The 144,179-nt window shown below is 40.6% G+C and overlaps 5 protein-coding genes across 7 annotated transcripts in view; 1 reads left to right on the top strand and 4 right to left on the bottom strand.

Moving 5' to 3' along the window:
- CDH17 (cadherin 17) overlaps positions 1-1,059 on the bottom strand; it is a 22,591-nt gene extending 21,532 nt beyond the window's left edge. Inside the window, exon 1 of the mRNA XM_027737325.2 lies at positions 994-1,059. Coding sequence (XP_027593126.1) covers positions 994-1,038 — 45 coding nt within the window. The 5' untranslated portion in view covers positions 1,039-1,059. The remainder of the gene's footprint in view (positions 1-993) is intronic.
- Positions 1,060-18,308: 17,249 nt separating this feature from the next.
- Positions 18,309-27,124, bottom strand: GEM (GTP binding protein overexpressed in skeletal muscle). Its single transcript, XM_027737384.2, has 5 exons — positions 27,029-27,124; positions 24,975-25,317; positions 21,779-21,855; positions 21,101-21,305; positions 18,309-19,493 (listed from the first exon to the last, which is right to left on the bottom strand). Exons 2-5 carry the CDS (start codon positions 25,306-25,308, stop codon positions 19,216-19,218), a joined length of 894 nt encoding a protein of 297 aa, XP_027593185.1. The 5' UTR covers positions 25,309-25,317; positions 27,029-27,124; the 3' UTR covers positions 18,309-19,215.
- A 34,184-nt stretch (positions 27,125-61,308) lies between these two features.
- Positions 61,309-126,305, bottom strand: RAD54B (RAD54 homolog B). Of its 2 annotated transcripts, none has more exons than XM_027737341.2 (15): positions 126,197-126,305; positions 123,096-123,249; positions 122,318-122,432; positions 85,493-85,693; positions 82,091-82,378; positions 79,466-79,628; positions 78,535-78,760; positions 73,449-73,656; positions 72,770-72,909; positions 71,892-72,182; positions 70,364-70,539; positions 66,635-66,896; positions 65,263-65,329; positions 64,745-64,951; positions 61,309-61,731 (listed from the first exon to the last, which is right to left on the bottom strand). In XM_027737341.2, the coding sequence occupies exons 2-15, from the start codon at positions 123,231-123,233 to the stop codon at positions 61,505-61,507; spliced, it is 2,709 nt and encodes a 902-aa protein (XP_027593142.2). In that variant the 5' UTR covers positions 123,234-123,249; positions 126,197-126,305; the 3' UTR covers positions 61,309-61,504. The 2 variants fall into 2 exon arrangements, with proteins under 2 accessions (XP_027593142.2, XP_027593143.2); XM_027737342.2 differs by having other exon boundaries at positions 123,096-123,244.
- Positions 101,014-107,924, bottom strand: LOC113996350 (fibrinogen silencer binding protein). The gene is made up of 2 exons (XM_027737344.2): positions 106,841-107,924; positions 101,014-102,526 (listed from the first exon to the last, which is right to left on the bottom strand). The coding sequence occupies exons 1-2, from the start codon at positions 107,209-107,211 to the stop codon at positions 102,001-102,003; spliced, it is 897 nt and encodes a 298-aa protein (XP_027593145.1). The 5' UTR covers positions 107,212-107,924; the 3' UTR covers positions 101,014-102,000.
- A 156-nt stretch (positions 126,306-126,461) lies between the features above and the next one.
- Positions 126,462-139,166, top strand: LOC113996351 (RING finger protein 151-like). 2 transcript variants are annotated; one of them, XM_027737346.2, is made up of 7 exons: positions 126,462-126,545; positions 131,248-131,373; positions 132,349-132,574; positions 133,780-133,919; positions 135,602-135,764; positions 137,141-137,261; positions 138,202-139,166. In XM_027737346.2, the coding sequence occupies exons 3-7, from the start codon at positions 132,369-132,371 to the stop codon at positions 138,436-138,438; spliced, it is 867 nt and encodes a 288-aa protein (XP_027593147.1). In that variant the 5' UTR covers positions 126,462-126,545; positions 131,248-131,373; positions 132,349-132,368; the 3' UTR covers positions 138,439-139,166. The 2 variants fall into 2 exon arrangements, with proteins under 2 accessions (XP_027593147.1, XP_027593148.1); XM_027737347.2 differs by having other exon boundaries at positions 132,333-132,574.
- Positions 139,167-144,179: the final 5,013 nt, after the last annotated feature.

Raw genomic sequence — 144,179 nt, 5'->3', positions numbered from 1 at the left:
AAAACCCAACGAGTTCAAAGTGCAGTCTGTGAAGCAAGTAAGAGATATCACCTCTCTCGATTAAAACTACTTTATGTGGACCATAAATATTTTCAAACTTATGTCTATAACATGAATCACTACTCAGGAGTGAAAGGGAAAAGACACTTTACTCCTTGGTCCATATCCAGTGGCATCCCTTCTGAAGATGGCTATAATGCCTGCGGAGTGGCTGCATGGGGGGGTCAGCACTGCCATGGGCAGCAGCTTTTGCAATAAGAAGGAAAAAGGAGGTGCTCACTGCGGCACATCAGTCTTACCCCTCAGGGTGTCCATATTCTAAGGCATTTTTTACTGAACTTGAATTTTACTCTTTTTTTAAACTTTTTCTGTTAATTTCAATTGTGAAGCAGAAGCCACCACTGCTGTAGCCTTTACAAACATCATTAAATCTATTGAATTTAATACATGAGGTCCATAAATAACATAATTAATATATTTCAGTTCCAGAAAATCCTCTGAAAAGGGATTCACATAGACAGAATAATGAGGATACATAATTAATGTGCACAGTTTAAACTATGTGCCATTATAAGTCTTAGAATACATTTAATATGTCATCACACGTATGGATTATAATACAGAACACATGATACAGATGTCTTCACTGTTTGGTGATTTATTCCAGTATTTTTAAATCTTTTCAAGTATGAAATCCAGTTACTGGAAACAGTGATATCTAAAGATGAAGCACAAGAGGCAAAATAGGTAAATTGGTGCCTTTCGGGCTTTTTAAAGTTTTTTTCTTAATGATTGAGATGTCTTCTTAGCTTTCGGCCGTGAGATTGCACACACATTTTGGGGCCCCCCTCCCACACCCAGAGTTACAGGCCCTCTGCTGGCACAACTGCCAGCCTAACCTGCAGGCTGGCATACCCCATGGATTAGAGTTCAGAGGCTCACAGGTAACCTTTGCCATTTGCTCCAGATAAACAAAGAAAACCTGTAACTCACCGAGTGAATGACAAGCAGAAATTGAAGTCCACACAGCTTAAGCATACTGGAATATGCTTTGCTTCAGGTCCTACAAAGAAGAGATGACAGTCACTTTAACGTCATAGAGTTGGCCCAGTCTATTTGCAAACTAAGGCAACAGCTGAGCTTTCCTGAAGCTGCAGGAAGAGAGCTGAGGAGTGAGCTCTGAAGGACCAGGGGCAGCTCTGCCCATGGGAGGCGAGATCGCTGGTGTTCCAGGCTGTCCAAGAAGCCTGTGCCCATCAGACCTGTGCTCAATTGTGCAAGAGGTGCCACATGTTGTGAGAGCCCCAAAGAGCTGTCAGAGATTGAACCCAGTACACAAATTTAAGCCATGCAACCTCATTGTTACAATGATTCTGTCACGCAAGCTCCATTTTCGTTTCCCCTTTGCTGACCACAACAACATGTTCACAGGAAAAACACAACCACAATAAGATGAAAGTCTTTCAGGGACCACTCTTAAGGTATCTGTCTTCTGGTTCCTAAAAAACAACTGTTTGCTTCAACTTGCAGATGCAGAGGAAGCCTGAGGTTATCTGCATCCCTTAAAACAACACAGTTACTGGAAATGAAATTTCCAAGTCCAAGGAGCATTTGTCTGCCTCAAATTTCAGAGAAATGCTGATCACACACTTCCATGACTTGTGTTACATCCTCCTGAAAACTTGATGGGTTTCTCACAATGAAATCCTACTTTCTCACTACTTCTAGATTTTAACAAAGAAGAAGAGGCTGTTTCTGAAGAAAGGTGAAGCTGATGTACTGTGCTGCCATCTTCAGTGGTGCTCCATGCTATGTGGCTCACACCTACAGGTATTGGGGGAGTAGGTTGCTTCAGTTGAATACAGCATTTTCCTAATAATGCCAAGGTCGAGGGTTCAATCCCCATACAAGGCCATTCACTTAAGAGTTGGGCTTGATGATCTTTGTGGGTCCCTTCCAAATCAGAATATTCTGTGAATATCCTTCAGCCACCACAGCTCTGTCCCACGGAGCCTCCCAGGGAGAAGAACACAGTGTGGAGGCACAGCTACCTTCAGACACCTTTCTGCTTGGGCTTCCCATCATGCTGTTTTCTTCCCCCTCCTTTTCTTTCCTCAGTGGCTGACCCAAAAGGGGACCTGTACATATAGAAACCACTGCCCACATCGCTGTTCTCTCTAGCACTCATTCTAGGACATGCTACAGGACTTTATCTTCGAGATCCCGTTCTAAGCAGGGTTATATATGTGTGCAATTACACCCTTTGAAATTGCTAGGCTCTTTCCTTGGGCTAGAGCGAAATGTGTGAGTACTGGAAGAAAATAATATGACACTCCTTTGAAAATGGAAGTGACCAGGAAAATCATTAAATTTATCAGGAAACGAATGCTGAAGTTGAGCTCCCTGTAGCTGCCTGGCAGGGATGCCTGTCGAGCAGGTCCCTCACTGCCCTCCTGAAGCCAGAGGAGGTGGCACAGGCAGGGCAGAGAGAAGGAGAAGACACTTTGAAGTCCCTGGAAGGACACTTTGAGCCAGGACTGCTGCTGATATTTCAGTTAGATAGTCAATGAAAATTCTTTCAATTTCTCTGCCTGTACAACAGCCTCTCCACTCCCCTCCTGTTGCTCTCTTCTGAACACATTGGCCAGTTTCAGCTGCACTTAATAGCAAAAAACTCATTCGTTACTAATTTGGGGAGCCAGGTGGGACAGAGGACAAAGGCGTAAGGCTGCATTTTGTGCCCAGCGTGTGCCTGGCAAGGGAAGCACAGCTGTACATGCCCCTTGGCCAGCCAGCAGTGGAGGGACACCAGGAAGCTAAAAGTACTGGCGGAGGCCAGCAGGGGATAGGAGAAAAGGGTATGGGGTGGTCTGGGATACCATGGTCTGCATTAAGGGAGAAGAGAAGGAGCAAGGCCTACTATGGAGAGGAGAAAGTTTGAGGAAGGGACACATGCAGCCTTACTAGAGGGGTCAGAAAATGCTGGAAAATGCACTCCTTCATGTGGCTGCCCTGCAGCACTGTGTCACAGCCGGGCTCTTCTGTCCAGATCCAACTATGAAATGCAACAGTGGAAATACAGCCATTTCATAGTTTGCATGATAAGTGCCTTTGCTGTTTCCTTCTCTTTGAACATAAACATCCTTTCCTTATGTCATGCCATTTGAAGTGCCTGAAGATTAGCCCTTGAACATTAATTTTTGGCTGGAAACTCTTACCAAGTCTCATGAAGCATTGCCCTGCCAAGGACCAAAGACCCAAATGCATACTGCTCTGTCACTCATAATAGAGTTTCAGTATATATAGATTCATACAAAAGTTTTCAGTAATAGGCAGTTTCAGAATTAGAATAATATCAGCTTAACTAAATGCAGCCTGGAGTTTGGCTGAGGATTGGAGCTATATTTTCTCCTCCATTTCTTAGCTTCATCTCAGTACTATATCCCTAATAATTCCTTATGGTTCTCATGACTGAACAGAAATCTCTAGGATAACCATCATAGAAACATCCCAGTGACTTTCAATAATAAACATTCAGAGAACAAAGAATATTCCCCGAGGTTAAAGAATCAGTAACAGTCACAAGTATTTGGTTCCATGGAAAAAAATACTATTTTCTTTAGTTGATGGATTTCAGATGTTCAAATTCAGCAAAGAGAAAACAGAGGAAATCGATCCAAATCAAATACAAACCAGACTAAGCCTTAGCACAGCAGTCATCCATTTCACAGGGACAACTGAGTTCCTAACGCTGTCTGAAAATCCTTTAACAAAACCCTTGTTTCAGCTTTTAAAATCTTTCTGTTAAGTAGCAGTTAGATCATCCCTTACCTGCGACATGAAAAGCTTATTTTGTTCTAAAAATGCTTCTTTCTTTCAGCTGTGGGAATCACCTTTGCACAGGTTGGCAGTGTCTGTCTGTGCTTATCCACACAGTTTATAGTTCTTCGGACTTGCCTATAGAGATTCCGCAGCTCAAACATTAACTGCATGGAGAATTATTGATACTAATGACTAGGTGTGGTATGAAACAGCAGCCCTGTAAGGAAGCAGTGTAGCTCCAAGACAATTTACAGCCTTCAATACTTTTAAGTCCTTTGCAATTTTCTTTCTGAAGTAATTATTTTCAGTGGGGCTGTGAGAAATGAACACTCAGGGCATGGGTTGGAGCTCCAGTGGGTAAGTTAGCCTTTCTGTAGAAGAGGAGGTGGACCGGACAGGGCATGGGCCTTGGTTGGAGAACATGTTTGCTGCTTTCCCAGCTACAGAAATAATTTGTGTTCAGAAGACAATAATTTGGACATAAAGGTGGCTTGTTTTCACAGCAGATCTGTGCATGGGGAGAAACCAGCCTAATTTGCTAGTTCTCAACTCAAAAAGTTCAAATTCTGTCTGAGCTCAACCACAGATTTACTTCAGGTAGCTTTGGGCAAATCACTCCATTTGCCCTTTTCTAGACACCCATCTCATAGTAGATGTAATCCTTCCTTTATCTCAAGTGTCATCTTTCATGTCTCTTTAGGTTTACAGCCTTTCAAGAGAACCAGTCCCCACTAGTTTCTGTATTTTGACACCTGCAGTAAAGGGAACTGAAATCAGCTGGCCCATGAAGAGCTATGGTAAAACAAATAAAAAATAAAATATATTTGGTAAGAAAACATTTGTGCAGCACATTATTTTCTGAATTATGCATCTAAAGAAAGAAGTGTTTAAAATCCATTGCAGCTCAAAGGTGTACAGTTCTGGGGAAAGTTAAGCTTTCTGTTTTTTGTTTCAGATCACCCTTTTCCCTCGAAATCAGTGTTTGTTTCTCCAGGAAAACACTTCTAGGCTGTGCTTTCAACAAGTTTTCAAAGACAACTGTTCTCCATTTGCTCATGCAGTCAGAATGATTCAGACTTTCTCAAAGCTGTCTGCTAGCAGTCTGCTAGCTCTTTAGAGCACAGTTCAAAACCAGTATCAAATAAAGCATTAAAACTCATTGTTAATGATTCTAAGTAAATATAATAAGGGGAGGGAATTGAACTTTCTTGGAAATATGTTGATTTTAAGTACATACACATAGAATAATTGTGTGCTAGTTGAATATGAATGAGCAGTACTTTCAACATGGAGTATTAGTTTCAAAATAGCAAGAATTCGCAGCAGCAAAATCAAATTAACTTTCACAAATTCCTAATGTCATTTTAGCCCTCCTTTACATGACAAGTGCAGAATAATTCAAGTCAGTATGTCAGAAGTCAGAGCCATATGAACGAGTCTCACATTTGTCTTTCACATAGTAGTATCTCTGCTCGCAAGTCCAATTATTAGGAAGTGCAGTGTATTATTTGAAATGCAAATATAGAAATGTAAGGTACCTAATATGCTTCATTGAATGCCTCTATTTTTTAAAGTCACTGGAAGACGTGAGGCTTCTCATACCCAGTATCTTTCTCTGGTTGAAATAGTTTTCCAGGCACAGAGCAACTGCTTACAGGTTGCAACCATACAGGAAAAAAAACCCTCCCATGTCAAATTCATTACAAAGTCCAGAAACACTTAAGGCTTTACAACAGTCATAACAGGGTGCCACAGATAAAATCATGAGAACAAACTCAGCAGTGTGACTGGTTCCTTGAGCCAGCTATTTCTCTGAGTAAATCCAAAGAAGAAAAGGCAAATGTCCAGGTGTTCATTGTGTGAATCATTGTTCAGTGAGTTGGTTTTTCCAGGAACAACTCTTCTCATATCATTAGTCACATCCTTTTCACTCTTCCCATTTATCAGGTCTGTCATTTCTCCCTTACTCCTTTTTCATTTTTTCTTTTTGGCTTTTCCTGGTTTCAGTTCAGCTGATGTCTCTCCACGTACCTGATGCTACAATAAATCCACACCAGAGCTTGGGCAGAGATCTCCCAAGCTCATTTCATTCATAGTTAGGTGTGGTCAACCTCAAAGCAGGAGGAAGTTGAATCAGCAGCACACCTGACTCTGATGAACAGCACACCTTGACCTTCATTCCCAGAGAATCTCCTTGAAGAGCTTGGTCAGCCCCATCCCTTCAGAAGTTGCCTCACACATGTGATACTCTCAGCCGTGCTCCCCACCTCCTCAGGCAAGGAAGTCTGACCTCTCCCCCTGCACACAGACAGACCACACTGCCTTGCCTTCTTTATCACCGAGAGAAGAGGCCTGCTGAGAAGTTCCTTATTTGCTGCCATTAGGTCCTGGTCCCTGTTAGATGCTGAGCTAATGCTGTTAAACTCCCAGGTTATTAAACTTGCCCGGGTCAAGATGATAGATTTTAGTTTCCCTATTTCTTCTTGCGAGCAATGACATAATGGAATCAAATGGCTCTTCTGGAATAAACAAGGCATATTCTAGAGATTACTTGTGTTTACTCTACATTGCAAGACCTCCAAAGGAGATTAAAATTTGAGCTCCATACTGAAGCACAAGAAAATTAACTTTCTTTCAGTGTGCTGGTGTCCTCTAGCTAATTTTCATGGTGTCTTAGGTAGCATATGCATTATAAGTTATGAACTGTATATTTCAAAATTACTTTTTTCCTTATAAATGCAGAAGTAGTTTTGTTACCTCTTCCGTTCATTACTCAATACATATAAAGACGTCACCAATTTGCACAGCTCAAAATACATAACACTCTGTAAAATCTTTTCTCAGCTACAGTCTTTTTACAAAGCATGGTAGTATTATAACAACCATCAAGCTGGCAGGCTGACACTATTTTTTTTATTCACACACGTATGTAATTGCAGATGGCCATAGGACCTCTGAAGCAGATGGTCTTAGAGCAGTCTATCATCTGGACGTATGTGCCCACCTCTAGGACACTGAAATAGGCATGATAAAAAAAACTAGTCTCTAGGGCTTTATTTATCACTGTGATCACAAATTCTGCTCTCTGAACTGGTACATATAGCAGTCATTGGATGAGAATCAGAAAAAAGCCCAGGAGCAAAGTCCAGAGATCAAGACTCCTCCTTCAAACTGAAGCAGGACTCAGGTGCTCTTCATTTCTCCTCTCCTCTCATCAGACATCAGAGCCAGCCATCCCTTCAGATCCTGAGGGATCTGTGGCTCTGGGTCCCAGGTGTAGGGACAAACACTTTCCTGGCACCATCCAAGCCCCAGAGCTCGGGCAGATGCTCATATTCAGCCCTGTGCTTAGCCTTCCCTGATCTCCAGCACTGCAAAGCTCACTGCTTCACCTCCTCACCTCCTCACCTCCTGGGTTTGCCCTCCTGTGGTTTTTCACTGGCCCTGTTAGCTGGGTCAGGAATAAAAGCCTGGAGCTTTGGGGTTGGATTTTGCTCCAAGTGCTTGAGCAAAAAAGCTCAGCAGTGTTTAAGCTTTTTATTATATCTGGTTTTCAACTTCTTCATTAAAAACTACTATTACAATATCCACATAGTGTATATGCATACATGAAATATATATATGGTGACTGACTTACAATGCAAAGGCAAAGCAAAATTCAGTGGACCATACAGACAAATCTGCAGTGCCTAGGCAGTCACATGTCCCACTGCTCAGCTTGGAATCTGGAAAACTGGCCTTTGAAGGAACACGTTTCAAAAAACAGCAAGCACAAATGACTGGAAACTGATGCTGTGTGTGTCCCTCCCTCCCACCCACCCAGCTTTGAATACAGACTTGATTTCTGCTTTCCTGACTCTCACTCTGTCGTGGCTATGTAAAATCAGCAACAGAACATCAGTCCAATACCCTCATCTCAAGTCTGATGACTCGTCTTAAAGGGTAGGATTTATTGTTGCCATGCTAAAACAAACCTAAGAAATGCAGAGCTTGCCCAGTGAAGACAGAACTGCTTCAGCTTTACAGTTTATAATCAACCGGCTTGTTCTGCTGGAATGGGTTAAAAAAATTATGCTTTTTCCCTGAGCAGGGATAAGTTAATCCTGGCTTATTTTCACCTTGGTTTTAGCTCTTCTCTTCCCCACATAGACAATATTCATACTGCCACTGCTTTACATCACAAGGTGGAACTTTTACAGCCTCATAAGATACCAAGTGTTCCCTTGTACATAGCGTCTCTTATAAGTACTTGTACTGGCAAATGTAATAGCAATAAGAGCAGCAAGCTTCAGCTCATCAAGAATTTTTCCTGATAGTTGAGTTCCCAGAGTATGTTTCCCTAAATAATACGTGCATTTCGAACACTGAATTGACTTCCTTGAAGCCACTGACAAGAGTAGGAAGAGATAGCAAGGAACTGAATATTTGCATTGACTTTAACTAGCAATGAAGGTACTTAATGTCCAAATATAAAACTCTGTTCTCATTTTAGCACTCATTCTTTTCAGAGGAACTTCAAGATGGCCATAAATGTGGTTCCTGATGGAAAAATTGTCACAAATCAGTTCACGGATATTCACAGAATATTCCGAGTTGAAAGGGACCCCAGAGATCATCGAGTCCAACTCATAAGTGAATGGTCCATGGGGATTGAACCCATGACCCTGGCATTATTAACACCATGCTCTATTACCTCTCATCTCAGCAGGCCCATGAGGTTTGGTTGCAGCTATGTCTTCCTTTGAAAGTGTTATGAACTTCCAGAGAAGTGCTAGAAGTGGAGTCGAACCTTCTAGGGATCTGTCTATTTCATTTCAAATTTCACATCAAATCACATGGCTCACCTGATAAACCTGAATCAATGCTGAGACTGACCTTTATTGGAAGGAATTTACGTGTGTTATAGGCCAAGCCAAGCACAAATAATTTCATTTATTTCACTTACCTACTTTGGTAATCAAGACCTAGTCATATGGCTGAGCCATTAGAAGACAAGGCCTATGGTCTGCAAGAGAGGAGGGAGCACATTTTGTGTTGCAGTCACCTACAAGGAACATTATTTAAAGTACTAATTCCTGTGCTCAGAATAGAAAATATGAGAAATACCGCATAATTTTTACTCCACCACATAATTTTTAGTCCTGCCAGTGGTGTATGACCAGCTTTTGTTGGCACACCATACACAAGCTGGGACCTCAAGGGACTATTTCCATGACTAAATAACTGTGGTATTGGCCTATCAGTGTATGTACTTTGTGTTCACTTCTGTACTTCCAAAGACTGCAGTGTAACCATTTTAGCTCTTTCTCTGTCTCACTTGTGACTTATATGGAAATGCCTCCCTGAACATACACCTCTGCTTGACATTTATGGAAACTCCATGACTTAATGCCTTCCCTCATCTCCCACCTTAAAGCCTCAAATGTGCCTCTATTTCATTACCTTTCAAGTTATAAGGACAGTCAGTAGGATAAATTCATCAATTCAGAGATGCCTCTGCCTTTTGCATCTCAAGGTCAGTGCAGCCAGAGGATGAACCAGTACTTTTAACATTGCAGTGCCCATGAGAAGAGATGCTGTGGTGCTGGCCTGTGCTGGTACCAATAGCCATCTTAGACTCCAGGGATCCAGGACCAGCAAAGATGAAACTAAATGCTGTGCATTCAGGGGTTAAATTTCATTGTCAAATACAACAGAAACCAGAACAGACTTCCTCTTTATAAGCCCAAACAGAAGGTTAAAGGTTTCACCAAGAAACAGAAGGGCAAAGCCATTTCCTTTTACCCATGACTCCAGCAAGGTCTTGTGATTGGCTGGGCTTGGGCCAGAGCAGCACCTCGTGTCTGCTCTCAAGTTTGCATTTCCTTTCTGTAGGTACTACCCAGACCATATCTCCAGCACGGGTACGGAAGGGCAGGGCTGAGCAAACAAAAGCCCTGGCACCCAGCAAGCTCAACTGCCACAGGTTGGAATCTCTTCCCAGTCCAAAGGGAGACCAGCACACTTTGTAGCTCATCTATAAAACAAAAACCAGCCTAGTGAAGAACACTTTGCCTGAATTTCTTCGTTTTAATGGATCTTCTCTAAGTGCTGGGTGGACCCAGCAGTTCATGAGATAGTGAATAACTTGCATCAATTACTGGTTAATGACACATTTACATTTAGATAAGCATTATAGGAGTTCCAAGTATTTTGCAGACATGGATTAATCCAGTTTTGCAAGATCTGTAAAAATAACAATCTCCTTTCCACAAAAGTGGTACTGCCATTAATTTCAAGAATTCAAAAACCATAATTCAGGCCCAAAATTCCATGTTAGGCTTAAAAAGGTCTTAATGAGAAAAACAATATGAATTAATGTCTTTTTATTCACCTTTTGTTGTGTGACTCACAATGTTTCAATATATTTATAAAGATTAGAGACGTTTCTTTGAACAAAAGGAAACTTCTCACATGTTCATAAACTTGTAGAAGTTATCAAACAAAAATGAGACTGTTTCAACACAGTCTGTTCAGAAGATAAAAATATAACTTTGTCTGAACTTTCTATGTGATTTTCAAATAAATTAGTGCACTATTTGGAATTACAGAGATAATTATCTCCTATCTTTATCTAATCTAAAGCATAAGGAGCTTGTTATCAGTCTAAGGGCTTTGAGTTATGTTCATGAAACAGTAGTTCAGGTGGTAATGACTTGCTGGAAAGTTAAACAGCATAATGAACAGCTAATACAAGAAAAGAAGCAATATATGTCCAATGTCTTTGATGTTCATGAAATCTACTGTGACTAGAAGACAGAGAGGAGAGATGGGATGAGGATAGGATATTGCTCTTTGTGGCAATTGGTCAGATTCTTTTAATAAAACTGGAGGGGTTTTTTGTCCTCTGTTGCCCCAAACCTGTTTACCTACATGCCTATTTATTTTGAAAACATTTAAATTTAATTTTTGCTGATTTTCTCTTAGAATCACAGAATGGGTAATGTTGCAAGGGACCACAGTGGGTCATCTGGTCCAACCTCCCTGCTCACCTCCAGTGAGGGAAACTCCATAACCTCTCTGGACAGTCTGTTTTAATCTTGTGGTTCAAGGTCAAAATCTCAACACACTATATGTCTTACATACACTCACTTTCCATCGTGCTAAACTCTTAACTAGAGAGGGAAGAGGTTGTTGATTCATTTATATTGCAGTAAACTTTCTGCAGCAAATGCACAATGGCAGAGACTGTGCAGTGTCTGAGGCTACAGTTCTGCAGAAGGGTTTCCTCTACTGTGTAGCATACATCAGTCTAGACTGTTGTAACCGAGATCTGATTCCCACAGGCAGACCACAAACAAGCATATTCTGTCTAGAAACCAGAACTGCCATGGGTAGCTTGTCAGCAGCCTTGCAGCAGGTGCCATCCATCAAGGATGCAGATGTTCTTCACAGTCCCTATGGTACTCAGAGCAAATCCTACTTTCCTGGGCAAAGAATTTAAATCTTTTTGTGGATCTGAAGCACTCTAGTAATTTCTCTCTCCCCTATTTAAATACAAAAGTTCAATCACCATGCTGGTGAAATACTGCAGGTAGGAACTATTAAAGTAATGGCTTTCAAATGTGGAGCTGGACCATAGATAAGGTTTGTCTGGACCTCTCCCAGTAACAGGTCTATAACTCAGCCTCCTCGTGGCAGAGCCCATGTTTCTTGTCATCCTCATGTCCCTGTGGAGCAAATGCCCTGTGCTTCACATGGGGCTGGCAGGGCTAGAAGTCACCTACTTCTTCCTGAGGAACATACCTCCCACAACACAGCGGCCAGCATTGAGTCCTGCACTGGCATTCAAAATAACATCTTTCAACCACGTGTGTTAGAAAAGGAGGCAGTACTGCTCTCAGCATGAAGAGGGGAAACTGAGATACATGTTTGTTAAATAGACTGGTTGTATCAGAAGTCAAGGAAGGAATTAAGGCTAAAATTTAGATGTCATCCTTAACACTGAGGTTGCTGTAAGCTCAGAGGCACCTGTTTCCAACCAAATTCTATGCACGAAATTACTTTTTCAGTGAAAATGTGAGTCAACTAGTACATCTATATGCTATGTCATGGATTGGAGCTCTGTTTAATGGCTTTTGGTAGTCTGGACCACAAGTTATAAAAGAGGTTGCCTGTACAACCTAAAGGAAATTTATGCTTGCATGGAAATTTTATTTTTCATCATCCAACATACCTCCAGTTTTGAGCAGTTTAGAGAAAAGTCTATGCTTATTCTTAATAAAATATCTTGTTTCCCTGTGTGCCAAAGTGCAGGACATTTCCAGGCCCCCACTTGTGGGAGATAGGAGCATATCTTAAAGGAAGTGGCAGATGGACCAGGTGAAACCATGACATGGTTCCTTTTCATGCAGAAGGATGAAATAATTTCTTACTCACAAGCAAAGCAACAGATCATTTTTGGCACTTAGTCCTTTCCTGATTCAATAAAAAGGACACTGTCTCATCCTCAGAATGCCACTAGTGTGAGTAACATCAGCTGGACTACTTGCTTGAGCAAAAATCTGCAAGCATGTTTGGATTAGGCATCCATCTTCCTCCTCTTTGTATGACACAATCCCAAACACTGGCAGGGGTAACAGTGCTTCCCTTTACAAACTTGTCACCTATTTTAAGGTTTCAATAGAAGATATTTATCTGCAAGAAGGTCTCAATCTGATAATACTTATGAAGACAAGTTTTATTGCACTTAGAATGTAGGAGTTGTATCCTGTGGCCAAACATATGTATTTAAATCCCTAATTAGGACAAAAGCTGTGGATTAAAATGGTCATTTTCAAACTAATGCATGAAAGAGAGGCTCAGTGCATTTAAATGGAATGTAGTTAACAAAAAACCTATTTTTGATGATGAAGGATCTCATAAAACCAAGTCAGTGGGTAAAAAGATAGCAGGTGAGCAGTCACAGTTCACTGTGGTCTGAACTTAGCGTGTAATTGTAGCCAAATATGCCAAAAAACATGAGACATAATCAAAACGTGTACTGAAAACAGGAAAAAAAATTATGTTTTATCAGTCTCTAAAACCTAGCATCTACAGTAGAATGAGCTGCAGCCTCTGTCTCTCAGGTAGCAAAACATTAGAAAAGGAACAGAGAAGGGCAATAAACACAGTTAAGTGGTTGGAGCAGCTGCCTTAGGGGAAATACTAACAGGTTTGGGACTTTTCAGTGTGGAGAGGAGAAAGTTGAGGGTGAAATGATGGATAATTTCAGTTCACAAAGCTAGTGGAGAAAGAGAAAAACTGCTGTTCATAAGATCATATTCCTAAACAGCATCTCCTATTGCCACTTTCCCTTCCCTTCTCAGAGAGAGCACAGGGCTGGAAGTGCCACAAGTAGTTGGGCATTTCTTCTCTCTGTGTCCTTAGATTCTTTTTTGATGATTACCCAGGGGCAGTCTGAAGTCCATAAACCAAGGAATATCAATTTGCTTTGCCGAAAATATCAGAGGATGTATTTCTGTATGGGTAGAGCACTTACCTGGGACATGAGAGAGACATATTTATTCCATTACCTCTCTAAACTGCAGGCTTATTTACTGCAAGCTTTTTCCACACTTTCTCTACCAACATTCTAAGGAGTTCCTGGGACGTGGACAGGAGCTCAGCATGCTCCTGCCAAGGTGCTTTGCATTTATTGATGGATTGTGTCAGTACAGTTGCACTGGGCACCTCCATTCTCTGGGCTTCATCAGCTAGGCACACCATCCCAGCCACAGCACCAATGCCAGTGCAGCTACTTCTGTCAAAGTCCATGTGCCAAAGGATTTTACACACATCCTGATGGGGCTGGGTGACTTCCAAATACTACTGCTGGCAAAAATTCTGCCATGGGTGCTAAGAGAGCATCCCAGCTCCAGTGGCTTACTCATGAATGGAGCAAGTCAAGGAGGAGCAAACGCAGCATTCATGACACAAGATTGCACCAAGCGGAAGAGGAAAACCTTAAAACACAGAAGACTGAAAGTATAACTAAAAAGGAACTAAAATGATAATACAGTGGGAAAGCTTGAGAACATCCTACTGGGCATCTCTCCGGGATTCGACAGTATTTAGAGAGGGAATACATCCTGAGCGACGTTAGAGCAAAGCTGTGAATTGTAGAAATACACACACACTACTGAAAGCCACAGGTAGACACAGAAACATCATCCTGGCCATGTAAAAATTATTGAGGTTCATACTTAGTTCAGTGGAAGTTAAACCACTAAGCAATTCAGTGAAACACAATAGCATCAGAGAATGAGCATCAGAGACCTCAGCAGAGCTGGAGGTCTGGTCACCATGCTCCCCCTCACCCCTGCTTTGAAGGGCTGCCTGCCCAATGCCTTCCCATTGCTCCTCCCAGCTCTCTCACTGCTAACTGGGCCTCAGGGGGGCAATGCCAGGTCCAGTGGGGGATGGGGCACCCTGGGCTCACTGTACCCACCAAGAGAGCAGTGCAAGAGGGAAGAAATGCTAGTCCTGCATGCAGTAAGGACAGATGCAGGAGCTGAAGTCAGGCATCCTTAAGTGTAACCATGTAACACTCTGAATTTTCTCATTGAAAATTCCCACCTCCCTTTCTCCTGTTGGCCCAGTCAAAGTTTGGCTCTGGGTAACCTGTGTCTAGCAGGACACTTTTGAGTGCACACACGCAGAGTATCAGCTTAGAAATTACTGCTACTTAAAAATTAATTCCATTTTAAAATTATTCATGCATAAAATTCAGAACTTGGAGGAAGTGTGTTACACTAATCATTTTCTTAGCAAATTATTAACCAGGTTATAGGTGGCACTGCAAAGTGAACCACACAGGACTCATGTGCTCTCTTGAGGGTGCATTGTTCTCACTATCTGACAAAAGGGAACTTGTTGCAGCACAATTGCTAAAATCACAGGTAGTTAGTACACTGAATATCAGTGTCTCCAGGCAAAAAACCACTACCTTGATGACCTTACCTATGTGATTACAGAGGATAAAGGCAGAATACTGCAGGCTCCTGTGTGAGGTGGTCACTGAGAGAGGAGGCTGGGCTCACTGCAACACCTGTGGGAGATTTCTGGAGTGAGAACACCAGGAGAGGGCAGGTGGGGCGATTGTCAGGCTGCACACTATCACGGAATTTCTTGTTGTGGCATATGTTGGGATTCACCGTGTTTTCTGCAGCCATTCTTACCCTGCATCCCGTCCCTACATCTAACCCATGGTCCCTTCTGAAAGCAACCGCACTGAACCAGAACTGGTGGGGACTGCAGACAAGGTGGGCAGTTCTCATTAAATATTATTTAATGCACCTGGAAGCCACATCTGATAAATACCTGCAGTGTGCTGAATACCATCGGAGCCCGCAGCATTTGACCTTGTAACTGAGGAATACTTAGTCCACAAAAGAGAGCCTGAGGAGGACCAGCCTCACAGCTCTCACAAACATTTATCTCATACATTTGTGGGTCAGGCACAGGAATGATTTAAGCAATGCATTCAGCTCTAAAGTCTTCAGAGGTGTTGCAAAGCATGAGTTGTAGGGTTCATTTTTGAAGATTCAATAATTTATTAATCCAGGGATCTCTTCAGTACCTTGTCTCTTCTCTGGATGCAACAGCTTTCTCTAAAAAGCCTTCACAGAGAGAAAGAAGAGCTGTAGCAGATTATAAAGACAATACTGCACAGAACTCAACTGCTTCCTTCCTCTGCAGCAGCTCTCTGTAGATCTCATTATCACCAGCACTGATGCTGTCAGGAGCCCTTTGTCCCATTTCTATCTCAAGTCCTAACAGCCTCAGGGAGAGAACTCTGGTCTTTAAAGCTTTCCAAGGGGTTGATGTTGAAAGGCTTTAATATGTGAGGGTTAAATCCACAGTACGTCCATTGATTTAATTGAAAATTTCTTTATTTTAGCTGACTAAATTTTATCGATAATTCGCCCACATACAAAAGCATGTAACACCCTGCAAATCCACATACTGCCATAATAACAAATAATTCTTTAGCGTGATTTTTTTGTCCCAAAGCGTAAGTAAACCTTTCTTCTTGCAGTTTGTCTGTCACAATTAAATTAATTAAGCTGGACATACCCAGTAATTCCACTTGCAGATCTGATCTATCTTCTTGAAAAGAGCTTTTTATAACAGTTATTGCACTATAATTGGCATTTTGTGTGTTCTTGGACTCTTTTTCTATATTTATTTTATTTTATTTGGACTCTGTGAGTTTTGCCATTTTGGCCTTGGTGTGCTCATTGCTATGACTCACGTATTCCACAGCTACTGCCAGATCTCTGGGTCCAGTATTGTAATTATTGCATTAGGATCTGTCATTATAGCCCTGACTTAATAAATAGCCAGAACAGTGATTAGAATTGCTGATTGATCTGTTCCGTGGTTTTGGACATTCACATCTGAGATGAACAGAGGGATTGTCAGCATTTCAGATTAAATTACTTTTAATCAGTCATTCCAGGTATACTAGCTGTCATATATATATATATATAGTAAGAGTTGCTGTATTTGGTAATCTGGTGATGATCGACTAAAACCATGATTCAGATTCATCTCATAAGCTTCAAAGGAAAGCCCCAGCTCTTCCTCCATGCCCACCTCACTGGAGCCACGCAGATCACAGCAGATGATTGCAGTCTCCTTTAGGTGAAATTCACAGCGTCCTTCAGGAGTGCATCTCAAGCATTGCAGTCCCAGGTGGACAATTAATCTACAGAACCAGATTAGACTGAGTCCAAAGCAAAAAAAAACCCTGAAATGTGCAGAGTATGGATACTCAGCACCAGCTCTCTCACTCCACATCCAGAGGTCAGAGAGTGTAAATGGTGTTTGAGTGAATTGAAGCAACAGCTCCATGGAGCGGATGCTGCTGCTGGTGTTTCTTCATCCCACAGCTTTCCCTGTGCTCTCCCTGAAAGCTCAGGGCAAGCCAGGAGCCTGCAGGGTGAACCAAGAGGGCCAGTGAGAGGATGACTGGGACATGCAAGGTGGAAGCATGTCTTTAAATTGTTTTGGTCCAAAGGCAGTGCTGAGCCTTTCAGAGCAGCAGCCCCCGAAGACAGAATTGCAGTGGTGTCTGCTCACCATAACCACAGGAAAAACAAGGTGACACATCATACCCAACACATGGTTCTTTGTAGCAACTTGTGACAGCTCTGGGGAATGGCCCTATCACATTGTTTTTTTCTTTTTAAAATCATGTTTTAGAAGGAATTTTCATTATCCTGGAAGGAATGGAAAGAGACAAGTGAGGGCGTGAAAACTTACTAGGTAACTTCAAATTTTTATGATGCCATCTATGTATCAAGTGATGCTATGAACACGGATGGGTTTTATCCCTAAAGGCTGTATGATCAACATGGACATTTTACATTTCTTCAAAACCTATTTAGTTTAGATTTGTAGCTTGACTGATATAGAATAGGCTAAAGAAATGTGCTGGTTGCATAGAGCTATACTTTCAATTCTTAAATATAATCTTAAAAATTTCTTTAATCTGTGCATTTTTTCCATTCTTGAATGGGGAAAAGGTTCTGAGAGTTTAAAAGTCCTGAAAACTAAATTCTCTAGACTTCTAAGGGTTGACCTTAGGTTGCATGCCAACAGCTCAAAAGCATTCATTCAAAATTCAGCAACATAGATCTTGTCTGTGCTCTTTTCAAAAAGTTTTGTTTTCTGTTCTTGTCAACACTTTATTCTAGATTAGGAATACCCTTCCAGGGAGTTCTCATTAGCACAGAGTCATACTGCAGTGTGAGCTTTTACCCCTAGAGAACTGTTAGAAGTCATCCACTCAGCAGAGGCAATTCTGGGCAAACACTCAGCAAGTTCACTCCTTTCCAGAGCATTTTCTGCATGATAGCTGTGCAGCTCAAAATAAGAAATCCAGTTTTCACCGTATTAGTGTTTCATCTTGTTGCCTTCATCATCAAGGAAGATGAGCTGCCAGGCTGGAGACTTGGCTTTTCTGAACCATATGCGGGCAAAGTGTAATGACTGTGCCTCTAACCAGCACAGTCGAGAGGAAAATAGCACACTTACACCCAACAGGAAGTGAGGATTAGGATGCACCATGACAGCTACCTGCTTTCTGTCCCTGAAAGTAGCATTTCACTTCTCTCCAAAATTGAGGTAATGGTACTCATCTACATTTCTAAAGTGTTTCCAGGTTAAAGGCCAAATACCTTTTCTAGGAATGATTTATTTTTAACTCTATCACCACAACACCATTTCTATCAGAGGGATACTGTGCAATCATATCTTTGAGTCTCCAAGTGATTCTTGCCTTGCGATCCTAGGTTGCCAAGTAGCCTGTGTTTAGAGATGTAAGGAATCCTCACTGCACTTCTCAAGTAGCAATTTCACCCAGCATTCAAAATATTTTCTCTACTTGAAAACATTTTTAGGCATTTCCCACTGAGGCTCAAAGACATTCATATATTTTATTTATTTTATTAGAAGGCATGTAAGTAAAAACTTGCATATCTGAAAAAAAGATATTAGATAGAAAACAGTAATAAAATTAACATTATTATTTTAAGAAAATTGGTAATAAATACATTTCCTCTCAACATTAAAATGCTTGTTATTTTGCACAACAATAAATACAGCATAGCTCTGGCATGGAGAAAGGCCGAGACTGGATACAAGAAGTCCATGTGGTTTCATAAAAAAGCTCAGGTGATTTGTAAAGGTTTGGCATCCTGCACTTGATGCACTTTGATACAACTTGCACTTTTAATTTTACTATGATTTTTAAACAGTCCCGTAATATTAAAATATGAGAGGAAAATTTGTTTGATTATAGGATTTTTACTTTAAATATTTTCAGAGTAAGAGATGTGTAAACTCACTGAAACTAATCCTCAATAAAAAAAAAAAACCAAACAGGTATCTTGGCGGCTATTCTACAAAAATGCATTTTTTTCAGCTGTGGGTGTCCAAGTCTGACCAGCCAACTAGCAAAGGGCCAATCCCCAGTCAGTTCCTCAATTCTTTACACAGTTTTAAAGAGGAAATATTACTAAGAGAGAGAGTAAAGACAGTAGTATTCACTTCCCAGGTCATGGCATTCAAGGTTCTTACACTATTATCCAAAAGTGAGAGGAGAAAGAACAGGTATTCCAGAACAGTTCCCAGCATAATTTTGGGTCATTCTGGTCTATATGTTACTTTTAAAACTACTGGGGAAAAAAAAAGGAAGAGAGATATTTCCATACACTGTGCTGTTCTTATGCCAGCACATATCATCATAATCACAACTGTGAACCTAAGTCACTGATAGCCCAATCTAATATAGATTGATTGATTGTCCCATGACAAAATTAGATAATGTCCATAAAATGCCACAAGCTCCAGCAGAGTCCAGCACTCTTAAAGTACTGATAGGTCATGGCAAGACTTGGACTTGAGTTTGAAGGCCATGTTCTTGTTGTTCTTGGCAACTATTTTGCCCCAAAAACGCCTGGCTTTCTTGGGGATACTCTCTCTCCGCTTCTGTAGCGCCAGTCGCTTCTCATTCTTTTCCTTGCTATCCCTCCGGAGCCGGACTTGCCGCACGATGCCTTCAAACAGCTCTTTCACATTGTGCTGCACAGCTGCTGAGGTCTCGATGAACTTGCAGTCAAACACAACAGCGCAGGCTCGTCCCTCTGCAAAATTGCAAGGTGGACTTGTCACAGCGGGTCACGAGCCCCAGGGGCAGCAGGAGCGGAAGCGGAACAACAAGCTGCCATGTGTGGAGGAGTCAGAGCCACCAGGGAATTCCTCAAGCTTAATATAGGCCCAGATAAGTCTTTAATCACCTTGTGCTGCCTGTTAGCCCATGATTCATCTGCTCTGTGTCACAGTCCCTTCCCAGAGAGGGGGGGGGCAAATCTCCTCCTAGAAAAGCCCAGGCCCTCCTGCTGGCTGCAAAGGAAGCTGGGACTGACCGACTTGAGCTGAGACACCAAAGGCTGGAAGGCTCAAAACCACAAGGTCATCTTAGATGTAGGCTCCCTCAAGCTGCATTTAAGGGTGACCTGCAGGCATGCAGCACAGCATAGGAGGCAGGGTACCATCCTCCTCCATGGGCTGTGGGTGTAAACAGGGGGCTGGGGACAGTAGCAACTTTGGTGTGAACAGACATACAAAACCCTTAATAAAGGCAGAACTATGTCTGTGGCTTTAGGGGTGCATCTGAAATCATGGTTCTTACCCTCAGTTATGTGAGCCTAAGCTAAGCTAAACCTGACAGCTGTCTTTCACACACAAGCCAATTCATGCTGCCTTCTGGCATGCTGTGAACTCATTGACAGGACCACTAAAGAGACATGAATTCATCTGCCATCTTTCAAAAGAACTTTCAATATAGGCAGAGAGGAATGAGAACCATCCCTGTGCTTTCTATGAACTCCTCACTTCAAACTCTTCACTTGGGGCAACCGTGACAAGAGCCAGAGGAACTGTGCACATACTCAGAGAGAAAAACTAGTCTAGCTCAGTTGGGAAACAGAAGTGCAGAACAGCTGAAGAGAGAAGAAAATGTCAAAACAGAGGAACCCATGTTTCTGACACGCTGAGATCACACTGTTGTGTGTTATGTTGTGTCACCTAAGCCTTGGGGAAGGCTCTCCAGGAGGAGATTTTACTGGTTGCAGATGTCGAGAGTCAGCAGCAGCATTCTCAGCAGTCTCTCCATTCCTATTTATGGGCTTAGTGGTAATTCATTTGTGTGTAGCCAAGGGAAGGCTGTTTTAGTATCCCAAAGCAAGGCAGCAAGGAGACCTCTCCTAAAAGGCTGCACACTCCCTGCCCAGACTAGCAAAACAAAGGTTGAGAGGGAATTTTATTTTGTCAGTGAGGACAGAGAACAGGTTATAAAGAAGAGAGTCTTTGTCAGCAGAATAAAGGGGCTAAACTCATTATACGCAAATATATATTTGGAATCCAAAGGGTTTCCAGCTACTGGAGAAATCACACACTGCAGTGCTCTTACACTAGGAGCTGGAAGGAAAGCAATTCAAGCTGCTTTTATGGTGGTACTTAATAAATATAGAAAAGGGATTATCTGACATATAACAGCGTTACCAAGAGAGGCTTAAGGATGTGGCAGACCCCACCCAGTACTCTGTCCTGTGTTCCAGTCCTCTGTTGTTTTACTGCTCTTTTATTGCCCAGTCCTGATCACAGTGTACTCTGTCAGCCAGAGTTTGCCCAAAAGCTACCAGATGACGTTTAATGTTTATGTTGGGTTTATGCTTATCATTTTCCTTACCTGCCACTGAAACTTCGCGGCACCTGACAAGGTCGCTTTTGTTGCCAACCAAAATAATGGGGATATCCTCTTTCTGGCGTGCTCTGCGGAGTTGTATTCTGAGTTCAGAGGCCTTCTCAAAGCTTGCTCGGTCTGTGATGGAGTAGACAATCAAGTAGGCGTCTCCCACTTGCATGCAGTGGTCCCGAATCCATTCTCCCTCATGCTGTTCAAATGAAATGGTCAGACATCGTTATGCCCAGAGCAGGTTTTACTTAGAAAGTAAAACATTAGAGAATCCAAATACATTCCTGCTGCAAACTGTAATGGGTATGGTTTGAATCACAGTTATACTAAAAGTAATTCCAAAGTGGTGATTGTATGAATACTTCACGATGAAGGAGAGCAAAACCTGCCCCACATAATTTATTGTGCTGGAATGAACACGGTCTGGAAAAAAGCTTGAATGTTTTGTTTTATCATTGAAAAGATGAAGAAGACTTGCACTTCTCAGGCTCACACTGCAGAGCCATTAGGTGTGCTTGCCTTGATGTGGGGGTGGCATTAATCCTATATTTTCCCTGATTTTGCTGTATGGAAAACACGTATTTTCTCTCCCAAAAGATACCTACTTTTGATACTAGCAGTCATTCGTATGCACTTTTCTTTCAGTGTTTGACTAGAACAAAAATAAAGTACCTTATTATCCCACATGTCGAGCAGTATAATGGTTGCACTTTCCCCATCCACCATCAGGGTTCTTTCATATGTGTCTTCTATAAAAAAAAGTAGAAAGGTTGGTAATATATTATTTTGTGGCATCGTGTACATTACAAAAAAACAAGCAGTTGAATATGGGTAACTTGTTCACGGTTAAAGTTATTGAGCCAAATTTTAGACTGGCTTACATTCAGTTCTTTCCTCATTTCCATCAGCACTGAACCTGCACTCTGTTCATTACTGGTTATCTTACTTTCCATGATATATGAAGGAGGCTGAAAGATCAGGAAACAAAATGTTCATTATTTTGGCTGATATTCTCTATCTTATGTGGGAGAGAGAAAATAAAACGAGTGGAAGAAATAACCAAAGGCTGAACATTTGCCCCATGGGAGCTGCAGAGTCCAGTGAGGCTGAGTAATGGAAAATATTTGCTTTCGCTTTAGCATGGACAGTTTACGGGTGAACAGTCACTGCTGCTGAGAGCAATACAGCCAACAGCCTACCAAGCAATGGGGACAGGGTGTGTGAGACAACAGCTGTTGAGTTTCGAGAGATTGAGACTTCTGTTGCACCCTACTTCTCTCCCATTTCTCAGTTTCCCACATCACCTTTGATGTCAAATAGCAAAAGAATCAATAAACCAGAGAAGGTCAGTTATTTTGTACTGAGGCCACAAAAATTCATACCTAGATTATAAACGCTATGTGGCAAAATTCTGCCTAGATCTGAGGAGGCCGTTCCCACTCTGGAAGGGTTGAATTTTGATCACACCTTGCTGTGAAATCTCAGTCTAGCTTCTACTTCAAGTACTAATCTCTCTTCTCTTCCACAAAGTCAGGGCCATTTGGATGAGCGATAAGGGAGTTGGACCCATTTCTAACCTTACATTACTGACCAGTGAAAAAAGCCATTCTTAGGGCTTCTGAACATACCAGCCCTCTAACTGTAGCATTTGAAGAATCTGCCCTAGCCATGCTTGTAGATAGGACTGTGTCTAACCTGTGCCTCATAATACTTCTGCTGGGCATTGATGGAGTGAACTTTCCCCTAAATTGTAATCAGTCTTTCTTCAAAGCCATGAAAAACAATGAGCCAAAAATATTACACATTCAAAATGAAATCAAATAGAGCCCATGCTTGAAACAGCTTAAAATGGCAAGATTAAAAAGACAGAGCTAATCACTACGAGTGTTTTCCCTTGCAAAGACCCAATACCATGACATCTGTGCTTGTGGGTTAGCTTCATCTTGCAGTCACTAGCAAAGCCTGTCCATAAAAGTAGCTGTCCTCCTCCATGAGCTGGCTACCCCAAAACTATCCCCTCTTGTAATAAAATTTCCAGTTTGCAAGCTAAAGTTTGGGGAATCTTTCTTCAAGTAACTGAGCATCTGTGTGAGAATAAGCTCCATGTACACCAGAAGACAACATCCGAAAGGCTCCTTCTCTACTCTGCTACACACGGAGAAAGTACAGATAGGTACTCCTAGAAAATACTATGCCTAAATAGTCATATTCAGCACTGATTTGCACCTTGGTCAATCCTAAAGAACTTCCATAGAATATAAAACACACTGAAAGTGAGATCTTAGTTCATGCTGTGATTATTTTGAAGCTGACACTAAAAATGGAGAGATGTAACAACAGCGAGTTTTCCAGTACCTCAGCAGAGCTGGCCTTGAAAATCTGTCACTGCTACACTCCAAGCAATGTTGTTGGAAGTGCAATCGAAAGAGAAAACTACACAGTTTCACTTGAAGGAGAAGAAAACTGCCTGACAGGGGTGTGCTATGCAAATCAGCTGCACTTTCTGACTGTTCGCCCCACAGACCTACTCTATGTCATTCCTTTAGCACTAGGAAAACTTTTATCAGAGATACTCCAGGCTGAGGAGCTCGTGGGACTACAGGAAAAGGTGATGGCAGAAGTTAAGGCAGAGCACACCTAAATCCATGAACTTCAAATCCCCCAAAGGTATGAAGACCTGTGCCCCCAGTCTGAGACAGCAAGCAGGGAAAACATTATTCTGACCCTCCTGATGCTGGGCTGTATTAAATCCTGGGCAAAACCTCCCCCACCTGGGGAGTTAAAGACAAAAAAAAAAAAGCTGTCCAGCCTATGTCCCACTGAAGGCTGGAAGAGAAGCCCAGAAACTCTCTGTGTTAGCGCTGGCACCATCGCACCAAGGGAGTACAGGCAGGAGAAGAAAGGGATATTGGAGAGACAAAGAAAGTCCTGCATACTTGCAGATAAGCAAAACCAGGCAACAAACTGCATGTCCCCTGAAAGCAACAGTGACTGAATCCTTAGAGCCACTGCAGATTTCTGTGGCAGCACAATGCTTCCACATCAACATCCAGCACACAATATAGCTCAGGACTTGGTGCCATAGCTTCACCTTCTGCATGATCTGATCTTTCAGAATAAAGAACACTTTGCAATCCTAAACAAAGCAGAGGAGGATAGCAAGGGGGAAGCATCAAAGAAAACCCTGTAGCTTGTGCCTTTTCCTCCCCAGTGGGCAACAAGAATTTTCCTGCTCTCTTAAAAGACCTTTATCTGTTTTTACCCTGGGGGAACCTATGCTGTTCAAGTAACATGAAATGAGACTTTTACTCAAAATTTTATATATTTTTCTCAAACTCCATACAGCCTGTGCTGAGGCAATGTATTTATACAGAAAGGCTGAGATGACTTCTAATGGCAAATATTTTGGAGGTGACTTTTTCATTATATATAATTCCTAAATATTTAATTCTTGTAGACCATGAGGACCTTCAGTTATTTTCTCTCCCATACAGAAAGATGGAGTCAGTCACGTGAAGCCAGTGGTGACACAAATGTTGGACCAGCAAGAAAGCTGAAGCAGCCTCTTGTATAGCATCATCACAGGCAGGAATGAGGCAGTTTCCAACAGGTATTTTGGAACGAAATAGCATGGGAATCTGATTTGCTCTCTTTCAGGGACTTTCAGTCATGGTTGGTATCTTACTTATCTCATTTGCCTTTCTTGTCTTCTTAAAAGAGATGCTTGAGTTGAATTAGTTTTGATGATCAGATCCAAATGTTTGCTACCTCTGTTTTTTATTAAATGGCCTCTGTTTCTTTTGTGCCAATTACTACTGGCAGAGCTGACTGCAAACAAACACAAAGACCCCAGGACATAATTACCTACCTCCCAGCACCTCACAGTCGCTGTCGATGCTGTCATGCACCCCTGCAAAGATGTTGGCTAGCGAGGACTTCCCCACGCTGTGCTCCCCGATCAGCACCACCCGGTAGCAGTTGCTGCCAGACTCGGAGGAGATGACAGAGTCAGACGACTCCGAGGACCAGCTCCTTCTGTAATATTCATCAGGACTGATGGTGTATCGCTTCTGTGGGTTGTACTCATTGGAATCTTTCTGGACCAGCAGATTCTTTCCATCAGCAGGGATGCTCCATCGCTGCTGCTGCTGGTGCAGACTGCTATTGTGGGTGCGACGCATGGTAACGTTGTTGAGAGTCATTTTGAACTCCTAGTGAGAAATAGGGAAATAACAAATGTTACCCACAAAACATTTAGAAATGCATTAATGCTCTCTTACGAACTTCAAGGCAGCACATCCTCTGTAGGGACTTAATATATAAGAAAAGTTAGCCTTTCTGCACTCTTTCGTACTTGCTAGTACACAAAGAAATACTACTCATTCGTGAGTCACAGTGTAGAGATAATGCCACCCTCACATGCTAAATCCTATCTTGTTTAGCCTTTACAAGCTCACAGATATGCCAGCTGCAGCCCAGACCTGGAGAGAGGGAGGCATTGCTATGTCCCAGGAGAAGAAGGAAGGGGCAGCGCTCACCACACCTGTTGTACACAGCAGCTGTAGGCCTGCTGAGAGGCTGTCTATGGCAAAGGCAACACTCCCTATCCTTTGGCTTGACTGGAGGCAAACAGAGGCACTGGTCCCAGTTGTCTCCAACTGCCAGTGCAACTAGGTGTATAGCATCTTTCTCACTGTATCAGTTAAGAGCTGAAACTTTTGGGAAAGCAATAAGGCATTAGTCACTGCACTCTTAGACAACCCTGTTATAAGAAAAAAGCCATGCAAGCAAGTCTTGCTATGACAGGATGAGTTTGGATCTTGTCTGTAGCCAGGTAAACAAAGAATGATTCTGCCTCAGAAAGTGACTTTTCGGCTGGTAAGGGACAACACAGTGAAGTCCAACAGCTCTTCTGAGGAGGTACAGGTTATAGCTGCTACAGGAGGTATCACTATCATTACTTTATAGGTATTAAATCAATAACTTCATTTACTGCACAATTAGTTAGATAGTTTCTTGTCTAAGTATAGCGCATAATTACATTTTACTCAACAAACTGTATTTTGCCTTGCTTGGAGGCAGAGAACAGTGATGTCATTCTCACAGGCCAACAGCTACCATTTTTAGGAAAGTTACTTTGATACATTCCAGCTCCCAAAGCGACCGTTATTTAGACATTTTGCTTTTTTGCCATATATCTCTTTTTCTCGGCTCTCTCTTCCACGTTAGTAAATAGGATAAATTGTCCATAAAATGCACCCAACCACTTTCAGGCTTTTGTAGTAGGTGGTGAACAATAAAAAGTACATCAAAGCATCAAAGCAACATGCACAAATTACTATTCTTCTTCACACAAGACTGTCTGAAAACTTCTGTGAATAAGTGCCCAGAAGGACATAGGTCAAATATACAGAAAAAGTACTATCTCAACTTATTATGGCATACACAATATTTTCTCTGTGATGTGCAGTAGTTCAGGGCAAAATGAGATTATATGTGTGGTCCTAGTCACGGTAACTTTGTCAGCAAGAAATATGTCTAAACTAGAAATCATGCACTAAGCAGAGGCTGCTTCACAAACAAAATTAAATATTTATTACACTTGAATTTTAAAATGCATTTTTCCCCTGCAGTATCCCTATTGAAAAGATCAGATGAGAATAGCCAGCTTTGATTCAGTCAAACAACAAAGCATAACTCACAATCTGCAATAAACAATCACTCACAAAACCATCACAAGCACAAACATTTTACGATTTAGCCTCTAACTAATTACCATTCTTCATTAAACAAAGCCAAATGCGTCCCTGTCACACACTGCCTTCCAGGTTCAAACTGGTTTTGATACCCCATACTGCTTTAAGCTGCCTGGGTCTCCAGCACCTTCAGTAAAAGACCAAGTCAGAATCCACTCTGCCTTACTTGTGCCAGGCTCCTCCAGGCAGTCCAGTCCCTCGTTCACACTGCCCTTCTCTCTCAGTGGACTGTGGTGCACTGAGCTGCTCTGCCGAAGTAAATCCTCTCCTGCTTTGGGGCTGCCCCTTTAATTCTTTCTCAGCAAACCTGGTTTATATTAAGCCCATCTGATCAGAGACAGGGCTTTTCCGTGACGTGGTTGGCCTTTCCATACAACAGCCAGCCCCCAGCTGGGAGGAAGCAGACATGCAGAAGAGCAAAAAGTTGCAAACAATCACAGAAGACTCAAAATCATATGATTGCTTTAATATTGCCAGTAAAATAAACGCATTTGTTTCTTCCATGATGAAAACAGGAAAGTGGAACAAAGCAAAATAATACATGCCATTTTGCCTCAGACAGTTTTTATTATATATGTTATCAAAATTAATGATGATTAAAAAGTTGCCTAAGTTTCATTAATGCATAAAATTCTCTAAATATATTATGTATCTCTGTCTGCAAAACACACTTAAGCCCCTGCTGGATAAAACATTTCTTCAGAATAAAATATCTGAATGTTATTTTGGAATTGTCTTAGAAGTAGTAATATTACTGGGGGGAGTGTGAATTGTTAGTTTGTTTGTTTGTTCATTTGTTTTTTAAAGCTCTGATGTTTACAGATCTATTTTTCTCTGTCAGCCTCAAAGTGACTGCACTCAATTTCCTGAACTGCTTAACCAGCTCTCACTTCTGCTGCAACTCTTTACTAGCAAGGGCTGGAAAAGACATAAAAGTAAAAATTCAGTGTTACTGCAGCTGGATATTAGCAAAGATGCATCAGAACACACAAACTCTGCACAAAGACACACGGTGTTGAGGCTGTCCACAGGAAAGATGAATATACAGTGTACATGCCATAGACCCAGGGTGTGGTCCTTAAATTTTTATAGTCTCATAGCTGATTAGCAGAAGACATTTTGCCAGAAGGAAAAAAAATCCAAACTTGTAGTGTGTGACAATTGTAACAACATACTTCTTGATTAACAAATGAAGAATAAGAAACTGTCACAAAACTCCCTGGTAGGGCTACCACAACAAAAAGTATATGTAAACACTGTAGTCAGCTGTCAATTATTCAGGCTCTGGATTAAGTATGATGACCTCAAAACCAAGCTCCTACATCTTTCCTTTATGTTTACAATCTCCTTCTTACTTTATCAGTCCCTGAATCTAATAGGACTAGTTCTTATCCTGCAAGTAGAAAATCCGAACAACTTTGGTTTTGAGGAGGGGAAGAATTCTTTTTCATGCTACAGGCAAGTAAGTCTTTAACTGATGATGTACCTTTATTGAAAGGAGCAATGATATGCAGAAAAGAACATCTCTTTCTGTGATTGTAGCCTAGCACATTCCCCTGCAGTAAAATGGTTTTTCTTCTGCAAAAAGCAGAGCTTTACAAAATTGTTCATTTGAAATCTGCTTGCTTTGTTTCCCGTTTAATTTTACTGAATTCCTGTGTCTTTCATGAGGATTTTCAGGGACCTCCCGAGCCTTTCTCAAGTTTGAAGGGCCAGGAGCTTTTCCCAAAGTAATAGGCACTCATCAACGTACATGGGAATCATGCAGATTCTACCAAGGGTAGAACTGAGCAAAAATATGTCCTGATTTTCTTCACTTGTGTTTCAGTGCTTGGTCCCAGGTCCTGCATCTCCACCTCACTTGTCTCTTACACATCAGCCTCTGGGTCTCTGCTGCTGCATGATACTCCCAAAGATCACAAAGTGCCACCTCCAACTGTGTAGGATGTACAGAGGGGCTTGTAATAATTACTGCACAAAACATAACAACATCTCTGTGAAGGAAGGGTTATGGCATGGACAGTTGTTTGCAAAAATACTTCTGCTGTTGGCATACTCAACTGAAATAGCTCATTTTTTTGAAACATGCTGGAAATCATGAAGGTGAGTGGGTGGTTGGAGTACTGTGCTCTGCACCTCTGGTTTACTTACTCTCTTTAAGTTGTCTGTAATTTGTCACCACTGAGTAAAAGAGCAAAACCTGTCTGCTGCAGGACTGGAGAGATTTATGGCCAGACTGATTTCAGCAGAACTGTAGGCTCTAACATCTCATCCAAGTGTTTAACATACATTATAACAGAAAGTGCAGACAGAAGAAATAAACCAAAGTCAGAAAAGCATTTGTGTTTAGTTGTAGTTACTGTTACATTAGGAATTGCTAGATGTCATCTTTCACATTCTCTTCATAAAATTCAAAGCAGAAAAAGAAAACACGTCTCTCCAGCAACCACACAATATATTTCTTCCATAAAGCCATCCATAAGGGTTGTCCCAACCATGGCATGAAGCGTTTGTACTTAGGGAACTTGCATGGCTGTTTCCCTTTGTACTATCTCTTCTGAGCCTACTCTGGTTTTCCAACTGGACAATCAACTCTCCAGGTCCCATTTTGTACTACTGTCTTCTTCCATATGATGGAGAGTTCTTCCTCAAGGAATACCATCAGCACTCATGAACTTCGATTACTCTATCTGTGGGGAAAACACTTGCTTACTTGTCTTTAAAGTTGGGCAGAGGTGCAGTATTTTCAGCCTTCTGGTACTTACTTCCAAGGGATAACAGCGGGTTGATTAATGAACTGCATGAACTGAGTCCTTTTCATTAGGGCTGAGTATAGGCTTGGATTTCCAAATGCAATCTCATGGATTGATGGAGACCAGTGCAGCCCTGGTCTGTTCAGCCCTTTTTCCCCTCTTTGCTGGGTGACATCTCTTCAACTCAGACTGCCCAAGACAGAGGCAAAAGAAGTGCTCGAACGTAACCACCCAGTGCAATACTAAAATTCAGAGCAATTGTTTTTCACCCATCTTATCCACTCCCTGTTTCAATAATCACATATTCAAGGAAGTCTCCCTGCAGCCAAAATGAAGTAAACATCGTAGAGTAGCAGCTCTGCAATCCTTCCCCAGCCAGTTATGATTAGACAAGGTGATACACAAAGCAATTAGGCAGAAATTTTCTATTGGATATAAAACAGCAGTGATTTTTAACTGACACTTACCTAGCTAGTTTGTATTTATGTATATGAAGACAAAAGTAGTTCCTCAAATCACCTTCTGACATAAGGGTTGTCCATAGAGAAGACCTAAATCAACTTGGAGTAGGAAAGAAATGCAAGGGGAGAGGGGAAATGAAAAAAGAAGGAAAAACAGAGTTCAGATTTATTTTAATAGAAACTGAATGCAACATGTCTGAAAGTGCACTTTCTCCTTGTGCATTTAGTGGAGGAATACATCTTCATTCTTCCCCTCAGAAGACGTGATTTAGTAGACCATGTTCCCAGCAGTGAGTTGCCTGAACAGGCATTGAATGAAGTCCACCCACCTTACTCTCCTCCAGGGTACCGTGGCATTTCACTTTTGCTCTGCCTTTCACATCTGGCAGTGCTCGCTGGCCCTTGGCTATTCTCAACCCCACCAGCAACATCAGCTATGAACAGAAATTAATTTGAGTGCTGGGGTGGATACTGCTGGACATGCTGGGAGTGCCCACAGTCACTACGTGCCCTACGGAAGCTGCTCCATTGTCATCATCCATTCCTACTGCACAGGGGACACAGGTATCTTGGTGAGCAAATGTAGAACAAAAAGCAATAATAGATGTGGGACAAAGCACGATTAGGCCCACAGCAACGGGACCATCAGCTTACTTACACCAACTCATGTCCACAGCTTTGTCTTTGCCTGTCCCAATTCACAGCCAATGACTGGGTATGAAGTCTCATGCTGAGTGAGAAAGGTACAAGGGATCAAATACTTTGAGATTGGGAGGTACAAAGTAGGGAAATGAAGAATTATGTGCCTGAGGTAGACTGCTTAGGGTCTTAAGTGGGATGCAGGGCAGAGAAAGACACTCAGAAATTAAGGAATAATAAAACTCTGATTTGCTTTAAGGAAAACAGTCAGGATCACCTGAAAGTGCCAACATCCAATCTAAAAAAAAAAGCCATTGCTCCCTTCACTGGAGTAGATTTGGTAGACTGTTCCCAGCAATTGCTTGTGGGGAGTGCTGAATTTGTTCTACCAACTTTTTTCCTCCCACATCACAGCAGCATTTACAATTCTTTGACTGAGCACTAAAAGCAGAACACGATCCTTTGGTGAGGGAGCACAAGGATAGGTAAGAAGCAGTGATCTGTAGTCCTTGTGCACGAGATAGCTGTAAAAGCCAGCATTAGAGCTCGTGGGGAATAGGATTGCCTTTAATCAGCTGACTCACTGGAGAACTTCTTATTAGTCTATTACTTGCAGATAATCTGGATTCTGATGAAGCAAAAGAAAAGCGTGTTCTATATCTGCACACTGCAGAGCTCTGTTGACTATAATGGGTGTCCAAAAGGTATTTTCCCCATTAACTTATTAAGCCAGCACAGCTGAAGTCTCAGTAGGGAGTGAGAAATGAGCAGCCAGAGGAAGCAATGCAGTTCAGTTCATCACAAAATACAAGTTACTTTTCAGTCTAGTTAACCGAAAAGAAATTAAAACAACTGTCAGTTTTGGGGGGAGAAAAAAGAGCAATGATAAAAAGCAAATGGCAAAACTGGATTATTTCAGTACTTAGCAAAAGGACTGACTATTTTCCACTCCTGCAGTCAATGACGTTAATGAATTCTGCCAATAATTGTCCAGGGAACAGGATTAAGTCATGTATGACATAAATAGATGTGCTTTTCAATGCAAATAAAAAATCATAATATACTAATAATAGTAGGATGTGAGTTAGACATAAATGTTCTTTGAATACTGAGCTAAAAAAAATCTTCAGACAAATGGCACCAGCACAGACAACTTTTTGCAGTTGATCTTTGTAGTATGCCACAGTCCTCAGTGCAATCAGGTTCAGAAGCCATGGTCTCCTTTGCAGTTGCAAGATTCACAGAATTCAATAACTTGATTTTATAGCACTAAGTGATGCTGGTAATTTAACAACAGGCAATTGCTGCATCAGCAAACCATAGGTTAGGAATTTCAGTAGAACAATGGGCCTCTGATCTTCAGAACTGTTGAAGGAAGACCCAGGAAAAGGTCTGTTGCTCCAAATACCATTTCTTCTTCACTGTGGTGCCCAAGACTCTTACATTAAGTGCAGCCAACAATAATTATCAATACTCAGGCATATTCACACAAAAGTACAAAGGAAGCCCTCAAAAAACAACCAATAGAAGCAAACTTACTTCAAAAATATTCCATGTGGTGGTCAGGTCTTCACTTTGAGGTCTTGATTGCATTTAATTGTTTGCTTATTTATTTATTTATTTGATTGCATTCTACACAACAAGCTTGCCTGGGATAGAAAGAGAGCACCACTGAGCTCTGCAACCCACCTCAGCTTGCAAAACACCTTCTGTTTCATATCATTAAAAAGTGTTTTGGGCTCGTTGCCTGGGTGGAGAAGTCCCATTGCTGGAGCAGGGGCTGACATGGGGTCTTGGGCAAGGCAGGGGAGCCCTGGAAGAGTGGGCAAGGCTGTGGGTGTCTTCAGGACCCAACACCGACTTGTCTCACACCTTGAGGAAAGGTAATGGCACATGGTTGAGGCAGAGCTGAGTTTGGTTGGGCTGGTTTCAGTCAAGGTCACACCAGGGCTGTTATTCACATTTGCACCAGTAGAAAGGTGACGTGCTAAAACACACAGCACAGTGGCTAAACCAGCTCTTCTTCCAGAAGATCAAGTCACATCTGGGCTATGGTGTCTGGGCATCAAATCCCTCCCCAGCTCCCTCTTTACTGTGCAGTCAGCTAGCAGTAACAAAACCACAGCTAAATATGGTGTTCTTGGAGGGAGCTCTCATCTTTCCTCATTTACAGTATCACCCATCCAGTGTCCCTAGTTCAGCGCTTGGCTGCCCGCTCACCACACTAGCACCTAGTAAAGTGATGCTTCATGCGATTGCTCAGTGATTCACTGCCTTGTTTGGATTTTCTGGCTCCTGGGTTCATGTTTATCAGCAAAATACACACTCTCCAGTGTCAGGCTGTAAGCGGATTGGAGTCGTATGAAATGCCTTTGAGTAAGATGCTCTACACAGTCAGGCATATTTAATGACTATTTAATTGAACAACAGTACCTCTTTTATTAACACGGCTTTACTCCCATGTCATTCAGCACGCACCTTCCACTTTTCCAAAATGTAAGATGTGATAATGAACATATAAGTGAAGATATGTTTTTTATTTTCTTTTTGAAGATCTAATTCTTCATCTCTGTTGTACTGTGTTCATGACAGGACAGCAGGACAACTGAACACTGGGCCTAGCAGGTAGGATTCACTTCACCTCATTTAAACTACTTACCTTTGTTCTCAGAGGGAAGCAGACAGGGTTAACTGCGTAGCTTCAGGGTGATTCATCCAACACAGGTTACATGAATCATGGAGATGCCTCTCTCCCCACTGACAACAGAGGGATGGGGAAACGAGTCTCTCTGCACTAATGCTGGCCTTAAACTGCACTGTCTGAAAATTATACTGGCAGTCAAATGAAATGAAGACATCACTAACAGCCTAAAGGCTGATTTTTACAAGGGCCTTTTCAGATAGCAAATAAATAAGACAAGGTTTAAGATGTAATCATTGCATATACAGTGCTGAATAGAACTTTCCTGCTGTAGTACAGGAGATGCATAAATGCACAAGCACCTTGTTTACAAAACTGGAGATATCAGTACATGAGCCACGTTCAACATGGATGGCAAGAGGGGTCTTTTCACAGTAGCTGCTGGGACACTTCTGGAGACTAATTACTTCTGTTGCCATCCACACTGACGGAGCACCAGCTGCTGTTTCTGCACAGCCTTAGACATAAGGTATCACGGCTTGTGGAGTTTTCTGCCCTGCTTCTGCAAGCCAGTGTGCTGTCACTGCATCACCACAGGCGTATGTCCTGCTCCAGCCAGCCAGCCTCTTGAAAAAGGACTATCACATCCAGCGTGTTTTTCAGGGAACATACTCAATAAAATAGCAGCAGTTACAGTGTTGTCAGTTTCTATCTTACTCCACAAAGCCAGTTCCTTATCACTGAAGGTCCTTACATTCCATAGGAGGCAGAAACGTGTGGTACAGCTACAGCAGGATCTTCTTAAACCCTGTAGCTGGGACACACACATGCATACATGTATAACAATGCTGAAGTTGTCTGTGTGACCTCCTACAACCACCACTAGTTTGTCTTTTGCTTCTTCTCTATTGTTTTAATAAAATTTATTCATTTTGAAAGCTGGCAGTAAATGCAGGAGCTGGGCATAGAAGAAAAAAAGCCATAATTAATAAATCATCATTTTGATGGCTAGCAGAACCTGCAATAATTTCACTGCATTGTGCTCCAGTGCAAATCATGTATCTGCAAAATGTACATCTCAGCGACAATATGTAGGACAATAACATCCTTTTCAGAAGCAGTGGGCTCTGCAAGGACTCTGTCACATGTTTTTCCTCCTTCATGGTAATTAACATATTATTTAATGTTTTCTGATTATTTTCTACGCTAAAAGCTACTAAAATTTCCCATGAATATGGGAGGACTTGTTCTCAACAAGCCAACTACACTGAGCGTGCCACTGACTAAAAGATGTAGATGACTATAAAAGAGAATGTCTGTCACTTGCTCAAGAACATTTCTCAGGTGAGCTGCTCTGAAGCTGGATACCTGACACGCATTGTTCCCACGAAGTACAAAATTAGAGAAACTGGTAGCAAAAAGCTTTGATTCCTTGAGCCTCTGGAAGTAGCTAAAGCCCTGTTTTTCACAAATCTGGTGTGTCACTGGAAGTTTAATCAAAGGCCAGGCTGGCAAATTTAGAAGCTAAAAGAAAAATAGTTAATTCAAAGTCACAAGCTCAAGGAATGTATTTCTAACACGACTCATAAACTAGATCTGATTGTTGATGCTCTACAAATCTCAGTTCTATGTAGCTCACAATTCGTCCACTGGAGCCGAGTGAGTGAGTCGGCCCTGCTGTCCCTCCCGCCACACTGTGCCCTCCCTGCAACCCTGGTCTGATGGATTTTAAACAATTCTGTTCCATTGCAAAGTAAGACCCATTGTAACACAAATGTGAACTGAGATGATAAAATATATCATAGTGAACAAAGAGAGAAACAAGGGGAAACAATACAGACACGTCCCATTGCAAAAGGAAGAGAAAATATTTGGATCTCCTAGTTACAAGCCCACTTCTGTTTGACTTCTGACCCAAGACAGCTGCTGGAAATTACATCACCACTTCTGGCCCGTATAACACTGCTTCCAGTAGCTCTTTGCCTTGTTAGCAGGGTATGCACAAGAGCAACTTCAGCCGAGTGAGTCAGTGGATGGAAACGAGCTCCTTCAGCAGGCACAGCAGAGCAGCTAAAGTTGGTTTTGGTACTGAATTGCCTTCCATGCTCTCCCTCACTCACAGTTTAAGGAAAAGATGAAGTTAAAATGAGAAGCACCCTTAGTGGACAAAACATTCTTTCATTAGAGAATCACATGGAAAAACTCTGTCTGACAGTTTACCTGAACATCTTCAAACATCTGTTCTTATGAAATTCCTCCTTCTTCTCTTACAGTGGTATACACCAGAAGTCACCCTTAAAATAAGGCAATATCAAACATAACTGATATTTAAAAAGTCCAAATTATACAAAGGCAAAACAAAAGTCCACATGTTCCACAGGGAATGAACACCCCCTGTCCCATATATCTGCACATTTCTGGTTCAACAATACTGTACAACACCTGTGCTGTTGTGCAACTCAATGCTTCTCACACTTCTCATGGAGAACAGAACATAACTGCCGCCTTCATTTCCCCGGATTCTCCCTGCTGTCTTCACTCAGGAGGCCCTCAACTCCACCTTTGAATTATTTTATGATTAACCACATGATTAGTATTGTCTTTATGTGTTGCATATAACTTGTTAACCTTCTGGCTAAATAAAAAAAGAAAAACTGAGGAAGAGAGGTAGAGACAGAGAGTCAGAAAGATATGTCCTGCTCTCAGAATAGCCTTTTTGAGATCATGCAGGTTCAAGCACTGTCCTTTATTTGAAGATGTTATATCACTTGTGGAGTGTCACTCCACTTTTTACACTGCCAGCATCCCAGGAAAGTGCTCCCAGCTCCCAGTGTCTCAGTCTCTTATTACTTACAGTCATGTGACTATACTAAGGAGTGAAGCCTCTGCAGCCCAAAACAACTAGGAGAGACCTAAGAGCTCCACCATTTTGGCTTTCCAAAGGACTCCTCAACCATCAGTAATATAATGATCCTTATCGTGGATTTTCACCCAGCATACAGGCAGGGGAGGTATTTCTTCAGCTTTCTGATAAACCAGAAGTTTCCCTGTAGGTGCCCTCACACAGGCTGACTCCAAAACCCTTGCAGCTCTACCTGCTCCGTTCACACCGGGGGCTGTGGAGCAAATACACAAAGTCATGTGTGGGTTTGTTCAAATTCAACAGAAAAAGGAAGATGCACATTTGATCAACTTCAGGCCCAAAGTCTTTGGAACTGGGAGAAAGTGAGGATGAGAATGTGGAGATGAGGACAGCCTGCATTAACAACATTTTATGAGCGATGAGAGGAAAGTTGAGACAAGATGGGGAAGGAATTCTCACCCAGGAAAATGTCAGGTTCTGGAGGTATCAGACACAAAATGTAACTTTCTGTGAAGGACATACCTGGCTTGCAAAGATCCGGTTTTTGGACTATTTTATTTTCCATTTCTGAAGAACACTGGAAAACATTTTGCACAGTGAGTGGAAAAGTCCTAAATTTTAGAAAAGTGCAATAAAAAAGTCATGTAAGGGAAAGGACAGATACTTAACAGACAACACGTGGGAAGTGAGCTATGTTATGGCATCTTGCACTTGGCAACACTCTGCTGTTGGCCTTACAACTCTAATTTCACCTCCAGACCATACCAGCCATTCCTCAGTGGCAGCTGCAGGTATCACAGTCCCCTGCTGAAGATACTTCTTCACTTTCACCAGATCATCACCCAATACTGAGAGAAACTCAGCTGCCTGGTCCTGGCCCTGGCTTGGTCTAGAAGTGATGGAAGTAGCAATCACATATATTCATCTTCTTTAAAAAAAAAAGAAACCCAGTGTCCTAGTTAGAACAGCTGGGACCAGTTCATCACTGTATGGGTGTAACCCAAAACTGTATTCTATAGCCTTCCATGCCATTTCCCAGAAACTGGTATCAATAGACTATTTACACCTTCTGCCCAGAGCAGCCTGTCTCCTCAGGCTATAAACTAGGTGTTCAGAGGCCTGCGAGACAGGAGGGTGCCTCCCTGTCCTCACACTCTATTGTGGAACTCCCCACCCTGAGGGAAGTACTGGGCATTCCTGCCTGAACTGGAGGATATATAATCTTGGAGTCTTGGAACTTTTTTACCATTTGTGGGATCCAGAGGAAGACTGCAGATCACCACTCTCAACCAGACTGCAATCACCACTCTTGACCAGACTGCACCAGCACTCTCACCAACAGGTTTTCCCCTCTCCTTTTACTTTGGACTCAGGGGGCCCAAAGAACACCACTCTGTTCATGCCCTAGGGTGCTGGGTTATATATTTGGGTTTTGTGGGTTAAAACCAATTGTTTGTCTGTATAATCGTACTTATTGTATTATTTTATTAAATTGTTATTCTGACTTATAATCTCTCTTTTGGGTTGAGTTAATTTCCCCTGCTGGTTTACCTTTAAACCAGCACACCCAGTGACAACAACAATCATAGCAATGTCTGAAGACTGACAGCCACACCAGCTCTGTGCATCCTGTAGCAATGCAAAGGACATAATAAACCCAAAGTAAGATATAGTGCCTTGCAGAGGTAAATGCAACATGCTGTCTCTAATATTAATTACTAATTACATTAGAGCTGCACAAATCACCTGGTAATAACTTTTTTGTTTATTAAAATCTGCGTCACTACTTTAGTTATTGTCTTTCCATGATGCACTCATGGAGTGTATACTTCCCTGCAAATGGAGCAGTGAGTTCCCAAAACACACCTGTTTAAATACACAAACTGTCCCATATGCATTTCGGGGAAAAATGATTTATCAAACACCAACATACATGGAGAAATTCCTGAGCAGATTGAACAGACCCTCCTGCTTACTGTCACCTCGCCAGCTGCAGTGGAGGGAAGGAGCTGCCAAGTTCAAAACTTCATGAGAACACTCACAGCTGCCACAGGAACTCTCTCTGTACGGCTCAGACAAGCCAGGGACTTCAGTTGCCACCCCCAACAGGGAATGTGCAGGAGGTTGCAGCTGAGCCAGCCCAGCCCAGAATATTTGAGGTTATCATCACATGGCTACATATTCAAGCCCATGTGGCTGTGACTGCAAACATTAAAAAGCTCAGTCCAAGCTTTTATTTAATGCAGCAAGTCTGAAACATCTTAAAGATATAAATAACCACTGCTAATACTTGGTGTTACCCAATAGCTGAACTAGGTTATACTATTTTTTGGTTTAATTGGGGATAGCCCAACATATAAATAGATTATGGTTATGTTTAGCTGGGTACAAGGATTAGAGACTGGCTTAACACAGAAGTAGATCCTGATTTCCACTTCAGAAATAGAAAGAGATTAACTTGACAATAACAACAGAGGCCACACAGAGTGACAAACCAGCGAATAGTGGCTTTCACTGGTCAGGGATGTTTGTCACTGACAGTGGTCTGACACCTCTGATGTTTATGTCATTTCCTGTGCTAAGAAAAGGGCATCCCTTAAGTATTATGAGACAGGTAAATACTCCAAGGGAATAACACTGAAGAGTAAATTGTCTCTGACACTGAGGGCATACACCAGGTTTTAGAAGGCACCCATTGTACTCCTTGTGCTGCCTCTCATGAACAAGGCACTCCCTCCAGAGCAGCAGCACTTGGTTTTCAGTGGTTGCACTGTGCAGTTTTATTCAGATGTTTGGAGTAGATCTCTGAATCATTAGGTCTTTGTCTTTAAATCAGTAAAATGACACAGGAATAACACAGTGCTTGTGAGGAGTATTGGAAAAAGCACTTAAATTATTAAAAGAAATCATAACTGATGTGGAAAATATTGCTTAAATAATAATTTGCTTCTAACTGTTTAAAGAGAAGTTCTGAAACTGTTACAAAACTGGGGATTGAAAGAATTGGAAACAAAATCATTATTATTTGACAAACACAGTCAGAAACCGAGCCACATCGTGCCAAGCACTATACAAACATATATCAAAAATATAGTCCTTGTCTCAGACAACTGTCAGCTCCATTATTAAACTAGAGGCACATGAAACAGAAGCAAACAAAGAGAGCACATTGGTCAGCAGAAAAGGCAGTGACCAGAGCAAATCAGCATCACAACAGGCATCAAGTACTTGCAGAATAATCAATTACTTTTATGTAGACTTTAACAGAGAATGAAATAGCTCTGTGGTCTATAGGGATCTTCTAAGCACAAGAGACAGCAGAGGAAAAAGTATGGAAAAGTGAAAACTGTAGACAAATTCTCCTTCATCACTATGGAAAAGAGATTTTTTTTTAGGGGGAGCAGAGTTGATTGCATTTTCTAACAGAACTCTAAACAGTTTTGGGTCTTTCAGGACACCTTTACATTACCTACAGATTTTATCATCCCGTTTCAGGCCATGTTCGTAATAACACAACATTTGGATTAGACAGTCTGTTAGCCTGAGTTCTGCTTGGTTTTCTCAGAAATCAAAGAAAAGAATTAACTTGTCAGTATTTGGATTTTTCCTTTTTTGTTTAGTTTTTTTTTTTTTATTTTTAAAACATGTTTAGAACACCTTAATCTAAATTTCCAGAAGTTAGCAATAACTTCAAGTTAACAATAATTTCCTGATGCCCTGGTACTCTCTTCAGTTCCTTTTTTTTTTTAGCCTCACACCATAGAAAAAATAGTGTCAGAAAACTGGTTTCTTACCAAACATATTGAGCTGGGCGCAAAAACCTGTGCCTAGTAACATAAAATCTTTTATATTAAAAGACTAAAGACTTTCCTATGTAAGAAGACAATGAAACATAAAAACAACCACAATGGAAAAAGTGGAATAGATTTACAGTTTTAAAATAGCATGCATGATACAAAAGTTCATGGGCCTATTTAAATTTCAAGAAAAAAAGTTGGTGGGTTTTTTCATTACTGCAGAATGCATTCATTGTGGGTTTTAAATGCCTTGATTTAGAAGTAGAAGGCAATTTTTATTAATAGCACATGTAATCCCAATACAAGAGATTCCTGTGGCAGATTCATTTGCTCCTTGAACAGGCACCCTTAGCACCAGTAGGAAAAAGGGCTGTGTAAGAACTTGGCAAAGGGGGATCCCGGTGGCAGTCAGTTCCTGCTGGCAGTGCCACTCCTATCCCAAAGGCAGGGTAGGTATGCTGGAAATGTTCTGAGGACAAGGCATGAACATGCATCCTCTCCCATCTGGAAGGAGATTCCACACAGAGATACATATGAGTCACGATGGTTCCCTGCTCTAGAACATCTGGGGCAAGAGGACCTCAGGATGCTGCACTGCTCAAGAGTACAGACCCAGCCATCAAGAGGCAGAGCGAACACAATGCTCAGAGGAATGAGAGGAAGGAAAAGCCACCTTGTTTGCTGTCACTGGCTGTAGCTGACAGCTTTATTCTCTTTCACCCTGTTTATTCTAAGAAATTCTCTGACATACAGGGAGTGCTGGTCCCTCTGGTTTCTGTGTATGGATTCAATTTATGTCAGCCTTTTCAAGGAAATAGTTCTTGTGAACCAGGGAAGAAGAGAAAATATAATCCTCCCAACTTTCTGAGAAAGCAAATAGCCACCAGGAAAACCCTCTGTTCAGCAGATCTTGACATTGCAGTAAAGCTGTAATCAAAAGAAGTGTCCCATAATCCACCTTATCAGAAGCCCTGGGAGATGTTGTGCTTCCCAAACTTGCAGATCCCCAATCTCCTCCTCTTTGGAGAAAGCTGCTTTTCACCACATGGCCACCAAAGCAGGAGACTATAGCTCAGGAACTGAAGTAGGCAGCCAAGGACGGTCACATCTGCATGCAGGAGCCCAGCTCTGCAAGAAAGGGATGGGACTTCATTAGAAAGCCCTGAGGTTAAAAGGTAGTCATTAGTCCAAGAGGCATCTGAAAACTCTTGGGTAAAATCTTTAGAAAGGCAAGGAAGAGTTAAAAACCAAGGGGAAGGTTTTAGGAAGAGCATCACTCAATTGCAGAGCAGTGGTGAAAGAGAGCCCAGAGCTGCAATGACACTCTGTCCCTCTGACTGTCCTTTGAAGGAATTTAAGGAATGCCAAGATGATCGGGTCTGATACTGTACTAAATGCTTGTTTATTTTGTTCTTGTTATAAATTTGATGCTTAAGTGATTTCTGGCCCTAAAAGATGAATTCCAAGCTGTCCTGAAGGTAAAAGGGCAAGAGCTGTCATTACCAGTGGAGTTTCTGAAATGAGCTACAGAAATACTAAGACTGAAAAATGATAAATCCCAGCTGCTGATGCTCCCAGTACACAAAACTGAGCTGTTATGAGCTGTGATAGCTCTTAGGAGAGGGGAGAGAGTTGCCAGGATTGCAGAACCTCTTTATATTAATTTTATATAAAGTTTTCAGTGGAAACATTTTGGCACATCTACCCTTGAAAAAGTCAATTAAAACCTTGTATGAAATACATTTCTGCTTTTCAAACTTTCCTTTCTTTGTATATTCCCCTAAGAGCTCAATATTTGCCAGTGAGCTAACCCTGAGGCCATTCCAGTGTTCCATAAACCAGCAAGCTGTGGGAATGAGGGAGTTGTACCATCAGCCCATGGCCACAGCCAGTTAGGACGCTGTCTCTTCAGTTCCCTTCCAAGGTGACTCCCTAGCTGTGCATTTTGTCTTGCAAGAAGTTGTGCAATGCCACGGTAATTTTTCTGTTGCTGTTATCACAAAGAGAATTCAAGGTAACTACAACTCTTTGTCAGGGATCTGAATTAATGTGAAAATCTTTTATCAGCACTTGCTGTCCAAGCATCCTCTACTCATTAAGAGTACAGTTACCTTCTCTGGTCATGGCATATATTGACATAGGCAGATTTTGTTCCTGAAAAGGCAGTTCTTAAAACATGCTTTGGAGGATCTGAAGGCACAGGATGTCATTGTGACAGAGGGGCTTGGGGTGAAATCACCCTGCAACCAGGTCTGCAGCAACAGCAACAAAGACTGGAAAGCAGTGACAGCACAGAGAGACCCAGAGGCTTGCTTGGCAGACAGGGGAGATGGCAGAAGAAAAAAAAGCAAGCAGCTAATGAAAAAGGCACTTGCCGCAAACTAAGCATTGCAAAGCCTGGCACAGCAGGGAGGGCAGTGTCTCATTACCCAGTGTGAGTACCGGGGAGGGTCAGGGGTCAGGGAAGGCCCTGCAGCCAGAGCACACAGCAGGGATCCTACAGACATGATAAAAGCTTGATACATGCCAGATAAGGCCTGCCAGTCAAATAAAAGGCCCATAGTGTTATGAGTATGACACTGTACTAAATGTATGTATCATTCTTCAAAGTCTTTCAAAAAATGACAAATTATCTCAATGCATATGTTTCTTTATGTATTATTCCCTTTTCATATGTCTACTTCTCCTCTTACAGATATTTTCTGGCACTTAGGTAAATGATTCAGTAGATTGCAGATCTGTCAAAGGCCCAGGCAGCTGTCATGATAATAGGGATAACAGATATTACATATAGTCCTGCATCCTTCTATCACACAGACAGTCCTCATGGACCTCACCGGTGAGATGAGTGTGAATAAGAATTACTGCACAATAAAACTAACTGTAAAAAAAAAAAAAAGAGGATGACAGGTCAGAATAAATTATGTGGAATATCAATACTGTCAAAACAGAAACACTCTTCTCTTCTGTGTTTGTCTTTTTATCAACAAACGTTTTTAAAGGCAGCCAATGCTGCATCCCCTGCTGGCTTCTGAACCAGTGCTTGAGCACATGGGCTTTACATGAATTTACATGTGCAGAGGTGAATGTGTAAAAAATTATTTGCACACAGAGTTTTTTCTTCAGGGCTAACAGAACAGAAGAATCTGTTGGCATTAAAAAATGAGAAGTGTAAGTGAGCTTACAGATCTAAAAGCTACACATTGTGGGCCAGAGTCTGGAACGTATGCAAAAATATTTGTATATGTATGTAGACAAAATCAAGTTTCCATTATAGCTCTTTCTATGTCAGAAAATAAAGACTTTCAACCAATTATATAGTCATTTAAATAGCTGTGCACTTTGTAGCCTTCCATTTTGTGTGGTCTTGCTTTACTTCATGTGTGCTATTTACCACCTCCTGCTGCCAATGATTTGGAACCCAGTTCCAGGAGCTTTCTATTAGTTCACTGCTGCAGCAGACACCAAGCAACAATGTTGGCTGTAACAGCACGTACACTCAAGTCATGATTCATTATTTTTGGTTCCTAAGAGTATACATGATCCTAATCAAATGCATTTGTAAGCAAGTCAAGTGTGCTTGATTAATGCTAACGAGGAAAATCTGAGGGCAGATAGGCATGTAATTTCTGCTTCATTTAAAAGACATATTGAAAACTGAAAACCTATACTGGTGCAAAGCCTATTACTAAAACATAAACTATACTTTGTCTTTCTGCATCTGTCAGCTGTAAGTACTGACAGCTTAGGAGCAGGGTTTCTCCATCGCTGCCGCAATGTGGTTTTTCTTCTGGAGATGTATGTGTGTCTAGTTTTGCAGCCACATCACAGTTTGTCGCTGAGGCCATGAAATATTTATAGGGTTCCTTCTATGCATTTGAATTGCAGCAAGTAGAACAGTCCCACAGGTCCCACATTCTGAAAAATTAAATTTAGACAGTGTGCCCCCACAGATTTCAGTAGCAGGAACCTAAATAACTGCCAGAATGAGGGCCACCTTTGTACCGAAAAGGTACAAAGTAAAAACCAGTTTGTAAGCAGCTGCACTAAAAGCCACTCTTAACAGTGACTAATAAACCTCATCAGCTGTACTGATGAGAGTTCCAAAAGCCCTGAGCTGTGCCACAATGTTGGCATGCCAGTTGATGGTCATTTCATCTATTAACACACGTAGGCACAAGACGATGAGCCCTGTAGGTGTAGGTAACCACAGGTATGAAACAGAGGCTTGTACAGTAACGACTCTTTTATGCAAATCTTTTGCTAGAAGCCACAGGGCTCAGAGAGAAGTGTCAGCACCAGTGGGGCAATGTGTTATTCTGGCAGCAGCATAACCTCCTTTTTCTGGAATTGCGTGTGTTAACTCCACAGCCTGATTTACCATAGCTCCACGGCCCACACAGGAGGTCTGTTGACTGCTGTCCTGCAGTATTCCCGTAATCCTGTTCATTACAAACAGCAGACAGTGTCGCTGCAGGCTGCAGAACAGCTTACCAACGCTGTGCTACTCCAGTGCTGCAGGGCTGTGAGAGCAGCAGCTGAAACAATGATGCTGCAGTGCCTGGGCTCAAACACCTTGCAGGAAACAAAACAAAAACTGCTTAGCCTTCCCTCTTCTCTGCTTCAGGCAGGCGGTGTTCTACACTGAGGCTAGCAACGAAGTGTGCAGTGTACAGGAGAGAGAAGTGACTATGATCACATCTAGCACTTATAACCTATACATTACTGTGAGTACAGCCAAGGCAATGCTTGTATCAGTCCTCATGTCCAACACTGGTGCAACGGAACAAAAATGTGTGCATGAGTTCTTTAAGTGCAATACAAGTGGGAATATAGGTGACTAGCACTGGCAAAAGAAGCTACCAAACCCCACTAGAACAACAGTACACCTGAGGGGTTATAGGCATAAAGGATTTTGCCTTAACAATGTTCTCAGGTGCTTAAAATTCCTCATTGTGCATGCCCTCGGGTGCCACTTCTGTGGCAAAGATTATCATACCTCTTTGCCTGAAAATCACAAACTGCTCACTGTCTTGACAGCCTGATCCCTTTGGGATTCCCAGCACGTCTAAAGTATTCAGCAATATCCATTTAGCAAAAAACAATCAAACAAAAATCCCAGCCCAAACAGTAGTCATTTCCATCCTGAAATGAATTCCAACAGGTTTCCCATAGCAGCCTTGTGGACACAGCACTCATGCAGGAAATGGGAAAGCAGTACATACTCCTCTCTTCCCCTGGAAGGGACTCAAAGCCATACACTCCCTGGGCTGCTGCTGCGATGTATCCCTGAGGAACCAACACAGAGCCCAGAAAGGAAGCTCAAGCCCACCTTTCCACACTGAATGTTTTAACCACTAGACTACATTCCTGCTTTTATATATTAGAGTGTTTCCATGAATATTATCAGCCCACTGTGTCAGTTTTGGCAAGAAGCTGCTCCCTGTCACCTGCAATGCTTCTATAAACCAGGAGTTCAGGCATGCTCCTTAGAAGAAGCTGCAGAGCTGAATTCCTTCAGGACAAGGAGCTCTCCTACGAATGAACAGTGTAAGGAACTGACTATTAACCAAAAGGTTGCCTTACCTTCTGTGCAGATCCCTCTTTTCATGGCTGAAAGAGAGACAAAGGTAACAGAACAGGGTACACACAGGCATTAGATGTGATTTTGTGGGTTATTCTGTAAGGCTAGGTCCCCCTACACTGCACTGGGAGGGCTCACCTGCTCATTTTTGGATCCAGCCTTCTCTTTTCCTGACGCTCTCAACAAGTGTGGAACATGCTGCTGTGATTGCACACTCTGACCTGTTCATGCACCAGACCATAGTTGTGGGCAACTCTGAATCCCAGTCTCACAGAGGACTTATGAGGGATCAGTTCTGAGGAGCATTAGCCTCATGGGATGCAGAATTAGAGCACCCATCTCTGGTTCTGGGCATATTGAATATGGGACCCTGGGGACAGTTGTCTTAAAGTTCATTATGCAGGGTCACCAGTGAAGGGCTTTTGGAATCTAAACAACCATGACTGCCTTCCTCCTACACTCTTCTCAAAGAGCTGAGGAAATACCTGACTTCAGTTGAGGGGAAACTAAGTATTTTTGTTTGGATAGTACCTCCCAGAGAATGAATGCTTGGAGACAACTAGCCGAAAGCTTGTGAGTCCAATGAGTTTGATGTCTAAAAACATTTAAAAGCTGTGTGGATTCAACCCTCTGTGTGTGCATTTAGTCAAGACTGCTTTGTGTCTACTACAGTTTGAAGCTTTGGGCACTCATCATTGTCCAGTTTAAGAGATTGCTCCAAGCTCTATTAGGTTTCACCAATCTCTTCATGGTTTTTCTGTTTTGCCTGCTGATTTACTGTTATCCCATCTCCTTCCCCGTCTATTGACTTACTCCATATAGATGGAAATATATCAGAAAATTATCATCTGGGCAGCTCAACGGGCTACAGTAAAGGAGCTGCAACCTGTGGTAGCATACCCTGTGTTTGCAAGGGGCAAGACAACTCTCTTACTTGTGCATTAAGAAAGTTTAGGACGTTGCTTCAAAATCAGAATAAAAATCTTTGAGCTAATTATCATCCTCTTTTCCCCACTTAGCGTAATACATAAATCTTCTAGACTAGCAGAGTCTCAGCTGTTTCTGTGTGGCTACTGCACATAACAACATGCACAGAGGAGCAGCTTAGAGGAGACAGAGCCTCTTATGGGCCTCACAGTTTAGATTTTTTCTGTGCAGTATTTTGCAATGACTAACATTTGCCGCAACTGTTTTAATGTGTGTTTCTATATGCAAATCTCTCAGCCCAGCTAGAGTCCATCACAGCTTTTGGCTTTGAAAACCTCTCCTTTATATCAGCAATGATGGCAAGCAGAAGGCACAACCGTCCTGATTAATTAATCCCCACACAGCACCTCCTAGCAACCCAAGGCTGTTTTGCTAACACTTCTAGCCGGGGCTTGTGAGTGTATAACTTAACCACATGGGAATGCACTATCTCACTCTCGTGAGCTCAGAAGGCTTTAAAGGAAACATTACCTACTTCAGTGCTTTCTCTGAGATACCAGCAGTGGCTGGACAAACAGCATGACCAACAGACAGTCACAGCAGGCAGGAAGAGAAGGTCTGGTGCTAAAATACATAGTTAATTAGCAACTCTTCCATTTTCCCAAAAGTCTGATGAAGCCAGCCAGTCAAACCTTAGCTCCAAACGTGTCCGCTACAGCAAACATCAAGGAATTCCAGAGCACAGATTATGCCTTTGTGGAAGGCACCTAAATACTGAACTTGTGTCACTGAGTCTGTGCAGCGTTAAGTGCTGATAAATAACCAGAGAATGTCCATCCAGGATGCAGGGCCATTCTCAACTTTCATGAGTTTTTGTCACTCTGACGTACACTATCTGCGTAAGAGTAGTTTCCAGACCCCATATTCCAACAGCACTGGAGCTTCTCAATGGACTAGTGAGTGCAATGTGACATCCCACCCTCAAAACCACTTTCTGCAATATTACATTAAATCCCCCTGCCTGACTTGGCATTGACAGGTTTTTAAGGTGCCACTTCAGAATACCTGTACCCCTGTGTTTTTTAAGATATATCTTTTACTAGAAAATCTTAGCTAAGCAAAGTTAGCAGAGAGAGGCATCTCAGCCATCCTGAAGTGCGAGGAGAAAAGTATCTGCTTTCAGTGTTTACACTTGATAAAAAACCAAGAGACTCCACCACCAGTGTCATTTATTTACCTCCACTAGTTGCTTTACTTTGAAATGTGCTCCCATCTGCTGTACTTCCTCACCTATGGGAGGTCAGTGTACGTGCTCTTGGCTGAAATTAATTAACAAGAGGAGCAGAAATTTATATAGTAATTAATTAATTTTCAACATACTAGGCTACCAGGAAGCCCAAGGAATGTTTATAACCAGTGGATCTCCAGGAAATAATAATATACACAAAGAGAGATCGTTCAGGATTATGGTCTCTACCTGGCATCACATATTGGAGCATGAAAGTGGACTTGATGGACTGGGACAACTTTAACAGCTGCAGGTTAATTCTGTGAGCTTAGAGTGCACAAAGGGAGGGGTGGTCTCAGGAGTCTTCATCAATGTTACCAGTGATTATAAACATATGTTTCTGTCCTAACACTTGCAAATAATTTTTTACTTCTAGAAATCTGTTTTTTAGTTCTTCATTTAAACATAATAAAATGCATTATTGTCATTGAACTATCCTCTGATAACGAGAGGCATGCCAAAGTGATCTGGGAAATGCTGGTGCTCCTCTCTCTGGGCAGCACTGCACTACCCACTTAGGATGCTGGGATGACTCCTCATCAGACTTGTCTGACCAGGACATCATATCAGCAGCCACAACACCATCTTCTCTGCAGGCCTCCTCTCGCACACATTTCTAGCACCACAAATGTGTGGTTCCCCTCCTAAAAAGGACAGAGAGAGCCTTTATTAATGATGACCAGCCAAAAGATTGCTGGAAGTTGTTCGTCCTCAAGCCTGACCACTCACAGCAGCACTAGGTGGAAAACTCGAGGTAGTAGGAAGACACAGGGGTGGGTTCTCACGGGAACTCAGTGGCGTGGCAGTAGCAGCAAATAAGCCACCACATCTGGCCTGGGGTCACACTGGCAGCATCCCCACACAGCCTCACAGTCCACAGCCACAGCCCTGGTGCACTGGGACAGTCCTCAGGGGACTGCTGCCTTCACTCCAAGGCAGCGCAAGCAGTGTAAGATCAGAGCTTCTTACCAGAACAACTCACCAGGACAACTGTTGTTCACTGCAAATCATGTACTGAGTTCTCTCCCTAAGAAAAAGGTCTCCCTAAGGAAAAAGGTCCATAGGTTTCCTGGCTTTCCAAATCATGTGGGCAGCTGGAGGAGGGGGGTAACATTATTTTGAATATTGTCTGTTTGAAAGAAAGCCATTACCTTTCCACTCTGCCGTGCCCAGGGCTGGTGTGGGTCCCCATGCCCTGACATGTCTGCAGCTCCTTGCTGGCCATGACCACAAATAGGAGAGGTGCTCCCACAGGCAGAGAGGGAATGTCAAAGGAGCTCAGCACTGAGAGTGCATTATTCCCAGCAAGTCGTTTCCAGTCTAAGAGGAACACCTGCTCTCTGTAACTTCTCATCCTCCTTCCCGGCTCTTGTTTTTTTGCTTCCTGACCTATTTCTCTGTAAGAAAGCAGAAAGGAGAGAAAAAGGGTTCCCACAGCAGATGTTCTGCAGAGCTCAGCAGAAGCCTGTAGTGGCTCCAGACACAGCTTCTGCTTGTCTGGCAGCACAACCAGCCCAGCATACCCTCAGCCACCCCAAAACAGGACCTGCTGCTGACAGCTGCTGGTAGCAGTCAGGGGCTGGACATTGGATACTTAATTTTAACTTTTCATTAAACCCGACTCTGCAGACTGTCTAAAAGCTGTACTTGTTCAAACATAAGCTCTCATCAGTTCCATATCCAGGCGGCTCAGCAAGTTCTCATGTGTTTGGGCAAAGCAGAGCAGCACACAGCTTTGGCTAATAATGTGCAACCTCTACAAGGTTTTCTGGTCACCAGAACTTATCTGCCTGGCACACTGACAAATGAAATGGAAGCAGCACCCACTTCAATAGATGATTATTAGCAAATGTTTCCCCACATTTTGCCAAACTTTTCCCTGTGACTTTTCTCAGGTGGTACTACCTTGATTCTTACAAATGCCCTTCTGATGTCATCACGCTGGAATCAACCTAGTTAGGTTTGGCTTGGATGCTGTAGAAGATAAGTCTTAGTGGGATGTATACTAATCACATGGTGAGCACCTGGAGGTGGAGTAGAAGTGGTCATATCTGAAGAGGCAAAATGAGCAAGACACAGCAGTTTTAGTACCTTCCTTAGCAGGTCAGCCCTCTGTACCTTAAACTCTGTTCTATTTGCAGCTGAGCGCTCCTAAGGTGCAATGCCTCAGAGATAACAGGGAAAAGCAGATGGAGACTGCCAGGCTTGCTTAAACTGACTCTGAGCGTTTCCATGATTTGGCAAAAAAACAAAGAGCCAAACTTGAAGTGTTGTTCCTCTTCTGCTCAGTTCTTACCCAAGGATTTCAGGAGAAGTGTGGCCTGAAAGAAGTTTTTGTGTGTGGTCTCAAGATTTTATTAACTAATTGTAATGCAGTAAGAATTATGTCCCATGGGACTCTGATCATCCCAAACAAAACCCCAAGATCTAGAATCTTGATAGAATGATACAAAGTGGCCAAATTTGGTAATGGATAGCGCTGGGACCTTCCACGGTCTTAGCTACCACTGAGGGCAGTTTTGAAGGCTATAATGGGTTGTGATGGAACAACCTCTTGAAACTATTACAAGACATTGTAATTTAGAAAGTGCTCAGGCTGTCTTAAATTACTTATAAGCTCCTACTGAATTCTGCTGGTCCTGGAAATGAAAAGAACAGAGCAGTTCTATGCAGTCATTTCTACTTTTCCCTCTTGGTTCATAAGTAAGCCTTGGAGAAGGACGCCAGAATCAGATAGATGTGCAGAGACAGGTGCTCTGAAACTCAGCCATTATGGCACCAAGATTTTCAGTGTTCTCCCCATGTTCAGAAATCACAGTTCTGAGTCAAATGCACAGGCACGCTGCAATGCCTGGAGAGAGCTGGGTACCTCAAGTGGGGTCCATAAATGTCTATAGGATCAGGAAAAATCAGAAGGGTATTTTAATCATGGTGACAAGTCTTTGGCAACTAAACACCAACCTGAGATTACCCTCAGGGAGTTTATTGGTTCCAATGGGCATTTAGTGTGTTCAGATGTTTCACACCTCAGCCTGCAGCTGCAGAGTGGTTTCAGGACTCTGAGTTTTCCAGTGCCTATAGCAGCACTAAAGCAGTACTAAGGCACACAAATCCCTCTGCTGCTGTAACCCACGGTCCTGGGGTTGTCAGGTGCCAGCTGCAGCTTTAACTTACAAACTGTGGTCTTTCACATCAGTTATCAACCTGCACGGCTTGCCCTTTCCTCACCGAGAGGTGCCATCCCATCATAATTCATGACAGAGCCGGTCACCAGATCAATGGTACCTCATTGATTTCATTGCAGAAACAGAGTGATCGTGCCTCACTGCTGTCTGGAAGCAGTAATCATGTTCACATAAGGTCTCTTTTATAGCAAAGTCACCTTCCTGGTCACAGGGGCTCCCGATGCATGACAGTGATCTTTTGTCACCTTCACCTTTGCGAGGTCCCTCGGGCTGGCTATAACCCAGCGCTCCAAGGGCTCTGCAGCTTCCTTGAGCCGGCACTCGGACCGACGGACCGTGAGCAGCTGCTGCCACCCTCAGGTCACCCTTCCAGGCAACCTTGACTTCTGCCTTTGCTGGCTCTAAAACAAAATGAAATTAAAATCGAACACAGCAAAGCTGCTGAGACTCTCACACCTTATTGGCATGTTGGCAATGCTTGCTGTGGGTACGTCAAGGCTCTAAAATGCTCCACATAAGAGCAGGAGCAGAAACATCTCTGACGTGAGTAGCACTGCAGGAGGACCAGCAGGGCCACGGTCATAGAATCATAGAATTGTTTAGAGTGGAAAGACCTCCAAGATCTTTTAGAGCTATTAATCTGGCACTGCCAAGTCCTCCACTAATCATGTCCCCAAGTGCCACTCCACCACTTTCCCAGCCAGACTGTTCCAGTGCTTGATTCCCCTCATAGAACTGAGTTTCAGGTTCAGGAATGGGGCTGCTGTGCAAACCTGCAGCCAGGGAGCAGCACACAGTCCCTCTCTGCCGCGCGATGCCTCAGCTCTCCGCTACCCAAAACCCTCCAAGCCCAGCACACCTGGGCAACCCGCCAGGCAGCTGCATCTGGCCTGCAGGAACACATAGCTCAAAACAAGCTGTGCCTGCCCCAGGAACGCGATACCTGCAAGGACTGGAACTGCAAGAGGGAAACTGGAAACCGGAGCTAAAGAAGGAGGTGGCCTGAAGTCACCTAAATTCCCCACTTGCACGCCCCCAGGCAAATTCCCAGCTGGATTTAGACACTCACACCCTTACACTTCTCTTCCCCAGCAGTAATAGTGCATTTTCAGTCAGACTACTGCTGTGGCCAAGGCTGGAAAAAAGTGCTGCATCAAGCAATCCTAATTGCTTTTTAACAAGTGTTTTGCTTGCATTTGTACGACCAGGCACCACTTACCTGAGCTTGTACCAGCTGAGGGGCACAGGCCTTGACACAGGTGAGATGAGAGAGCAGTGAGGGGAAAACTGCCAGTGCTGTAAGGCAGGGTGTTGTTCTGAAGGCAGGCAGTGTCCCTCCTTGCTTCCAGGGCTGCAGCGTTGCAGGAGGAGGGATGATCTTGGTGGAGCAAACTTGGCTTCTGGCAGTCCTTTGTAGCCAGGGGGTAGGCTTTTACAGCCTAGCCAGTTAAACAAAAACCAATTTTGACAGGTGGGCAAAATCTTTACTCTTATTGATCTCCTGATATACCTGTGGTCTCTTCACCTCTGTGATACCTCTGCAACTCTCCTAGGGAGAGGAAAGGAAATTAATCGTCTATAGACCACATTTACTGGCACATCTAAGTGCAGAACTAAATAAACCATGCCCTGGAGGAAATTTTATGTCCTCTTGACAGTGTATGCTTAAGGTTATTGCTGATAATAAGGGTTTTTCTTGGAAGCTTCTTTCCAGAGGTTGTTTGCATGCTGAAGTAGGGTGCAAACAGAAATTATTTTCCAAACAAGTTTTGTTCATGAAAGTGTCAAGTATGTTCTTCCCTTCTAATATTTTGTCTGATGGATTTTGAGACCATCATAGCTTTTAGGAAGAAAAGCCATAGCAAGGTAACTTCTGGACTGTGTTTAGCTTTCAAATCAAAGTTGACGTTTCAGAACTTGCAACACTTTAGCAGTTTCTTAAAGAGCTTTTCACACCACTAAAGCTTGCAATATCTTTGGGAGGAGATACACTGACTACTATTGCTTTTGAGTTACACTTTTCTTTATTGCACAGCTATGCAAAACAACATACTTTGTCAATGAGGAGACAAAGAGTAGAGCCACTGCTAAAAGCATCCTCAGGAAAGCTGGCACTACAATTTCAAGCGGCTCTTGGATTTAGGCAACCTTCCACTTATTCATTTGCACACCACAGGCTCCTTGGGAAACACTGGCTTCTGGAAGCTGCCAACATATAGTGTAAGACCTCACAACTCTTTCCAGGCTGCTGATTTCATATGGTGGTATTGAGTTTTCCTCCACAAAGCAGGATTCTTGAATTCTTTAGTCATATGAAATTTTAAAATCTCACTGTTCCCGAGCAGATTTTGCTCTACATCTCTCACAGGTTTTAGACCCCAAGGAGCTCTTGACGATAGTCAGTGACAGTCACAGACCTTGCCGATCTGTACTTTCTCCATATTCCTAATACAGTCCAGGAGGTCTTTGGAACTTACATTTGAAGGAGTCTTTGGAGGTCATCTTGTTCCACCATCTACTGAGAACAGGGCCAACTTCAACATTAGATCAGGTTACTCAGGATTTTGTTCAGTTCAGTTTTGAAAAACCGCTAAGGAGGAAGCTTCCACAGTCTCCTGAGAAGCCTCTTTCAGAGTTAATCTCTTTTGCTGTGGTTTTTGGTCTTGTTTGGGTTTTTTTGTTTTGTGGTTTTGGTTTCGGTTTTTTTGTTCGGGTTTTTTTGGTTGGTTGGTTGGGGGGTTTTCTGTGGGTTTTTGGGTTTTTTTGATGGGTCTGTTTGTTGGTTTGGTTTTGGTTCAGTTTGTGGTTTTTTAAATTACTATTATTTTATATTATTTATATCCAGTCAACTTTTTAATTCTTAAGTCAATAACTGTCTCTTCTTATGCTTTTGTTTTGCACCTCTGATAAGAGTTCAGATGCACCATCTCTCTAAATCACAGGTCAGATTTTTTACCTCCCCCATATACAGCCAAGTGTTGCAGAGAATTTGATTAATTTATCTTCACACCACTGCTGTCAGATGAAAAGTTATTAACTGCACTTATGAGGTGGCACATAAGCACCTAACTAGACAGCAACTAAAAGTCAGAGATATTTGCTAATTTGAAATGCACTGTTAAGATAAATGATAAGAGATTTCATATATGTAGAAAGCACAAATTGGATTCACAAGCTGCAACACAACTTATTCCCAGGCTGCTGTCCATCCTCTTAGCTGGCTGAAGCAAGGAAAGAGAATATGTGTTCATGCAAGATTTCACTGTGATGCATGTGTACAGGGCTGTTAAATGTCCACAAGGCAACGCTAATCCTGAACGCCTGCAGCTTACAAAACAGTATCTGTGCCCTTTAAGAGGTCATGCTGCAATGAACGTTGCAAACTTTTTCATCTGGACCATACTTTCAAATTTCCAGTGATTCACAAATCAATAGCAAAGAATTCAATGACTCTGAAAGCTTACAGACATGAGCTGAGAGGAAACAATCACTTTGCCAGTGACTCTGCAGGTGTATTTGGTTTAAGTGGCAAGATTTTGGTAGCAGGGGGGCCACAGGGGTGGCTTCTGTGAGAAGGGGCTGCAAGCTTCCCCCCTGTCTGATAGAGCCAATGCGAGCCGGCTTCAAGACCGAGCCTGTTAGCAATGATGGTGGTGCCTCTGGGATAACATGTTTAAGCGGAGCTGGGAGAAAAGGGCAGGAAATGTGGAACAGCAACTGGAGGAGTGAGAGCATGAGAGAAACAGCAGCAGAGTAGGAGGGGAGGAGGTGCTCCAGGTGCCAGAGCAGATTCCCCTGCAGACCTTGGCGAAGACCAGGTGAGGCAGCTGTGCCCCTGTAGCCTATGGAGGTCCACAGGGGAGCAGAGATCCACCTGCAGCTCATGGAGGCCAGAGCAAGTGGATCCCCAAAGGAGGTTGTGACCCCATGGAAGGACAGAGCTGGAGCAGGTTCCCAGCAGGACCTGTGGACCCATGAGGAGAGGAGCCCATACTGGAGCAGTTTTGCTGGCAGGACTTGTGACCTGCAGGGGACCCACACTGGAGCAGTTTCTTCCTGAAATACTGCACCCCATGGAAGGGACCCACTCTGGAGCAGTTTGTGAAGAACTGCAGCCTGTGGGAAGGACTCACATTGGAAAGGTTTGTGGAGGTCTGTCTCCCATGGGAGACACTCACATTGGAGGACACCATGTCAGCCTTTGTTTGCCCAGTCTTGGTCCTCCCCCCTACCAGCTCCTTGCTCCCCTAAGTCCTCCCCACTTCCTTTTCTCTCTCTGTGACAATCCTGATCTCACTGGTTTCCTTACCCCATACCACCTTGGCTCTAGTTTTACTGCTGTGACCTGTTTTTTTTTCCTCCTGGAGGTGGATGAGATGTTGGTAGGCTGATTTAGGACACAGATGAGAAAGCTCCTTGAAGTCAGCTGCTGCACTGTGCCCTGCCCAGCAGAGAGCAACTGGAAGCAAGAATTACAGAAAGAATCTCTTGAAACAACTCTGGTCAGACTATGTTTAGTTACCCTGTGGGGTGTGGGGTATCCAGGGCCTGATCCCAGGTAGAAGCTCTGAATGCAGCTTGCTCAAACTGGTAAAACTTTGCAGTTTTTCCAGTTCTAGTGTGGAAGAAATCAGGAGACATTCAGCTGCTCAAAAGAAAGAAGTCTTTACCATACATATTCCTATTGCCTGTTTTTTGCAAATATTTATAAACTGGTGCAGAATCTAAGGGGAACAGTGACAAACATGCTAATACAGAAGTAATGCCTTTTCCTCCTATCTCTTCCCACCTCTATTCTAAGTCCTAACCCAAAATATGAAGGCAAGAAGGCATTTCAGCAGAAGGGTTTCCAGTTTTGGAATAAGGACAAAAAAACCTGTTTTCTCCTACCCACAGTCTCAGGAACAGATCAGCCATTTTGGCTGAAGCTTTTGACGCAACACAAATGTAAATCAGCCTGGCAGCACAAAATTGATGGGGGAAAAATTTAGTCCAAACAGGAAAAGTTTCAAAGTAGCAACAGAAGGAGAAAAGTGCTGTATAGCTAGAATTGCTGTTAACCCCTTCGACATTTGTAGAATGTATATCAAATATAGCATTGGCATGAGCAACCCTCAAAGGTTCACCTACTTATCTCATTGATTTGGTGAGCTTATTTAGATCCCAGGTCTTCAAGGTTTTGGATAAGCCTTGACTCCTGCACAGAACTCTGTTGACTCAATGAGGCTGTGGAGCCTCATGTTTCCAAACTAGCTACAGGACAGGATGAAAACCCCATGAAAGACAACACCTTTCAGCTGGAGGGAAGAAGTTTCATGCTGCACTTCTATTGTTGAACAAACCCTATCCCTCAAAAGGAACCTTGAAAAGGTTCAAGGGTCAAGAGGGAACTCACTGTTACATGCCATAACTCACACTCTAGTAGAAATCTAAAACCTGGGCCAAGGCAGTCATCGTGAAGCGAAGGAAAAGATTTTTGGGTAATTGACAAAAAACACCCAAAAAGTCTAGCTTGTAGGGGCCCAGAGTTTTGTCACAGTGACTGACATTTTGCCTATTTGGAAGGAAATGAATTAGAGGAGAATGAAGAGCATATGTTGTCAAGTGGGTGTAAATCAAACTAAGCAAACAAAGGAGTACAAGGAGAACTCAGGCTGAGATCACAGCTGAGAGAGAAGAAGAAAAAAGGCTGGAAGCAACAACAGCCATAGAGGCTTTTAGACAGACATATTTCCTTCAAATTGGCCTGTATTTCCACGTGTTGATGAAAAGCCTGTTGAAAGGTAGCAGCAATCAATGTACCTAACAAGGGAAGTTTCTGGAAGTTTCTCACAAGTTGGTTGCAGTGTTCAGGATTACTTATCTGTTCCTGACTGGTGCAAACATGTGTCACCTCAAGAGTGGAACACTGCACCGTATGTTTTAAGTCCTGTGAAGTACCTATGCCTACAAAAGCAGTCTCGCTTTTGTACGAAGTAACAGCACACAAGGTCTTGTTAAAAACAGATTTCAGTTCAGCTTATTCTTCAGTTACTTTATAAAGCCCAAAGTGGTTTTTCTCATTGTTCTTTATAGCCTTCCCAGATCTTCCAGCCACAAACACATCATTGAATTAAGCCACACATAAACAATCATGATTTACGTCAACTTTTCATTCAATGGAAAGCACATGAAAGAACTACTTTCCTTCTGTGTAACTTGCCTGCAAGGGCTGGAGTATGTCTTTCCAAATTCCTAGTGGTAACCCCAGGCAGTTGTCAAAGCTCGTTCCATATTCGGCATTTTGAGAAATTCCTATGAGTTTATTCCATTACAGAATCATTCAGTCACCACTTGGCACCTCTCTGTACCAGATGACGAGTGAAAGAACTTTATGACCTTTGAAAAAGGCAGACCCTTAACCGTGCTTGATGTCAACCTCTTGTCAGACTGCAAGATGTATCTATGGCAGTTGCCATACAAACTTGTATGACACCCAAAGCTTGTTATACGGTTCCTTGTCTGACAATAAGTGAATGGAGCTACAATTCTGCTTGCTATTCTACAACTGTTACTGATAAAGGGTCACCATCTCAATGACAAGAAAACCTGAGCCAAGATGGTTAATAGCTGAATCAACAAAAACAGTCATATGAAACCAGTTAAAAAAAACCTTGCTGCAGTACACAGAAATAAATAAAACACCACTCCTTCTGCTTTTTAAAATCAGGGTTGTTCTCAGGCAGGAACATGCAGTACACTTGTCTCTCTGGCAGCATGCCCTGTACCAGAAGTAACTCAATTTCTCCAAAATCCCCTCCTCCCATCTAAGAGCTGGCAAGGAACAAACACAGTATGGATTGCTGAATCTGAGGACTGGCTGATAGGCCTCCATGCCCACTGTGATTCAGAGACCTGCAGCAGCCACTCTAAGATTAGCAGACCATTCTCTAAGAACACATTTTTGGGATCTCTTCTTCTGACAGGGCCCACTGGTGCAAACCAGCTCAAATCACTGTCATTTGCAGGAGTGCCCAACAGTCTCAGCTCAGATGGGGCACACCCTGACTTGATAACCCCCAACATCTCACACCTATAAAGGCACCGGGATGTTTAGCCGGCACTGCACTCACCACCTGCTGCCCCAGGCATACCTCCATGCTGATCCTATAGCACTAATAAATGTCAAATACTGGCCATCTTTGATTAGCATTTGTTGAAAAAATAAGCTCCTTGTCATTGTGCTTACACCTGTAGTATCTGCTGCTCTTCATGCTGCACTGAAGAAGCACCTCTTGAGATCTATTGTTCAGCAGACTTGCCTCGTTCTTTGGCATGTGTCCATAAGAATTACCACTTGGTGGATGAACACTTGCATCCTTCAAAAACTGAAAAAGGCAATCAAGTATATTAATCAACATCTCGTATTTCAAGCACTGCACTAGACCACAGCCCTTCAACAGCCCTTGCCTTCCCCTTTCAGCAGTGCAAGTCTTGGATCTAGGAGACTAGGACTGACTGATGGGATCATGTAACATAAACTACATAGTGCTTTACAGCTGGCATCACTGGCAGCGAATCCCAAAACCACAGATGAGACCATCTGCTAGACCAAGTATCAGGTCCTCCTGATACTTGCTTTTCAGCACCATCCACCTACCCACACTCTAGGGTTTCACAATTATTAAGAGAACGGGCAATGTGACATTGTCGGAGACTTTAAACTCCCAATATACCTTACCAGTCAACAGTCAAATTAGGGTAAATTCGGCACAGGGACTTTTCCTAGGAGACATTTCTCGCCTACGGGTGAAGAAATTCACATGTCCACTTGCTGCAGTCTGTATGAAAACACTGATTATTATACTATGATTACATGAGCATTTGGAAGGCTATTGCAGACTGCTGTGGGAGAATCACATATGGCACAATAAATTAGAGTCTGTCGTCATGCTTACTATATTCTCAACAACCTATTTTTCCAGTGAGAACCATAATTTTCCAGGATACATCAAATTTCAGAATCAGATTTTCAATTCGCATGACAGGTAATGCCATGTGCAACCTGTTATTTCGGTAATATTGTCTTACCCAAACAACCAAGAAGCACATGCATACTTCCACTATGCCCAAGTCATAAAAGGTTAATGAGAAGGACACATTTGGCTGGCTGGGTGGATGCTGGAAGAGCTTTCCACTGAGCATCAGCATGTAGCTGCCACTGTCAGAGATCTGGGGCAGCCTGGCATAGCAGGGCACAGACAGGGAATCACACTGAAGCAGTAACTGGAATTACATGTGTTTGTATAGGCTGCTTTGGCCTTCTTAACCTTGAAGCAACATTACTTAGTGTGATAGTCCATTTCCCAGAACAATGATCTGAACCTGGATCACCTGCACAAATACAGCAGGATGTGTCCGGGGGCTCCTCTCCTCTAGCCTTCTAAGAGCTCCATGGTGGTCCACCACTGGCTTTCAATTTAAAAACTGCCAGAATGAAACTACCCTGGAGGCCAACAAACAAAAGCGCTTCTCTGTCCAGACCCCTGTTCAGCCAGCATGCAGCTCCAGCTGTATTGTGTGGGGTGGTGCATGACGTGACAGCAAGCGCAATTGTCTGAGACAAGACTCCACAGGTGAGGTCAGAAGGCCCGCTGAGATACTCCTGAGGGGCTATGTTCATCAGAAAAGATGAAACAGCCTGGTGTGGATCCCGAAGCAAACTCTTCTTCTACACCCAGCTTTCCTCAACAGCACTGCAGTTGGTTTGCTCCAAACCAGAGTGGGCTCATGTGTGTTCAGTGGAGACAATCATGGTCCCACAAACAAATGAGCAATGGAACCAAACTGGTTCCATGGAACCATACACTTGCTCATGCAGGTGCAAGAAACCACATACGAGATCAGCATCAGCAGAGAACAGAGAAGACTGGCCTGCTTCCCACAGGGACAGGAGCAAACTTGGAGAGACTTATGGGCAGCACAGATCTAAGTGTGATCAGTCTCAAATAAGTATTCATTACAATAATCATCATTATACAGATTCACTAGAATCTCCTTATTGAGTTACAAAGATGAAAGCAAACCTTGTCCTTGCTAAGTAAAATAAGGTGTGGGAACTTTGTCTAACAGCGAATGGGCACCACAGCAGCACAGCACCTGGATAAGCTGCCACACTCCCCATGCACAGGGGGAAGAACACACTCTTTAACAGTCAGCCTAACATGTTAAAGAATTAAACTCTACCTATTAGCATAATTCTAATTGCTACCAAGACCACAATTTGCATGCCAAAAAGATGCTCAGAATTGATGACTTCCTCAATCATTCTCTCACTTTGGTCTTCATTATTTCCTGGTGTCATTCAGCATTTAGAGTCAAAGAAACCTCAAAAAAACCTCTGAAGTAAATTTGGACAGTAAATAGAGGTCAGTGCACATGTCTTTCAGTTCCCAAACTGCATCAAAATGCAAAGAGAATGTTTGATCATGGGTTAGGATGGACTCTGAACTCAGTGACAGTCTAGGGAAAAAGGGAGCACTAACTGTTATAACACGGAGAATAAACCAATTTAAACTGTTTTCTGAAACTTAGTTCGGCTTTTGACCTCTGTTATCACATATACCAAATACCAAGAGGTTGTACAGCATGTGACACAATGCAGAATTACAATGGAGCCCTTGCTCAAGGTCTTTCAAATTTTGTAAGTTTGCAGTACTTCTGAAAATTATCCAATCTTATGCTCTTGTGGGCCTTTGAAAATACTTCACTTAAAAGCTACAAACTGATTTTGAAAGTTTATGTTTTCAAAGAAGAAGGAAAATATAGTCATTAAAAAATAAACCATGAAAATATGCTCAGTACTCAGTGTTCGGTAGAAAGTATCCTTAAAAGGAGTTAACTAAATGTAGATAAGCCTGTACTCTGTGCGTCTAAGAAATAAAGTTTATTTTCCCAAGTAAAAGCAATAGGAGAATTTCAGAGTATTTTGACACAGTATCAATCTGTGGCCTCAGATTTTTGGATGTAAATTGTAAATTTGAGTGAAAAAATATCTACCTTGTTATAAAGCCGTACTTATACAGATACGTAATTTTTCACTGTCATAACAGAAATCCAAACAGAATCTTGTTAACAGCACATACCTGTATATAGCATTGCCTAATCTTGTAAAATTTGGCTGAAGAGTTTCCAGTTTACAAGTTTACAAGCAGTAAATCATTATGATCAAATGGAAACTATAAACCAAAGTAGACTTACTGTAGGAATGTGCATAAAAACAATCTTACTAATTTTGTAATCAAAGGAACAGAAGACTGGAAAGCCAAGTTAGCTTTAAAAATCTGTATTATAATTACAGCAATTATGTAACTGTAACTTTGTATAAACACCAGGAATCACATTTACTCAGAAACTTCATCAGAAACACACAAAACAGAACTAGGCAAAAAGAACAAAAGGTAACTGCACATCAGTTGTTTACTTAGTCTATGACCAGAAGGATGCAAGTGGCAAGGAAAGGCACTTAAGTTTTATTAGGTGGGGAAGTTGAATTGGTTACATTCTGGAAAATGAAAGAAACATTCTCCTTTATCCTGTCAAGGAAAGGATCAGCAAGAGTCTGACGTTGCCCAGCGAAATGTTTCCACTGCATCAACTGTGACATGGAGAGTGGTTTCTTTGAATTAGGCTTCCCATGGTTCTGTCCAAGCTGGCAACTTCTAGATACAGAAGGCTTTTCTGAGGAAGTATCTGAAAAAAATGATGCAGTAGATTAATCGGAGAAAAATAAGACAGAAAATTTCAGTCTGAATCAATAAGCCAGTTGGTGATAACAAATGAGAGAAAATAGAACAGCATATATAATCCTTCTGTGTCAATGAAACCCAAACATATGTATTCACAGTAAGAGGGGGAAGGCTGTTTCTTGCTCAGTGATTGAGTTTATCAAAATCACCATATGCTAGCATAAAGACAAATCCTTTTACACATGGATGGGACAGGAAATATCTTTTCTGGCAATTTCCTTTCCTCTATCTTCCTTAATTCCGTGACATTTGGGCTGCTCCCATTCTTTAAGTAAACCTGAATCTAGATGTATGGTGCAGCAGAATTCACACTAGCTTCAATTGCTTCCCAGAGGAATCGTTCCAGACAGCTAAGAATAGTTTATGTAGCTCTTTCATTGACTCAGCACACTAGATCTGTATACTCTGTACATCCAGATTATGCCAAGTTGTTCAATATACACAATACTATATATCACAGTAGGGAAGAGAAATTGCTGTGAAGCACAAAGAGATGAATTCACTTTCAACAAAGGATCCTAAAGCCCCAAACAGTACCCGGTCATTGCAGGACATGTCACAGATTGATGGCTTTATGATTCATCTGATGCATAGGAAAATGAACAAATTATTTTGGATGGGAAAAATTGCATCACTGCTGTTACTGGTTTAAAACCTGTTACCAAGTATTTTCATAGCAGTGTTATGTGCTCCTTAGGAAAGACCAGGGATGTAAGTAGCATGACTCAGAGTATTCCTGAATTTTTTAAAGTTTTGAAGAGTCCATAAAGACTCATACACACAAGACTTTTCGTTTGACTGACACATGATGCACATTTCAAGTAGACTTGAAATATATTCTTTTACTGGCCAGAAGAAAATTTAGAACAGATGCATTTAGAGATTCTGCATTCTTAACTCCTTAAATTATAATATGATGAGGTAAAACAATAGGCTTACAGTTTTGTAGCTGATCTGAAGGCCAGCAGAATAGCAAGCAACACATCTGCATGATCCATACACAGGTAATTTTCTCCTTTCAAGGCTCCTGTAGTTTCCTAAAGATGGTCCTAGTGTGAATGGACCACAGGAGCTTGGTCAAGAATATCCAGTCTTATTGGTGTATATCTAATGGAGATCATTATGAAAAGCTCATATATTGTGAAGCCTGTATTATATTGTTTGGAATCATACTTGCTAAAAATGGATGAGACAAATCAGTGAGAGTTCTTGGCTTTTCTGTGCACAGATGTTCCCTGATGCAGTAATTTGACAGCTTTCTGTTCTTAGGAAAGGCAGAGATCAACTAGTGATAGCTGCATGCTGGTGTGATCAAACTGAAGACCATGACTCCAAGCAATTTCACTAGGGAAACGATGAGCCAGCTTGTCATCTGCTCTTTAGAAAATTAACCTTCCCCTCACTCTATCATTACCACCACTTAAGTCTAAGAATGGCCTTCAGGCTATTCCTTGATTAACTGCCAAAAGTTTCTGTTCACTGGGACCAGGATATAACTACCCTCGAGGAAGTCCCAGTTACAGAATCCAAGAGACTAGTGCTGTGGCTGAATTGATGGAACCAAGACGTGTTCAAATCATAAGATAAGAAGTCAAGAGTGTTAAGACAGTTGCAAAGTGCTAAATAAAATTACACGCATCAGTGTTCATCACAGCAACAACACAAAATTTCTCAGGATTTCTGCAGTCCAGAAGCCGTACCTGCCTCACTGAGCGCCGCTGAGAAAATCTGGCTAACATTTAACATGAAAGGTGCCTTTCCCACACAGATCCTGTAATAGTACCTAAGTGGAGGCTGGTATATTTTAGAACACCACTTACTCACGCAAAACCAGAAGGTCTAATTTTTCAGTCATTAAAGAAAGATACAAAGATGATTTAATCAGCATGTGGAGCAAAAATAAAGGAGAAAATCAAATTCTTATGGCTACAGAAGCCCTGTGCTTTCACTAGCCAAGTCCTCCCTGTTCTGGGTAGAATGAGATGAGAAAGAAACAGAATTCTAGCCTATTACCTGAGAACATGCAAATCATCAAGCAAAATAGTCCCATATTGGGTCCACATTACTTCATTTCTTGCCCATGTCTATTGAGAACACACGCTCTTGTACCCATTTCTTGAGTCCTTTTTATTGAGGTATTAGTGTGCATTTAGAAGATATCAGTATTGGTACCTCACTATCACACCTGTAAATAGTGTACAGGGATATTTCATGCCCAAAGCAAATATATCAGAGCAATAGACACTCTTTTCTTTAAGAAACTAGATGAACTATGAAAATTAAAATGGATAAGATGCAAACACACCTTATGACAATTTATTTTTTCTTAATCCTTCTCCTAACTTAAACCTATATATCTGTATGCAGCAAGGTATGAAACCAATTTTGATATGCCAAAAGAACGGGAGACAGGTTCCTACAGAAAGGATAGAGGCAAATATTTGCAACCTGACTTTACAACTGCCAGGGAGTCTTCCAGCATTTCTCAAATAACTATTTTAATCATCCTGCCTCAGCTTTAGTTAACAGCTCAGAAATGAAGGCTTATATACAGTGAGCTCGTGCAGATCTTCATCTGGTATAGCTACCCTCAGATAACCTGCTTTTTAACTAGCCCTTACCAGCTACTCATTACTGTCCTTGAATATTTAGAAACAGAACACCATATTGTGTCATTTGATTGTAAGGAATCATTAGTTAAGCTGGACATAGCTAATTCAAATTAAGAGGCATAATAAATGAACTGGTTGTTACTGCGAGGAATTAATCTTTTCTCCTCTTAGTTTTGTCAAGGGCTCCTACAGATTAGATAAATCAGCCAATATCTGAAAGACCCTATAATGAACTTCACTATTTAAATCCTATTTTACTGAGCATCAAGGTTTTCTCCAGAGATAGACTGTATATTTGGAATGGATTCCTCAGCAATGGCCAGAGATAAAGAAAAACAAACTCACTCTGATGGTCAATCTTTCCCATACAGTCACAGTCACACTCAAGCAAATCATGAGTTACACAACTGGAATCTTCATGAAGAGTAAAGAGATTTTTAAGCTCCTCAGTGGAAAAATGGATGTGTTCAGATGTCTTGGAAAGGTCTACAACTGCCCCAGAAAGGTCTTGTTTGCTAATCTGTCTTTGATAAATCTTTTCTTCTATTGAGCCTGTATTGAAAAGAAAAATGAAAAATACATAAATTGGGATAATTTTTGACCAGGATTTGCAAAGAAGAAGTCAAACCCATTTCTTGAAAACAGTATACATAGAAAATGCTAAACCACTATATTCAGTTATTTAAGCAAAAGCAAAGCAAAGGCAAATAAACCAATGTGATGTCTCCATTTTAACTGAATTCAGAACAAATAATATGTTTTTAAAGATCGAGTGATTTCCAAAAACACTCTCTCCCTTTCTTTTATGGACAAAATTTCAACAGCTGTCTCACTCAAGAGTAAGTTTGAGCACCATCTCTGACCTGTGGTTAGCAGCCTGTAGATATGTACAGTATGTTTCTGGCCATCTCGCCACACTCTAGCCATAGCCTGAAGAAGCAAAAAGATGAAGGGCATTAACAGCTTACTTCACAATGATATTTCAACTAAAATTTGTAGCCTCCACTGATTGAATTACCAGTTCCACTCCCTTGTCCAAAAAGATGTTGTCCAAATAAAGCATTCCTCAATAACTGACTGTTTTTGTGAGTTTTCTGGTATTAACTATAAACAGTTTTGAAAATCTAATTTACTTTCTGCCATATATGCTCCCCTTTCTCCCTGTACACTATAGTAGGAAAGTGGGGGTTTCAACTCTTTCCTGCCAGAAATCCTCTCTTCGTATTTGTTTTCCAAGCACTAACAACCATTTAATATTTCAGGAATACTCCTTGTTCTCCCACATCTCCAAAATGTTTTTTTGCCACAATACATCTTTAAAAGTGACTTTTCCATTTCTTTTAAAAATATAAAAATGGTGGTTTGTATGCCCTTTATTTCTTCAACAAACAAAACGTAAAACTGAGTACTACTATATGATTTTTTTCAGAATAGTATGGGTTACACCTACATACTGGGTCCAGGTACCCACAATATGGTTTGCAGACTCTGGCAACCTGTAGCAATTTTGTCTGATCTAGCAGACTGTTTCAAGCAACAAGACAAGTGACCACATGAGGGTACTAATTCACCCTTGGAAGAGGAACAGGGCCAAGAATCAGAGCTTATTTCAGGTACTAAGCACACAGCATTGCTCCACAATAAAAAGTTTCTTACTGAGTTCATAAAAAGATTTTTTTAATTGTTATTGTTAAGAACTATTTTAACTGAATACTCTTATGCCAACTAAATAATCCCTTGAGGCGAACAGTGCCTTTACAAGAATAGCACAGCACTGGCTTTGTTTTCTTTCTTTTGGCATCATAACCATGGGATTTTCTCATTCTTGTAATTCTGATCAGAATCTCTCCCTTTTTCTCAGGGATTGCAAATCAACAGCAACATTTCCTATGCAATCTAATCCTGTTTTCCTTTTCTTTTTAGAAACATAGCAACTCTCCAGTTAAAAAGATGTCAGGAGACAAAGAGGATACATGATTCACTCCTCCAAAGAAATCAGAATTTAATAGCTTTATTTTTTACTGCAAGAGGCATTCCAATGATCCCAATATATACAATATGCCAGAGAAATATTTCTTTTTTTCTTCTCAGAAAGAGCTTTCCCTAAGTATTGTACTTGTCCAGACGCAATGTGACAACTGGGGAGCAATAAGACATGTAAAGACAGGCAATTCAAAATCAATCAAGAATTCATTTGATGCCCATCCCAAACCACACATATAGTTTTTATCACACCTGAATATCCGTAGCTGGATTCCAGTCGATATCATATAGGATCAAATGAGATGCTCCAACCAGATTCAGTCCTACTCCACCAGCCTTTGAACTCAGCAAAAAGATAAAAGCTGGACTGAATTTACTATTAAAAGTATCAACAATTTGTTGTCTCTGGGAGACAGGAGTATTTCCATCAAGTCTGGTATAAGAGTATCCATAGCGTTTGCACGTCTCTTGTAACACGTTTAATGTCTGAGTGTAATTGGATACCAGTACGACTCTGTCAAACAGTAAAACAAAGTTATCATCTTACACCTTGGTAAAATTAAAGTCTGATAACAAAATTACTGAAGACATCTAAGAAAATAAAATTAAAAGTCAAGTAAAAATTACACATTAACCTGAGGTTACTTTTATTTCCTAAGAAATAAAACATTTCCTATTAACTAGAATCACACACTAGATCTGGATGTCTTATACCTACTGTCAAGCGTTTAAATGTTAAATAATTAATGTTTCCCTTTGCAACAGAATTTGGAATAATGCACAGATTGCAGGGATTCAGAACCAATCACAAAGACAGATTTTTCAAAAAATACCTCTGTTTTTACAAAAAAGCTGTTGTTAAGGCAGCATTTGCAGAGGACGTTGTAGGAACTAATAAATAATATATATCTGATTCCACTTACTGAAAAAGCTACAATGAACTCCTATAGAAAACCTCAGAAAATTCTAATAAGAAACACACTGTAAGTGGAATAGGAAAGTCAAGATTTTTTTTGACATTTTATGATTGAAAAGAACTGGGATGAAGGCTAGTGAAAGATACCATAAACAATACAGTTTATGGTAGCTTGTTGTTATTTTTTTGAAAAACAAAATAAGTCTGATCTAATGACCCAAACAATGTTGGTGTATTTTCTCTGAAATTTTGCCTAAGTAAGTTTCAAAGATCTGCAAATCTAACATTTCTATCCTCCCAGATATTGAGGATGATTCTACTAAGTTGACAAATATCTTCTGAATTTAAGCCATAAATAAAGTAATAGGGACAGTTAGGGCATTTTCTACCAGATCTTGTTCAGAGGTCTTTTGTAATCCAAACTAGGTGTAACAAATTTCATTATTTTTAAAAATAATTTTGATTAAAAACAAGTTCTGAAGAATTAGACAAATAATTTCATGAAAAAACAGAAATAGTAAGATTTTTAAAATGTTTTAGAATATTTTTATTATTACACTTTACAACTGAATTACATCCAAGACTTGTTTGTAAAGACTTTGCAAGATTCACTATTTTTTTCTCAATCAACACCACATTCACACCTTTGCTTTCCCTCAAAAACAGAATATAAACTTCAGAAGAGGACCAGAATTGAGTCTGTATATTGCAAAAACTATTTAGTACCCACGAGAGCAGAGACATAAAAGAAAAAGGAACAAAAGAAAGCACTGAATTAAATCAACAAAATTTAAAGGTGTAAAATAATGCCTCAACAACAGCTGTAACTCAGCATCTCCTACAGTACTGCTACAGGGAGATGTGCTTTTTATTGATACCCCTGTTTTTTCTGACCTACAAGAAATAAAGCTAGTACTTTAGATATTTAGGTGTTGCTGGTCTCAATGGATTCTAGGTATATCAACTCCAACAACAGGCTCATCTTTCTGATTCGTAAAAAGAGAATATCTTCATACTGCATTACATCACTGTCAAGAGATCTCCTGTTACTTCCCACTAGTGAATTACAACATGTCCTATTTAAACATCAATTGAAAGAAAAGCTAAACACTTTTGGAACAGCTGGACTTTAAGACATGAGTCTATAAAAAATTATCATGTGACACCAGGTCATGTGAAATTTCCACAATCAGCAACTGGACAGAAATTAATCATGTGCATCCTATTACTCCATGATAAACAGAGGTTTTCCTACATGCCAGTGGCATACCACAGGGGAAATAAGCAGTTCCAGTCTCATCTGTTGAGACTGGTTGCCCTGAACAGAAAAGGCAGCAAGCACTGAGCAGCTAAGTATGATTAAAATAACTTATAATCTAATAATGAAAATATTTTAGTGCAATGTAATAGATTGATACATCTCCTCAAAGAGATACAAAGCATTGGAAACTCTCTGCAAGCAAAGCTAATATACTACAAGGTGTGGTGGGGAAAAAAGGTGTTTTTTCCCCCTGGAGTTAAAAAATGGTAACCCCCGAGGAGGTGGTGTCCCTTGGGGTTGAGCCAATCAGCGCTCCTGCAAAATATAAACATATCACAACCAGACCGGAAAAGAAGGTTGATGAGGTTGTTGTTGGAGAGTGGCCATGTTCTGAGGCCACGAGGAGAGAGGGGCCCAGAGCCTCACTGGGGGCTGGGGGCTGCAGGAACTTGGAACAGTGTAAGACTGGGCCAAGTATCTGTAGCTAGAAAGCTGGGAATTTTTCTCCACTGTGAGTGGGCAGCTGGAGCAGCGGCAGAGACAGCAGTGAATGGAGGCTATGCCTGAAAGCCAAGAGATAAAGGAGAAGCAGCAGAGACGGCATGCAGCAACGCAGAGAGAACTTCTGCAAGGGGGGAGAGAGAGAGAGAGAGAGAGAGAGAGAAAGAGAGAGAGAGAGAGCAACAGAGCAGAACTAAGCTCTACAGAGTTTTGGCATAAGAACTGAACCAATTCCCCCCAAGCCCCCTCTGAGACCTCCTAGAGAGGAGGGGTGGTGGACTCCTACTGGATGGAAGTCCTAAAATGCAGTATGCACCAGGGAGAGAGAAGCTAAGAAGCTCAGGCATCCCGGAGCTGGACTGGGACGGCCAGACAGAATGCAGAGGGGGTGACCTTGCCCCCCCCCTGCTGCTGCTGCCAAGCTGGCAGCAGCTGAGACAGAGCACAGGAGCTCTGATAGAATGGTTGAGGCAAAGACTTTCAACTGAAAGCTGCCCGAGACGTTCTGACTCAGGAGTAAAACCCCTGAGGAAAAGGGACTGTCACGAAGACCCCCTGCACTTCGTGATATGACGTGATGACGCGAGCCTGTCCCTGCTACACAGCCCAGGGGAGAGAGAGAGACCTTCGACTGGAGTCGAAGGGCTGAGAAGGGGTGAGAGGACACCCCCCTTGTGTGTAATAGAAGGAGATCCAGCTACAACAGTTCAGCTACAGCTGCTGCATGGAAGAAGAGAGGCTGCTGCTCTGAGAGTGGAAAGGATCTTCCTTTTCCCTTCTGGGCTTTTATTGGAGGGAGAAGAGATCTGATCCATTGTAAATACTGCTTTATCATAGGAGAGGTAATTAAGATTATGTATATGATGTATTATAATATTTATTTGTGTAGTTATTGTAATATAATTCCCTTTCCCCCATACTGAGTCTTGTGTTGTGTCTGGAAAACCCATCTCACACTGGGGTGAGATGTGGGAGGGGGGCTTGGACTCAGGAATTGGATTTTAAGGGTCTCAAACTACGACACGAGCTGTAGCAAATTATCTTACTTGCTGGAATTTGGTGTGAAAAATACAAGTATTTCTATCTGGAAAAAATACGAAGAGCATCTTTGAAAATTATGTCAGCTGCAAGTCCTAGTTAAACAAGAAAGAGCCAGGACTACAATACCTAAATACATTTGGCACCTCTGCAAATACCTGCAATGCCTTTATTTTGAATGTTATGCCCCCACGCATTTGAAAAGCAAATCAATATTCAGAAGGTCACTCCCATTACCTCCCTTCCAACTTTCTTTCACACTTGCCTTTCAGAGGAGTTGAGCTCACGGATTGCAGCTAACAACTTCACCAGCACCTGCAATTTTCCTGAATCAGTTTCAGAGAAAGTGTCTGGAGTATAATCTTGTGGGAAGACATCTATTACACCTTCGTAGAGGCTGGACTCATCGTGTTCCTCAGACATAGGATCACAGCTTTTTTCCTATTGAAAATAAAAGGATTACAGTTCCGTACCCCCTCTAACATATTTTTTTTTAAACTTTGCTATATTTTTATTACAACAACAAAGGAGGCATCAAAAGCTGCCACAAAATAGTGTATCATGTGATCATGACAACCTCTCAACACTGGATTGAAAGCAAAGTTTTAAAATACTGTGAGTGTTCATTTTGGTTTACACCTTCTAATCTAAGACACTGTTTGCAGCTGAGTAGACAGTTGAAATATTTAAAACTGAAAAATGTATAAAACTTCTCTATTTAAACAACCACACAAATATATATTCACAGAAAAAAAACATATCTAAACCTTGGGAGTGAGGAGGAAATCAATACACTGTTTATTCTTTCTAAATCCCATAATATTTTCCATGAACTTCCTACTTATTCACTCTGTTTAGGAAAATGCTGTCATTAAGATTCAGTTATAAAACTGGAAATGAAGAAAAGTTAGCAAGTAAAACCAGTAAAATAGAAGAAATACAGGTAATATCTTGCTATACTTAGAAAATCAATGTTTCACAGGGAGGAAAAAGCCAGACTAAACGTCAAAACCACAATGGCAATAAATGACTTGCACATACAGTCCTTCCTATCCCTGTATTTTCTGAAGGCTTATGCTTTTGCATATGAAAAATTTCTAATGCTTATACTATGAAGTAAAGGCAGTGAACTTTACCTGGCAGTGCTGAAAATTACAGGGAGGTCTGTGCTGTGGATATTCCTACAAAGTCATGAAGTATGTCATTTAGGAGAGATTTACATTTCCACACACCTTACTTGGAATTCAACTAGTGGCCATAGAAGTTACTATTACCAAGTTCTAATTATCATATTATTTACCTACAGGAATGAGAACATTTCTATAGAAATAACAAGGTCTACAGCATGACAGGATCCCAGGAGAAGTGGAAATGGAGACATCCAATCTTGAGCCTGCAGCTCCCAGTGTCACTGAGCTTGAGAAAGCGAAATTATCATGTAGAGAGGGAGGATTCAGAGGAATCAGCAGACAAAGTACATACAGTAATCTCTAGTGTCCTTCATAAAATTCACATTTACAGGTATTTTTTGTAAATATTCAAAGACAAGATTAAGAAGGAAAATACCTGGGAAAAAAATACCATAAGGTAATAGGAAACTGATGAGATACCTTCCCTGAGTACATTCAGATTTCCTAACATTTGTTTGTGAAAGCAGACTTCCTAAAGCAAGTTGTAGGTGAGAGTATGGAAATGACCTTAAGTGACATGTACATTGACCATAACATAGTTTTAGTAACCTTTGTCTGCTGAAATGGCTAATTGCAGGCACCCACCCCTATGCAAATAGATACCTTTATAGCTTTAAGCAGAAGACATGGATGATTGCAAAGTTTTTTCAATGCTCCTATACATATTAGGTGAGGACTGTTTTCTAGCCTGCCTTGTAAACAGGATGTAATAACTTGAGAACTAAGCAGTTTTCGATACAATTCCAGCTGCAGTGCTGTTGGTCGGCAGAAGATTATGCTCTCCTTTTTGGGGGGCAGAAATTTGTTAATAACCTCCTGTGTTCGCCTTAGAATAAAGAGTCCAGTGAGGCGTGTCAGTTCTGCTGCTCTTTTTTCTCCTAATTCCTTTTCCTCCTAAAAGAACAAACCACAAAATTAATTATAATCTTGTATTTCATCAGAATGACGTTCTGTATTATTTTAATTAGGTATTTAAATAAAGTTTTAAAAGTATGATACCACTTTCTGACATGGGACTGTAATGACCAATTCTTCTCCAATTAGTATCACTGCATTAGCTTAGTTCTACATCAGGTTTCTAAAGTCTTTAAAAAAGGAAGATAATGTCCCAGATGACATCCAAGGCTTGAATTATATTCTAGAATTTCTCAAGGTGCAATAAAATCATGGAGATTTTGCAGTGCTGTGGAAAAACTAAGCATTAATGAAGTATTGTCACATGGCAATGCACATGGCATTTTGGGGAATGCAAGTGCTGGAAGAACAATTGTTGCCTGCAAATTATTAGGCAGCTGAAAGGAGGTGATCTCAACATGCATGTACTCCTTCTGCTTCCTTTGGAGAACAAGTGAATTTACTTCAAATAGAAAGGTGAAAAGCTTCTGCTACTATTAGTATTCCTGTGTTTCACTTTATTCCATAGAAAGGAAATTTCACTTTGCTGTCTATGAGTTTTCTTCTGCATTTTTTCAACGAAGTACCTTTGTTGCTGAAGGTTCTCTAGATCTGACAATTGGTTCCTCATATATCTTCCTATATGTGGATAAAGAACCGAGTATTCCTGGATTAACAAACTCTATTAAAGCATAAAATTCTTGCAAGTCATTTTGGATTGGAGTACCTTGAAAGAAAAAAAAAATAATTTTGCATTCAATAATTTTTTCTTGAAACCGATGAAAGTACAACCATTGAATGCAGGGTTTAGTGTTGACAATGCATCTTGAAAATAGACGTTTTGTTTCAATGGGAATTACTCAGAGTCCTGAACTGATCTAAGACTTTATCATGAATAACAAGATACTGTCCTCCTAACTAAACAGACTGCACATCTAATTTTCTGACAAAGGAATTTAAAAAGTGAAGTTCTAAATCAATTTTGTTAAATAACTACAAAGGAAAACAATAAGCATATGCAAACAGAGTCCTGCTTTCCTTATAGAAGTTCCCAGGCTCCTTGCTTGCCCCTGGACACTGACAAATTTTGACTTTATTTAAAAAACATTGGAAATAACCTGTATTTACTGCACTTAATTTAATTTACTGGTTTTTTCTGCATTTAATACCCGTTGTCAAAATTCATATTGATCTCCTGCCTTTTTCCTTTACCCAACCTAGCACTATTAGCATAGCAAAATATTAAAAGTAACTATAGATACTAACCAGTAAGGATAATTCTCCTCTCACAAGACAGACTGGTCAGGGCTGTAGTTGTCTTAATAGTGCTATTTTTCAGACGATGTCCTTCATCACAGATTAGGAGGTTAAATTCTACAGCCTGAATTTGATCCAAAGATCGCAATACCATCTCATAACTGATTATCATAACTGAGTAAAGTGGAGAACCAGTGAATTCTTCTGCTTTGTGGTCCTGCAGGCATAAAGAAAAATACATCAGACAACATACATCTTTGGAGATCACTCATCATATTCCTTAAACATCCTGTATCCAGAGAAATTTTTTCTAGCATGACACAAGACATTTACTATCTCCTTCATGAGTCCGGATTATTGATTTTTTCCTTATTTGCAAAGGAGATATGGGATCTGACACAGCAATTTAGAATTTCACCACCTCATTAAAAGAAAATTTATTATTCTTTTAGGCCTTCAAATCCTCTGAGACACATTACCGTGAAGGTGAAAAGCACAGACTTCCTGCAACAGCTTCCCAGTGCTGGCGTTTGGGTAAGCTTCAAATGAATAATTAAAGCCAAGATAACAATGAGTCATAGGTAGCTCCCCGTACATTCACTTTGGGATTTCAACCTGCAAGGTGCGGTAATGTGGTCCCATAGGAAGTTGCTGCATTCTACCAAAATTCCCCTTGTAGTTTTAAATTGAATATTATATTATTAAATATTATGTTATATAAATATTATTGAACCTATTGAAAATGTTTTAGGTATCAGATTATAGAAGAGCAAAGTTCAGATTGCTCAGAGCTCAGTTGGGAGGGATTCTGTGGGAAGCTTCCATGGAGGGCAAAGGAACTCACAAGTGCTGTGAGTTTTTCAAGAACATTCTCCTGGAAGCATGAAAACAGTTCATCCCCTTTAACGATAAGGGAAGTAGGTGGAGCAAGAGACCTCCTTGGCTTAACTGCAAGCTTCTGCATCTGACTGGAAAGCCTGTCACAGGGGGAAAGTCTGAAAGAACTGGGTTTGTTCAGCCTTGAGAAAAGAAGGCTTAGAGGAGACCTTATCACCATGATCCAGTATCTAAAGGCTGGCTGTAGAGAAAATGGAAACTCCCTTTTTACCAGGAGTCACATGGAAAAAGACAAGGGGTAATGGGTACAAGTTATTCCTGAGGAGATTCCAACTGGACACAACAGGAAATTTTTTCACAATGAAAACAATCAGCCATTGGAATAATCTCCCAAAGGAAGTGGTGGGTTCCCCAGCATTGGGCACTTCGGAGATTTGGCTGGACAGGGTGCGGGGCCATCTTGTCTAGACCGTGCTTTTGCCGAGAAAGGCTGGATCAGATTACAGAATCACAGAATATTCTGAATTGGAAGGGACCCACAAAGATCATCAAGTCCAACTCTTAAGTGAATTGCCCATACAGGGATCAAACCCACAACCTTGGTGTTATCAGCACCATGCTCTAACCAACCGAGCTAATCTCAGAGATGATCCTTGAGGTCCCTTCCAACCTGGTATTCTATGATTATTCTATCATTTACTTTGTTACTAGCCCTTAACATTGATGGGTTGGCCAACAGGTAAGGGACTCAGGAAACAGAGTCCCTAACCAGCCCCAGAAAACTTGTCTGTCTACTGGTAGATTTCCAAACCTGGTACTACTGGTCACAAAATGTCTGTGAGCATCTCCTCTTTTACATACCACTCAAGCCCTTTTCCTTCAACAGACACAAAGAATTTTCATGTCTATTGAAGGAAATACACATGATGAATAAAAACTCATTGTAATGGGACAGCGAGCTTCTTCCAAAAAAGGCTTCCTAGAAATAGTTACATTTCTGTGCAGACTTGTGAATGTACTAGAGTTGTTTACTTGTCTTGCAATTATGCATAAAAATGAAAAAATCTACTCTGGGCACGTCCCTTACCTTTCAGCTTGGGTCCAGATGCCAATTTCCTGCCTGCTTCTTCCTACTTCCTAACAGTGTTCACTAACTAAGCAGGCTATGGGTGCAGCTGACAGGCTGAAGAACCTCTTTAATCATGACAGCAAATCAAGCTAGAACCTCAGAAGATATTTTTATTTCCAAACAGGATCAGTTACCAAACACAGACAACTAAATCTGGAGCCAGATGGTGTAATGCACTGTAAAAGCAGCACCACTTAATTATCACAACATTTAGAGCCTCCTAGCAGGTGAGTCAGATGAATCTATGGGACGAATCTGGCACATTAATCTCACAAAGTACCTTGAGGTGGATCAATCCCCTATATCCTGCTCACAAAGAAGCCCAGCACATGTTGAATGAAGCAAGGAATACTGAGGAGCAGGTAACAAGGGCATGCACCTATTTCCCCAGGTTTTTGGGATTGGATTTGAGCATTCCTCAGTTCCCAGTACTGTAGTTAACTGACTGTTTTCTGGCCATATTTTTACTGACATTTTTAAAAAAGGAGCAGAAAATTTCCCAACACACAAACAGAGACACAGAGAAGCCCTGTAGACAACACTCAGTGTTGTTTCTGCCCAGTATTCAGGTCCACATTGCAGCCTTGAACACAGAGGCAATGCCTCTCTAAACTTCTCTTGCAATGGTCAAGCATCAGAAGATGCCCAGAGTTCAGAAAACATTTTGTTTTCCTACGCTTTCAGGCGCTGAGGTGAGACTGCAGGAGAGTGCTGAGGCACTGGCAAACAGCCTCCAACACCCCTCCCCTACTAAATCATCAACTCTTCTGGACTGTTTGAACCTCTTAAAAAAAAAGTAGGAGAGTCCTGGCATATTGTGAGTCCCCTGCAGACAAATATAATATATTTCTGCCTGTTATAAAAACAGCAGCGGATGATGGACTAAAAATTAAAATAAATTTACAAGCTAATTTCAAGTAATTAATTCATTCTCTTAACTGGCTGCAAGATATGTCTGTATTATAGCCTCCATTTTCACAATTACCCAGAGTGACTTTACAGGTTTAAGCGAGTTGCCTGGAGCCACATATGGAGCAACTGTCAATCAGTATTACAATTCCATAATGTCCCAGACTTCCTCTTTGAATACACCTTTCTTTGCACTAGTTTAAATCCAATGTAGCTGGTGAAGAGTAAATTCAAAAATGCTGCATCATAAACAATGTAAACCTTCAATAAATTATTTCTCAAGATTTTTTGACTTAAAAAACAAATTAAAACAACCCCAGTAAAAGTGATACTCTGCAAACACAGAAAGGAATAATTCTCTCAAACACGTCTCAAATGGTGATAACATGGATTAACAAGACCTAACATCAACTTTTGTGGGGATGCCTTCATTTTAAAAGAGATGTCCTCTACATGACATTTGCATTTTAACAGAATTAAATTCTAATCACATGTTGAAAGCAGATAATGGTCTGGTGTTTTGAAAAGTCTATTACTGAGGGGTTCGGATCAGGTTGTGGTGTTTCAGCGTGAAAGTGAGGAAAACATTTCAAAACAGCTGCCAGCTCTTTAAATATATTCCTCACAGGCAAGAAGATAAAAAAACATTTGAGACAAGTTCTTCCTTTTGAGTTATACTGGAGAAGTAACAGTATGGTAATTTTTGTTTTTCCAGAGATGACAGACAGTAAATTATTTTGAAATACCTCATTATACCCCAGGCAAGTCATATTGTGTCTTCGTTTTGCATGACAATGTATTCTTGCTATTTGGGAACAAAATGTTAAAAGCTGCTGAGTGTCCTCAATCAAATGGGTCCAACAAGATGTATAAGAATATTAAAGTTATTTAGATTTAAAGAAAATGAAAGCTACTGTAATTTTGGGCCATAGTAACTGTCATCAAATTCAGGCTTTCTTCTCCCAACATTATTCAGAAAAAAATGCAAGAAAACATTCAATTATCTCCAACTATCCTTTCAGGTGAAAATGTTGCCATATTATATTTTGCCTTGTATCTGCTTCTTTTAGGAAGCAGATTTCTCATCCTAACCTATATTACATTACAGTTCCTAACAAGTCAGTTTGCTTCATTTTCACATCTTGAAACAAGCTACTAAGAAAAGCAAATGATGCTAGGTGCACCTATTACATGTAGATTGTCTTCAGTGGAAGATCAGCCATTTCAAGAGTTCAACAATAACAAGTGGAATTTAAAGAAATAATTATTGTTACAAAATTTTCTACACTCTACCAAGAAGTCAAAAAACAGGTTGAAAACTTCCATTTCATCTGAAATATTCACTCTTCCATACAGCCAAAAGGATAATGTAAGACACTAAAAGCAAATCTGGTTGATGTAAGAATTGGGTGACCTTTAGAATGAAGTACTATTTGTTTCTTCAAGCTACTAGTATGAAACTATTAGATTAAAAAATAATTTTGGAATACAAGTATCTTTATCTCTGTTGCAAGCACCGATGCAGGTACTACAAGCTCTCCACTTCCTTGGAACTCTGCAATGTTAACACCAGCAGGAACAGCTTCACTATAGCAGGGGACAGGGATCAGCATCATCCTGCTTCTTAATGAGATTTGTACTTGTCTGCATTCTTCTACAGACGAGAGATATTCACATTACCTAACAATGAGACTCTAGGCTTGGTAACTCATGAGACCTTAAACCATCCCTACAGAAATTTGATTCTTGACTGTGACAGTAAAGGGAATAACCTTCTGAAGTAACCAAAACACACAGTTGAAACAAATCAGAAGTTTTCAGTACAGAACAAAAGCAACTACCACAGAAACAGAGTAGAAAGTAGATGCTCTGGTACGTCAGGCAGGGAAGGTGGGCATTTTGATAGACAACAGAAAACTCCTTAAACTGAAGAGGCACAAGGAGGAGTGTGTCACCTTTTACATCTTCACAGGAGAAACCTGAGGAAAGATAAGACAGGTATATGCTACAGAGGCAGGTGAGCTTGACTTATGTCCTGGTTACTGACAGCTAAATGCCCATATGGACAATTCTCTGAGGAAGAAATAAAGTATTACAAATAAATATTAACAGAGAATTACTAGGTTTGGTCTCTAGCTAAAAGAAAGGGGGAAAAAAAATCACAATTCCTATACTCTGAGCCAAATATTACCGAACCTCCTTTTGGAAATAAATTATTACCTGATCAACTGTAAAGACTTTGATCCTTTCACTTCCCAACCATTTCTGAAATTCTTTTTTCCAGTTTTTTACCAGACTCCCAGGGGTGACAATTAGTGCTCGCTTTAGTACAGGTTTGCATCCATAGGCCCCTTGACGCAGAAGAGTCCAGACAAGTGCAATGCATTGCAGTGTTTTTCCTAAGCCCATTTCATCAGCAAGAATAGCTCCAAATCTGCCACTAACTCTGTAAGATATAATGAGGCAGTGGTAATATTTTAAAAGACATATCTATAATTATTTACAACCGGTTTAGGGATTTGCTTCTGTGGTTGTTTTCTGAAGTATACAGAACCTATTTATGCTTACTATGCTGTACTGGAGGGTTTCATTCAGTTATATCAGAAGACCTTAGAGTGAAAATCCTTTTCTACATTATTGCATTAGTCCTCCAAAACTAGAGTCTTAATCTACTTTTAGAATTGAAATTATTATCCAATATTTTTAAAAGCTGTGTATACCTTAAGGAATCTATGACTTGAGAAAACACTTCTGAAAACAGTCCTGTATTTTTCAACAGGTTGGCAAAAACGGCTTGTTTTTTCTAAATGTCTGAATTATAAATTACATAAATAATTATGAATTCTATGGTTTATAAATCCCAGAAAGCAGTGTTCTTCAGCATGAGTTTGATTGTATCTGTGTGTACAAGACTCGGTATTTCCAGACAGGTCATTTGGTGCACTAGCTTCTCATCACATCTGGCAAAATCATGGCAAGCATGATGAAATGTTCAGGTCATAAAAAACTTGTGCAGCCTTTATTGGGAAAAAATTACTAATATTAATTAATCGAAAAATAGCTCAAATCTCCCATTCAAATTCTCAAATTTCAAACGTGGGCATGAAAATATTACAGGTATTGAAAGCCAAAAGGATAATTTTCATCTTACCTCATTCCCATTATACATTCATACAGAAATATAACTCCTTCTTTCTGATGTGGTCGGAGACTATTTGCAATGTAAGGATCTACAACTACATCCACCACTGGTAAACCAGCCTTATTGAACGTCCACTGATGACTTGCATTTGGTCGTGGCATAACGAGAGAATCTGAAGTTCAAAGCATATGTGAGTATGGAATAAAAACATTAATTTTAGTCTGTTAGCAAAGGGTATTATGTCTGCAAAATAAAGTAATGATATAATGACTGTTCAAGATACTGTTTAATATATTGACCACTCTCAGCCAGAAAATGCATTTACAGAGTACCTAGATTGCTTTCTAAATAAAAAATCCTTTTACAAAGGTTTTCCAAATAGTTTGCATTTTTCTCAAAGGTAAAGGTGATAAACTGAGACATCTGAGGGTTTTTTTTTATGATGGGTGAAACTGCCTACCTAATAAATGTTGCACAATGACTTTGAATGCATAGGTTTAGACCAGAAGAAGTTTCAAAAGACTTCTGAATTGAAAGTTTAAGAAAAAGAACATAAACAATGACCTGCATAAAGTCTAGACACTACATTTCAAGGGGATATTCTTGTAGTTTCCCAGAAAAAACTTCTCTGCCTGAAAAACAGAGGTAAAAGGCATTGATCTGTTGAAGAAAAATAGGCAAGGATTGAGCATGAGCTGAAAAGACTGCCACAATGCATGAATAAAAGAGGTTGACAAGTTTGAAGACACACAGAGACAAAGAGAGCATGAAGTATTGGGCTACATCTGAATAGCAGTTTTGCTTGCCATAATTTTTTTACAAACTCTAACATCCTAATTCTGCTAGACAATGTCCACATTGAGTTGCTTCCATTGATGCTACACACCTTCACTGAAAAGTTGTATCGTCAGAGGACAGAATGAGAAAGCAGTTTATAGCCCCTCATAGTCTTCTGTCACTAGAGTAGATCTATATTGATAATTTATTCATGGGAGTAGGTTGGTTGAAGGCTTGTATCAGTCAGGGAGATTTTGTTTCTGACTGACATGGGGCTGAGTTCTGATGGATTACATCAAACAGCAAGTGTATATATTTAAGAGCCAGTGGTGACAAAAAGATAACTTTTCTGACAAAAATTTGGATGCAAATGGGGAATAAACAATAGACTAAAAGCTTAGAAATCATATGTGGAAGGCATAGCTTTACATCTTTGTCACTGGGCTTTGTTCTGCTGAGAACAGGGATAACTGACTTTGAAAAAGCTGCATTTTAATCAACTATAGTCATAGACTTCAACATGAAAACCTTGGACTGCTCCTGGTCTTGTAAAGTATCTCAGTAACTTCTGCAAGAGGTTATGCAATCAGGCATTAAATAATGTGATTCCTCTGTGTAACCAAATCTAATGACTTAGAGTCCAACCTACTGATGTGTTGAGGGCTCTCGAAATCTGTTGGGAGGTATTCAAATTCACCAGAAGAGAAGTCACAGCAGACAATCAGAATAAAATGTAACATTTTAACAGACTAGTGCAGAAACAGCAAAGAAGTTAATTTGTGTGTTGAATATATCGGCTTTTTTTCCAGATTTTCGGTTATAATGCTAATGCAGCATCATCTTGCAACCACAGGAAGGAACATTCTTAGATAAAACGTAATCAAGTTAAATTCAGACCAGAAGCTAGTCTTAATAAGGCTCCCCTACAAAACAGCCAACTATATCACTTATTACCACTTCATTAAGATTTCATTGTTTATTTACATAGCAGCCAGGAAGCGGCTTCAAAAAGTTCAATATTATCAATATATGAGGCAAGAAGTAGGATGGAGGTATTATAGTCAGAATGTAGAAAAAAATTGTATTTTTTTTTAAATATGCATTGCTCTTCTTAGTAACATTTTTTAAACTCAGTGTCTTTCCACCTGAAAGACAGAGCCACCAGCAGAACATAAATGGTTTATTACTGACAGACAAAAGAGTATTTCTGTTTCGATAACCAAGACCACTTCCTGAAGCTATCAATTACTTATAGGGTCCCTCTTACACAACTGCTTAACCAGCCTTTTTCTACACAATACGCTACTTCCATGGGTCTTCAGCACACGATACTTTGAGCACTATAAACCAAAACTTTTATTGCAAAATATATCGGGTTGAGTTTGAGTAGTGCAGTTACACTCGCTGGCTGTGAAGGACCAGGCACTGTCAGAAGCAATTCTCTGAATCTGGTTCAACTTCTCTATTACTGATGCTCCACTGCAATTACTATGCTGCCATGTTATGGCAGTGCTTAACTGACCCCAGTGGGAAGATGGAAATCATCTAGAACTCCCAGCATGTGTCAGATTGTTCCTCTGATCAATAACTCATTTTCCTTGGCAAAACTCTCAGAAATCACTCTAATGTGTTTCCACAGCCATCTGTAACAACTGTGAGAAACTTTATGCAGTGTAGAGAGTATTTCCCTTGTTAGAAACACACATGATAAAATCCTAACATGGTTAGACACTATTACTATATGTCAGAAATATTTCAGTAATACACCACAGAGCATGAAAATTTTGGTTACACGTTCAACATTTTTTTCTCAAAAAGCAGAGGATGTTTAAAGAAACTTAAAAATCTGCATCTTACTTGAAGCGTTTGGATCGTGGCGAGGTTTGTAGCTTTGAGAATTTTTGAGTGTATTGTCTTTACTACTGGGTTGACAGACATTTTTGAATGGTTTACAGAATGGTTTCATATTAGTTTGAGATAATGCAGTTGGGACTGTGTCATGAGTCCCTATTCCAGCCTGAAAACACCTGCCACTGCTGAAGTCATCTGCTGAAATTACACTCATCACTTCAATTTCTTTTCCTCCAACCATCAGTGTTTGACCTTCTTCAAGACTCTCCAGTTCTTTAGCTTTATATCCAGTACCTAAAAGAATATAAATATTTATGAATTAGGACAACACAGCAATTACTACCTCCTTAACACCAGTACTCATCTGCAGGAAACAAAACCAAAACTGTGGAAAGGTATTTGATTCTGAAACATTTGATTGTTACACATAAAGTCTTTCTCTCCTTAACAGAGATTGACGTGTGAGTGCTAACAATCAGAATCAGGTAGAAGAATATGTGAGCCAATAATTAAGTCATCCTCATCCACAATCAAGTCTACTGAACGTCAGATAATCATTTAAAAGAATTTTTAAAAACTTGCCCCATATCATAAAATCTAGCAGCTTGCCTTAATGACCATTCTATTCCTTTCTTCCTTTCTTTCATGCCCCACTATGAACTCCCCTAGCATCTCTTGCTATTGATCTAAACAGAATATTCTTCTTTTAAAACAATTCTAAATTAGTTTTTTTACAATTAAAGATTCAGATGCATCTGAAATCTTTACTTCTACCCATGCTCCAAAACATATATGCTCTGATTATTGTCAGGATTTATCAGTTAGCTCAAAAGTCTGTGGACTCGATCAGATGGGCATTCTCAGAGCAGCTACATATACTATCAGTCTCATTACAAAATACAGCTAGAGCTGCTCCTTTCTTTTAAGATAACAGTGTAACAGTGGGGGTTCCTTCTTTCAAACATTCTAGGGGCTGAAGCTCTCACATAAGAAACAGAGGACATATATAATTTATTTTCTTAACTCAGAGAGTTAATTACTTCAGAATCCTTTACCTCAACTGCTGAATTTGTGTGAATTTGGATAAACAGGCTTGGATCCTCAGCTGGGCCAAAATAAAAAAAAAAAGGGCATGACTGTGTAGACCAGCAGTTAAATCACTCAGCTGTGAACAAAAGGGCAAGGCCTCCCAAGGTTTTACATATATTTTATCCAACAAACACTACATATAAAGACTGCTAGAAGCTGTTTGCAAAGCTCAGGTCTCCCACTTCTAGGAATATGAAAAGTTGGAAGGTGAAGGTCTGGATTTGAATTCTTTTAAGAGAAAAAAATAACTGAGGTGTTTCACAATCTAAGCAAGTGCCAAAAAATAGTCTGGCCAAAAGGGAAAGGGAGTTACTTTTCTTTCTCTCCTCTAAATGTATTCAAAAAGCACACAGCGAACCTTGTTTGGTTCTTGAAAGAAGAACACCTGTTTCAGAAAAGAGGTTGAACACACAAGAATGCACGAGCTTTCCTAAACAAGGTGGCTGGGGAGGGCATTTATAACCTCTCCTTTGCTCTGCCTTTTTGCTTTCTGTTATTACCTTCACATAGCTTCAGGGTGAACATACTGAATACAGGTGTATCCCTGTGCAGATTTTGGTCTGAAGAGTCTAATTCTAAGACAAGATGGGCTTTGAGGGTACTTGGAAACAGGAAAGGCAAAAAGCATCCTACACAGCTCAACTGTTGATGCAGTTGCCAGAAATAACTGTTTCTGTAACATACAGCAATTTACAAGAGACCACCTCCTAAATTCTTTGTAATGTGTTATTAAGGAATTAGGACATTTGCAGAGGAGAACAGCAAGATGTTCTGCTGTCTCAAAACCAAGTTACAGCCTGTGCTAGTTTTAGGTTCCCTTGCACCATCTGAGATCCAGCCCTGGTAAGCCTATGAAAAAGACAAAAATTCTTCCTTTGACTTTTTCTTCCCATTTAAAAATAACCATCCTGAATGCTCATACACATTTACTATAAACTTCTGAGTTTTAATACAATTTTGGAAGTAAGCACCACTACTGGACCTTTCCTTCTCACTCAGTGGGCTAAGTAATTGCACAAATTTAAAACTCACATTGCTTAAATTGATCAATTTATGATTTTCTTAGAACCAATAAGCACTGAAAGCAACTCTGAACGGGCAGGTTAGCACCAATGACATTGGTATCATTGTGTTATCTGACACCATCAAACATGGCAAGAAGACTTCTACCAGCAAAAATCGGAATGTTCATTTTTCCATTGTGTTTGCTGCTAATTCAAGAAGACAGGACTTGAAAAAAACACAAGAACAACAGGGTGGTGGCTGATGCATTCCAGGCATTACTCTCTTTCTCTCTGCCTTTTTCAAAAACAAGCAAGTCTGTACATATATTGCTTTGCTATAAATAAATTCAAATTAACTTCTAAGTTACAGACTGATTTACAAATCAAAACTGCCTGGCTCACAATGTCATGATTGTAACAAAAGAGCACAGAAGCCATCGCAGACCTAAAATTTATCAAATTATGTTTTGTAGCAACACTGTTCAATCCTACTCCCTTACAGAACATTTTTGGCTCAGTTAGCAAAGTTAATTCTTGCTTTGCTTTCAGTAAAAAATTACTGCTTCAAGTTGACTGCAGCCTATGGTTTGCAAGTCTTATTTTTAACTCTGATATCAACCCAAACTATGTCTTACAGCAGCAGCTGCTGCTAAAACTACAAGACTAAAAATTGCTACACAGTTGACTTTGGCTGTGTTGGAAAATGTAGCTGTTTGCCTGTCTTTCCAATAAAGATAATATTTTTAGCTGTTAGACTGGCTGAAAAGTAGAGATCCAACCTCTGAAATTCCTGGTTGCTGCACTGCAGACTGGAATATCTACAAGGAACTTAACTGTGTATTTTCCCCTAATTTTAACACCTTCACTTCCACATTATGTGAGCAACTAAAATCAACTACTCATCCCTCATTTGGCTTTCTGCTGAATTAGTACAGCTGTTGATTTCCAGATCCTCTCTCTGGACTAGCATTTGGTGTTTCTGTGAATAATGTTATCAGCCTGCTCCAGCCTCCCCCATGCATCTGCCCTATATGCAAGAAATATAAAACTTTCTTGCAGTCTTTCCAACCCCCGCTCCCCCCCAAAAAACCAAAGCCAAAAATAAAAAAAAAAAACAACCAAACAAAAAACCCACAAACAAATAAACAAAAAACACACCAAAAAAACCCACCAAAAACCCAATTGTTTTTTCATCCCAAAGGTCAACATTGGTATGGAGAACTAAATAATGTGAAGAGCTGCTTGTCTGTTATTCAAAGCACAAAGTGATTTTATGCCAGCTGCTCCCATACACAAGTATGCAAATCAACAGTACCTCTTCCAATGTCTTTGCCTTCCATATCTTTCAATATTACTGACTTTCCTTTTGTAATAAGAATAGCATCTCCTTCCCACTTTTTGTGCTTTTTCTTTGATGCCTTACACCACACAACACTGAAATATTTCGCAAGGCAGTCGGGTGCTTCCTGAGTTGCTTCTTCCTTTGCAGTCCCTGATGTTGGCAAATTGAGCCCATCTAAAAGGGAAATAAAATAACAAAGAGTATCTCAGGTTATCCTGACAAAGCATACAGTCATTTGCATTTCAAAAAAATCAATTACAATCTATACATTTCATCTTATATAAACAATGTGGTGTATTTCCTGTCCTGAGCCGCTTATGGTAAATTTGGACTGAGAGAGAAGAGTACATCAGGACTCAACCTGAAAAAAAACCAAAATATTAAATTGTTTCAGAAAGTATGCATTTCCAGGGAAAGCAGGTTACTTGGTGCATTAGCAAGTGAGCTCCTGATTTGACACATATACAAGACGAGTGGAAAGGTTGGGAAAAAAGTAAAAGGGAAATGACCATAGCAGAAAATGAAAGCAGAGTCCTGGTGAGATGGTGCTGGGCAAGGTTCTGGAAGCAAGGACAGGAACACAGAATTCAGGAAAGGGAACACAGGCGGCCAGTAACCAGATCTGGAGCTAAAGTCATCCATACTAAGTGGCAGAATAACCATAAATGTAGTAATGCAAAATATTATTTCAACTCCTTTCCTTTCACCCTTGAAAAAAAAATAATTGTGTAAATCTTGAAACAGACCATCTCTTGAGTTCAACTCAAATGTTGTTAACAAGCTTAGATTGATTTAGATTTGTCAGCAGTTACCCAATTATAAGAGTCACAGATGTAAATATTAATAGGAAATATTTAGGTTAATAAGGTTAAGAAATCATAATAGAACAGACAGTAGTTGATTATAATATCAATTAAGAATAAACACATGCTTTCAAGAGTTAGCAATCTGAGATAAGTAATGGTAAATAAGTCCCCAGCATTACCTAAAGGAATATCTGTAGCATTCCTTTTCAGCACATGCACAGCTTCAAAGGGAGAATCAGACTAATTTTCATTAAAATACCCTTGCATTCTGGCTAAAAGCTTAAATCGGTTTGCTCCTTTGATTCCATCTGGGATTCAACACTATACAAATCTCTTACAGAAAAGTGCTTATGCCACAGACTAACCTTCCCAAAACTTCCAAGCGTGCTGGTATTTAAAGGAGAAGCAGCAAGAGGAAACTGCTCACAATAATGGTCCAATAGCGAGGCAGTTTTACCACTTCTACATTGTTTACATATTCTGAAAACTGCAAAATACTCATAAGTTACATGCCTATAACACGTGCATTTTAGCATTTACTAAAAAGGTATTATCTAAATGAAAAACGCTATATTTATTTAATCCAATTTTCTCTTCAAAGCGCTCTGAAAGTTGTATTGTCTGTATACAACCCTATGCTAATACAGTGCCTAAAGTAGATAGGATTTTCCATATGTGGATGTTTCTTTAGGGCATTAGCCAAACATCTGTAGAGTTTCCTGTGGCAGATGCCCCCATGTCCAAAGAGTAATAGAGCAACTACTGAACACTGCTATGCCACAGAAGGATAAGAAAATGGAATAGAGGAGTCCTTCTTGTAACGTCAGGGACTCTTTGTAGATGAACCCTGGTAAATGAGCCAAAGAACAATAATAAATCCTTGCAGTTCTGTAAAAATGTAAAAAGGTTCTATTGGATCTTCAATAATCACAAGTGATAAGATTTAGAGAAGTGAAAGAGAGAGAGGGGAAGAGGGGAACCTGTACCTTGCTAAAATACAAAAGACTACTTTTACTCTATATTGAGCTTCTAATTGCAAACTGATTTGACAAACAAATACAAGATTTTTTTTTTCTCCAACTGATTCTCTTGGTTTAATCAGCACCTTCTTCCCTCGTATTAAGATTTTAAATGGTTACTGCAAGAACTGGAGATTTCATTGCAGAATTTTCTTCTTCTCTCTTGAAGGATGGCCATTCACAAATGAACCTCTTTGTCTCCTCCACTGACCTCTCACATGAGTTTGGTGACCCCTGAGATCCGTTTTATGGTCATTGCTCTTTTACTCAGGGAATCCTGCATGGTGTTATCTGAACCACTGGCAGATTAACTTTCAAGGCAATAACAAGTCTTCAAACTCTTCTTATCCCTGCTTCATTTAAAATAATTAGAAAACCAATAATTTATAAACAGAGCTGGAAATTGCTAGCCTTTTGTAATAGTGACTTTTAGTGAAGAGGATTTCCAAAGCAATCTGCCCCCAGTGAGAAGCAAATCAGCACCAATATTCCATACAATACTACTATGTTCCTATGGGAAAAATAAAAAAACAAATACTCTGCAATGTTCAGATTTCTTCCCTCAATTTGTCTTCTGAATTATCATAACTTCTGTTTATAGAAAAGTTCAATAACAATTTGTTTCTATGCTACATAAATTATTTTCCTTTTACCTATAATTACAGCTTAGTTTCAGATAAAAGTGTAAAGTGTTTTTTTTAATTAAACATTTTTATGTAAAAATAATTATATCCTCTCAAAATTATCTTCCATATAATTTCCTTGCATAGAAAACCTAAACCTGTTCACCAACAATGCTGATTAGGTACTTTCATTCAACCTTCTTTTTATCTTATCAGTTTGTTTGTATCAGCATCACACCTATTTAACTTCAAAGATTTATTCCAGTGCAATAGCAGAATATTCAAATTTGATAAATACAGTGTCATAAGCTTTTCAGGAATTGAAATGAGACTGGTATGTTACTCACGGGGACTAAGTTCAGTGTTTGATACAGGGGTACAAGACAGCAACAGTTTCAGCAGAAACCCCTTGTTGCTCACTGACCTTAGACAGGATCTGAAACAGAGCTGGATTTGCTGAGACCCTGGGAGACAAACTTCAGTTGTACATTCTGAGCTCTGCTGTTAATCAGTTTCAAGTGAAAATAATAAGTAACAGGAACTATGCATGCACCACAGTACGAGAAACATCACACAACCATGCCCACTCCTTTCTCTCCCGATGAGCAAACCACCTGGCCTGGCAGTGCAGTTTGCTTAACCATGAAGAAACCACAGCAAGCGGCAAAAGTCTCTCCTCCCAGAATGAAGGCATTGGGAACTTTAAAGACATGGCTAACAGGGCTTTGAAAAACTTCCACAAATAAAGCTTTCTCTCTCTGCTTGAGAAAGCAAAGGCTTAAGTTTCAAGACATAAACCACAGCCAAACTGATATGAGGAAAAGTTTCAGCAACCTCAGGAAGGTGATGATTTACAGAAATCGGGACAGGATCCAGTAGAGGGGACGGGGAGCATTCCAATGGCAAACTAGTTTAACCAGTTTCTGATGAGCAGGATTTAGAGAAAATGCATCAATTAAGTGCATTAGGTTACTTCCAATGCAGCAAGAAAGTAGTTGCATTACGAAAGACTACAGAAGGTAACTCAAGCGTGCATTTTCAGGGGACTGTGCACTGTAGCTTTTGCAGCACTGTAAGTACACACATGTTACCACAAGGAGTGAGGGACATGGGGTCCAGTGAGCCAGGCACTCGACACCTTGGCCTGAGGTGTGGTTTAATGGATAGCTTAACCCCACCCAGCTGCAGGCTGCTGCCAAAGCCTAAGAGCTCACCTTTCCTCCCCTCTGCCCCCCTGCTTCTCATCCACTAGCTGCAGGCAAGCCAGCTCAATGAATCCCATCAGCAACTACAGTCAATACAGGGAAGGGGTACATGAGGTTTGGAACAAGGAGACTGGGAGTCTGCCCATTCTTCTCTAGCAGCTTTTAGGTTGGGGTGATTTTGAAACCATAGGACCTGTCAAGTTAACCCAACAGCTCCATAGTTGAACATTGAAAGCATGTATGGAACAATGGGGAATTTTCCCTCAACTGCTCTGAATCTTCCCAATAAAAAGCACTGTCGCAATGCAAAAATTACAACTTAAAGAAGACAGCTTTGATTCAAGTTGCGTTCTATAGCGCTAAGGAATAATTAGGAAACGGAGGGAGGCAGAGCAAAAAAACTGGACCACTGTAAAAGGAGATTTGGGCTTTGAATGAATCCCAGCTCAAACTCGATGGCAGTGCTCTGCTGCAGCCTCCACAGTCACTCTAAACACGTGTCATGGATCTTGCTCCATAGAGCCAGTACCAACTCCTTCGGAGCAGAGGAAGTAATTGAAAAGTTTCTTCATTAAATTAATTCATAACATTTTGAGAACAGATGTTTACATAGTAGTTAAATGTCTAGTTGCATATGAAATACCTACATGTTAAACACTCCTAAGATATCCCAGGAATATTTAAAGAAATATGAGACAGATAGCATCATCCTTCATTTGCAAAGCAACTTCAGTCTAATGATAAAACTTAATACTAAGCTAACATGTAAATGTATATTAGTGTGCCTCTAAGATGGAAAATATGTATCAACTCTTCTCACAACACTTCTGTGACACTGTCAGAAGTGCACAGTCAAGCTGACTTGCCCTAAACCCACAGGAATCAATGACAGCTAGGATTACATCTCAGAGTCACTTATTACAACCCAGTGCTTTGTAACCCTTTCAAACACAAAATGTTTATGTCATTAATTAATATATTAACATATCAGCATTGTTAGCAAACTTACCTACAGATGGATATTTCAAGCAGGAATATTTTCTTTGAAAAACACATTATTGTTTTACATCCAAAATTATTTTAAAACAAAAATACAAATGATCAAAAAATTTAAATATTTTTAAAATTCTGTGTCAAAGTCTCTTTATAATCTGAAATGCCAATCAAACTAGCCTCTAGATTGCTGAACATGCAATACTATGGGGATTTCCATTAGTAGATTTTATTTTACATAGCTAATAACTATCAGTCCATAGTACATCTTCCATGTTAGCAGTCTCAGTTTAAGCACACATATTCACACACATGTACAATGTCCACAGAAACTGGCAATGAAAGAAAAATCACTGTTTATGAGAACAAAAATAACAAATTAATGCAGTCATAGCCACAATAAACTCTTATTTCTTGTAAAAGCTCTACTAACTCAATACTTTGGAAAAGAATCTAAAAATCTGGGAAGAAGATAACACCTTTTTTTTTTTTTTTGGCTGACGTAAAACTTTTCCACTCTTGAAAGCTAAAAGCTCTTGGAAATAAATGTAGTTTGCACATTTTCTTAATTTCCTGAGGATTATACACTGGACATGCTCTAACTGAGGCCGAGAATAGACTTCTCTGTAGTCACAGCTCTCACTGCTCAGACCAAAGCTGGGTTTCTTCCATGCATGCCAGCAGGGAATTTTTCCTTGGCCCTCTCCTTTAGACACATCATCCCTTGTCCTGACACCAAACAGGGAAAGATGGCAGAGGGGACAAGGACATCTACAAGGAAAAGTAATTTGGGAGACAAAGCCTGAAAACGAAGATTATTGCTGATGTTAAACCAGCAGAAAACTGACAACTAAGTAAAAGACCGTAAGTCTGAGCTGGAAGCAAAGCATGCAGAGAAAGGCAAGAAACCCTACAAGGAGTGAAAAGAGTAGGAAGACAACAGATTAGGTTAGGAGAACGCATGGGGAGAACTACTGGGACAGACTGGGACTGGGGTACAGTATAAGGAGCAGAGAGAGAATTAGGATTTTCTGAGCAGGAGCTGGTGCAAGAGAAACTTACTGCCCCTCATCTCTGACCCTCAGAATTCAAGGTTCACTAAAAAAAACAGATGGCTGAAAGTCATCAAGGGAAATCAAGGGATGGCTTGGGAGAAAGAAACGAGAACAGGAGCAGATTAGGCAATGACAGGGAAAATAGAAGTGGAAAATGACGACAGAAGAAATAAGGGCAACATGGCAGTGCAACATAAAAAATGGCAAGCAGTTGAGTGCAGAAGGGCACTGACTGCACACAGACATGAAGAGCACTCAGAGCAACACAGCCTCATGGTAAACATGGTCAACTTCTCTTCCCCCATCCTTCAATTTTTTCTCTAGTTCAATTTTTAAGACTACCAAGGTAGTGTTAAAGGTAGTGAACTTAAAACTGCTATAATTGTTACACTGTTTTATGTAATTTTACAGACCCAAGTTTGGTAGCTGCTCTACAGGTGGATAGGGCTGCAATGGGAGATACAACGTAACAGATGGAGGCACTTCAGCTCCTGAACTCGCTACGTTTGACAGATCACACCCTGCAAGACAAACTCAAATAAATTCTGACTTTAGGACTAGTAGAAGACCCAGAATCAAACAATTTCTAGTGGACAAGTCCATGAAGGCAAAGCAGGATCCAAAGCTTGGATCATCATATCACTTTCCCTGAAGTCCCTTCGGTACATTCTGCTCTTCAACCTGAAAAATTTTCAGTCTTTCAGTTTCTTTGCTGTGAGCAAACATGTGCAAAACTCACTGGGCAAAACACTGCATGCCATGATATTAATGGTCTACACTGACTTCAGTGACCTCTTAGTATAGTAATTCACTTCATAACCCCAAAGGGGAAAGATAAGATTTTCAACCTTGTCTGTCTCACACAGGTGAAAACAACAAATGATATGGAATAATCTGTTTAGAAATGTTAATTTGCTCTAAAAGCCAAAAGATTAACATCTACCCATTTTGTACCCAGTAGTACGAAACTACGTCACCCACCCACTCATCACCCCCATAAGCCACCTTCCATTAAGTGAATAGTTTTAAGGTTGTGAAGTCAAGCAGAGTTTGAAGATGTCAAAAATAACAATGTTCCAGTGACCTGATCTGCCCCACTGTACATATGCATTAATGATAAAGCCTTTACAGAAAACATGCTGCACTACACTGTCATGGGACCTCTTGCTCATTCAGTGCAGAGAACCGAACTGCTGGAAAGGCAGGAAAGGCGGCAGGAAAAAAAGCTGGTGCTGCCCGTGCCATCCCTGAACTGCTTTGCTGTAAACTGCAAAAGGTGTGGGATGAAGGAGGCCGAGAATGCAAGGACTGATAGTACAGTCTTGTGGTTAAATAAGCTGAATAATGCCTTAGAGAACTGGACTTTACTTGCATGTCTTCTAGAGTTCCTCTGTGGTGTAATGGCAGTCATTTCACCCCAATTTTAGCAATAAATATTTGTCTGAGCACCTGACTTGTGATTCAGTCTCATTTGTATTAACAGTGAACACTCATGGGTGTAACTGGAAATTGTAGTTGTGAAAGATTAACTGTACAGTATAGCAAAGCACTGAGACAATGCAGTGCTCGATGATTCAGCCTGCACCTTCCATAAAAATGGGGCTTTTTGGTTTTATTCTCTCTGTGCCTCGGTTCTCGCTTTATCTCCTAAAAAGTGGAGATTATACCAACTTCTTATCTCACAAGGATTGTTGTGAAACGTAATTACATCTGGGAGGCACTCAGATAGTATCATGATGAGTAACAGAGGAAAAAAAAATAGCTAATTAATTCAAAATAGTTTGAATAGTGTGCTGAGAACAAGGGGTAGGTCTACAACCGAACAAAGAGATAGAAAGAAAATACCGACTAGTGACTCAGTGAGTGGACACAGTCCATTCTGTGAACTGGAACTGGCAAGGAAGAGTACAGAAATACAACCCTTAATCATGTACTTAATTACTATACCCAACAGAACGTGAAAGCTGGGTTCAGGTTGTGCTATTGGCAAGTTTTTGGGTACTTGAGCTTGTAAACTTAATTTTATTTTCAGATAGGAATCTTCTATATACAATAACAGAGATGTCAGATGTGCTTAATTTGAACAAGTAGGAACAATCCTATCATCACCATTTAATGAAACATTTACCTCTCAAGGGTATCCGCTGCAGAGGAGGGAGGATGAAGAGCACATACTTTCAAAATTATAGCTCCATGGTAGAAAACTATTCTTCCTAAACCTCTCAACTGTCTAAAAATGCAACTGACTCCAGCTTTCACTGTAAAAATTTAATGAACTAAGCTGAAAGCTTCTGTCAAGTCCACAGAAATAGATGTGCAACTCCTATTATCAAAGGAAAAAGCAGCATCATTGAGAATTCTGAAAGGCTGCAGGCATCATTTGGTGCAGTGAGCCAGATCAGGTTGGTAAAACACTGGAACCAGTCAAATGACATCCAAATCATTTGTTTACTACACTTCTTAATGTTGCCATCCACACTGAAAGTTGTTTTGATTAATTTGTGAAGGTTTTTTACTTCAAAAAATAAATACAAAACTGATATCTGAAAGTAAAATTTATCCTTGGGTTCTGTAAATATTGAATCTTGTTGCAATAAATTATAGTCTAAATGGGATATGAAAAAATTCCAAATATTTAAATTATCAAAAAAAGCAAATCACTAAGAAATAGTTAATCAACTATTACACAATCACAGGCTAATTGTAACCTTCTCAAAAAGCACTAATTTCTGAAGCAGCTTGCAGAGATGTAAGTGTGCATCTTTTTGTGTTTAAATGTTAATGGAAGGTACACAGCTAATCCCACATGTGGTACTTTGAAAATACATGGTTTGGCATTCTCTTAAGCATTTGCTATTACTTCTACCATTTTTTATCAAGAATAAAACTATTTCTGTACTGCACAAAATCTCTGTTCCTAAAATGCAAAGACTTTTAGATCTGTAACAAAACTCAAGCAGGCAGAAAGGGATTTATTAAGATTATGTCTCCTTCGTATTAACATCTGTTTTAGTATATACTGGAAGGAAAAACACTTTTAATGTACTGTTTGTGTTTATTAATGGCCATCTTTGATGTCCCTGTATTACAGTAAAGAGTCCTTAAAATACAAATAACCAATAAAACTTGCGCCCACTGTCACAAGCATGAAACACAATATATTCCTATCCTAAATTATTTAAACAGGACTGTTTAAAATTTATGGCATTACCCTGGGAAGAGGCACACAAGGGATGAGTCATATTTTTTTAGAATTTTCATGTGTTATGCAGCAATGATTACTTGCAGAGTGGTTGATGAAATATTTGGAAAGGGAAAGAGTAATCTTTCCAAATCAAGTTACATAACTTTGATTTACATAAGTGTAATCCATTCAGTAGCCCAAGCAAAAAAGTAATATTTATGACCCAAACACAAAACCCTAGAGCTCTAGTTGTAATTCTTACTAGGAAACCAAAACTGGAACAGAGAAGGTGAGGGAGGAGGGAAGAGAAGAAATTCATCCTTGTGGAGGTAAGCAGTGCTCACTGTGCTGCCTTTGCTGGCTCTGGATGTAAGAAAACTGAATACAACTTAAATTGCATAGAAATTCCAATGCAAATTAATAAGATGACTCCATACAGGGACCCTAAAATTCAGGATGCCTTTAGCAGAGCCTACTTTGTGGTCCTGAGCCTATTTTTGGTCCTGAGCTGACCACTTATATAAGGAAACGCTAGAAGACGTGGAGATGTGGCAGCTTTCCATCAGCAGACCAGCTCTACTTGCTATTCCCAAGGGACTTCTTTCACCCTTGATGTCACTGTAAAGCCTCTGCAGCATGTGGAGCTCCTTATCAACTCACCATATGTGTATCTCATTGGGTCTGTATATGTCTATGAACATATGCACATGTGCATGCTCAACAGAGAAGGATGAGATTTAGGAAAAGATTAAATTTACCTCTACTATATTTAATCTGAAAACAATCTTTATAGATGCCTACTAGATCTTCAGAGTTAAAGTATCTGAAACTCCTAAAATATGTTTAACTTCTGGACTGCTGAAAAACATCTTTAGTGCCATCTCAGGAGTTCACTCAGGAACAATGTGTTTTCAAAACTCAACTACAGCAAATTAGCATATACAGTTATATAACAAAAACTATTCTGAAAGGAATAGATTTTATCTAGCAGAAATAATTATAACAAACAGCAATGGCTAAATTCCCTAAATGAGCTTAATTCACTCCTTTTCTGCACACATACTATGCAGCACTCTGAATCCCAGAGCTACAAACAGTATTTTCCAGGCTATTGCTGGGTTTTTTTGCAAAAGAGCTGGGCCATTATCTACCTAGCTGAACAGTTCAACAGCTCCTAAAAACTTACTGCCCCAAAAGAAGGACAGCTGTGCTTGGGATCCTTGCTGTCATCCTCTCTGGATCTAAACAAAGTGGTTCCTTTACTGAGGCTGTCTGTCCTGTTAGTGGCAAAATGAGGGACACATTTTCTTGCTCTCATTCAAGGTGTTCACAGCTGAGAAGTCCTTGATCCACTCTCAATGGCTCAATGTGCTCAGGCTGGACAGGCTCTCCTAGGAATTCATTTATTATGGACTACATCTGAAGTGTAACGACCTTGTACTGAAAATTACCAAATTATGTGTTTGCCAATGACTTACAAATTAGACAAACTTGAATTAGGTTTTATAGGAATGGCCAAAGACCAGCTTGATGCCATGTTTTGAGTACTTTTTCGAAAGCACAAGGAAACTGGAAGACTACAAAGGAAAGATGATCAAAACTCAGTATATCCTAAACAGAGTATTCTCCAGGTAATCTGTTTCACAGAAAAAAACTGAGACATAAACAAGCACAAATGCATACACAGAGCACACACATTATAACCCAAGAGGAGGTAACAGCATAAAGTAGTTTGGCCAAACATAGTTGATGCTACTAATGTCATCTGGAAGTCCCTCACAATGTACAACCTACTGCCAAAGCTTCCTTACAATGCAAAATGATGCAAAGATCACCTGGGTGAAACCTGCACAACTTACACGTCAATTTTCTGGGGAGGATGGGGGCCTTACAATGTAGCCCTAAGCAAATGCCATACTACGATAGAGAATGTGTCAATAGCAATGTATACACACCGATTTTAATTCTATATTTCCAGCACATGCCACATATAAATGCTTTGACTTCACAAAATGTTACTCTTAGTAGTATCAACAAGTGGGCTACATAAAATTTACCTGCAAACTGCTGCTGAGTTATAAATTACTTTCTTTCACGTGACATCGTCAGTGATTAATAACAAATACAACTTGACACTGGCCAGGTTTTATCTGATGCAATTGCAGGACATGAATGATGTTGTAACTAACCACAAGCAGTCCCATATCCCTTCTCCCCATCCCCAAACTAGATAAACGTTTTGTCCTATTGCTTCACTGTTAAACTAAAGCTTAAACAACAACAACAAATAAATCAGTAATTTATAAACTGATTTTCTTATTTCAACCATGCAGAAAGTTCCAAACTTTGAAAACTGACGTATTTCGAGAAAGCCTTAGCAATACGGACAAGGATCTTACACGACAAACAAAGTAAACAAACGGCAACACACAGGCTACAGTACACAAAAAACCCCTGAGATTAGCTCAGTTGGTTAGAGTGTGCTGCTAATAACACCAACGCTGTGGGTTTGATCCCCATATGGGCCATTCACTTAAGAGCTGGACTTGATGATCCTTGTGGGTCCCTTCCAACTCAGAAAATTCTGTGATTCTGTGAAAATGACTAAGCCTTAACCAAACTAAGTCCTGACATCAACTGAGTTTAGAGGGACAATATAATCCAGTGCAATTATTTTTTCACTATACGTATGCTTAATTATGCTAATTATTGCAATTATCCTAACTACAGATGAAAATCAAGAGCCAAAAGGAAATGGCCAGGAAACAATTGATTTCTTTAAAAAACTAAATTTAATTGCATATGTAAAATACAAAAAATTCAGTAGCATTTTCCAAGTCTGCAGTTTTGCTGAAGAGCAAATAAAAATCATCTATTATGTGGAGTAACTGCTGATTAAGTATTCAATGATAATTATATGACATTCTTCTTGTGTGAGTAATACAGAGTCAAACAAGGTGTTATATTCACTCAGAGATATTTGGACGTATCAACGAATCATTCTGTGTAATCACTAGGATAAAATAGTGTGAAATCCCACAGCATGGAAGAAAGGCAGGGGTGGTGGGGAATGACAATGCCTACAGATGGCTGAGCTTTCCCTGGGTTCTCTGACCCTCATCCACCTTCCTACACACACGGATCAGAACTGAGGTTTTCAACTACTTTTCCACTGAGCAACTGTAGCTTTTGCAAGGAAGAGTTCACATTTTGCTGGCTAGCATTCAGTGGAACTTCAGGAAATTGTATCTTTATCATGGAAAAAATTTTGCCCAGACAAACTGGATGCCCCAACTATCACTATACACAGGCAACTTGGTCAACACCAAGGCAAGCACTTTTGTTTTTATCAGAGATAGAAACATAGGTCACAGAATGGCTGAAATTTAGTTATGTGTTACATAGCCAGCTAACAGACACTATTTTAACTACTGTAAACAGCACCTTTTTTTTGTTTTGTTTTTTTTGTTTGTTTTGTTTTTTTGTTTTGTTTTTTGGGTTTTTTTGTTTTGTTTTTGTTTTGTTTTTTTTTAATCTAACATATAGACAGTAACATTTCTCAAATTATTTAAGACCTAGATATTTAAAACAGAATAGTAGCATGACTAGTTAGTGATACACACTGAGAAGCTACATTTAATGCATTTTAATGTTAAAAACAATCTTTTTAAAGTCCTCTTTTTATTTTCATGTGCAAAATGGAAAAGTAAGCAACATCTTAGGAAAACAACACTTTATCATCTTCTTGAGTAGTTTTTTTTATCACATTATTGAAGTTAAAATTCACATTGAACCATTCTAAAGCAGTTTAAAACAAGATACAGGAAATTTTAAAAGACAGCTTAGCCAGGCAGCCTGGGTATCACAATTCCTTATTTGTTCCTCCCACTCAGAAACAACTCTCATTTATTTATGTTAAGCAACTTAATGGCTTTGCCTATTGGAAATTAAGTGGGCACAAGTCTTCCCAAAGAAGATAGTCTGTGCGTTTTCATTGTATGTGGGAAAAAACCCCAAGTTTGAAAATGTGTAGAAATATATATAAGGCTTCAGCTATGAATAATCTCTCCTGGTCTTGGAGTACTCTCTCCTACCAGTTTTACATGATAAGAATTCTGATCTAAGGTAAGCACATCCACTGAGATGATTCCACAGGAGTCAAAAGGTTACAGGAGGGAAGCAGGGAGGTACAAAAAAAAGCAAAATAATTAGGGAGCAGCAGATAAAATTATAGACTGATCGTTAGACAATTACTCAGATAGATGAAATTACACAAGATGCCATCACAATTATCACCTTACAGCTTTTTACTCGAATCCTAAACATAAATCCATTAGATGTTGAGAATTAAATTACTTCTAGAGCCAGTTTATTTCAGTTATCTTAGTAGAAGGACATGAACATACGGTAAAAAATTGTCCTTGCCTAAAATTACTCTGCTTGTACTATGTACATTATAAACATGCAGACAGTGAATGGCACTGCCAGATGTAGCAAAGGGAGTAAGAGGATAAGAATGAGGGTGAAGGAGGGAAGGGCTTCCTATCATCCCTTTGACACACACTAACACAGTATCATTTGCTGGAACAGTAAAAATTCATAGCACTTCATGGTCCAGAAGGACCAGCCACAGCTGTGGTGCATGTACCCAACATTAGGAATACATGGAACAAAATCCAGTAACAGGCACAGAGAAGTGAAGTCTGACTCAGACAGACAACCTGATACTGTAAAGCGGATGTGGAGTGAGAAAGAAATGCAGATTCACCAATATAGAAAGTACAATATATAGTCAGCAACACGCTGCTCTGAGAGCAATATAATGCCACTAAAGGAGGAAACGTCTATAGTGAAAGGAAATAAACACCACCTCACTAGTAAAGAAATCAGCAAGCTCCAAGGGGACTTAACAGATGTCTCCCCCTTCCCCAAGCTCCCCAAAAACCAAAAGAAACAAAACTGAGAACAAAGTAAACAAGAAGCATGAGAGACCTCTGAACTAGAGCTGCTGCCTGCAGATAAGAATGAAAGGCTTCTCACTAACAAATGAGACAAAGCCAGAACAACCAAACATGGAAGAACACTGACCATAACAGCACAGTTCTGACCAAGCTGGTGTATTTTATTTCTTTACTCATTTGCATTCCTCCCCTCCAGCACCAAGAACACAAGAGAGACTTTGCTCTACCCAGAGTCCTATTATTGCAACTACTTTGCCTGCCAGTTCAGAAAAGACTGTAAGCTTTCCAAGACTGGAAATTCCTCTGGTTCTAGTCCTCGAAATAAAAATACCATGCCAATAGAAACCCTGGAGGTCATCTCTTCATCTAGCATCAACAGAAAATATTCTTAAGTCTCTAGAGCATTTTGGTGGTCAGCATAGGACTAGCTGTAATTCAAAACCACTGCAAGACAATGAGCTGTATGGGAATTATTTTCTGAAATATTAAAAACTTCTTCATTTGCATAATATCTAAGAACAGAAACAAGAAATAGAAATTAATTCCTTACCACTGAAAACCAGAATTCTGATTTTCAACTAAAAGGATAAGATCAGACATTTCCAAACTACAAGATGAGGGCAGGTAATTCAGTGCTGTTTCCTATTTCTGAGAAGTAGAACAAATAAAATCCTTATTTATGTATTAAAGGCAGCATTTTGATTCTTGTGAACTCAGGAACTGAATGTCTCATTGAAATGTTTCCAGCTACACAAAACAGATCGATGTCCTTGAACTAAAAAATACAGCAGAAAGCCAAGGACTGTACAGAAACGATGGCCACTTTTCCAGGCACCATAATTTTCAGTGCACACAAAAATTCTCAAGACATTTACAGTGCTCTCTTCTCTAGAAAACAACTGGAAAAGTATTAGGGAACTCCGTATTGCCAACATCTGTTTTCACTGTTCTGTATTTTTCCTCAGTTTGTAAACAAAAGACTTGCTTCCTCAACTTTTCCTACCTGTAACCTGTTAAAGTTATCCCAGGCCCTGACAGTCAAGATCAATTCTCTTGTCTACTGTCACAAAATTCAACCACAATTCTTGAAGCTCCACTAGGCCCTCAATTAAACTCACATGCTCCCATTCTTCATAGTTTTCCATAAGCATCTATCCCTGTAGCTACAAAGGTAACGTGGTTCACTCAGAAGACACACAAGGAGCTTACCTCATTCAGAATCTGCTGATGCAGATCAGTGCCTCATGCTTGCATGCTGAGGTTCTGTGGGTGTGGAGAAGGAAGCAAATTTGGGAAAACACTGGTGACGGGAGCAAGGAAGAAACAGTCTCCTTCCTATTGCTTTTGTTCATTATGTTGTTGGGGCCCTCTGAGATGGGAGGCACAGGAGGAATTACATCTCCTTTGTTCTCTCTTTTTCCTTGATTCTCTGCTTCATTTCCTTTTCTTGCGCTAAAGGTTAGAGGAAGGGGAAAGTACTGTTATGGGGAATAAGGAGCCAGAGGTCTAAGGCAGTTGTGGATCCATTCATAACAGGCAGGACTTAGAATTATGAAGAAATGAATCATCTGGGACTGATGTTTTCCAGATATTTTTCTTCCAGTTATGAACGTTGATCACAACTACAGAGGAAACAGCTGCTACTAGGACAGACAGAAGAATCAATTTTATTTTTATTTGGGGCTTTTTATTTGAAACTAATCGAAAGATCAGAACAACAGCATCTATAAAAGGTACCCAGAATAACACAGAATTCTCTGTTGATTTCAAGTCACATGTTACTTACATACAGAAAGGATTTCTTTTCAGTAGCTTATAGTCCTAGTCATACTGATCAAAGGCACCTGCAACTGTCTTGGTTGCACATGCACTGTAGTAATTATGCATGCAAAAGAGGAAATCAGACATTTATGTGGTTGATCACCAGTATAATTACTATAACTGAATATACGATCATGGTAACTGTACACACAAATTACACATGCATGCAGTTTTAAAAACCAAGTGTTGCATTCATTATCTCTATTTTGATAATATCCTATGGAAACACTTCTCCACTGGAAACAATTAAAAAGTATTAGCTTTTAAAAATATGTACATTTATTCAACTGTCTACTGACATTAAAAAAATATAACGATCCAGTAATTTTGTTTTCCAAGCTGATACATCAGCAAAATCTCACCACTGTCGTAAGATTTACCAACTTGAAAAGAATAAGACATTTGAACATAACCTCTTATTTCTCCTTCTTATATGTATTTATTAACCTGTAACTTCATTAAGATAGTAAAGGTGATTATTTGAAAAAACAATGCATATGAATAAAATTTTAACAAGACCTGACTAAATTTTATTAGCTTATCACTACTCCAATAGAGATAAGTGGAAATATTTTAAAAGTTTGGATTTTTATCAATCTAAACACTTAAATGTACAGGATTTGACTACTTTAGACCAGAAGAGTTGGTGCATTCAAACGCATACGAGGTATTTTTCTAAGGTACATAAACAACAACGTGGAAAATACGCTTTCACGTCTCAAGTCCAGATTTTGATCCATCCATATTAACATACGGAACAATTCTGCATTTATTATAAAGTATATCAAAGAATATGACAGAAGTAATAAAATATTTAGATATTGCTGTATTCTGGCAGATCACGCCGTAGTCGTATTGCCTTCAGCTTCTCTACTTTGATTTTTGTTCGCAACAGTTCTTCTTCCAGTTGCTGCTTTCTTTTCAAACCATCCCTTTTTTCTTGGACATAAAGACCAATTTTTCTTTGGTTTTCTAATATTATCTGATGCTCTTCTTTCAGCATTTGTAACATCTGTGGGTCATAACTACACATTGGTCTAAAGCGTTCTCCAACCTCAAGCCTAAAAAACTCATCTCTTCTTGGTACAGGGGATGGAGACATCATCACTCTCATATCAACTGAAGATACTGATGTTGAAGGAGACCTTTCCATAATATGCACCAGCTGGTGTTCTTCCTCTTGTTCTAAGTTCTCATTTTGCTGTGAGTCTATAATCAAAGAAGGAGGAGGTTTGACATCCTCTTCCGATTGTAAGTCCATCATGACTGTCGCAGGATGGTGATCCAACATTGCCTGTGGTGAACTGGTACCAGCAATTGTTTCTTTATCGATACTAGCACTAGAACACACAAAATCATATTTAAATAATCCATTAAAAACTATTTGGAAAGGCATAGCTGTAAGTAACCAAAACTTCATTTGAATACTACTCTGCTATCTGTGCCTGGGACCCTCTACTTCATTGCCTGAACACCACCTGTACCCCTCTCTCTTTCCACAGACACAGAATGTGACACAGACACAGCCATGTCACATTCAGAATCTATTGCTATAAAGGCAGTACAGCCAATAGAGAACTACCCTTGGGAGGCCCTTCTGGCACTGAAGAAGCAAGGAAGGCTATTAGTGACATGAAAATATAAAAAAACCCAAGCACCAAGCCATGAAAGTAACAGAGGAAAGAGTTTATATAATATATAATATGATTTTACAAGGAGATTAATTGAGATTGAGTGGAGAGAAATATTTCCATCTCACAAACTTATTAATCTCCCTCTGTTCTAATGTGCTCCCTTTTTCTGACTCATGCACCCAAGTATTTGGTTTTTTTCTAAAAGGTACAATAATCACTAAATAAAATTACGCAAAGAGCCTTGGGAGAAGAAACTAGAGCCCAAATGACGACTTTGTCAGTCAGTTTGAGAATCAAGCTAATCCCTGCTCCTTCCCTTTGAATTGGCAATCTTAATATTCTTCTGAAGTTTCAAGAGAAGACACTGAAGTGTTTCCATTAAGAAAGCCTATGGTTCTCTGCATTTCCTTTCAAAAGAACAACGCCCACTTTACTCATCTGTCTTTGTGTAAACTCCTGAGTCAGCAGCATCTCAAATCATGATTTGACATTGCATTGGCTTTGATGATAATAATGGTTCAAGCTGTTCCTGACACTTCTCTACCATCGGTTGTGCTTGAAACCCTACACTTTTGCACATCACTCCTTTACTCAGGTAATGCTTTTTTAAGCCAGATCAGCTTCTTGATCTATTACAGTACAGATCTGCAAAAAATAAATACTTGCAGCATGACTGGGAAGGCAGTATAGTGTAACATGGGAACAGAAATATATTAACTTGGTATTGACAGCGAAGCCAGTGCGCCATCATGGCCATGGCTGCCTAAAACAGGGTCTCTAACTGGTGGTTGAAGATTTGAGACACTTCCCAACCCTTTGAAAACCAGGCTGCCACTACTTAACTAGCAGTTAAAGGCAGTGAGTGGATCGGTGATTAACAGAATATTCACAGATGCTCCCCAACACAAGAACCCAAGTTGCTCTCTATTAAATTGGGAGGGTGGAAAGTGGGTTTTTTTACACTTTTTAAATGTCTTGAAAGTCCTACAATTCACACACTATTTGATTATTAAAATACTGTCCTGGTTAGTAATAGATTGGGTTCAAATTCCCAGAAGCAAGAAGAAATGTAATTTGTACTTCCTATTCTCATGTAAATGCACTAACTCCTTAATAAAAATGTGGCGTGATCATAACTTCTAGATATCCCATGGTCTTCAAAACTCTCGGTTTAAAAGAAATAAGCAGTCATGGTTGCAATTTCTAAAGGACCCTGACTAGCCTGCCATCTATTAACATGAAAATACTAGACTCAATGCTAGAATTCGTGCTAGAATAAAAGCATGAAAGCTTCTCAATAATCAGTTGTAAAAAAGTTCATCAGGGTCAGAGCAATGTATTTTCAAAAAATTAAGCCTGTCAACCACACAAACTATTTTAACTAAAGATTCTTTAAAAAAACCCTGAAAACAGTCCATCTGAAGCAGGTATTGAAAACTGACCTTTCCTTAATCCCCCAAAGAAAACGCCAAGATAATCTTAATTCTATTGACTGTTACCTGAGCTGCCTATGGAGTATCAATTGTATCCCCTTACTGCCTCTTCCTCGTGCCACAAAGCTTCACCTTTTCCTATATACTTCTTTCTCACATTCCTTTTACTCCTCTTATTGAGCATCAAAAGCATTATTCTGAACACAGATTTTCACTTTTTTTAGTGCTGACTGTAATTCTGGGTTTCCTCCTTCTTCCCAACTGCAGCTTCTAATACAGCTTCCCTCCTTCTTATTTGCTGGCTCCTGGCCAGCTTCTAGCCTGAGAAAATAGGAAACAACCAGCAGGAGAAGCAGGTCATTCTGACAAAAGGAAATGGAGAGAGAGCAGAAAGAGAAAGTGAGAGAGGTTAAATAGAAGAAAGGTAAGATTTAGTCTAACATAGACTAGAGCCTCCAAGCAGTGAAAAAAATCCATCTCTCGAAGTGTAATCCACACAGAACTAAAAAACTATCAAACCTTCAGGTAACTGTGATGAGGCTTTTTTTCCTCCTTAGTCAGCCTCTTAAGAGGAAAACAATTAGACAGCAAATAGAGAAAGAAGGAATTGAGAAACAAAAGAGCTGTCTGTATGGTGGTTACTAATGTGGTTTCTGACAACTTGACTGAAAGAAAGACAAACAACAGTTACCACAATTGGGGCATGGTGTTTATAACCCTGCAGGCACCCATGATTCACCAGGTTTTGCTTAATCACAGTGAGCTAGAAATTGCTTAAAGGTGCGATTAAGAATTTGGACTCATTTTAAGTTGTATTTCCCTCCTACAGAACCTAAGCCACATCCCAGGGAGTTAAAACCCAGTACAGGGTTTATAAAACTAGGGTAAAATGCAACTCAGAGTTAAATTTAGAAGTATCAAACAACGATGTGTTTGGGCAGGAAAAAAAATAATCTTTTAAATTATATTGTTTTCTTTCAGGACACAGTGTAGTGGTTGTTCCTAAGATGAACCATTTTGGGTAAGCAATAATCAAGTCAGTGTTCCCAGACCCATAAAGAACTGCAAAAATTGTTTAAATTATAGGAGACAAACTATGGAGATCATTAGCTCTTAATCATTCACTAAAAGCGTCAGTGCTTTTTATAAGCCGATCTACAAACCAAAGTTCTCACACTATTTTTTCTCTCCCCTCCTTACAAAAGTTGGTAGTCAAGACACTGAAACCTTTATTAGCGCAATTAAAAGCCTCATTTTGTTCCAGAGAATTCTTTGGAATGGTTCCTCCAGGGGCATTCACCAGGAGCAGCAGCACAGCCCAGTTGCTTTAGACTTTTTTAAGCAAAGGACCCACAACAGCATATTTTTAGAGCATCTGGCATGTTGGGATTTAGACAATTGTTACCATTCAGTTCAACCAGTGGCACCATGAGTCCAATTCAGCGAGTGTGCGCATGCCAGGTTTTCTTAGAGTGTTACGCTGCTGCACCCACTGTCAGTACATCTGATTAAAATATGGAAAGTTTGCTTCCCATTAATCTGCTTGGGAAAATAAGAAAAATCAGAGCTTTCTCAAGGTTGCTGAGGAGTTATTTGACTCCCCGCCCCCCCAAGCTTAGTTTTTGTATCTGGAGAAACCAAAACCTGACCCAGGCATTTTTTGATCCCTCAAGGACCAATACAGAACCAGCAGAGTGTTGCAAGTCAGATATGAGGGGCATTAGCCAGCTGTGGGAGAAAGCCTGAACGCTGCCTGCCTGTATTATGTCTGGCTCAAATCTAGACAGTGTGTCTCACTTTACTGAGCAGTAAAAAAAAAAACAAACCTACCAAAAAAAAAAGAAAAAAAAAAACACTTCTAATGCTGTACCTCTTAGTTTCTCTCTGTATTTAAACTACCTCATGTAAGACACAGAACTGCTTGGAGTTTAGACTTCAATTAGCTTTGCTCCAGCTTCAGGGAACCACCATCAATGTAAGTAAAGTATAATTTAAAAAAACATTTGCACTCACAAAGGCACTGCAGTGTGGAGTCTTTTTTTTTTTTTTTAAGGGTTGGAATCAACTAAAATGTAACATGCAAACACCAGAGTAAATGAAAGAAAAAAGATGTGTGAGTGAGGTTTCTTAGCTCTGGGAACTAACTTTATTAAATATCCTGTATAAACTGCTAACAGTTCCATATGTTGCAAAATGACTGCAGTATTACCTTAAATGGAGGAGAATAGCCATCACTTTGCCAGTGTTTGAATAATCTGCCTATTAAAAGGTAGGGGAGGGGTAGAGGTTGGAGCTACTGTTTCCCTTTGATTCTCTCTTAACCCTCACTTTCCAGAGTATGACAAAGACTCTGAAACAAGCTTTGAAAGAGAGCTGAACAAAAAAAAAAAAAAAAGAATGCAGTGCTAAGTCACCATAAAGCTTCCCATAAAACAAAAGCAGTATTATTTTTGTCATTGTTCCCCATTTGGGAATTTTCTCTGATAAACATTTCCTCTAGGAGCCTGAGCACAAGCAAAAGCGTTACATAGTAGATAGGAGGCGCCATAATTTTCATTCAGTAACAAAGTAAAAAGAATTGTCTCACCTTTGAACACCGCTCCTGTCTCTTAAACACACATTGGAAATCTGTGGAATCATCTCCACAACTTTCTTGGTTGGCTCGGAAATGCTGCTTTGACAATCTGAGTGAGTCTCCTTTTGCTGCAATAGCTCCTGTTTGGCATATTCTTTGAGCCTCTTGTACAGCGTGCGCAGGCCCTGTGCAGTACGAGGAGGGCGATCTACTCCGATGGCATTGTAGTTATCAGCTATGATATCCCAGCATTTGTTTTTTTCCACTATTACAGAATGCTTATTGGTATGTTCCTCGAGAATTTTAACGTACGGCTTCACGAGTTTTAGCAAATCGAGCTTTTCAGATAAGGTAAAATTAGAAGATCTGGCCTTCCCAACCATTGTTACCTTTGAATTAAGGAAGCCGTTCCTGGAGCCACCATGCAGCCCCTAGCTCTGCTCAGCTCTTTTTCACAAACAGAAAAAGATCAGGCTTAACTAGGCTAGTCTCATTTAGGCCCACGCCTACAAGGGAGGGTTTATTAAAATTCCTTCAGCTTAAGCTGACGCAGGTTCAGGAAATCTGCTTAAGCCAAGCCTGACCTACATAAGGCTTCAGACTGAAGAAGGCGAGAAGAAACAAGCAAAATACACTTTTGTATGAAGAGACCAGACATACGCAGGATTTAGAAACATAAAGGTTTAAAGATTAGCACGTTACCCAGCTAAAAATTACCTAATTTAGCTTGAGTAACAAGCTCTGACACATCTCCCCAGCTCCCTCACACGTATCTCAAACTGAAACCGTGCTGGAGATGATTTTACGTGTAAAACGACGTCCCTCAAAAAAGCAACAATTGCTTTGTGCGAGGCGCGGCGCGTTACGGGGCGCGGGAGGCGAGAGGCGGCGGCGTGTGGAGAGAGCCCCGGCAGAGCCCCCGGCGCCATTTGCATAGAGCTGGTCCTGCTGTCAGTCACCGCGGGGCGGCATCTCCCCCAGCCGGCTGGTTACGCTCGGGCTTCGCCGCAAAGCTCGGCTTCTCCCGCACTTGGCAGCCGGCGACAGCCACCGACACGGGGGCTTCTTAAAGAGCCCGCTGCGCTCCCCGGCCGGGCTTCGGCACCGGCGGGAGCGGCACGAACGCCCCGGTGCGAGCGGGCCCCGAGCGCCGCCGCGCCGGCCCTGAGGCGGCTCGCGGCTCGCCCCGGCCCGCGGCATCGCCCCTCGGCCGCGGGCTGCGAGGAGGCACAAGGGCTGCGGCCGAGTCGTGACGGATTCACCGAGCGCGTTACAGCGTGCGGGTACCGGGATCTTCTAATATCCACCAGCAAACAAACGACTTGTATTATAACACATCCAGGCATTCTTTCAGGATAAAAAAAAATCTGATTTTTGTTAGCAAGACGTGCCTGCATTCCTAATTTCTACTCAACAACGTATCGCCTTAAGCCAAGTCTTCACATAAAAACGCACGCAAGGCTTTACATCTGTGTGGTCTAAACTAAATCAACAAATGGGAGAAAGAGAAAAACCTGCAGATGGAAGGAGAGGTGCTCTCAAACACGAAAAGCAAAAACTAAGTTTGAAAAATTACGTACTCCACTGAAAGAGTCCGGAGGGTGGAAACAAACACCATTTGAGATAGTGGCAACAGCTTCCTAAGCTTAACATGTTCAGCCTTGAAAACAAGGGAGCCTAGAAGCAAGGTGGGGGGGGGGGAGGGGGGGAAGAGAAATAATTATATAGCTTGAAATATCCTAAGGCTATAAAGATCTAGGTATAAACTTGTTTGCTCTAAGGGGAGAAAACCCAAAGCAGACACAAGCCACATTCAAAACAAGAAATTCACATTAAACAAAAGGAGACTTTTAACTGCTGAAAATCAATTAGCATTTAGAATAACAAGCACTTCTGGAACCCTTTCTAAGACTTGGCTTTCCTGTACCACCCAACGAAATTGGGACCAGTCCACTTTGCTGGAATTGCTTTCAAACCAAGATTAAATAAAGCATTTTATAGTCTGAAGCCTATTATACTCAAATTTGAGAAACAAAATACTCTTGTGGTTAGAAGCACTATATGAAAACCACCACTTTTAAACACCTAATCCTTCCCTATTTCCTCTCACTTTGCACTTTGCTAATATTAAGAGTACAAAGCTGGTGGCTATCCTTTTTTCCCCCCTAATTTATGCACTTTGTTGTTCTTCTGTAACCGAAAAAAAAAAAATTGGATGTGCTTCAGGTAGTTTAGGCTCTGGCAGTATTAGAATTAAATAGTCAGAGGCAAGCTGTACCATCCGCTGTTGAAGCAGTTGTGCAGTGCCCGCCCAGTCTCTTGACTTTTTAGTGACAAAAAGAAGTCACTGTTAGGTTGTGTGATTAAAGACTCCTCCCCACAGACACAAGGAGCACAAGTGAAAAGTGTCAGGCAGAGGAATCCACATAACCCAAATGAAAGAAACCAAGCCCTCAGTGCGGCTGCTCCCAGGGCCGAGGGTGCGACCCAGAGGGACAAGTTCCAAGAAGAGGCTCTCTCTAGGCCACCTTGCAGACTGAAGGAGGGGCTTACTGCCCACTGGGTTGGGACTCATTGTGAGATGCCAGGAATAGTATTTTGGGATTGGAGAAGACAGTATAGGATATTTAGAGGAAGAAATGAAGGCAAGACAAGGGAGGGTAAACCATGGAAGTGGTTTGGGACAGAACAAGCATAAGAAGATACTGGGGGGGGGAAAAAGGCATAAGAGGGAGTAGGTGCATGTAAACAGGTGGCTGCTCATGGTTGTTCAGCCATGCCCTGCACCTGATCATTATAGATTGTACTATCTTCTTGTTACACTACATTTGTAGTAAACTATTTTCCTGTGTGAGGGGAATCTTCATTCTGCATAACAATGTATGGAAGCGTATATGCCAGCAGCCGGAGTTGTACCACAGGTCACAGTGGGCCAGGTGCTGAAGGCACTGGCAAGGAGAGAGACTGAAGCCCAGGCACACTGCCTGGATACCTGTGTGTGTGTGACCTCTGGCAAACACCAAGCCGGACTAGACAGGCAATGGGCTTGGGATTCAAGAACTGGAGCAACTGTGAGTCTGGGCCAGATACTGCAGAGACCAGAAGGTCTGAGATTTGGCTGCTGGAGGGACACCAGGACACCTGGCGACTGGCCACTGGCAAGGTCATAAACCCAGACCAGCTGCCAGAGAGACCCAGTGCATGTTTGTGAGACAACTGGGAGACAAGGGGATCTAGGGACCAGTAACTGAGCAGAATAAGAATTTAAGGCCACTTGCTGCTGGATCCATGTCATGTACATAAGTATTCCCCACAAACAGTTTTCATCACAGTCAGCCAGTGAAGGGAAAGGATGAGGCCATTGAAGCTGCTTGTGTTTGTGCAAGTGCTGCATTTTTTGATGTCTGGCTGTATATACACATACAGTGTGCACACGTGCCTCTTAGGGATACATCCTTATGGTCCTGGCCACAAGGAGGTGCAGCAGTCTCCTCTATAATGGGCTACCTGATGCAGCAACTCCTTATATTAGACCTATCTAAACTTGTATCATTCTATCACCTTATTCTTAATGTTGTTAGAGAGACCAAGTTTCCATACTTAAATAATTATAGCAAAATACTGCTATAAAGTTTTCTTTTGAGCAAGTACCTGATGAAATGTCTGAATTACATATTGTTCTGCATGACTGTAAAATAACCCTTGTAAAAAATGAAGCTGGCTGCCAACCAAGATTTTTTCCCTTTTTTTTTTCCTTTTTAAAATAGCTTTGCTCATCAGCCTAAGGTCATACCAGTACTTGGATGAGAAATCACAGAAAGTGGAAAGCCTGGATATTAATGATACATATAGACTTTGAGCTGAAACAATAGGTGTAGCTCCAAGACAATTACAAAAAAAAAAGTTTCCACAATCCATCCTTCATCCTACACCTTCCACCACCAACACTTGCACTTACGCAACACAGGGTACAGCCAGTTCAGCAAGATGATCCAGCTGCAGAATAATCTATTTATTTATTTATTTTGCAAGCGTAATAATTTAATAATTGGTTTAAGTCAACATAAATGTGGTACATTGCCAAAACAGTAATTTATGCCTCCCCCCAACTGTGGCATGTTCCTGCCCCTTCACTGTGCTGGTATGAGCACTCACAAATCTTCTGAGCAAATCAGACCAGGGAACTGATGTGTCCTCACATTAATAATTTTTTCTGAGCTGGGTTAGTAGTTCCCTGATCTAGTATGCCATAGTGTTGTCGAGTCTCTTATATGGCTCCGAATCATGGGTCATCTACCGCCACCACCTGCATCTCCTAGAACGCTTCCATCAACGCTGCCTCCGCACAATCCTAAACATCCACTGGTCAGACTATGTGACCAACACATCTGTTCTAGAGCAAGCAGCAGTCACAAGTATTGAGGCCATGTTGATGAGAACACAGCTGCGATGGGCAGGGCACATCTCAAGGATGAAGGACCACCGCCTCCCTAAGATCTTGCTTTATGGTGAACTTGCCATTGGCTGCCGCATGAGAGGAGCTCCGAAGAAAAGATACAAGGACTCCCTGAAACAACATCTCAGCCTTGGCCATATTGATCACCACAACTGGTCTACTCTGGCCTCCAGTCGGGAGGCCTGGAGACACACCATCTATAACGCAGCTGTCTCCTTTGAGAACACACGCAGGATCACCCTCGAGGAGAAAAGGCAACGCAGAAAGAACCGTGTCTTGCAGAATACACCATCTAAGGAATCTTTCTGCTGTGCCTTTTGCAATCGGATATGTCTGTCACATATTGGCCTCATAAGCCACCAACGTGCCTGTAACAAATGTGGATAGAGCCTTCCCAAATCTTCGTTCGCGAAGCCTAGCCATGATGATGCCACAGGACAAATAATTCACAAAAAGAAAGCTTTTCCAGCCTCTTATCTGGATGATTGTAGGGTGAATTGCAAACCATATTCTTAAAGACTTGTATTAACACAACTGAGGGGACAACAACAGTTGCAGAACTTCAACAGCTGGGAAATAAGACTTAGAACTACAGGTAACAGGTAAATTCAGGGGGTTTGCTGTGAAAACGTCTAGAATTACTACCAAAAAAAGATACAAACCATCCAGTCTGTAGAGCTATTGAGATTAATTAGTCACAGTTATAACACAATCAGGGATTAAAGTAGCCACATTACTATGAATTGCTGAAAAAGCTCGGTGGGCACAAATTTTACAAGTGATAGGTTTATATCATGGCCAATAACTGCATCAAGTGGCCCATGTAAATTTAGGCACATTACGAGACAGAACACCCAGAAAAGGACAATGTCTTAAATCAGGGGAGCATCTTAGAGGGAGAGGGAGAATCCTTTATCACACAGAACTGAGGAAGAATCTCTCCATGACAGATATAAAAAAAAGAATCACTACAAAGCACATGATTCAAAGGCAAAAAGACATCTGAGAGAATTAAGAAAGCCCTAAGAAAGCAGCTGTTTTGAAAGATGCAGTTTGGATCAGACAGCAAACATGAATATTGAAGGGAATGACACCAGCTTGAGTAATTTAGGCTGGGACCTTCCAGTGCAAAAAATACCAAACCAACAGATTGCTAAGACCTGTGAAGGTGCTTTGCCCACAAAGTGGTAGCCCCAGGATAAGTCTGAAGGACTTCTGTTCTTATTTAGTAATACGCAAGTAAACCAGCTCTACAGAGACCTGGGGGTTAGCATTTTCAATCACCAAGGAGCCTGAAAGTCTTAGAGAACAAGAAGACAATTGCAAGATTTGAATCAAAGCTAAAATGAAACCCTGGTACTCTTGTGCTCATGATAAACAGTAAGAAGATTCAACAGATAGGATGGTGTATGTTACCCATCAGTGAATATACTGGGCTATACTGGCAATGGAAACATTTGGCAAGTATCGAGACATTTGACCATTAGGTCATCATATAGTCCTTTCTACTGACACGATAGCAAGACAGTGCCAAGTCATTCAATCTGCTTGTCTTTAAGAGCCTGCTGCAGCAAAGGGTGGGTGAGAAAGCTTTCAACTCCAGAGATTTCTCATAGGAACAGTTGTTTCATGGGCAGTCTCTAAAGCTAAGGGGTACAGGCACTATTCATTAAGAAGAGGGTTGAAAATGACAAAGTTTTGTAAAATGAAAATTGCAAGACAACCCCACCTGGAAGTTAAGAGTGCCTAAATACATTTGCACCAGATCTTTTAGAAGTACTTTTAGATTACTTAAGTTGTATTTCAAATGGCTTTCTTATGTCACTTGATTTTTTCCTCTCATCTTCATCAACACTTTTACCATCACTTTTGTACTTCCTTGTTCTTATCCTTGGTGTACCTGGACCTCTCAGACCACTCTTTTCCTTTCTCCTCCTCCTTTTCCTTTCTAAAACCTCTGTCCTGCATTGGGGGTGGGGCAAACAAGGGGAAGCTCTACCTCTTTTTTTTCCTGCATCTATTTTTATGATCACCATCCAGCCTGTATTAACTTCTAACCTCTAACAGTTCCTGCAACTGCTGCAACAACAAGGCTCTTATCAGCTAAAATTCCAAGCATAAAACCTAACTACACTTCCGTTCCCTCTGCTGATGTAAGGCATTCTCTCAACATTTAGCCCACTGAAATGGGGAATAAATATATCCTTTAGACAATTAAAATGCCTTCCATGCCAAATTTTAAAGAATTTATCTTCATCTCAGTCTGACATTCCAAGGCCCACACATTCAGATCTATAACCATCCTTCAAACTAAGTTTGGCTTAAAGCTAAAGAACTATAAATTATAATACTATGTGACTATATGGCACCATGAATTAGCTCTTCACTTTATAAGTCAGGTCCTTAAAAATAGAAAAGCTAAGAGCACCATTCTTTACAAATTAAGAACTATGTCCATTCCTAATACATGCTTTTTATCTTCTCTGATCCTCTCTTCCAACAAGCTTTTTGATGACTGATGAGAAGCAGCTGAGAAATACAGAAAGGTTTGAAAGTATGATTTTCTCAGGATATTTTGCTTAAATTCTCACATCCCCACTAGCAAGATATCCCTAGAAAAAGAAATGGTATAAGAGAAGTCAAGTTCCTGCAGTGCTGACATTTTTTCATAGAGCCATGTAAATTTTGGAGATTATGCTTTTAAATACTAACCTCAAAATACTTTACCATGCATTATTCCCTGCATTAGACAGAGAAGCATTCTCCATTCTTCTAATTTTGCTCAGTGGATATTTTGAGGACAGTGAGATAACTATCTTATTATCTTGTTGACTTCAGGAAAGTCATATTGTGACAAAGCTTCTGTTTCAGGGGAAAACTTAAGGCCCAAAGCCAAAAGCTGGGACTGGACTCCAGTTATGCTGGCATGGCAACAGAGGGAATCCAAACAATGAGCACAGCTCCAGAAGGATTTGACAACTGTCTTTGAAGGCATCCAGGCCTAGTCTGCAATAATACTCATGATAGCTCAAGAAAACCTCCCAGTTCCCTTCAGTAAGGCATTTCTTGTCCCTCCACCTGATAGCTGCATTCTCTCTGTCTTCCCTTAAGTCCACCTTTGTATCTGTTAGAGACAGGAGAGCTGGGAACACACACACACCCCAACCCTCAACACTCCAAACTAGGACTTTCCAAAGTGCGTAAGAATGTAAAGGAAAAACATGCAAGAAAATGCGAATAGCCATGTATTTCACTTTTGCTCATCTTACATTCACATAGCCTGATAATAAATTTTGATAATCAAGAAAAAAAGTAAGAAGAAACTGTGTGAATACCTTCTCTCTGAATGAATGAGGGAACAGAATTATTACTGATAAACCTGAATTGTTTAAAATACTGTCTATACAGAGTATTTTCCAAGTTCCTAATTTTTAATGATTCAATGAAAAAGTAGATAATTTCTTTTTATATATGGCAGACTATATGCTGTGTGTTTGCATGCAACTCCAGGGAGCTAAATTGCAATAAATATATTGGGATACACAATGTTTTACAGCTGTGATGGGCAGGGCACGTCTCCAGGATGAAGGACCACCACCTCCCTAAGATCTTGCTTTATGGTGAACTTGCCATTGGCTGCCGCAAGAGAGGAGCCCCGAAGAGAAGATACAAGGACTCCCTGAAACAACATCTCAGCCTTGGCCATATTGATCACCATAACTGCTCTACTCTGGCCTCCAGTCGGGAGGCCTGGAGACACACCATCTATAACGCAGCTGTCTCCTTTGAGAACACACGCAGGATCACCCTCGAGGAGAAAAGGCAACGCAGAAAGAATCGTGTTCTGCAGAATACACCATCTAAGGAGTCTTTCTGCTGTGCCTTTTGCAATCGGATATGTCTATCTCGTATTGGCCTCATAAGTCACCAACGTGCCTGTAACAAATGTGGATAGAACCTTCCCAAATCTTCGTTCGCGAAGCCCAGCCATGATATTGGGATAGTAAGTTCATTTCCCACCACATCCCCTGCCAGCTCTTGGAAAGGGGAGTTTGCTTTCTGTCTGCAGTTTCAAAATTAGGTATCTGTTTCTGCACAAGGAACAGTCTTTTTTTTTTCTTGTTTACAAATTTTAATTTCCAGTAACTTAGCAATATAAAGGAAAATATATGAAAGATTATCATCTTTACATGGAGCACAACTTTCTTTGATAGTGGATATATTGCTACTCAAAAGTAAGGAACCTGGCAATTTATATTTTTTCATTGTAAAGAAGCAGCCCCAGTTCCATTCAATAGACAAGTTGTGACTGGAAAACTTTCATTTTAATCCCTCCAACTTCTTTGGAAACTGTTGAATATCATACATCTAATATAACTCTTTTTTCTTTATTTTCTGATGATGTAATACCATTCTGATTTCTGGTTTTCTTCCCCTCTCTTTCATTATTTTCATAAGTTTAAATACAGAGCACAGTTAACTGGGACAAATGAAAAGTACATTTCTCTGTCAATTTACTGCTCTTTTCTCAAATGCATAAATATCCTGGTTATATCATTTATAATTACTTAAAGCCTAGTTATTCACATGACAGCAAGATATGATCACATGAAATTATAAATTAGGTTGTACTAACTGTGGAAATATCACACTAGAATTATGCAAGTCTGGATTTGTTTTACAGCAGCACTGCCGATGGCTGCCCTGTCGAGGAAAGCAGCTTTGCAGTTGCTGAACATTATATGAGATGATTCTTTTGGTGGTGAAGCTTCTCTAAGTTCCTTCTTCCCATCTCACTCTTGGCTGATAATTCTATTGGCACCATGTATCTCACCACTCAGCTGGTGGGCATCCGAAATTCAGGATGAGTAACAATGGTTAGGGACATGACAACAGCCCAGGGAATTTCAAGTGTTTAGTCACCTGGGAAAATGCCAGGGAAGGTCTTAAAACAGCAGCAGAGTAGAAGAAATCATCTCACATCCTAAGGAAGAGCACCAACTAAAAGGTGTTGTCCTGAGGAGATGCCAAAGAGTCCCAAAGTGAAAACACAAGCCATCTAGGGCACAGAAGTCTCTCTAACAAGTCTCCCTGCAACACATTGACTGCTGGCAGTGTGGTACTGGGCCACTGACACTGTGCATGTATACCTACTGTGGCTGATGCAATAAATGAATGCTTGTGGAAGCAATTTCCCACCAGAGATATAGACAATTTCTCTTATGATACATGTACATCAATCCAGTTTTATTAACCAATCCCCATTTCCTAAGATGGCCTGATCAAACAGGTACAGATGACACTAAATAGCAATGAAACTACTCTGAATTGAGAATCAGCTTGTCTTTTAATGTGTCTATTCACTATTACGAACTATTCTGTCTAGAACATTGCAAGGAGAAGGAGGTCATTGTGAAACATAAAGAGCCAGCAAAGTACTTTGGTAATATTCTGAATAAGAAATTATAACAAATTTACAAACTTGCAAAATCTAACTTGCAAACAATGCAGTAATTACTTACACTCAGGCACCCAGTTACACCTTAGCTCTGCTAAGGTGTACTTGGTAATTATTAAGAGCTACAGATGTTTATGCAGTATCTTTTACCCAAAGACTTAACTGCTTTACCAGCTGTTTATAGAAACATTTCAAGGTTTTGAATGAGCTGCAGCTATACATGCAGCTCTACCGCTTAAACAGACAGATGGTAAAAATACTCCTCACTGGAATATCTTTTCCAGTTCATCTGTAAAGTGCAACAATAGAAATTGAATTAATACTTCTACTTTTGCAGACATCCAAGTAATTCTAGCAATAATATGCTTGATTATGAGATGCCAGGCCTGAATGTTTTTGTGTTATCTAGAAACCTAAAGTAAGCAGTTAGACTGAAACTGGACAATATGACAAACCCTGAAAATAACATCATTTAATCCTCTGAATCCTCTGATTAAAAGTGATAGGTAATTGATTGCTACTGTCATAAATGAACAGTGGATTGTCTCTTATAATATTCAAATTAATTGGTTAAGAGGATTTTTATTCATATCAAGTGATAGAAAGTATCAGACAAACCTGTAACAATGTTCTAGAAAGCTGAAGGAGCCAACAAAGATTCCCATTACAGAAAAGGAAACTTAAGTGTGTAAAGAGTCCAAATCTTACAGACCAATGTACTCAGTAAACATTAACACTGCAGAGAAGATAGAGAAAATATATTCAGAACACGCAAATAATAAATACCATTAATATCATCAGCATGGAAAGCATTCAGCAACATCTACTGAGAGACACAGGATGAACACATTAACCTTGTTGTGAAGTATTTACAATCTGTCCTCATTGTTAGGTCAAAGATAATGTCTGAGTATGACTTCTGACAAAGTTCCTCTTGGAAGACACATGAACAAATGTTAGAGATGGATGAAGGACAAGGTACTCCTGAAGCAAAAACCAAACAGGAGGGGAGCTGTAACAGAATAAAACTACATCCAGTTTTTCTGTTCACTTACATTAGGTTCAAAGAATGAAATCTCAGTCCAACTGGAATGTTGCATCTAAGTGTGCAGGTGAAAGAGCTATTGATTTCCTCACATGGTGTAGTAAGCTCAAAGAGTAAAACAGAGCAACATTCTCCTAAATTAAGAATACCAACAGAAGGCAAGCTGTAAACTCAGATAATAGGCATCAATTAAATTAATTATGTTTTATATAAATAAAGTTATAGATATTAAAAACATTAAGTTGAAGATGAAAATGTGAGTAAAAATCTGAGTTCTGGCCAATCCTGCTCACCAGCAACACTGAGATACTAAGTACAGTTCAGGGATCTGCCTGTCCATTGTTTCTTCCATTCAAATTATTTTCTTGTTATTGCTTATAGATTCTCAGAATGTAATGAGGACAAGTAGAAACCAAGCACTTAAGAGGTGCAATAATATCCTTCCAAACACATTTATGATTTTGTTTTCACTTACTGTTAAACAGTTTAGGAATGTTAAAGTAATTTTCATTTTTAAAGAGCATGGAGACTTAGCTGATAGAATTCTCTGGAGGCATGTGAGAAAAAACACTAATGACAATGTCAAATAAATCACCTCCCCCCACCCAGATCCATTGTCAGTGTCAACAAGTACTGTATTATGAATACAAAACAAGGGTACCAAGGAGATTGCGGTGCTCTTTGCCTCTTAATCACAAGCAAATACCAGTTCAAAAAGCAGTAGTAAAGTTCATTTTCCTACAAAGATACATAACATAATTTTCCAGTATTCAGAAGTTATAATCACAAATAGTAAACTGCCCAATGAACAGCATGTTCAGTATCTTACAGTTCAGTCTTAAAATCACAACACATAGATAGGTTTCACTTACAGTTCCTACAAACTATTAAACATCTTTAGAAATAGCTCATCTTGTAGAATTTCTGAGTCCCTTATGCTTTACTTTTATTAGTGACATTTTTAGGAAGAAGTTTTTTTGAAAAGAAGCCTAGAAAATCAAGTGAGTTTTTAAGCCAGATATGCTGTAATTTTTAGATTACTGCTATCTAATCAAATCCTTACTTGTCTACTCCAAGAAATGGACACCATATGTCAGATAACAAGCTTTTTTGAAAGAATGTGCAGCATTTTCAAGGCTGGGTTTCAGAAAGATTAGCTCTGTGAACAGTGTACAGTTGTCCAGTGGTTCACAGGTGTTTCACAAGAATTTCAGTGGAAACTAGGGTATTTATTTACACATTCCACTGCTGCACTGGAAACCCAAACACAGCGGCTTTGAGCAAGATATAAAAATAACAAACTGTTTATCATCTGCATTAAATGATACAGAGACAATAAACCAAAATAATGCATACACACAAACTTTTTCAATCTTAAAATTATTTTAGTGCCCCTTTAACAGGAAAGTATTCTTTGGCTGCAGAGACTGGCAGTCAGATATAGTTCCATTACAATATTAATAATAATAAAAACCCCAAACTGACTCTGGCTTTCACAAATGGTTTCCATTACTTCTGAATTTCATACCAAAACCAGCTTTGACAAAACAATTTCATTTCACACTACAAAGGAGGGTATGGTTTACACAATCTATGTAATTGCTACATTAGTGTAATGAATAGCAGACAAAAGTGACATAAAAGGCAGAAACCGTCTTGGAAAATCTAAGTTATTAAGAAATTACTTAAGATTTAACGGAGACAGGATTGTTTTCTCATTGCAGTGCTTGCATCACCGGTGAACCTGAAGACCATAACTAACACTGACATTAGATATCCTTCTTTTATATGATAGCTTTATGAAGCCTTGCAGGGTTTAGCTCCATTCTGCAGGCATAGAAAGGCTTTGACACAAAATGGCTTGCTCAGTTACTTAGAAAGGCAGCAGCACATCAACTGAAGCAACTCACCCAGTCTCACTCCACAGCTTTTTGGTTATTTTTTGAAAGTCATCACAGAGGACCCATACCAGCCGCACCCGGAATTCATGATACTGAGAAGGCATTTAGTATCTTCTCCATTTCAGAACATTTTTTGCTGGAAAGACTGCTGGTTTCCCAGATTATTTTGGAAATAAATCCACAGTTTATCTTTCAAGTGCACTGCTAGTCAGAACCAGCAGATTAAAATTTTTGCAGATGTACCTGTAGGGAAGCATGATGCCTCAAACTACTTGTCCCACGCACACAGAGAATCTTCTGCAAGTGGAAGCTTCATCAGAAGAACTGGAAGTTCCAGCCATAAGACAAAGACACACAGGGAGGCTGAATTTCTCTATATTAGCTCATCCAAACAGAGTGCATACACTACTCTGGGTCACTCTGGGGGCAGGGGGGGAAGAAAACCACAAGGACAAGCAAGAGGGAGAGATGAAGGTGGTTCAGGCAGGACCAAGCACATAACAATAAGAGGAAAAAGGCAGCCACCTTTAAACAGGTGATGGTCAGTAAGCTTCTTCAGCAACACACTGCATCCTCTTGCTGGAGCCAGTCCCACCTTCATACTAAACTACATTTCTAAATATTTTCCCAGGTGAAAGGACTCTATTCTGTGTGCATAAGTGTGTATGGAAGTGGACATGCCAGCAGCTGGAGCTGGACCACACACAGGTCATAGGGCCCAGGTACGTGAAGTGTCAGCAGAGAAGCCAGAAACCATATACACTGCCTGGATCCACGTGTCAGTATGTGATTGGTGGCAAACACCAACGTGGATTAGTTGGCAGTAGGATAAGAGGCTTGGGAGCCAAATATTGGAGCAGCAATGAGTCTGGGCCAACTACTGGAGAGACCAGGGGGTTTGAGAGTTGGTTACTGATGGGACCAAGAAGTCCATCCAAGTTACTTGAGACCAGGACACCTGGGGGTTGGCTACTGGTAAGTCTCACTACCAGACAGACACGTTTTTTCTTGTGCATCCCTAGTGCACAAAGCAGCTGGGAGACAAGTGGATCCAGGAGCCCACCACTAATTAGACCAACTGGCTCAGGCCAAAGTACTTGAGGGACCTATAGTGTGCTCTTACCTGTGGGAGTGCAGGTCTGCATACCAGCACCTGGACTGGGAGCTGTGGGCCTTTGTGGCTCATGTGCCCACAGCTGGGGTGTCCAGCAAATCAAGGAGCTGGTTACTGAACAGACTTGAGCGCATAAGATCAGTTACCAGAGGGATCTGCATTCTCTGTGTCTGTGTGTATTTATAGATAGATACATGTATGGTCATTTATTTTCCATGAATAGGCTTTCACCCCGATCAACCAGAGAGGGGAACAGGATGCATCCATTGGCCCTGCTTGTGCTTGCCCGAATGCTGTGTTCTCTGTCTGTGTTGGTCTGTGTTACCAGCCGTGTGTATAAGTACATTGGATGTATAAGTGCCCATTGGGAATAATTCCCTTTTGGGAATTAGCCTCACTGTTGGCTAGACCTTGGGATGCAGAGCTACGGCAGCTTTGCTTCAGTCAGGCTTCAAGATTTAGCAACTTTTATCACAAATAAAATAAGACTTTGTTAAAGCCTTCTGAATTATATTTCCAACAACTCAAGGTGATAAGTGGCCATGAAATGCTCTTTTAAAACTCTACTCATTACACAGAGTATCAATTAAATGAACCCTAAAACATCATTATCAATGTCATTAATTATGAAGAAACAACAGTGAAATAACTGTAAGACAGGTGTTGAAATGCCTGAGCTGGCTCCAAAAGGATTGATTTTCACCCATTAGTGTTAATAACCCAGTTTAAGTGCAAGGCCTTCAAGATGCACTCGACTCTGAGGTCGTATTCACCCAACACAGAACTATGCTGTTTTCTGTGATCAGGGCACACCAAGACTGGGAAATGAAGACACTCAACCCCACACAGTTGTTCAGGTCCGTCAAAGTGCCTTTGCTACAGTTCAGACACTTCAGTGTCTTTGCAGTGCTTTCTACCCAGCTTTTCAGAGTAATATTCATTACCAGAGCACAAATGACTAGAGTACACACACACAGATGAGCAGAGCCAGTTCTGCTCTGCTGGTAGAGTTGGCTTGAGCCTTGAATGCCCACTGGAGACACTGAAGAAGAGAAACCCTCATGAATTCTGGGAAAAAACCTGAATCCATTCAGAAGGGTTAGCATTCTCTGCACGAGATCAGCAAGGTCTCCAAATTACAGCACTTTCCCACTATTTTAGGGCATCGCAACTCTTGCATTGCTATAACTGTGGATTAGTGAGTTGACTATAGTGCTCTTCTGGAAGACACAAATCTGAATAGTGACACTATCAACTGGCTTCTAAAATACTTTTTTCCCCCCTTTTTATTAAAAAAGTCATTTATTGCATGTTTCTTTTACTCTCTAGCCAGTAGAACACTAAATAATGCCACCATTGCACAACCCTTATAATAGTATTCCATGAAAATTCAGTAAGCAGCATGTTATTCATAAGCTTTAAAATTCTCTAATGATACATGGCAGTAAACAAGAAATATCATCTTACCAGCTTTGGGCACATTTACTGTTTTCATTTCCACCTTGCTACACTTACCATTGCTGAAACTTGCTTTTGTCTTTACTTTTCCAGTTGACTCCACAGACTGCGTAAAATTTTCATTTTGATTCTGGACACATATTTTAGAAGCACTTCCCTCCTTCTCATCTCTCTGCAAAAGAGAAATGAGTTCACAATAGCATTTCTTTCATGCAGGTGAAGAGAAATAGAGAAAATAGCAAGGGATCTCAAGAATAGTGATTGTCATTATCAAACTGTCTACATAAATATATACATCCCTACACAACTTTATGTATCCCAGTGTTCACAACAGAAAGTATATGCACACAGTATCAAACACCACTTGTGCCAATAGTTTATGAATTGAATTTAATAAAATTCAAATTCAATTATGTAGATAAATAAATAGTAATTGTGATGCTTTTTTGGGTTATTGTTAAAGTTCCTCGCAGCAAATCTGCAACTCAATGTACTGACACTTTATTACGTGTATCTTGGATTTTTAACTACTTTTACCAAAAATATCCAACAAAGCCCACGCAAAGATACAATCCTTACCGCAGCTACACTGGGAATTGTGTTTGGGCTCAACACTGATTACTTTTATTTACTTGAAAAACATTTTTCTGTATCCACTTCACAGAGTTAGAGAAACCTACCTGAGAAGCAAGATCAAAGGTGCTGAGAGCAAAGCTATCAAAATCTATTCTGAACAGATAATTTTAGCAGAGGTTGTTTGTGGTGAGCTCAGATACTATCTTTTAGTCACTGTACAAACAAATATACTTTTCAGTGAGTGCACTGTTCATTTTACCTCTTTTAATGTCATTTCTTGGTCCGTCTCCTTAGTTTCATTCTTGGGACAAACTGCAATACATTTTCCTGGTGGTGTAAACTTTGGCTTTTTGGCTACATTTCCTAGGACTTGACTCGGAGCTGCAGATCGCCTCATCTTTAGTTGTACTGCTCTGGCAGGTGGACAGGAAGGAAGGAAGCAGATAAAGTCAACTGTAGTCAGAATAGCTTTAAATACAAAAATGCATCCAAAGATAACAACACAAGCACTATTTTAAAACAACATAAAGGATATAATAAAATATTTTCAAATAACAATCTTAATTCACAAGCATAATACAATTTAAGAAAAAGTAGTATCGTTACAATGCATTAAGTACTAAGAAGGATCAACTACAGCAAATTCTGTGGTTGAACACTTCCTTTTTCTTTTAAAAAGCCAATAGTGCAGTTACCAATCACAAGAAATACTCTGGAGATAAACACTGTCCGGCTGCTTAACAAACTTACATAAGTTTGTAAAAAGAAAGAAAATTTGAAGCAAAACTAACTATTCTAAACACTTAAAACGTAACTTTGAAAAGCCCTTTATTAGTGCACAATGAACAATGAATGTTGAAGGTATGTCTCATCTACTATAATGAGATTACAATTGGGCAAGAAATAAGCTCAAAATTAGAGTGGAGCTCCATGTTGTGTCCACTTGAATAATGGAAGAAATCTATAATAGGTTTCCCTCAAAGTATAAGAATATTATTCCCCTGAACAACCTTAGGACAAAACCAATATGCCAATGTTAATATGGCAAAGTTTACTTGCAACCACTAGAACAATGAGTTATAATCTTAATGCTTCAAAGCAGTAGACAGAAAACAAGAGAAGAAAATTCCAATAAAATAACACAGTAGCTGAAATGAAGAAGCCAAGCATGGTACAGCAACTTATGGAGCATATTTTGGTTTAATTCTCATGGACTGTTTCTTTTAATTGATCCCTCCAACTACTAGGTTAAAAACAAACCATAATACAGATTGCAGATACAAACTTCTCTACTATCTCGAAGGCACGTTTGCATCCTGCTGCAAGAGCCAGCGTGTTTCTGCACTTTTTTTGGTGCTACTCTGCACTCCAGTGGCTTCCTGGGGCACAACCACCGTTCTTCCCAAGGTTTGCATAGAAGTAATAATGGAGTATGGTCAAAACACTTTGCAAACATGCAGACACTAACATAAGCAAAGCTCTCTCCTCCATATCTGAACAACTGGGATATATATGATGCTGTTACTATATGTAAACCTTAATGGCAAAATGGCCTGAACTGTTGTCACTTCCACTGTGACTGTTATTAAAAATACAAGGAAAGAAGCCCCTGACCATGTGTAAGCAGCAGTTCACATAAGTTAGGCCTACTTGACAACAGCATTAGCATATGAATTTTAGTTAACCCTATGCAATAAGGGAGTAGCTTGGTTATTATAACAGGAGCATCCGTAGTGCGAACACCTGATAGTCACTGTGAACACTGCAGAGGAGTCAAGAACCTTCCAGAGGAGCAGACTGCAAGTGTCAGCACTGAGCACAGCCAGCTTCAGGTGCCATATGAATCTGATTGAGTTCTCTACCTAACCCAACAATACACGGTGACACCCCATGACTCTGCATGAGGACCATCAATAGCATGACTGAGCTGCTACATTAACCCTGCCCATGCACTTCCAGATTTTGTCACATCTTCAGTGGAACAGGGGAGCTGTGCAGTTCATAAATTGCACATATTTGTGATTGAAGTGTTTTGGTTTCCAAATTCATTTGGGCATTGTGCTGTCTATTGGTCTTAAACCACAAAATCAGACTCGTTAGGAAATTTCCAAAATAGTAAGAAATTTAAAGACACTACCCTTGGTAACTCAATAACTTCACTCATGTTAAATTTTAGAACCTGTAAGAATATTTCCAATACTACCCACTTGCAGCTACAAAAACCTTTAGGGGGTTTGTGTTTTTTAAATGGAATATTGCTTCCAGCAATACATCTTCCTCTCTGTCTTCAAAATATAAGCTTTTATAAAATATAATAAAAACAAAAATTACAAAAGATAATAATTAAAATGTTTATATTTTGTATCTTTACAGTAGCACGCAGAAAAAAATAGACCATCATGGATGTGCAACAAATGACTGATGCCAAATCTTGTTTGTAGATGAGATCAGAGTGGATGTAGCAAGGGCAAGAAACAGCTCCACCTTACAACTACATCAATTAACTTGCAATTATGGCCTTTCCTCAGAGACACCACCTGTATACCAAACCATCCTGTACTTGCCTTACCTTTAGGTCTGGCTGTAGGGGAACAGCTGCAGGGAAACATCTGCAAGCAATGCAAAAAGCACAGCTCCTCCCTTTTATTAACCACCTGGCCTGACCAAAGCCAGCGCACCGTGAAACTACAGCCCAAACCCTCCTGGGAGTGCATCTAATTTGGCAAGCACTGCATTCGGTAGTACTTTTGGTACATTAATAGCTGCATTACAACAAAACACACATACAAAGAACATTTCAAAATTTTACACATCCAGCCCAACTCGGTGTGCACAGAGCCCTGCTAAAAGCACCTCGGCCCAAACTTAACAGGCTGCTCTCCCGAGTGTTTGAAAAGGCACTCCCGGCACAGATGGTGAGGCAAACAGGGTTTGTGGGCAACTACAGAGGTGTGACACAGGATCAGCTTTTAGTCATTTAAACTGAAGGCAGCGAGTGCATCGCCTTGAACATAGCTATCAGTGAAAAAAATCACTTCATGTGATAAGTAGCTGTAAGGACTTTCCACAAGGGCATGTAGTGACAGGGCAAGGGGGAATGGCTTCAAACTAAAAGAGGGTAAGTTTAGATTAAATATTAGGGAAAAATTCTTTACTATGAGGGTGGTGAGACACTGGTACAGGTTGCCTAGAGAAGCTGTGGGTGCCCCATCCCTGGAAGTGTTCGAGGCCAGGTTGGATGGGGCTCTGAGCAACCTGGTCTAGTGAGGTGTCCCTGCCCACGGCAGGGGGCTAAAACTGGGTGATCTTTAAGGTCCGTTCCACTGAAGCCCCCTGTCCGTGCCCCCGATCCCTCCGTACCTCCAGTCGCCCCATGCCCCGCCGGTGCCGCCGCCTCAGCGCCGCTCAATTGTCCCGCCGCGGGCTCCCGGCAACCCCGCCGGCCCCGCCACGCATGCGCCCTGCGCAACCACCCCCGCCCGCTCGGGTGCGGTGGCGCTTCCCGCCGGACGCGCGTGCGCGGGGCCGCGCGGGAGGGGGGCGGTGGGCGGGGCCCTGGGAAGGCCCTTCCCGCCCTTGGGAGGAGCTGAATGTGCGTGCGCAATGCCACACACAGCATGGCGGAGCGGGCGCGTGCCGCGCCGCCGCCAAGCGAGAGCGGCCGTAAAGGGAACCTGGGCTGCGCGACACCGGGCGGTGGTGGCGGCGGGTGAGTGAGAGGGCGGCGGAGCGGGGCCGGGGGGGCCCGGGCGGGATCGCCTGAGCGGCAGGGGTGGCGGGCAGCGGGGCCGTGCGAGACTGGGCCGTGGGGCGGGGGGCGCTGCGCACAGCGTTTGTCAGGGCCCGTTCGACCGCCGCCCTCTGTGCCGGGCTGGCGGCGGCGTCGCCGTCGTGTGGAGAAGGGAAAGATAATTGTGTGTGTCCAGCTCTGTGTGTGTGTGTGTGTGTGTGTGTGTGTGTGTGTGTGCGTGCAGCTGTGTGTGTGCGTGCAGCTGTGTGTGTGCGTGCAGCTGTGTGTGTGCGTGCAGCTGTGTGTGTGCGTGCAGCTGTGTGTGTGCGTGCAGCTGTGTGTGTGCGTGCAGCTGTGTGTGTGTGCAGCTGTGTGTGTGTGCAGCTGTGTGTGTGCGTGCAGCTGTGTGTGTGTGCAGCTGTGTGTGTGTGCAGCTGTGTGTGCGTGCAGCTGTGTGTGTGCGTGCAGCTGTGTGTGCAGCTGTGTGTGTGCGTGCGTGTGTGTGTCTAGTTCTGTGCGTGTGTGTGTCTAGTTCTGTGCGTGTGTGTCTAGTTCTGTGCGTGTGTGTCTAGTTCTGTGCGTGTGTGTGTGCAGCTGTGCGTGTGTGTGTGCAGCTGTGCGTGTGTGTGTGCAGCTGTGCGTGTGTGTGTGCAGCTGTGTGTGTGTGGGTGCAGTTCTCGGGGATGGTGCAGCTCTCTGTGTGTCTGTGTGCAGCTTTAGGGGTGTCTGTAGCTGCTTGAGGCCACGTAGGTGCTGTTGCTCAGTATCAGGTTGCTGCTCCAGATGTTTCCAGCCAATTTTGTGTTCCATGACCAGGATCATTGCCCTTCCCTGAAGTGCCTTTCCAGGCCTTCCCATTTTTTCCTGTGCAAAGTTCCCACGACCCCGAGGAGAGAGAAGCTCCTCTGACCCTGCTCCTGCCTCTGTGTAGCAGAGCCTGGCCCTGCCCAGCCTCAGAGGTGCTCACACAGAGTCATGGAAACAGTGGGCTTGGAAAAGACCTCTAGGATTGTTGAGTCCAACCTCTGACCAAACGCCACCTTGTCAACTAGACTATGGCGCTGAGTGCCACATCCAGTCTTTCCTTAAACACCTCTGGGGTGGTGACGCAACAGTCTCCCTGGGCAGTCTGTTCCAATGTTTAATCACCCTTTCTGTGAAGAAATTCTTCCTAATGTCCAACCTAAACCTCCCCCTTAAGCCTATGTCCTCTTGTCCTCGCTTGTTACTTTGAAAAGAGGCAAACCCCCACTTGGGTACAGCCTTCTGTGAGTTGTAGAGAGTGTTAAGGTCTGAACTTCCTTTTCTCCAGTTTAAACAAGCCCAGCTGCCTCAGCCATTCCTCACAGGACTTGTGCTCCAGTCTCTTTACCAGCTCTGTTGCCCCTCTCTGGACTCTCATCTGTGAGAGACAGGTTGTGCATCAATCACTCTGTTTTGAGTGGGTTTTGCAGTGCAATGACACATGTTGTGTAAAAATGTTCTTTGTCAGAGTAGTTCTAGTTTCTGGTAGAGGCCTTAAATTAACTGTGCAGCTCATACTGCTCATTGTAGAAGCTTTTGTTGAAAAAAGTCAGTTGTTTACACCAGTGTAAGCTGGTATTGCTGTCCATTCATTCTTACTCTCTTCTGTTCCCTTTCTCTTACACAGTGTTCATGAGACTCCACAGGCACCAGTCAGAGGGAGTAGCTCTATAGCTCAAGGCTGGTTTTAGGTGTGCATCTGCCGGGCAAACAACATGGGATGACAATTGCTGGGAAGTTAATACCTGTGAAGTCTAGGGGAGATTTTTGCTTGTCAAAAGCAACAGGGGGAAATAAAATATATGTGAAACAGTGGAAAGCAAATAGCATGTAATAGTTTATATTTTTTCTCCCAGACAAAGACATCCCTGTGCAATTATACCCTTTACAATTTATGCATCCTCCCTCATGTGTTCTTCATGCACCTTGCTAGTCTTGGTGCTTTGTGGTCTGGGGTCTTCTAACACTTTAGTGGATTCTCTCTCCATCTGCATGCAGGCAAGCCATAACTGTTCTTATCTTGTGGAGTGGTAGCTTCTGCTGTTGGCTGTGAGCTCCTTATCTTCTGGTTTGTGCTACTTGTGCACCTGCTCCCCGGCAGAGCATGGGAAAGTCCTAGACTTAGGCTAAACATCACTTAGCAACATCTAAAACATCAGTGTGTTAGCAACATTCTTCTCATTCTAATGACAAAACACAGCACTGTACCGGCTACTAGGAAAATTACTGAGAAAATTAACTCTGTTCCAGCCAAAAGCATATCTGAGTGAAAATCCACAGCTTGTGGCCGGCTTCCAGCAACTCAGGCTTACTCATAATAAACAAAGTAAACAGCATACTAAATCACACAGTGTTGTAACTATGTTAAGTGGCTCATTCTATTTAAAAGTTACTTTTTTATGCTAAACAACTAACAATTGTCAACAAAATAGTTTTTAGGTGCAAACAAAACAGGAGAGTGACAATTGGTGAACTGTAATACAAAAATAAGTTTTGAGGCCAAATGGAGGAAAGAGAAGTATGTGGGAATGAGCAGAGGTTGTAAATTAGCTCATTTTCTGGTGGAAATACTGAGTAAAGTGATCTGTACTGCTAGAGTGGCATTCATCTGATGCTCTGTCTCTCTCTGCCTTTCTCTTGACTGAAGTCTATCTCTTGAAGCTGGCAAGAACATAGAACTTCTCTGGTTTTTCAGGTCAGGAAAAGTCTACTGGAAGAGGTCTGGCACTTCAGTAACAGCTGGAACGTTATCTTTAGAACCCCCTTCATTATGTTTTTTGCCTCAAAGTTCCCATCCACTTTTCATTGGAACTACAGTTTTGTTTGGGGCTTTATACATACATATATTTATTTATATGTATATATATGTATTTGTTGCACTTCATTTTTCTATCAGGCACAAATAAAGTTTTTGTTTCCTTTTGATAAAAATATTCTTTCCTCTGTTCTGTTAGACTGCAAACTCATTAAAAGATGCCAAAGAGTCTCTTGAAGACTTGATCCTCAGGGATCAGCAATGTGTGTGCAAAGTGTAGCTTACAGCATCCACAATTCCAGTGAACAGAGACTCTAGGACATCAAAAATACTTAAAGTTTTGTTGACTTCTTTTATGCATCCTTGAAAGTTTTCTGAAAGCAGAATCCTCTGGGATCAGCCAAACCAAATCAAAATATAGTCTCACAGTTCAAAGTACTGAATCTATGTGTGCTGTTTGTCTTCCAGCATAACCATACTATATGTTTCAGTCTTTTCATCAGTATTGGAAACTGATGTTTGATTTCACATTCTCCTTACTGATAATTAGCATTGTTCTCTGCTTTTTAAACTTTCTCTTGTGGTCCTCGCTTTTCTTACAATCACAGCTTTGTGCAAAGATGACATTTTGTTCGCACTGGACTGGCAAAATCTTGAGTTTTCTGTCTGCAGGAGACCTGTAAAAACATGCAAGGAACATCGGTGTAAAAGTAATTGTTTAGCATCTTCTAAGATGATAAACTAAAAAAGATTCTTTTAAGACATAGAAGTCTATGCTGTGGAGGAAGGAACAGCATAGCCGAGATACCTGTAAATTTAGCTTGCAGTGTGTTGTTGGTGACAGTGTAGCCACAGAAGCACAGAGTTAAACACAACCTGTAAAATGTGCCAGGGACATGGTCAGGAGCCTGTGTGGATTGCACTCCCTGCTTTTGTGCAACACTCAGTCGGTGACATGGCTGATAGGTGAGGTGTCCCAGCTAATCTAAAGCTGGCTCAAGCATCTCTGCAAGCCTTGGTGCTGGCTGCACCATAAACATGCCAGTAGAAACACAGCACAATATGGAAACCATGCAGCAGATGATGTGTTTTGTGTTCGGGTAATGTGCACCCCTGCCTGTGTTATGTGTGCTGTTATTATAGCTTTTATTAACTTTAGTCTTAGCAAATGCCCTTTTAAAACAAGCACGTTTCATAATCAGTGAAGATATGCTTTGATACTCAGATATATAAAAACTTCTGAATTCCAGTTTTATGTTGTATTCATGAAGAGGAATTGCGGAGTTCTTTTTTCTCTTCAGAACAAAATTTGGTGTTAGTCCTTAGAGATCCTTGCAATTGCTATATATCAACTTAAGAGATTTAGGTAATGGCATCCTTTATGTTTTGCTATACCTTTTTTGTTTTAAGTGAACAAGCTTGTGTAGCAAGTTATGCTACACATAGAGCAATGATATTTCTCAATGCAATGAACTTGACTATAATAGTTCTGTTTTAAAAATTAACTGCATGTCATGCCTGATTAAAAACAGATGAGATAAGAAACTTCCATCTTTTTGAGGAATATAATTTTACCAGATTTCAGTTGCTGTTTTTCAAGGATATTGAATTCTGTTGTCTTCAGTCTTACAAACAAAACTGGCTTCAAAATTGAATGGCAGCAGGATGTTCAGTTGTGTGATAAGTATCTGCATCAGTAATGATTTAGAGAGACTGATGATTTTTTTTCCCCGCAGTCTAGTCAGATCTCTTGTGTTGTGGGTTTTTCAGTGGCTTGCTTTGGAAAACTTGGTTTTAATGGGCTGTTAGGGTAGCAGCTATTCAGTAGCTGGCTGGTTAGACATAGGACTCAGTAACTTAGGAAACACTACTGAACCTTACTCTTTCTAATTTTTCTCCTAGGCATAATAAAGCAGTGAAGAGACACTGAAGGAGGTATTATATGCCTTACTGATCAGAAAACTGTTTCTGAGTATACTTCAGAAATATACATACAAACTACATATATATGTAGTAAAATCTACGAAGGTAGGATATCTTCTGTTTCTGTTTTATTTAGAAAACCTCATAACTAATGAAAACCTCTTTTACAAGTCTCAGTGGGGTTACAAAAGTAATTTTGTATGTTAAGGAGCAGTGTGGAACCTAAAACATATTCTTTTAAATGAGTTCTGTGAAATCTTACTGAGTTCCCCTAACCTTTTCATTATAGGATTTTGATGAAGGCAGATTGCCCATTAGTTCTTCTTCACAAAGCTTTCAAATCCATTTAAAGGCTACTCCATTTTATAAAATAAACCGTGTAGGAGAAGACGGTACCTCCTCATGATTTCAGGGTTAGCTGCAGTTTTGGCTTCTTTTACTTCCTGAATATTAAGTATTTCTTTAGGCATGTGGAGATTTCATGCTGTTCCCTCTGGAATGGAAGTCTACAATGAAAAGAGAATCTTAGTCTTTTTTTTTTGCAGTATGAAAGTATGAAATTCATATCTTAAGGGATGCGCAGTTCATAAATACATGATCTGCTAGTTGAAAGTGCCACAGCTATTGTCTGTAAGGACACAGTTTTGTAAGCTTGTAAGGCATTACATAAAAGGCATTAAAACAGAAAGCAGGCATTTGCATTTGAACTTCGATGATATTTCTGCTTCAAGTAGAGTTGATGTAAACAGCAACTGTATGTTTCACAGTGGCTGCTACAGTTGCGTTCAATAACAGAGTTCAGAACAGGTGCAGCTCAACTATCTGCTAAAGTCTTTGCTTTCAGAATTCAGAGAATATTGATATAAAATTGGAATTCTGATGTCCAACAGTACAATCCTCAAATTCTCACTGAAACCTCAAAGTCTCCAAAGTATGTGTTTGCATTCACATCTGTGAAGTTCTTTATTCACATTAAGGTCCCCATGTTCCTAGAATCACTTTCAGGCCTTTTTGGGGATCTAACCATACAGACTGAGCACAAAGATGGCTTTACTTCTATGTAGGGTTTTTTTTTAATAGGTTGAAAGTGTGTGGAGAGCATGGGTTATGACATTGAGCGTTTTGTGGGCTACGTTAACGAAGGGCTGTTGTGCTCCATCTGCCGAGACGTGTTAGAGAATCCATTGCAGGCTCCCTGCGAACACGCTTTCTGCACTGCCTGCATCCATGGCTGGCTTGTTCATCACAGTAACTGCCCTGAAGACAGACAGGCGATTGATATGTCTTTGCTGCGGCCTCTCTACAGGTATTCCACAACCTTGCTGTATGTTGAAATTACATGAATTTAGGATTTATCAATTTTGCTTGCACAGCTTCATCTCTTGTCATTTACTCACTCAGACTGTCTTTATCCAGTATGCCTGTGGCGGAAACTGATCACTTGCATAAAAGCATTAGCATTTCCTAACTTTCAGGGTGTTTAGATTTCAAAATTGAAAGAATACTTAGTTTATTCTCTAGCTTTTTATATCTTGAATGCCATTTCTAGATATCTGTCTGGACATTATTCTGAATGCATTCTACAGCATCAAAACATTCCATACTTTATTTTAGAGAAAGCAAGCAAAGCAACTCTGGACAACAGTCACTACACTGTATCTTCTTTCTTTTCAGTCTTATACTGTAGTGGGGTTTGTAATGAATAATTCCTGGAGATATGAACCAAACTTCTGACCTTCAAGTTCTTTAAAAAAAAAAAAAGATCTTTAGACAAAAGAATGCCTGTTGTGAGACACCTTATCATGTAAAGCAGGCTGTTTTCACAACTACCTTCCATAACTAGTCAGGCACTTGGACTAGATGATTGTTGGTCCTTTCCAAACAAACTATTCTGTTTTAAACTTTTAATTCCTGTTATTGCCCGCATGACAGAGTTTCATCAGTAGATGCTCCTTGCTGTTTAACACCTGCATTGTCTAATCTTCCTCAGATTAAGAATTATGTTATGTTTAAAGTCTTCAGCTGCAGGTGTTAAATTTACTTCATTAGTACTCACAACCTAGTTTTGTTATTAATGAGATTTTACTGTCTGGAAGTTAACTACAGTGTAGACAGAGCACTAGAGTTTAATTTTTAGATTATTTTGTCTGTGCTCAATATAGTTTGTTTAGTTTAGCACATTTAGAAATACAAAACTTAAATGATGAATGAGTAGCCCTGGTGTTTGTTATTGGCAATATCTGCTGAGTCAGTGAAAGGTCACAGTTAGAAATTATTGAAAAATAAAGATTTCATTTGCACATTATTTTTGGAGACTGAATTTTCCTTTAACATTGTTTCTTTCAAGCTGGGTTTTTTTTTCCGATATGGTCACGTGAATTCTTTTTAAAAAATTAAGCTGGTTGCTCACAATTTTTCCTAGTGGAGGAATTAGGAAGTCCAAAAGTTGAAAATAAAGTTTTGTAATAATGTTCCAAGATTTAAGAACAAATTCTTTTTCTTTGAACATAGATACATGAAAAATGATCTAAACCGTCTTCAGCTGCATTGCAGAAACAGAGAGTACGGCTGTGAAATGGTTTGTTCTCTGGAGTCTATAGACAGGCATGAAAGGGAGTGTGAGTACAGTCAGATTCCTTGCTCCAATGCCGGTGAGTAACATTCAAAGAAGTTGAATCCTTTATGTTTAGAAAAGATGTGTTTGTAATCTTCCTATCAACAGAACTGCAGTAATGACCATTATTTTCAAACAGAAATTCAAAGCTTTGGCATGATCTGCTCTTTACAGCAGTGTTTTTAAACAAAACATGGTACCAATTTATGGCAACCACGATGTTTAAATGCTGTTTCTTATCCAAGAACTAATCAAAATGGATGAGTATGATGGACTTCAAATGTATGAAATGTAGTAATGCATTTGTTTTGCAATTCTGACTGCATATTCTGATGTTTGAATGAATGCAGTAGCACCTGCAGAACACTCATGGGTCACAATTTATTTATATAACAACTGGTTGCCTGGTGCTCTCTCTGTCTCATGGTTTTAACAAAAATGTGTCTTGGAAATAAGAACTGTTCTAAGCTAAATTCTTGTTAGAATTGTTTTGTTCATGCTGAGGTGTTTATTTAAAACAAGCCTACACCTTCTGAGGAAGAAACATGCCTTTTAAAGGGCTGCTAAAATTTCCCAGTTGAACTCATTCAAAATGTTGTATGTTTCTAGATAAAGTTAATTTCTAATTAATAATGCTAAGGGCATAGTTGAATCTGCCACTGTAATTAATTATGAGATGATTAAGGTGCTAGAATTGCTCTACTGGAAGTTATAATTCTCTCAGCAGTAAGTGACTCCTGCAGATGCTTCAGATTCACCTATTCTAGTTTCTACAGAAGCAGGGTCTAGAGAGTTACCATGCCTGATGTCTGTATTCAGAGTATGAGGGTTCTTACATCTCTTGAACTCTCTCCTAAGAATACACTGGAGTGTTTTTTGAGTATCTCAATTACAAATCATTATATTTATTACTAAAGCTCTTCTAGAGGGCTGTTTTGTCATTTTCTGATATGGTTTGTTGGAAAGTTTCATTACTCTTGTTTCAGTTCCCTTATGTTGATTTTTCTCTTCAAATTAAATGCAGTTGTGTATTACAGCACACAGGTCCTCAAAGATTAAATGTTAAGACTACAAACTTCAAGTTGAGACTGTTAAATATAACAATAATTTATATAGTGTTAATTTTTGATTCTTTACATTTTACTTTTAATCACTCTGGAATTGCAAAGTTTGTATCCTAGAATTTGTGTGGAAATGTTTCAATTGTATGAGGTATTGAATGTTCATACGTAAATGTTCTTTCTTATTTATGTGGTCTAGTACATTATAGACAAGACCAACAAACTGTCAGGAAAACAAGGTTACATTCCGTCTTTCTTACTACATATCTTTAGGCTTTTTTCCCTAAATTTGATAACCTAATATTTTTTTACGCATACACATTCTTCATCAATTCCAGTCTCTGCAATCTATGATGGAAGCACATGCAAGCTGCCAGTGTCTTAGATTGGCATCAGCATTGTCATTACGGAAGTTGCTTTAATACCAGACCAGCAGCAGAAGACTTTACAGAAAATACCTCCTTCCAATCTCTATTTTCAGTTAATGGATGAATATCTTAAGATTTCTTAACAGTGTTGTAGTACTGGCTATGTGTGTATAATTGTCATATATCATGTTCTAAAGAAATCGCTTTTTCTTGAGTGTTTTTGTTTGGAATTCATCAAAATGCTTCTGTTAGTTGTAACTGACTGGCTCACCTTCCTCATCCTTGTTCAGGTTGTACAGTGCAGATTGAGCGCCGTAACTTGGATGGTCACCTGGCCGTGTGTGAGTACCGGAGCCGTGAGTGCCCCAATGGCTGTGGTTACACCATTCTCAGCGCAGAAGACACACAGCACAATTGTGTAGCAGAGCTAAGAACGGAGCTGGAACTGCTTCGGTACAAATCTTCTGCTTCTTTGGTGTTTGTTTTAGTCTGGGCTTAAAATCACTGCATAAAGCACTTCAAATACTAGTACTGGATCCTGGTGTGTGTTAAATGGTCTATTAATTACTTGATACTAATGGGCCAGTTTTATTATGTGTCAGCATAGACTTTAAATTCTTGCTGGTTTGATTCCTTTTCTGTTTTGTTTTTTTTGTCTAAGTTGCTATAAGTCATAAAATACTATTGCTTACAGTTGAACAAAACTGTGAGCTTACTATATAAAATAACAAAATCCTAAGAAACCTGGACTTAAGTTGGCGATTTAATTTTTCCGTTGGCCTGTTACAGACCCAAAGTCACATTATTTAATAATTATATTAAGTTCATGTTTTTACAGATGCAGAAGATAAAAATCTGTAATTATTTTGACAGATACAGGTAGATTAAATTGCTGAAGATCTAATTTTCATTTTTTGTTAAAGTTCTGATAGATAAATAACAATAAGTGAATATGACTCTTCTTACCAGCATATTCCTTTTCTTCTTATGTATGTTTCTGTAGCTTTCCCTTTCCATTATATTCCAGTTGCACTCTTTTTTTTTTTTTCTCATATTCCCTCCCATTTCTATCTTTCAGCTCTCTAAGTGTTGTGCTCTTGAACATTGCTGTGAAGTCAGGCTCAGATGTGGTTTAAATGCATTGAGACACAAGGGATTCTTCTACCTATTTCTGAACTCAGGTTAATGTAGTACAAGCTAGTTTTTTGGATGTGAAGCTGTTTGAGTGATTAGGTTTGGTGAGTGATTAGGTATGGTTTAGTGCATACTGTCATTTAGTGTGCACCATGAAAGTGACAAGAGTACACAGAACCACAGAATCATTAAGGCTGGAAAAGACCCTCAAGACCATCAAGTCCAACCGTTAACCCAGCACTGCTGAGCCCATCATTAGAACTGTGTCCCAAAGTGCCACATCTACACAGTCTCACTTTACATGTTTAGCAATACTGTAGCATTCAGACTTTTTACAGGATTCAGACTTTTTATCTTGCCTGCCTGCATTTAGCAATACTAAGCCAGCACATACTGTAGGCAAATGGCAGAAAATCACTTAAAGTCATAAATACATGTTTTTGAGCTCATAAAATTGCTTCAGGAATATGACACAGTTGACCCGCTATAGGCTGTTCACGGGCACTTTAGTCCCCCTGGGCAAGATGCACTTCTTTATGCTAGTTGTTTTTAGATTAATAAATCATGCCTCTACAGGTGTGCCTTGTAGAGTTTGAAGGGAATCAGATCAGGCCATTGCAAGAAGGCTTTCTGGAATTTGAAAATCATTCTTTTCCATACTTACAAGACTTAACAAGGAGAAATAAATTTTTTAGGTCAGAAATGATCTGCAGAGTGGAGGAGGCAAAACATGAGATGGAGTCAAGGTTAGATTCACAGAGAAGGCATATGGTCCAAAAAGAGAGCATTCTGCAAAATGAAATTGAAGAACTAAAGGTAAATATGATCATTTTCCTTTCTTTTTTTTTTCTCTCTTAACAGTCTAGCTTTTTGAGTGGTAGCAGTCTCTTATTTTGTAAATAATAGTCTTGTACAGAGGAGAATGACATTAAGTATGGGAAGCAAAGCTGGCAAAGCTTTGTCAGGTTAATCAGGTCTGTGGAGAAGCACGCTGAGTGCTGTATTCCCGTGGCTTATCTGCTTCAGGTTCACTTGGAGCTCACCTGGGTACCCCTTGCAAGGATTGCAGTGTTCTGCGCATATGTAACATTGTGGATTTTCAGTGTCTGTAAACTCAGAGCAGAGATCACAAATCAGAAGTAAATAAATATCCAGCTCCTTTTCTTGATGCTATCCAAAGTAGCTTAATCCAGAGCTGACACAGAGCACTACTGCCAACGGTGTCGTTTACACTGTGTTCCAGCTGTGGTCAGAAGGGTGGAAAGTTGCACCATAAATGTCATCAAGTAAAAAGCAAGACCGCCTTATCTTTTCAATCATCCAGTTGTTGTTTTATCACAGAATAATAGTTTGTAAAGCCCAAAACAATGGATGTGCTTTATAGTTTACATTTTAGTTTCTACTGGATTTGATGTTAAATCCATGAAGAATGTATCTGAACATAACCAAAACTTTATTTTGACTGGGGTCTTGAAATAGAAAATATAAGCAGGAACTGGGTAAATCTGCTGTTTCTTATCATACTTTAAAAGAAACTTTTTGAAAAACTGTATTGGAATCTTTAAAACAAGACAATCCCAGAAGGGGAATGCTGGATTGTGTCAGATTGTTTACATTTGTTCCACTATCAAAAAATTATTTCAGTGTTGCTTATTCTTTATAATCCATTGTTCTGTATGCATGGCCAGTTCAACTTCATCTCACCATCATTAGAAAAGGGTTTATTTCTTGCAGTAAATTTGCATTTGCATTTCAGAGTCAGATATCACGACTGATGTCAGATGTACGCTCTCTGATGGCTGCAGAGAGACAGCACCGTCAGGAGCTGGAGCAGGCAGAGCTGGAAAAACGGGAGTTAATGGAGCTGCTAAAGGGGCTGCAGAAGGACTGCCGATTAACTACTACAGAGGGAAGCAAGAAGTCAATGAATTTCCGTCCTCTGACACGACTAGAGAGTGTAAAAAGAAAGCCTAGAGAAGTTACAGTTATCTAAACAGTAGTAAGCTCAAAAAATGTTTTCTTCTAATACTGGTTTCTGACAAACTTCTCCACTTTCTTCGAATGATGGGTAAACTTTATATCGTTTCCGATTCACTTGTTTTCTTTTAAAGTCTAAATTACAACTGTATTTCCTTTGGGGGCATAAAAACAAATGGGAGAATTTTTTTCTGCAGGAACACTGGGAGTTAAAACCAGTAATTGGCAAATGTATTTTTAGCTCATGTTTTTATAAAAAGGGAGAAGGAGACTTGATTTATTATCTCTTCAATGCATTATTTACTCGACTCTAAAAGAGTCAGAGATACAGACCATAATGGACCAGGAAGGAAACAATCTTGGAGTATCTATGTTTAAAGCATGAGAAAGCAAATATGATTGATAAGTAGTGGCATTTGGGATGTACTTAATTTTGGGAAAAGTGAATAGTAGAATTAGTAAGTCAGTAATAGAAATTAATAATTTTTTTTGTTTATAATCTGTAGGAGATCTTGTTTCAAAGGTGGAAGTAAGCACTTTAAATTGTAATTCTGCTATGTAACAGCTTCAGGTGAGGTTGATTGTTGCTTTAGAACTTCTTTAATTTCCCAAGCTCATACACACTTAAGAGACTAATACCAAAGCCCAAGGTAACAGAACAACCTAGAACCTTTTAAATAGATGTGTGAGTAACTTGGAGTTTGTGGGAGGGGATCTACATTTTATTTAAAAATTTGAAGCTTTTATATGTGAAAGTATCAGCTATTTCTACAGGGTCCTTTATGCATAAGACCAGTCCATTCGGTACTCAGTATCTTTAAAGCATGTATAAATACCTAGAGTATCCTTAATTTTCTTTTGGCATATTTAAGGCTACTTGAACATTAATATCCACAACAGATGAATATTTGCTCAATCAGTTGGACTTCAGACATCTGTATTAGTGCTCAGGAGCCTGCAGGGTGTGCCAGAGCCTGGCACTGGCATCAGAGGGTGACAGAGTGTAGTGGGTTGACCTTGGCTGTACACCAAGTGCCCATCCAGTTGAGCTATCACTCCCCTTCCCAGCTGGAAAAAGGGACAGAGAATAAGATGAAAAACGATTTGTGGGTTGGGATAAGGGCATTTACTAAAGCAAAAAAAGTAAAAACTTGTGCATGCAAAAGCAAAGAGAAAAATTAACAAGGTTTATGCTCTACTTTCCACCAGCAGCAACATCCAGCCACTTCCTGGGAAACAGGGCTTTCAAAACACATAGTGGTTTCTTAGCAGGCAGCCATTGGAAACAGTGAATGGCCCCCTTCCTGCTCCTTTCCTTAGCCTTTGTATCTGAGCTGATACCATATGGTATGGAATATCCCTTTGGTTAGCTTGCGTCAGCTGGCCTACTTGTGTCCCCTGACAGAAGGAATGTTACAGTGCTGATGCTGTGCTCAGCAGTAGCCAAAACACTGGTATATTATCAACAACCTTCTAGTTACCAATGCAACACACAGCACTGTGAGGGCTACTGTGGGGAAATGAACTCCAGCTCAGCGAGACGAAATAGAATCTCCACCTCTTATTCCATAGCATTTGCTTCATACTCAGATCCCACATTATATATATATATATATATATATATACATATATATATATATTCTGACTATCTCCTGTGCTTTCATAGATAGATATTATTTTTTCTACTTTATGGCCTTCTTCCACCTCTCCAGATCTTGGGCTCCATTCTATCAGGATGGGTACTCAGGACAGTAGAAGTAACACTGTCGTTGGGCACCAGCCCAGCTCAGGTCACTATCACTCTTCTTCCTCCTCGCAAAATTCGCTCTTCATTGTCCTGCTACTCTACTTCCTGCAACATACAACTTAAACACATATTATCTTTCCCCTAAGGTTAAATCTCCTTGAGACGCACACCAGGTCTCCCCATCTTCACGCATTACCCACCAGGTACACCCTGGTCCCTGAGCAAAGACAATCCAACAGATGGATTTGCCTCTCCGCGTGGGAGGAGAAACCCACACCAACGTCCCCAGTCACTTCCCTTGTGTAGTAGGGGGACCTTATCTCCTCCCATAGTGTGTAGGGATTTTATTTGGGCAGGACCAGGGCGGTTGGCAGATCCTCTAGTGTTGGTCAGCCAAGTGGCTTCAGCTAAATTTACCTCCCAATGCTTCCATGTCCCATTACCTGATGCTCTTAACATAGTCTTCAACAGTCCATTATACCTCTCAATCTTTGCAGAGGCTTGTGGGTGATAAGGGATGTGGTATATCCACTCGATGCCATGTTTCTTTGCGCAAGAGCTTATAAGGTTATTCTGAAAGTGAGTCCCATTATCTGACTCAATTCTCTCTGGGGTCCCATGTCGCCACAGAATGTGCCTCTCGAGGCCTAAGATGGTGTTTCAAGCAGTGGCCTGGTTTACAGGATATGTTTCCAGCCAGCCAGTCATTGCCTCCACCATGGTATGTAGCTCTTGCCTTGGCGTTTGTGGCAATGGTCCAGCGTAGTCAGTTTGCCAGGCCTCACCATACTGGAAATCCAGCCACTGCCCTCTATTCCAGGGAGATTTTACTCGCATGGCTCACTTGATTTCCACACGTTTCACACTCGTGAATAATGTGTGTGATGGCCTCCATGATCATGATGCCGAAAAACCTCGGTATGACGAACTGCTCAGTCTTTTGTATCTTTAAGCAGCAAGGTATTTCTTTATTCAGTGTTGGCAACAAGCCAGCTCACGCTGGACAAACGTGTTCGACTTGAAAGTGCAAAACTAAGCCATTTTATACAGTTTAGATACATGGTTACATTATTTATTATACATATTAATAAGTAGGCTAGTCTCTGAGTGGAGTCTTTCCAGGCATACAGAGTCTTCTACTCTAGGGGTCTTTTCCTCAAGCCTTCATCCCTCTGGTGGTCGCCATGGATATCTTCCTCAATTTGATCTCTTCAGTTTTCTTTGTTACATGACCTGAATTCATCAAGCTTGCAAAATCCTGGCTTTGGGACTTCTATATCGTATTCAAACGTCTAGTTTACCTAATTTATTACCATGTGTATACTGCTCCTATTCTTTCTATAATAAGGGCTTTGGTCCCACGAGCAGAACAGAACATGATATTAACCAGTGCTCTTAAAATGTTCTTCTAGCAAAACAGATATTGGGGTTTCTTAGCAGGCCAAGATATCTCAGCTAGGGGGCGGAACCGACAGAGCACGCGCGAAAAGTTTGTGCGCCGTTCTTCCACGCGGCGTGCGTTCCCGTGTTCGTCCCCTGCGTGCCTCAGCCCCGTGCGCGCGCAAGCACCCTTCCCCCCCCATCGCCTTGTTGCAAAGACCACATGTTCCCCACGCCGCTTTTCTCCCTCCCACCGTGCTCGTTTTTCCGGGGCTTGTCCTTTATCAGGGATTTTGAGTTGGATTTTTTATGTTTTCGTGGTGATTCTTGGAGGTTTTCATTGGGACTCGTAATGTTGCGGTCTTTATATGATAAAGAAATGCAGTCCGCTCTTCGTGAGGTGGAAATCAAAGAAGTTTATTTCAAATTTGGCGCTTCCTTTTATCCCCTAAAACCATGTGACCTTCTAACCAATGGGGTTGTCCCTGCGCATGTCCCCTGGTTCCCCTGCCCCTGAGGCACGCCTCCTACATCGCCCCCTTCTCACGAAAACAATGCAACAACAACAATGCAAACAATCAGAACAGTACATTGTAAACTACCAAAGCTTGCAATGACCCAGCACATTGCTTGCTTTGGCCTCTTATACATCTATGGTAAACTTTATAAAACTTCCTTATATTCCTAAAGGGTAGTGCAACTTGGAAAAATAACTTTATTAACTTAGGGGTCTTAGCTCAACTCAACCTTGCATACTTATAATCTTTATTAATCTGAGGGTTTTAAATAACTGGGGAGTTAAACTTTATTTAAGAAACAGGCTAAGCTTAGCAAAACTAAATTCTCTTGAAGTGACCATGTGGCGGAGGTAGTGTTATTTTTGTGAGGTGTTTTTGTGTTTAATATGCTTGTCCAGTCTAACAACTCTCTTATTCATTCACGCTCTCATTCACTGACAGCCGTCATTCCATTCATCACACACAGATTCACAGATTTTTTACAGACTGCTTTTTGCCACACTGGTCGTCCTTAAATGTAAACCTGAAGCGTAAACATAACTCTTTTATAACTTCTGCGTTACTCTGGTTCTTGCTGCTGTGGTTGTGTACCTAGGTAGGGTCTAACACACCTGGAAGGGATCCATTTAAGCTCTTTTCCTGCAGCCACACAGGCATAGCCTCGTCCCCAAGTGACGAGATGTAACAGTCCCATCCACTGCCCTGAAATCAAATCTCTTACCATGACTGGTGGTTTGGGAGAGGCGAGAGCCTGAGGCTTGTGCTGCCTTTCGTACCTGCTTCTTTCAGCGCTGTCACAATTTAAAAAATTGATAACATACGTGGCTTTCCACAGACGTTCTTGCAGGCTACAGACTGATTCCCCCTTTTTTTGTTTAGCTAACATGTCTTTCAGTGTGCGATGTGCCCTTTCCACGATTGCCTGTCCAGTTGGTGAGTGTGGGATACCTGTGACGTGAAATTCCCCATTCTGACAGGAAATTTCTTACCTCTTCTGAGACGAAAGCTGGTCCATTATCAGTTTTGATCTGTTTTGGGGTACCAAGGGTAGCAAAACAATTGAGCCAGTGCCTTATCACATCCTTGGCCTTTTCCCCTGTGTGTGCTGTGGTGGTTATTTTTGTGAGTGTGTATCTATGGATACATGTACATATTTTAACGTGCCAAATTTGGAGATATGTGTGATATCTGTTTTCCAAATCTCATTTGCCATTAACCCTCTGGGGTTAACGCCTTCCTGAGATGGCATGGGTGTGATTTTCTGACAGTCTGGGCATGACATGATGATGTCTCAAGCCTGATTGAGTGTTATCTGAAATTGTCTCTTCAGAGAACGTGCATTCTGATGGAAAAATGAGTGAGACAGTTTCGCTTGCTCTGAGACTCTAGGTATGTTGTTAAACATAGCTGCTTTGTCAGCCTCTCAGTTTCCGTCAGCTATTGGCCCTGGCATGTCAGTGTGTCACCTTGTGTGCATTATATAGAAATCAAACCTTCTATGATTCACAAGAAACAAAACAGAATGCATTTCAAACAAGAGGTGAGGGTTAATGATATCTAGAAGAAACAAACTCTCGAGACAGGAGACTAACTGTGCAGTATAACAGGAATCGGTAACAATATTAACAGGTTGTTCAGAAAATTTCCCTGAGGCAATGCAAATGGCAGCCAGTTCCAGAACCTGTACAGAACCTTGGTTCATGGTCTGTACCTCCTGTTCCTATTGTCCTGTGTCAGGATTTACCCAAGTCATTGCAGCTTTTCGTGTTTTTCCAGATGCATCTGTGAAAACCGTGAGGCCTTTCACTGGTTCATGTTTGCATCTGGTTGTGACCTTTAAAGGTAAACTACCAATTTCTGCCCACAATCTGTGTTTAGGGAGATGTATTGAAATGTCACCATCAAAGCCTGCCAGGGCAGCCTGGAATCCTGCATCCTCAGCTAGCATCCAATCGAAGTTGTCCTTTGTAGCTGGGATGTAGATGACAGCAGGGTCTCTTCCATCTAGTTCTTGTAGTTGTCCTCTGCCTTTAATGACAAGTTTGGCAAACATTTCGTTAGTAGTCCACACAGTTTTAGGTGGTGTGTGGGGCAGAAACAACCATTCTAAAA

The sequence above is a fragment of the Pipra filicauda genome, unplaced genomic scaffold (assembly GCF_003945595.2).
Source record: "Pipra filicauda isolate LSUMZ 115617 unplaced genomic scaffold, ASM394559v2 scaffold509_size397805_pilon, whole genome shotgun sequence".
NCBI lineage: Eukaryota > Metazoa > Chordata > Aves > Passeriformes > Pipridae > Pipra > Pipra filicauda.
Note: the sequence above shows the minus strand (reverse complement) of the source record. Positions and strands in the feature narration are given on the sequence as shown.

Bases quoted from the DNA above. Each gene is read 5' to 3' on its own strand.
- RAD54B (XM_027737341.2), bottom strand. From the start codon at position 123,233: ATGAGGCGATCTGCAGCTCCGAGTCAAGTCCTAGGAAATGTAGCCAAA. The intron at 122,433-123,095 runs GTAAAATGAACA...TCTCTTTTGCAG, and splicing joins AAGAAATGACATTAAAAGAG to AGAGATGAGAAGGAGGGAAG. The intron at 70,540-71,891 runs GTATCTATTTGC...TATTTTCAATAG, and splicing joins TTCTGCTTAAAGCTATAAAG to GAAAAAAGCTGTGATCCTAT.
- LOC113996351 (XM_027737346.2), top strand. From the start codon at position 132,369: ATGGGTTATGACATTGAGCGTTTTGTGGGCTACGTTAACGAAGGGCTG. The intron at 132,575-133,779 runs GTATTCCACAAC...CTTTGAACATAG, and splicing joins TTGCTGCGGCCTCTCTACAG to ATACATGAAAAATGATCTAA. The intron at 133,920-135,601 runs GTGAGTAACATT...ATCCTTGTTCAG, and splicing joins GATTCCTTGCTCCAATGCCG to GTTGTACAGTGCAGATTGAG.
- GEM (XM_027737384.2), bottom strand. From the start codon at position 25,308: ATGACTCTCAACAACGTTACCATGCGTCGCACCCACAATAGCAGTCTG. The intron at 21,856-24,974 runs GTAGGTAATTAT...TTTTTTTTATAG, and splicing joins CGACTGTGAGGTGCTGGGAG to AAGACACATATGAAAGAACC. The intron at 19,494-21,100 runs GTAAGGAAAATG...GCAATTTTGCAG, and splicing joins CCGCGAAGTTTCAGTGGCAG to AGGGACGAGCCTGCGCTGTT.
- LOC113996350 (XM_027737344.2), bottom strand. From the start codon at position 107,211: ATGGTTGGGAAGGCCAGATCTTCTAATTTTACCTTATCTGAAAAGCTC. The intron at 102,527-106,840 runs GTGAGACAATTC...TGTGTGTTCTAG, and splicing joins GACAGGAGCGGTGTTCAAAG to TGCTAGTATCGATAAAGAAA.